This window comes from Phoca vitulina, unplaced genomic scaffold (assembly GCF_004348235.1).
Source record: "Phoca vitulina isolate PV1807 unplaced genomic scaffold, GSC_HSeal_1.0 scaffold9, whole genome shotgun sequence".
Classification (NCBI taxonomy): domain Eukaryota; kingdom Metazoa; phylum Chordata; class Mammalia; order Carnivora; family Phocidae; genus Phoca; species Phoca vitulina.
Genome location: NW_022589712.1, coordinates 135,929 through 278,308, shown reverse-complemented (window position 1 = coordinate 278,308; position 142,380 = coordinate 135,929). Strand labels below are relative to the sequence as shown.

Here is a 142,380-nt window from a genome sequence, read left to right as displayed (position 1 = left end):
TGACAATATAATTCCCCTTCTAGAAATTTATCATAAAGAAAAAAATGAGACACGATCAATGATTTATGTAATGATGTTCAATAATATATTACTTAGACTGCCAAAATTTAGAAACAATCCAAATGTCTAAAAATAGGGGAAAGATCAAATTTATTAGGGTACAGCTGGGGAATAGAATTCAGTGGTCCTTCTCCAACTAAGATTTCTGCCAGCTACATTATAAATATTGGGGAGTTTGGTTTATTGGTTGGTTGGTTTGAATGACAAATGTTTAAAGGGAAGTTCCTTGGGCAAGGCTCCATTCAGTCCCTCAGACAGAAGACCCAGGGGTGTCAGGTGTCAAGAGACGAGATGTGGGAGAGCCTCACCCCAGCATAAACCTTCCGCCTGAGCGACCTGACTCCCACTCACACCTGTTGACCACAACTAATCATCTGGACATTCTACCCAAGCTTTGGGAAGCGGGACCCTCTGTGTACTCGTATGAGGGGAACAGAATGCTGGCAGGCACTCGCCATGTCCACCATCTTTCCTGGTGAGCTCCTAGGAATGACCTGGCGTCTTACTCAGCATTTATCCCCATTATCAGAACAGGGCACAACACAGAGCAGGTCTCGGTGAGTATGGGCTAAGGGAATCAGTGAATGGCAGACAAGGTTTCCAGGTAAAGGCAGAACAAGCAAAGGGGGCAGCCAGACATTTGACAAGCACGTTTCACTTTACCTTAGGATTTCAAGGTCAAATTACCCCAGTTATCAGGAAGCATTTTGTTACCCAGACTCATACTTTTCAAAAAGAAGGAGAAGGAAAGAAATTTGGGAAAAAACAAATAGTCCAAGAACGTACTTCTGACCCCATCTGCTCTCCAGGTGCATCTCACACACACACACACACACACACACACACACACACACACCCCAGATGTCCTAAGGTACTTACCCAGTCTGCTTGTAACATCACAGAGGGAGAGGACGTGTGCTAATCCAAGTGCTTCCTCTGGCAAGCTGGTCAGGGCCACTCAGCTGAGCCCCGTCTGGAGGCCAAGGCCCGGCTCCCTTGGTCAGCAGCTTCAGAGGCCGGGCCCCCCCCCCCCCCGCAGTTCCTGTCCCCACACGCCGGAAGAGTCGGAGGCTACAGGAATTGCGGGCTGCAGGTCAGGAGAGGTGGCTCTCCAACAGCGGCACCCAGGCAGGGAGGGGCCTGCGGACCCAGCACGTCCCAGGCTGCCTGCTCCATGTTGGAGGGTCCCCACCTGCAGGAACCCCTCCTGGCTGTTGAAATGGAGCTGCTGGGAAGATCACCCAAAATAACAGATGTAATAGAAACAGACCCTCGGCTCTTGGAATGAACCCTGTGACAGGAATGGAGGATGATGACCGTCCACACTCCACACCCATCAGTTTGCTAAAGGCAGCTTTTTCTCCCCAGGGACACATCAGTGCAGACATCTAGGAAACCTCAAGCTATCATGACTAACTCACGAAACAGTCCCCACCTTGCCACACGTGGGCATCAGAGAGTGAGTCCTGCTTTCTGCAGGGTCCTTGGCAGCACTTGGAACAGGGGGCGAGTTTATGCCCTTGGAACTGGGTGTGAGTCAAGAGAGAGGTCTGAAAATCTCAGCCCAAGACAAGTGGCTCCTCTGGAAAGACAGAATCGCTGAGACTGGAATGCTTTCCTGCCCTGAGAACATCGGACTGCCACCTCCACTTTCCATTCTGTGATGCTGATTGGACCCACCTTAAACACATTATCTCTCTCCGTTCCTCACAGTTCTGCCCCTGCCCAGCACCCCACAAACCTGCCAGGTCAGGGCTGTGTAAACCAGGAGCTTCCTCCTCGGTTGGCATGGGCAATAGCCTCCCTTTCCTCCTGACTTTGAGGAACACAAAGCTGGCAGAAATTGTGGAGTCTTCTGGGAAGGCGAGGAGGGCACGTGCGTGGTAGCCGTCCACACATCCGTCCTCACATATACCCATATAGGTATGGAGGGGGACCATGAAACAGCACCAGGTAGGCCCAACGGCACATGTGAAGCCTCGGGACACCCCCACTGGTGCTTCTGTATGTGACCCAGTCTATCCTGACCCCTCGGGCCACCTGGGCTGTTACTTTGGAATAACCCCTGACAGGCAAGGTCTCCACTGGAGGGATTTCTCCATGGAAGGAAGTCAGTGGCAGGGCCAGATTCAGGCCTCTGAACCCCCTCCATCCTCAACGTCCCCCCCCACTCCCAGCCAGCTTACTCTACGGGGTTAGCAGCGTATTCTGGAATCACAGAAGGAGCCGCCCAGTGTGAACATGAAGGAGCATGTGCCCTTAGGTAGAAATGCAGAAGGGACCATGGAGTTGGCAACCATTGAAGTCATGAGAATTCTTACTATTCTTACAACATTTCTGGAAGTCTAAAATTATGTCCCGATGAAAAGTTAGAGGGAAGAATTCTCAGGAAAAGCACATACACCTCACTTCCCTTGTTGGTCTCACTGAAGCCCCAGGGAGGCCGGAGGGCTGGCAGGGAGACCCTGGGCTGGGGTTGTGCGAGCCCTTCTTCCTGGGCAGTCACCACCCCACACCAGGGTTCTTCCCAGGACCAGGAAGCTGCTCTCCTAGCTGTAAGTGCATGGTTGTTCCTTCCTTCCTTGTTCCTGGCAGGGTGCTTGCAGACACGGCTGGGAGCCATGGTATTGGGCCTGTGGGTGAGTACCACGGGCCCATCAATGTCCATGTGTTTATATGGCTATTTGTGATCTATGTACCTGACTTCCTGCTGCAGAGCACATAAACCCTGAAGGCTGAGGGGCCATCTGTAAATGTCAAATTAGAGTGTTTGCTAAAGATTTTATTCATTTATTTGTGAGAGAGAGAGAGCGAGCACGAGCACACGGAGCAGCAGAGGCAGAGGGAGAAGCAGACTCCCTGCAGAGCAAGGAGCCTAATGCAGGGCTCCATCCCAGGACCCCAGAACCATGACCTGAGCCGAAGGCAGACGTTCACTGACTGAGTCACCCAGGAGCCCTGTAAATGTCAAATTAAAACATCAGTCTCAGAAGGGACTCAGGGAGCCTCATCAAGCAGAGCCTGGGAGCTCCAAAGCTTCTAGTCTTAAGATTTGCTCCTTAGGCGGGGCGCCTGGGTGGCTCAGTTGTTAAGCGTCTGCCTTCGGCTCAGGTCATGGTCTCAGGGTCCTGGGATCGAGCCCCACATCGGGCTCCCCGCTCAGCGGGAAGCCTGCTTCTCTCTCCCACTCCCCCTGATTGTGTTCCCTCTCTCGCTGTGTCTCTATCAAATAAATAAATAAAATCTTTAAAAAAAAAAAAAAAAAAAAAAAGATTTGCTCCTTAGGCATTTTACCTGCCCCAGAGGAAAGATGAAGGTATTCCCTGATTTTACAAGAAGGGTGGGGAGGGGATGGTGAGGTTATCTTTAGGTATTTTGAGATTCTTTTATGGAATGGGCTTCACAAGAATTCCAGCATATTCCATATTCTTGAAAGTAGATGAGCTCTTCAATTATCCACATCAGGTCACTTCTGAGAGTAGAAGGGAGGACTAACCATGACTCCAGGCCGGCAAATGTCAACGGGCACAAGGTCTCTGCTCTCGAACCACATCCTGACTCTGGACAGCAACGTTGGTGGCTCTTTCTGTGATTCCAGAATATGCTGCTAACCCCGTTGAGTAAGCTGGCTGGGAGTGGGGGGGACGTTGAGGATGGAGGGGGTTCAGAGGCCTGAATCTGGCCCTGCCACTGACTTCCTTCCATGGAGAAATCCCTCCAGTGGAGACCTTGCCTGTCAGGGGTTATTCCAAAGTAACAGCCCAGGTGGCCCGAGGGGTCAGGATAGACTGGGTCACATACAGAAGCACCAGTGGGGGTGTCCCGAGGCTTCACATGTGCCGTTGGGCCTACCTGGTGCTGTTTCGTGGTCCCCCTCATGGGTATATGTAAGGACGGATGTGTGGACGGCTACCACGCACGTGCCTGCCTCGCCTTCCCAGAAAACTCCACAATTTCCAACTCTACAGTAAGCACCAGCGACAGAAGCTTATCATCGTCACTGGACAGAGGCCAAGAGCAGGTCACTAACGTCCTCCCTTCAGGTAATTAGGCCAGGAAGTTCTGTTCCTCTGCCGGCTCCGCTCCAACCCCAGAAATAAGCCACCTGTCCCAACGTGGACTTGTCATCTTAGAGAGCTGACCCTGGGCACTGACCCTTTGGCACCACCAAAGCACCAGTGAGGGGGTCTATTAAATCTCTGACAATAAATAATGAATGAGCGAGGGTCTGGAGCCAGACTGCCCAGATATGAACATTGATCCTGCCACGTACAAACCTGAGCAAGTAACTTACCTCCACAACCCTCAGCTTCCTCAACTGTAAGAGGGAGTAACACCACCATCTCTGGGGAACAGCCCCAGGAGGAGGGGTTACCCTGGGGCTGGTAGTCAGCACTCAATAAAAAGCGGTTCTATCTTACTGCTATCTGTCCCCCCACCTCTGTTGAGTTAGAAGGCAACCAACTCTTCTGAATTGACTGGAAGTAACCCATAAACAAATGGATGAATAAGTATTATTCTGAGACAAAGAGCCTTTTCCATGGCAATACACAAGTGTCTCAGGGGTATTTGATCCCAAATGAGGCTTTGTTCCAGTCCTTCAAAGACAGAAGGCTCCGAAAGAAGGTGGCCAGCTCTGAGGCTCCTTGGCAGCCATCAAACGCGTGCCCGTGATATTCCCAGCGAGTTCAGGGGCCACACTCGGCCTCTCCCCGGGCTGCCCTGACGATGGGCATGGATGGTTCTCAGAGGAGGGCAGAGGAGTGAGCAAAGCCGCTTTCCATCAACCCAGTGAAGCCAGGCAAAGATGTTAAAAATAGACGATAGGAAGCCATTTCTGTCCTCAGGGAGTGAGCCCAGGTCTGCTCCACGGAGCGCTGAGTAAATACACCTCTCGTTGTCATTCATAATATTTATTTTGGAAAAATATTTTAAAAAGGATTTTCTTCATTAACAAAACAGTAAAAAACTCAAATAACATTTGCACAATATTCCATAAATACATTTATATACAAAAAAATATAGTCACATAGACCCGAAGTGCCTTTGTACATATTTACCAAAAATTTAAATTATAAAAAATGAACATCACAAAATACTCAAGCTTTACAGATATCATGAAAAATATTTTTACAAGCCCAAAAAAATAACACACATTTTTTCCACCTAGAAAAAACACATTTTAGTATCAAAAAGGACGATAAAGGCAGTGTTTGTGATTCTAATTCAAGAAAAGACTGGCTCATCAGAATCCAAGATATACACTTCAGGCAGTGCATGCTTCTTATGCAGTAATTATGTCCATTCATTTAAATATATATTTTTTAAAAAGCAACTGTCCATAGTGCAATGGAAACATCCTAAAAGGCAGTGCAACAGGCCCCCTTGGACGCTGCCGAGCTGCAGCCCGCGCCGCGTCCCCGGCCGACCTCCGGGAGGGAACCGGCTCCATCCGAATCGGTTCTCAGCAGCAGTCCGTGGGTCTCCCTTTCCTCTTTCAAGCAGCATCCATTGGGGCATATATCCTTGGAATTTTATTTATTTTTAAGAGAAACGGGAATTTTGCCATATCACTTCCATTTTACACCTGGAGGGGCCCACGAGACAGAACGGGAAGTTAGTTCCCGGGAGAGGTCAGCATCCTCTGACTTCTCCACCCGCCTCCGTCCCGACCAGCCCCAGAGAGCCACAGTCCCTCGCACTGCACACTGACCTCAGTCGCTATGACACACTCATCCTTCTCCTCGGAGATGACATACACCGACTGGTACTTTGTGTCTTTTGAAGTAGAATACACAGAGTCCGGCCTCTTTCTTTCAGATGCTTCTCCACTAGAAGGAAAAGAAAAGAGAACCATGACAAGCTGTGAAAACAGTTCTGAAAATGACCAGCACCGGGTGAAAGGACGCCCGCGGGCCCTCCTGCCCAGCCCGCAGCACCCCGAGCGTCGGGCACCCTCCCAGGCGGGCCTTCCCACGCAGCCCCTCCCGGCCCACCGCACGCACCCCCTGAGCGTTGGGGCGCTCTTCTCCTCCCCTGCAGAGCCCTGGGCCTGGCACTTGGTGTCCCGCTTGCTGTGAGGGTCCCTGACGGCGGCAGCAGCGTCACCCTTGAGGTCCTGCACCAGGTTATAATCCACAGCAGGGTAGCGGGCCTTGAGACCATTCTTATCAGCCCCGTGGTCCCCGTGGAAGTCGACTTTCTTGTTGGTGTTCTTGATCTGCGTGGTGCCAAGGACGCTAACGGAGATGTCCTTCTCACGTTGGCAGTTGGCCAGGTTGTTCATGGTCTCTGTCTCCCCACGGCAGGGCTCCGCAGGGGGCCGGTCCTTCTGCAGCCTGAGCCGCACACAGACCACCACGGCGGCGCAGCCCAGCAGCAGCATGAGGACCAGCACCACGCCGGCACAGACGGCCACCCAGGGGAAGGGCCCGGCCTGGCCCTCCACGTACTTCTCGGTGAGATCCACCACCACCGGGCCTGGGGGGGGCTCCGGCAGCAGGAACTGGCAGTTGGGGCCCCCGTAGCCCCGGGCACACTCACACAGGTAGCGCCGGTCCCTCTCGTGGCAGGTGGCCCCATTGTGGCAGGGCGCGTGCTCACACCTGCTGACGGGGGCACTGCAGTTCCTGCCTATGTAGCCCGGGGGACAGCTGCAGGAGTACTCATTCACACCGTCCCGGCAGGTGCCCCCATTGGCACACGGGGAGGAGGCACAATCGTCCACGTTGTCTTCACAGTGCCTCCCGGAGAAGCCAGCCTGGCAGCGGCACAGGTAAGCGTCGCCAAGGTCCACACACTGTGCACCTGGAACACAGGACACATCTGTGTCTGCCCCTGCGTCACACCCCAGAGATGCAAGACAAGCCAGCCCGCCTGTGGCCTGAACGGGGTGGTCGCTACTTCAAACACAAGCCCGGGGGAGGCGTCTGGTCTAGCTCAAGAAACGGTGACTGGGACAGCTAGCATCTCTTGAGCAGTTACGTTTCGCCAGCACTGCGCACGATGTTTTGGCTGAATTACCGCACTCACCTTCACAACATCCCACAAAAGGCCCCGTATGCCGATGAGGAAACGGAGCCTGAGTGAGGCTGATGTGCTTGCCCATGGCTCCACAGTTAGTGAGAAGAGCAGGGTTGAAAACAGAAAGAAAAAGGAAGAAAGGAGGGAGTGGGAGAGACCTCTGTCTTTCCAAAGCCAAGTCTGCTAAACCTCCACTACTCTGCCTCTAAAAATGAAGTGTCCGGTGTTTCTGTTGGTTCCGTGGATAGAAACAAACGGGAGGCAAAGCTAGACCGCGCAGGACTGCCACGCCTTCCGTACGGCACGTGGAAAGCAAAGCTACAGTGATTCTCCTCCATCAATTTTCGTGGCCCAGCCTGTCTGGGGCCCAGCTTCGCTCCTCTACCCACTCACACAGTCGCAGGGGGCCCGTCAACAGACCACACTTCCGCACACACAGACACACCAGACGGCGATGTTTGGGTAACAGAGCCGAGCCGGGCTTCCCTCCAAAAACAGAGAGGCTGGGTTGCCATTGGAGCACGATGTACTGAGTTATGGCCCAGACTCGGGCACCTGAAGTGCTGTATGACCTTGACGAGTCATCTCACCTCTCGGCCTCAGGCTTTCCCCGCAGAATGTGAGAATCCACACTCCTGCCTGCCTTTCTTGCTCCCTGAGCATCTCCAGACACAAGGGTAAAATTTCTGTGAAGAGTTTCTGACTGTTTAGTTGAAAGCCTCCATAAACTCAGGGTAGCTTGCAAAATGAAGCGCTCGGTTTGAAAGCAAACGCATGTGCTTTCTAATGCGTTCTTATCAGTGCTGACCACCTGACAAAGTCTCAGAGCGGACGGGGCTGCCCTCCTACCATTAGAACAGGGTGAAGAGCTGCAGGGATCCACCTTCTTCTCACAGTTGAAGCCAGAGAAGCCCACCGGGCAGCGACAGGTGTAGCCTCCCTCGGGGTTGTCTGAGCACCGCCCCCCGTTGAAGCAAGGGCCGTCGGCACACGCCATGGCGCTGAGCTCACAGATTCTGCCGTAGAAGCCAGGCGGGCAGGTGCAAGAGTAGCTATTCTCAAGATCCTGTGTCGTGGAGAAGAGAAAGAGCTCTCAAACATTGCTCCGAGAGGCCCACATCGTCCATATCAAACCCAGGCCCCCGTTCAGCAGGAGGGCCCACTGTGGCTGGACTCACCGTGCAGCTGCCTCCGTTCCTGCAGGGGCTGGTGCCACACTCATCGATCTCTGTCTCACAGTTGGCCCCTGAGTACCCAGGCCGGCAAGAGCAAGTGTAGCTGCCCTGGCCCGTGTTAGTGCAGGTGGCTCCGTTCCTGCAGGGCTTGTGATGTGTGCAGTAGTTCAGGTCTGCACAGGGCAGAGACAGGAGGGGAGGGCAAGTCCAGGGTTAAACTCAGAGTCCTCGATAAAGCCAGGGAAGCCCAGGGCTGCCAGATGGGGAGAGGGGCTCACCCTGGTTGCAGAAGAGGCCGCCCCAGCCCTCCTGGCAGTTACACTGCCAAGGCTGCTGACAGGTGCCGTGGAGACAGCCTGGGTACCGGATGCACTGGTCACAGTACCGGCTCTGCCAGCCCACTCTGCACCTAGGAAGACAGCAGGACAGTCAGGCGGACACTGGCATCCCCGGGCGCACAGTGACACACCACGGACTCACAAGACACTGTCTTCCAGCAGCAGCAGTGCTGCTGGCTCCCAAACGAGACAGAACGCTGGAGTCTCCCCGGGGGCTTTCCAACACACCAAAGCCTCAGAGGGTCTGACTTCTGGGTATGAGGGCCCTGGGACAGCCTTTTCAGGGGCTCCCCAGGTGGTCCTAATATGCCCAAACATTTGAGAGTCCCTGAAGTGGACTCATCTTCTAAGTCAGTTCCTCGCAAACTGCTATCCGTAAGTTCCCAAATCCCCTGAGGAGCTTAGGTGGCTGACACCCCACGACCCTACATGTTTCGATCCATATACTAAGGAGAAACACCAGAATAACCGCTCCAACCCAGCCAGTCAGCTAGTCTGACCAGCGCTACGCTACAAGTATTCTGGGTGTAAAAGGGAAAAAGCACTTTTGCACACTTACTTGCATTCCCCTGGCTTGTCACAAAACCCATGCTGCTCATCACATCCTGGCAAGCAGATTGCTGCAAGCAAAGAGAGCACAAAGGGTCAAGCCCCACCCCAAGTGGCTCCCCAACATCGCAGGGGTGGCTGCCACACGTGGGTGAGACAAACTTGTGCAGCTCAACTGGCAAACCCAGCCGAGTTCATCTCCATCTGCGGAGTACTGAAGGTGCTGCCCAGAAACTGTGGACTCAGCCCCGGGATGAGCATTCTTCTTAACACGGTGGCTCCAGGACAAAAGAGCACGGAAGCCCCCACCCCCACCCATCCCCTTTTCTTCTGAGAGGGTCAGAAGTCCTTCCCCTCCTCCTCCCCCACTTCCCAATTCTATGCACAAAGCTCCACCTCTTAATACCCAGAAAGTGTGTGTGTAGATAAGGGTGGACAGCTGGTATGCAGAGTACCAGGGCAAGACAGCTGCTCCATTGTCTCCGCTCCCCCGGCAGCTGCCCCAGTGCAACAATACCGCCTCCCCCGCCCCCTCGCGCCCCCACACCCCCGGCGTGTACACACGCGCGCGCGCGCACGCACACACACACGCGCGCGCGCGCGCACACACAGACACACACGCACACACAGACACACACACATACGCGCGCACACACACACACAAACGCGCGCGCGCGCGCCCCCGCGCGCCCTTTCCACCAATGGGAGCTGGCGTGCGTTCTGGCCGCCTATCCCCAGAGAGATCTAATCGATGGCACGCGCTAGCTGGGGGCGGGGAGAGACTCCAGTGTTTGAATAAGAAGGAAAAAGTTTAAGTTTATGGCTACCCCGCAGCGAAGAAGAGGAGGGAGGGGAGCACGGATGCAAGGCAGCAGGCAGGCCAGAGGTCCCCGCGGGGGTGGGGGCTGAGGTTGAGCTGGCTTCCTTCACTGGGTTGTGAAACTCATCAACAAGCTGCTCCGCAAGTTTGTAAGACCACAGAGCCCGCTCAGGCCCAGGCGGAGCTGAAAACAATGACGCTGAATGTGAAGACCTACCCTCACCCCAGGCGCGGATCAAAACTGAGAAACTGCACCTCCCAGGCAAGTCCCTACCAAGAGGGACTGGAGGCTCACCTGCTACAGGGCAGGACAAGGAAAATTCCTAAGGGTTTCTGGGGAGTCCCAGGACCCACTCCACCCCTGACTAGAAGGAAACCTGATACCTAGGTGTGTGAAGCTTCAGCAGGCTGGAGAGAGGCCTACAAACCTGAACCGGGTCCAGGAGCCAGCAGAAACCTCGCAAGCCTCCTCCACTCTAGGGCCTGGCTTCCTGCAGCCTGGGCAGCCACCCTGCCTGCCTGGAGAATACCAAATAATGGGGCAGGCAGGGCCTATTTCATTTTTGTGAAGGTATTTCTCTGCCAGGCAGGGTGCTGTGTGAGCACCCACCCAAGCAGATGGGCACAGTGCCCAACACTGGCGGGTGGGCCCCTCCGCATGCAGCCCTGGCAGACCCAGGCCTCAACACACATTCTCTCCTGTCCACAGACCCCACGAGTGAAAATGTCAGTAACGGTGTGTGTGCATCACACAGAATATTTGCAAATATTAGAAGAGGCCAAGCACACCAACTCTGGAGAGAAAATGAAGCACTTTTCCAACAAGACACTGTCACAGCAAAGAGAACTCGTTTTTTAAAGCATGCCCCTACACACACAAACTCTCCTCTCTGTTCCTCCCTTCCTTCCTCCCCTCCCTCTCCCTCAGGCTTACTTCCTGACCCCTGGCCCTGTCTCCAAAATCCTCCCTGATTAAGAAAGGCAGCTTCCCATAGCGGAAGTTAAAATGTCTGAGTTGACCCCAGCCCTGCCACTGGCTAGCTGTGAGGTCTTAGCAAGTTTCTCCAGCTCTCTGGCCTCGGTTTCCCCACCAGAGCTGTACTGCAGCGCTGAAGTCCCAGGATCCCAGCAGCTCACAGAACACTCCCCCACTGCCCGGGAACTCCTGCCTGGAAGTGGGTCAGGGCAGGGAAGCAGGAACTCACGTTCAGTGCAATACTGGCCTTTCCAGCCAGGGTTGCAGACTTTCTCCCCTCTCTCCCCGCAGGTGAAGTGGCCAAAGGCATCATCTCGGGGCCGGCAGAAGACAGAGCAGCCCTCCCCGTAGTAATGCTCATCACACACAAAGCGGTAGGAGTACTTGAGGTCTGTTCGGCCACTGCTGTGCAGGTCCTGAGACCACTCCTCACCCACAGTCAGATGCCTCTGCGTGGCCAGGCGGCTGATGAGTCTTTCTGGGTTTTCTGTAGGAAGAGGATGCTCCCATTGGTTCCTACTAAGAACCCAGAGGCTGGGGACACTGGGGGAGCAGAACTGATGTGTAATGCAAGGGCAGGAGGCCAAAGATCCTCCATCCTGAACCTCATGCAGGACTTTGCAGAATGAAAGGTACGGGAGCTTGTTTCTGGTGGAGATAGGAAATCGAATACATACTAACTGGGGAGCAGTTAGTAGTTTGGGGGTTTTTGGTTTGTTTTTACCTGTTGTGAGGTCATCAGGAGAATCTGTGTGGAGAGCCTCAATGATCAGGGAAAAGGTGCCCTGGAAGAAAGGTGGGGGGAGACATAAGATAAAGCAGAAATGTTAAAAAACAAAACCAAAACTGAGGCAACTGGGGACAACCCAGTCATTAAGGGCCTCCTTGCAGATCTGGGTGTGCAGTGTGTCCAGAGGAAGGTCTCTGTACAACTCTTGCCTGTTTTCACTTTCCTTAAGGAAATGGAAGAACTTTTTACAGAGTGGTTTCCTGACGTGTTTTTTCAGCCTGTTAGTACAGGATATCACGTTTAAAAAAAAAAAAAAAAAAAGAAAGAAAAGAAAAGAAAAGAAAAAAGGCTGCGCAGGAGCAAAGGGCCGGAGGGGGCTGTCGTCAGTCTTGGGGAGTGGGGGACTACACAGAGAGGGCTAGGGGTTGTCGGGCTAGCAGGCGAGCTCGACACCCAGCCCGTCTAGGGACAGGGAAACGAGCACTCGCCCACGTGAAGGGGCTCATCCGACTTGGGGGCTAGCTACCGAGGCCGGATCCCGGAACGTCCCAGGTCCTCAGCCTCACTGCGCACCGGATGTCACTCTTCTGCCGCCTGAGGGGCATTCCGGGCGTGGAGGCAAGGCTCCAGGCCTGGCCCCTTCTGCCGCCGCCCTGCAGACCACGGCGCCCACCTGCCCCGGCCGACCCCTCTGCAGACGCCTCCGGCGCCCCCGGACGGTGCGCGCCACCACCAGGCCTGCGCGGGGCCGAGCCACCGGCCGCTCCTCCCTCTCCTGCCCGCACCGCCCCCCAGGTGCAGCGCTCACCGGCCAGGTGAAGCCGAAGGGGAAACGGATGGGGTTGCTGAAGGCGGGGTCGGCGCCGGCTCCGTCGGGCAGGCTGAAGGAGTCGACGCCCAGCACCGGCGTGACAGCGCTGCCGTAGGTGCAGGGCGGCTCGGGGGACACGCTGGCCTGGTAGTGCTTGAGGCACACGCGGAAGAAGGTCCTGCAGGCGCACGGCGGCGGCCCCGCGCCCCCGCGGCAGCAGTTGCGGTTTCCCAGCAGCCCCTTCTTGTTGACGAACTCCTGCAGCTTCAGCTCGAACACCCCGGAGCTCCAGACCTGGGGGGGGGGGGGAGGACGGGGACGTGAGGGCGCGCGGAGCCCGCGCTCCGGGGATCGCTTTCGGGTTGACAGCTTGCGTCGCGGGCCCTGCTCTCCACCGCTCTGCCCGCGCGCGGCCGGCGCCCCGGGTCCCCTCCGGGGTACCCCCACTGACAACCTACCTGACAGCAGGGCCCTGGAGACCCTACCTCACAACTTACCTGGCACAGCAGGGCTGACACAACGGCGAGGGCTACGGCGCACCGACGGCCCATGGTGCACCGCTGGACTCGCCCAATCTTCTGTGTCCCCCCTTTCTCGTCTTAAAACAGCAGGGAGTGCAAGGGGGTGGCCGTGCCCCAAGAAGCGTGGGCAGAAAAGCGCCGCCGCTTGGCCCCAGGCTGGGATAATCAGGACTTCTTTCTTCAAGACCTCGTCTCTCCTTCGGAGGCTGCGGTTCTGTAGATCCGCCCTTCGGTGGTGACGGTAACTCTGGGGATGCACGAGAAAAAAGGCTCCCTCGCAGAGATGACTAGTGGAGCGCAACTTTCGGTTTTCCTCCTCTTTCTTCCAATCCACGAGTAGGTAAGGGTCCCCTGCTTCCTGGTTTTGTCTCAAGCTTCTTGGAAGGAAAAAAAAAAAAGGGGGGGGAGAGAGAAAGCGTCCAGATATTCAGCTTAATTCCCAAAGAGCTGCCGAGGCTTCCTCCGAGTCCGATTAGAAAGCCGCGGTCTGGAAATCCCACCGGCGAGGCGATAATCCCGGGGCCCCAGCGGAGCGCGCGCAGGGACGCCCGGCGGCGGCGGGTGTGCGCGGCGCGCCCTGCGGCTCGGGCCCTTGTCACTCGGCGGCGGCGGCGGCGGTCGTTCCGGGAGCGTCCTGAACTCGTGTCCCCTGCGCCCCCGCGGAGACACGCGTCTTTCCGAAGAACCCAGCCGGTGCCATCCACGTAAACAGCACGGGGTCCGAGCGCAGGGTGGCGGGTGGCGGGCGGAGGCGCTGCGCCACGGCTACGCGTCCTCTGCGCGCTCGGCCCGGCCGCTCTCCGCGGGTGCGCGCCGAGGTCTGCGCTCGCCGGCGCCGGCTGCCCTTATATCCAGCCGGCCGCCCGCATGGCTAATGAGATGCAAATGAGCAGCCCCCCAATCTGGCGAGAGCTGTCACAAAGGAGCCACTTTTCCAAACCCTCCTCTCAATGGATCGCCAAATGGTCAGTGAGCTGTAAAATGTGCAACCTCCTCCCCGCCCCCACACCTCCCCGCCCCCGGCCCTCCTCTGCCCCCGCCCCCAGCCCCCCGCCTTCCTCCGCACCACACAAAACGCGCTCATTTACATTCCTGCAAAATGTTCGCCGCAAGAATCCTCTCCGCTCGCGAGGCGGGGGCCACCGCCCCGGCCCCTTGGCTCTCCCGCCGGCCACAGGCTCGCAGAGGCCCGCGGGGACACGCGGGGACGCGCGGGGACGCGCGGGGGCGGCGCTGCGCCTCCAGCCCCGCCGAGTGCAGCCCGCCTGGAGCTGCCGGACGCGGCCTGGGAAACTCTCCGGGCTGCCGCGGCGTCCGCCCGCCGTCTCCCCGCGCGGGCCGTGTCCCGGGGTTTGGGGCGCCGGGGCAGCCCCTTCTCCAAGGCAGCCTCTTCCTCCGGAGGAGCCTCGGGGGGCGGGGGCCGGGGGCACGGTAGGAAAGGGGCGGGCGCGAGCAGAGGGCAGAGGGTGGCGAGCGCAGCGGCAGTTTTGGGAAGTTTGGGAAGGTGTGACACCGACAAACCCTCACCGGCCGAGGACCGCGACTCTGCGTGCGCGAGCGCAGAGCCCGCATGCAGGGCAGGGCTGGGGGCGAGCGCGGCGCCCCCGGGCACCCCGGAGTCCCCGCGCCCACGGTGTCCCTGCATCGGTCCGAGGCCGCTGGTGGGGGCGGGGTCTGGGAAGCGATTCCCCCACCCCCACCCCCAGCAGGGAGATCCCGACGCCTCAGACTAGTCCCCCCCCACCACCCTACCCCGCATACACACACACACACGTCCTTCCCGGAGTGATTCTCGGCCACCACCACCTTTCCTGGGTGTCCAGCCCCTCTCTCCTGGGTATTCCCCCCTCGGCCTCCCTCCGCTTGGTAAAAAGTGAGTTTGGTGTGTGTCGTTCGCGTGGCTGTCATTAAGGCACTCTGTTATTGTGCGAGGCTGAATCAGTGGCTCTTTGTGCGCTCAGCTGTATGGTAATGCAGACCGCACCTGCTCCCCGCACAATGCCGAGAGAAAGAGCTCCCCTCCGCGCGCGCCGCGGCCTCTACAACAATGTCCGGCACATGTTCTAAAGACCCTCCAGCCCGGCCCCCCCAACCCGAAATCTTTACACAACCATCACCTTATTAGGTTTTTACACGTCCATCAGACACTAGAACTTTTGTTTTCATTTTTTTAAAGGGAAATGAGTTTATTGGGAGGGCTGAGAACACACGTATCACACAATGAATTATCTAAATTGCTCTCATGCTTTTGGGCTCAATGCAGAATTAAGGTGGCGCATAGACTCCTACTCTGCCATCCAGCTTTATGCTGGGCACACTTCGAGGTCTCTTTCCCAACCCTGTCTGCTCTTCCTCAACCTCCCCCAACACCTATGGCAGCTTCATTAGGATGGAAGGTGTGACTGTTGGAGTAGATGTCACTCTGTGGCACAGCCCCAGGGTGCCTGGCCACAATGGCCTCACTACAGGTGTGCTAAAGCCACCTTATTGGTGGGAGTTGGCACTGTCCTGGCAAAATGTGATTTTCATGGCAGCAGGTGTGGAGATCACACAGTATCATGTCATGCACAGGAAGAGGGAAAATGCCAAATAAAACCACTGTAAACAGCAACCTAAAAATCACTTGGTGAAGTCAACCATGGCCATCCCTCTGGCTGTTAGGCCACAAGAACCTTGGATCTTTGGCTCACATATACCTGTAGAGTTTCTGGATTGACAGATCTGTACACTTTAGGTTTTCCACTGCTGCCTCATAGAGAAGCAACGAATTAGTCGAAAGTAATGTGCAGGGTGACGTGAGAAAGGCAGGCTTGGACTCCACCAGAACCCCCTACTGTTTGGTTCAGAGCAAATGGAGACTTCAAAGGTACTGCACCCCCAGGATGGTGGCAATCCCAGTGTGGCCACCCTTTGCGGACTTTGTAAGGATGTGCTACATCCCCACAGGGCTGGGTCAGCATGAATCCTAATTTAATCTTGCCACCTAGTGTCAGCATCCTTTTTTCACTACGTCCATGTTTCCTCTGAAAGCTAATTTCTGAGAACTTTGCTCTGTACAGCATAGAAGCTGGTGTGTGTGTGTGTGTGTGTGTGTGAGAGAGAGAGAGAGAGGGAGAGAGACGGAGAGAGAGGGAGAGAGATGGGGGGAGGTGAGAGGGTTCCAGGAGCAGAGGAGCCACAAAAGAAGAAAGGAATGTGAGCTCTAAATCCTCTGTGCCTCTGAGACCAAGAGTAGATTTCAGTAAGAAATGAAATTTCAGGAACCTTTTAATTAGAAAATGGAAGTGGGAAACAGTCTCATTTGAATGCCTGTTTAGAAAACTGGAAATAAAAAGTTCCACGCGTAAGGGCTTAAACCTTGGGGGGAAAAGACTTGCCCCAAATCTTTAACAAACCCCCCTCAGTATCAAGTATTTGTTAAATTGACGTGGCACAGATTTCTCGATTACAGCGGCAAAGCGGAACTGAAAGGCATCGTAAAATCCATCAGAATCCTGCCCAAAGCGTTCATTCTTTTCCAACTTAATTTATGCCACGCGATTCTGTATTGGGGAAATCAAGCAGAAAGCCCTTTTCTTCTCCTTCCTCCTCCTCCTGTTCTTTCCTCTTCTTTCTTCCTCCCCTCTTCTCTTCTCTCCTCCTCCTCCTCCTCATCCTTCTCCTTCTCCTCTCCTTCTCCTCCTCCTCCTTCTCTCTCTCTCTCCCTCCCTCCCTCTCCCTCTCCCTCTCCCTCTGCCCCCACCTCATGCTGGTCCCTCTCCCCCTCTCCCTTTCAAAGCTGAGCTGACGGGAGACTGTTTAACTTCTGCGTTTCTGTGGGGGCCTGTTGTAGTTTAACTCCTGCACACCAGTAGCTGAGATGAACAAAGGAGAGACTCGAGGTCCAACTATTCATCCTTTCTTTGCACTTTAATTTTCATTGATTGGGAAGACAAGGGGAGCCCTTAGGGATTCAGGCTGAAGGGGGATGACACGCCTTTAGACGCCATCAGCCCCCTAGCCAGCCATCTGCTCCGAACCAAATGGCGTTTTTTCACTCCCTAACTGCATGTCTCTATACTCCCGCAACGAAGCACTCTGAACCCCCTAAATGCAGGAGGGAGCTTAAGCTAGAGTATGTTAAAAGGCTTGCCTCCACGTTGGCCCTAGCAGCCAGATTCCCTCCTCCCTGCACACCATAAATCCTCACCTTGCTCATTAGGAAAAAGCAGGAAACTTTCTTTTAAATACTTTTTGATTTCTCAGCAAATTTACTGTACAAAGTGAGGCTCATTAGGGCTTAGAAGGCACCCAATCCATCAGACACAGGAGAGGACAGAGAGATTTGCCGCCTGGTGGTGGTGTTTTATTTTTGCCAGGCTTGCATAGCTCATAGCCTAAATAACCCCAGTGGCTAGGGTGGACTCAGGTTGTACGATCAGAACCATAGCCACAATAGGTACAGATCAGCTCTGTTTACTGGAGACCCTGATCGTTTTCCCCACTTTTATTAAGCCACTTGGGAATAAAAGCTCACAGCCTTCATTTCATAAATTTTATAAATTTAAATATGCACATCCTCAGTAGTGGTGTGACCAAATACTGGGGTCACCCAAACCTGATTCAATCCCCTTTGCCCAAAGAAAGGTTCTATTCTCAAGGTATGTGTGGGGTGGGGGTTGTGGGTAGAGGGAGGAGGGTCAGGGCAGATTGCAAAAAACAATGCCCAGAAGAGGCTGAAGACTCTAAGCTAGCCACGGGTTCAGTTTTCTGTGTAAACAAGTCTGGAGACTGGAGCGGTGTTTTTGTTTTCTTAGACCAACTGAATACTGTATACCCAACAGAGAGGTTCTCTAATTCCTAAGAAGAATTAAGGTCCTTGTTCTGAACAACAAAATAAAAAACTTCCAAGCAGCAAATCTGGTGTTGATCAAACATGCCAGGTTACCTGAAGAAGGGGGGGGGGGGGGGGAGGAGGCCTAAAACATGTTTATTAATCAGTATCACATCCTCCGCCAATACATCCTAGCTACCACCCCTTCTCCATCAGTCACAGTTTGGGAATCTTTTTTTTTTTTTTTAGTCATACAGTGCTATTACAGTACCATTGACTATATTCCCTGTCCTGTACCTCTCATCCCTCTGACTTACTCCACAACCTCCCACAACAGTTTGGGAATCCCAAAGTGGTTAAAATTGCAGGGGAATTGACCAGCTTGCTGTGAGTATAGGAAGCTCTTCCAGAGATCTACAGTAAACCTCTATCTGTATGGTGTAGCTATTATGGATATTTACTTCTTACTTCTTAAGCTATCTTGAGGACTGCATCCCAGAGATTCGTGAACATTTACAAGACACACACTGACCCCAATGTCTGCACGGATTTGTTTAGACTTGATGGAGTTATGTGTGGATCTCTCTAGTTGGAGATACATGCTGAGCTAAGCCACCATTCAGCAGGGAAAAAGAAGGGGGCGTGGGCGCAGAGCTGGCTTACATTTAGACACTGGAGGCTTCCCTGTTGCTGGGGAATAAACACCACACCTCAAACCCGGTGAGGCCCCATCCCATAGCCTCTTCTGACCTCCTTGGCGGCAGCCCCCTCAAAGCAGAGCTGGCCCCACAGACAGCCAGGACAGCAACTACGGGCCCCAGGTTCATGTGGGGCGGGGTGGGGGGAGTGGCGGGAGGACAGAGCCCAGCGGGAGAAGCAATGGCCCTGACAGTTTCTCCGAAAGCTTTCGCTTCTAAGCGCAGGCTGGGCCGCTGGAGACCCCAGGAGTGGGACGGTGGCCCGGTTTTCCCTGTGGGGCAGGGTCATGGCGTGTCATATAACCTTTCTTTTCTAATGGGGCCGGCGGCCGTGGCGCGGAAAGGAAGGAATGTCCCAACCCCACGTGGTTGGTTTGTTTCCTTTGGTTGTCGGGGTGCCGCGCACGGGGGACACCCCACCTCCGCGGGCGCGGGGGCGGCGGGTGGAGGCCGCAGGTCCGCAGCAAGTTGCAAAGGCATGTGCTGATTTGCATGAGAAAGGGCGAGTCGCGTGCTCAGCTGGCGGCCCCGGCGCAGATGACGGGTCCCCACCCCCCGCGCCGCTCCCCTCCCCCGCCCTGGGCCGCGGCCGCCGCTTCCCGAACCCGCGGATCATCTGCTCGGGCTGTCCCGCGCTCATCTCCATGACAAAGCGCGTGTTTACCTGGCCCAGCACCGGCGGGCACGCCTTTGTCCCGGATCGGATGACCGCGCAGCTGCTCCCGCCGCCGCGCGCCCGCCCCGAGTGGCCCCTCAGAACTTTGCAGCGATTGAGCGCGCCAGGACCGGGCGGGGGGCGTGGGGCCCGGGAGGGGCTGTGCCGGACGTTGGCGCAGTGCCGGAGGGCTTCCCAGAGGTGGTGGCGACGCCGGGCCTGGCGCTTGTTCCAAGCAGTGTCTGTGCGGGGTCGCAAGCGCCAGGCGGGCATGGACGTCACCCCCACCCCCACCCCGAGCCACTGGCAGGTGCGGCGCGAGGGGGCGCAGGGCCACCCCGCGGACCCAGGTCGACTTTGGGACGGTTCCACGCCAGCCGCGTCCCTGCAGCCGGGGAGGGGCCCTTGCGGCCACCCGAGGGTTGGCGGGGACCACGGGGTCTGCAGCGGGGCCTTGGCGCGCCCTTTGTGCACTCGCGGAGGGGTGCGGCCCTGGGATCCCAGACGCGGACGCCGGGAAGCGGGGCCAGGCCGGGAAGGCAGGCAGCTCCCTGTCACCTGCATTAATGCTCGGTCCCGGGCCCAGGCGTCCCACCTGGAAACTGCAGCCTAGGACTTTGCAGACAATGAGGAGGGGAAGAAAAGGCGTCGAGGGGCGCCTTTCGGCAGGGCCTTTCCCCAGGCCTTACTCTCCCAGGACGCGCCCCCGCCCGGGGAGGTCTCAGGCACCTGTCGCCTGGTCCCTGGGGCGGCCCGTCAATCACCCGGCCGGCGGGGGCAGGCTCTAAAACGGAGCCGCCCGGAAACGTGGCGCGGCCCTGGCCCTCGGCACCGAGCGTCGCCGCCGGACCCGCGCAGCCCGGGGCCGCGGCCGAGGAACCCTGGGCGAGGCGCAGCTTTCGAGCACGCTGTCCTTCCCCGGCCTCCCCACCTCCCCTTTTCTGTGAGCATCTGCCCGGGGAAGAACAGATGTGGGCACCTGCGGTGACAGGCCGCATATGTTCCATCCTATTCACAGGCATTCAGACGTGGCCACAATGAGCAGCCTTTGTGCGCACAGTCACTAAATATATTAATCTGCACTCCCCAGAGCACCGGGCTGTTTAATTTTTCACTAGCAATAACATCTGATCTAATCCTTAAATCGGCTCCCAAAAGCCTGCCCTCCCGCCCTCCTTTTTTTTTTTTTCCTCTTTTTCCCCACCCCCTCTCCCGAAAAACGTGTGAAGCTATTCAACCTTCCACCTGTTGCCTGCTGAACTGGGCGTGGGTTCTCGCAACATCTGATGTTGGTTCGGGCAGGGGGTGGGGGGTGGGTGAGAGCGACTGTGTGGGGGACGCTGTTGGGCCACATGGGCATAGCTTGGGTATGTTTATCAGAAGGAAAATAAACACAAAGTGTGGAGTGTGGCTCCCCAAATGTTGTGCAAACAAAGAACGATAATTATTAAACAGCTTCCAACCCAACCCAGCATACCCACCCTTTCTGTGGAAGCGCCCTTAAAAATGTACATGAAGTCCCCATTTATCTTTTTGTTTATTAAACTCTAGTGGTTATTATAAACACCGGTCAATAGGCCACACAGCCAAAAGGTAACATAAATCTCAGATGTAAGACTTAGATTTTTTAAGCAATTTTGTTGCATGACTCTTTTATCTTAGCATCCCTTATTCTGTTTTGATTTGTTTTCTGCCACAATGAGTCCTTTAGTGCTATTGTGGGTGTCACAATGCAGACGGACATCAGGCTGTGAATGAAGACAGAGGCAGTTTAAACAGACCAGGCTCTTTCTTTCCTTCCCGTCCATTGTAATACGAATGGGCCTTCTGCACTCGGCTGCTAGGAGACCGGCTTTGCAAAGCCCTACTCCAGCAAATGGGCTGGAGAGAAAGGGACCCCAATAAACAGCCTAAGTATCGGAGAAAAAAAAGAGGGGACAAATTTAGGCAAATGTCTTTTCACCTTCATATCAGCACATTTCTTAATCTCAAAATGTAAGGCATGCTTTCTTGAGCTGCATTCCTTGCTTTTCAACAGTTTCCTCCCTGCGCACCATTAAATTATTAGTCCCTCCCCTGTGCCACCTCCCAGGAAACAGAATGGGGACAGCACTGGCGCTCCATCAAGGTTTGCTTTCAAAATACTATTTTCTTTTAGGAAAATAGGAACAGGGCGGTGGCTGTTTATCAATCATTATCACTAATAACTAATGAGTGCAAAGTGCTTTCAAAATGTATGCTGTTTGTTGCTGGTAGGTATGGAGGGGCATGATTGGTGAGTCTGGATTTTTTTAGGAATAGTAACAAACTTTTGCTTTCTCTTAATGGTTGTTGGAACTGTTCCTATTTACATTAGTAGGTTTATCGAGGCAAGAAATACAGCTGTTTTCAGGTTGTTAAGGGCCCAGTGTGTGTTAGGAATGACCCACCACCACCTTCATTTCTCAGTGGCTAGAACTAAGTCAAAGGCCACCACTGAACCAACCACAGTCAAGGCAAATGGGAAAACCGAGACTGGCTTATGGAAATCACTGTTCAGGGCTGGGGCCATAGTCAGACCCACTTGCCCAAAGCACATGGCCTTTACTCATTTATTCATTCATGCACTCACCTGTCTTAGGGGCTAGAGGTCCAAAGTCACATTAGACCTGCTTTCTGCCACTGTATGCGTTACACAGTGAACAGAGAAGTCTTTTATTTTCAGAAAGAGTTTGTATAGGATTAATATGTCTTCCCTAAATGTTTGATAGAATTCACCAGTGAGGCTGCATGGGTCAGGAGTTTTCTTTGTTGGAAGGTTTTTACCTGGAAATTCAATTTAACAAATAAATATATGGTTTAATAAATAATAGGGTTACTCAGATTTTCTTTTTTTTTTTAAGATTTTATTTATTTGACAGAGAGAGAGCACAGCAGGGGGAGCAGGGGAGGGAGAAGCAGGCTCCCCGCTGAACAAGAAGCCTGATGTGGGACTCGATCCCAGGACCCCGGGATCATGACCCCAGCCGAAGGCAGTCGCTTAACCCACTGAGCCACCCAGGCGTCCCTCAGATTTTCTATTTCTTCTTTGGTCAGCCTCAGTAATTTGTTTGGTTCAAGGAAGTTGTCCATCTTATCTAAAGTTGTTCCAATAGTCTCCTTTTAACCCTTCAGTGTAAGTAAAATCTGTGGTCCCATCTTCCATCGTTAGTATGGGTGATCTCCGTCTTCTCCTTTGTTGTGGTCAACATGGCTATCAGTTCACCCGTTTCATTGACCTCATCAAAGAACCAGGCTTTTGTCTCACTGATTTTCTTTGCTGATCTAGGCAGAAAATCAGGGCAGTCACCGGGCTTGTTTTCCTTCCTTCAGGAATCTCCATCCTCCACTTCCTGTTTCTACTGTCTGAAAATAGTAATTTCATATATTTTGTCTAGTTTTCTAGTTGTTTAAAGTGGAAGGACAAGTTCTGTAGGAATTACCCCACCATGGGCAAGCTGAAACAGGATACTTCCAGCAGCAAGCAACAGGAAATCCTAATTCAACACTCCTACCTATAAGGAAAGGAAAGGGTATCTTCAAATAGAAGTAAGGGGAGTAGTCTCAGTGTTAGTTCATTTTTGGCTCAACCACACTGTCCGGGCACAAGGAGCCCTCCATCTTTCTGCTCCACTGTTTTCAGGTTGTTGGCCTAAATGCTGGTTAGCTCCCTTCCACAACTGCAGGAAAGCCGCTGGGGCCCAGAATTCACAAGTGAACATAACGATGACCAGCAGAGGAAGAGGCACATTTTCTTTCTGTATGCCATTTTTACCAGCAATAAAACACTTTGGTAATATTTGAGATGGATCAACCATGTAGAAGTCAGTATGCTGTTATGGTTGTGGCTTTTTTCTTTCCCAATTTTTGGATGGTGAATTATTATTCAAATAAAACCACATCAACCCGGGGCACCTGAGTGGCTCGGTCAGCTGGGCGTCTGTCTTCAGCTCTAGTCATGATCCCAGGGTCCTGGATCAAGCCCCGTATCAGGCTTCCTGCTCAGAGGGGAACCTGCTTCTCCCTCTCCCTCTGCTCCCCACTCGTGCTTGCTTTCTCTCTCTAGTGCTCTCTTTCTCTCTCTCTCTCAAATAAATAAAATCTTAAAAAAAAAAAAAAAACCCACATCAACCCATGTGGTTGTGGCATTCAAAGAAATTCAGTTCAGCATTCAAGTAAAATTAAAACTAACTCCAAATAAATTTTGAAGGCTATTTGTTACCAAGAGAAACCTGCCCTAGTCCCCTCCTTCCCAAACTCATTTCATGCTCCATGTTTCTTCTCTTTCTCACAGTTGATGTGAAGTCTTTCTCTTCAACATATTTACTCTCCCTTAATTCCCTTCTCCCTACTTTCAACCTATGGTTTCTTTTTTCTTCTTTCCTTTCCTATTTTTCTCTTTTACATAAATCTGCCATCCCATTTTTAGATTCTCCCCCAAACTGATGTCTGTTCTCTCTCCCTTTCTTTCTTTCCTTCCTTCCTTCTTTCTTTCTTTGAGAGAGGGGCAGAAGGGGCAGAGGGAGAGAGAGAATCCCAAGCAGGGAGCCTGACGCGGGGTTCCATCTCACATGACCCCGAGATAATGACCTGAGCCAAAACCAAGAGTCGGACGCATAAGTGAGCCACCCAGGTGCCCCTCAAGCTGATGTCTGATGTGCACAATAGGGCATGGGAAGCATTTATGTGTGGTGTCAAGCGGGAGGTGGGGAAAGGACGTGAATAATCACACACAACTTTTTTGCTTCTGTTACACTGATACCCATGTTCAACTTTTCTTCTAGTGCCTTGGGAAAGGGACCTGCAAAAGAATCTTTGGCTTCTCCTTTCTTTCACTGTTGTGCACTGTGGTTGTAAAAAAATTTTAAAAGCCTATAGAATTTAGACAGATTTGAGTTTGAGTAATAATTGTGCCACTTACTACCACTTGTACTAGTTACTTAACAAATTTTTAAAACTTGAAGTTAAAATTTTTTCCTTTTATCAAAGTAGTACAGATTTTTAAAATTCAAATGTTATTTCTAGATTTATTTTTTTAGATTTATTTTAAAAAATAGCAATTGCCCACACCAAGCATTCCCATTTTCAGTTCCTTCCTCTAACTTAACTCTTCACTATTTTTTAAAAAATGTACTCTCATATTTCTTTTTTTAAAAGATTTTATTTATTTATTTGACAGAGAGAGCGGTAGCAGGAGAGAGCACCAGCAGGGCTAGGGAAAGAGGGAGAAGCAGGCTTCCCACTGAGCGGGGAGCCTGTGGGACTTGATCCCAGGACCCCAGGATCATGACCTGAGCTGAAGGTGGATGCTTAACCAACTGAGTCACCCAGGCATCCCTACTCTTATATTTCTTAAAAAAGAGTCTCTAATGCTATGTCTGTCTTTTTCACTTGCATATATTGTCCATGGACTGCCCAGCTCTAGCGGATGAAGATTTAGCTCTTCCACCGGATTTCCTACACACACACTTTTATGAACATTTACCTCCCATTTTTTCAAAAAGTAATTAGAGTATCCATTTATATTAAATTACCATTCTGTATTTACCTTATTAAAACTATATAATTATTCATAGCTGAGGCATATGCTGTGATTACATTTTTTTTTTTGTACAGTTTTTTGTCTTTACTGGATTCAACAATTGCCTAATTTATTTGCTTGTTGACTTTTCTATGTACCTATTGCTTACCATCACCAAACTCCAAAGATCTTCTTTTAAAATATTCAGACAGGGGTGCCTGGGTGGCTCAGTCGTTAAGCGTTTGCCTTCGGCTCAGGTCATGATCCCAGGGTCCTGGGTTCGAGCCCCGCATTGGGCTCCCTGCTCTGCGGGAAGCCTGCTTCTCCCTCTCCCACTCCCCCTGCTTGTGTTCCCTCTCTCACTGTCTCTCTCTGTCAAATAAATAAATAAAATCTTAAAAAAATATATTAAAAAAAATAAAATAAAATATTCAGACACATCAGATATTCCATGGGGCTCATCTTCCAGGAATTATGTCTCTGGGAGGCCTCCTGCTCCAATTTAAATGGTCTCTAGCTAGGACTCCTCTCCTCTCTCCTCACTTGGATTCCCTGCTACCCAAGTCCTAAATATTCTTCTTTCTTGACTTCTTGGTTTTAGAGAGTATCCTTCAGCAGGTTTCTGAATAAAGTATTTGGTAGATAATATTTTTGAGCTGCATACCTCAATATCTCTTTATTCTACCCTCATACTTAACTAATATTTTGATTGAGAGAATTCCACTTTAGAATTATTTTCTTCAGAATTTTGAAGTTAAATCTCCATTGAATTTCAGCTTCCTGGGATTCTGTTGAGAAGTCCCATGCCCTTCTGAATTCCAAAACTTTAAATGTGACCTTTTTATTTTTCCCTATGGAAATGTTTAAGATCTTTTCTTTAATCCTGGTGTCCTGAAATCTCATGATGTGCCTTCGTGTGGATCATTTTAGGTTCATTGTGCTGGGCATTTGGCAACACTTTTCTTTTTTTATTTCTTATTTTATTATTTATTTATTTATTATGTTCAATTAGCCAGCATATAGTACATCATTAGTTTTTGATATAGTGTTCAATGATTCATTAGTTGTGTAGAACACTCAGTGCTCATCACACGTGCCCTTCTTAATACCCATCACCCGGTTACCCCCTCCCACCACCCCACTCTCCTCTGAAACCCTCAGTTTGGTTCCCGGAGTCCACTGGCGCTCATCCCCACATGTGCCCTCCTTACTGCCCATCACCCAGTTACCCATCCCTGCACCCCCTCCCTTCTGTGACCCTCAATTTGATTCCCGGAGTCCACTGGCAAACTTTTCAATCTGAGGACATGTCTCTTAGGTCTGGGAAGTTTTCTTTAATTACTTCTTGAGTAATTTCTTCTTCATTTTCTCTGTTCTCTTTCTTGTGATTCCTATTTTTCACATGTCAAACTTTAATCTTCTAATTTTCTTATGTTTCATCTTTCTCAATGTCTTATTCTTTTTATTCTAATATCTGAGAGGTACCATCAGATTTATATTTTAACTTTAAACACTTTTTAAGTTTATCATTTCTTGTATAATTTTCAAGAGCTCTTATTTTTGGAATGTTCTTTTATATACCCCTCTCTGTTTCTCTGATGAATATATTATCTTCAGAGACTGCAGATCATGTTTTTAATATTTTTTTTTCCTAGTTTGTTTTCTCCTTTTTTTCTGTCTTCCTTAAATGTCTGTTGATCCTTAGTCATGTGTATCTATTTAGGAGGGAGACAGAGATGCTTATCGAAAGCTCTATGAGGTAGATAAGACTGCCAAGTGGTGGGACTCACCCAAGCAGTCAGGGAGGGCTTTTGTTTGGCCTGTTGCCCTCTGCCTCCTCAGTCTGGCTCGGCACAGCCTGTAAGTGGTGTCCCTGCCTGCCCCTTGCACCACCTCAGTTCCAACCTCCGTTTGTTTCCTAGGTGCTCCTTCTGCCTGCAAGACCTTCCTCTTCTAATTGTCTGAGATCCCACTTCCTTCCAGGCTCAGTTCATACGCTAGCTCCTTGCTGCCTTCTTCGTCCAATGCTATAGACTTTACACGACGTTTCACTTGTTTCCTAATATTTAATGTATGTTCATCTTTCTTCCCTACCGCCATGTGTGCTCCTTAAGATTAGAGACCACTTCACACCCTTCTTGGTGTGGTACCCAACCAGTAGTAGGTGCTGAGCACTGTTGACTTTACTCAAAAAAAAAAAAAAAAAAAAAGTCAACAGGAAAGGAGAGCCTTGTGTGCTGAGCAGAAAGACTCCTTCCCAAAACTATATATGTGCTGTCACTTCAATTTGGTAATGCTTTGGTTAAGTCTCTTTGGAAGAGACTCTGAAGAGAACACTATTTGGTCATTTTACTTCAACTGAAGCCTCTCGCTCCCTGGTGCTTACAGCAACTCTAATGAGATATGTTGTGTGTACAGACAGGTTTTGAGATGCAGCTTAAATAAACTGGTATTATTAGTAATTTTACTTTGTCAGTAATTTACTTAAAAATAGATCGGTTTAAAGGCTATTCTTCTGCCATCACACTTGGCTACCAGTGAGGGCAAAGGGTGTCGCGGCAGCTAGAGGACCAGGAGGTGGGTATAATCTGGACTGCCTGATATCTGAGCCTAAGGGTGCATGTCCTGAACGTGAACTTTACCGATCTAAAAGCAGTTTCAGAAATAAAGTCGATATGGTGGCTTACAAGCAGAGTCCAAGCTCGTTAACATGAGACGGAGACACTGCATGACCAGGTGCTCCCGCTCACCACCCAGTTTTATCTGCCACCACTTCCTCATGACTACATTACAGTCACCGAAATTTCTCCAAAGCCTCATGCTTTTGCACCTCTCCTTGCTCATCCCCACAACTCTCGCACACTCCATTCAGACTGTAAAACCTGCCCAGTAAAAAAACGTGGACTGGAGGGTAATTATGATCATCATCACAGCAGCAATACCAACAAATGGCCAAAATGTACGAAGTGCTTACTACGGGCCAAGCGCTCTGCTATAGCCTTTCTAAGCACTGCCTGGGAAGTCCCATTATTGTCCCAACTTCCCAGGTGAGGAAGCGGAGGGTACAGACCTTAAGAAACTTGCCCAGGGTCACACATCCCATTCCGTATTCCCACCACCTCTCCCCATGCCTCACATGGAAATGGGCACATTCAGAGATGGTAACGTTTGCTACCCCACTTCCATTTTAGGAAAGCTAACCCCAAGAAATCCGAAGAGGATTTTCGTCTACATGAAAAAAGCCATGACCGCACGAAGGCAGGTCTTCGCTTTGCACCGGTCCGACTTCGGGAAGGTTCCGCAGAGCGCTCTGCTTTCGGACAGCGCGGGAACCGCCCACGGCCTTCCGGGACAGCCGCGCTTCAGGCGAGCCTGACCCTCTCCCGAGCCGGCCGCGGCGCTCCCCTGGGCCTCCGAAAAACTGGCGCCAGGGGCTCCGGGTCACCGTCGGTCCCCACACGCCCGCAGGCGAACACGCCCGGGCCAGCCGACCTCAAGCCACCCTCCCGCCGCCAGCGCAGCACCACCGGGAAGGAGGGGAAAGAAGCTGCGCCCTGCCGACGCCCACGAGCGGCCGGGGGACCACGCGACCCCGACCTCGGAAGCACCGCGCGGTTTCCGAGGCAACGGGCGTGGCGCCTGCGCAGCTCGCTTCCCCGGCGCCTCGGGGCCCGGCCGCGCAGGCCCCGCCCCCCGCGCGGGGCGGTCCCGCGAGCGGAAGCGCTCGGAGCGGAAGCGGAAGTGCGCAGACGGCTGCGGCTGGGCCGAGGGTGGTGCGGGCGCGTCTCTGGCTGAGCTGGCGCATCTCTAGGTAGGGCCGGGCCTGGGGGACCAGCGCCGTCTGGGGCCGCTCTCGGCTTGCCGGGCTCGGCTCGGCTCGGCTCGCTGCGCTCGCGGGTCTGCGCCGTCGCGGCAGCCCCGGCCGTGAGCCCCGTCGCGGGTCCCTGGGCCCGGGTCCGAGCCCTCCGCGGCCCTGCCCGCTCGCAGCCCCGCCGCCCCGCTCCGGGTACCTGGGACACTCGCCGCCCACCGCCTTTCCCCTCCTGGCCCTCTCCGTCCCTGTCACCTCACTCCCTGGCCGCCGGACCCCTACAGCTCTGCGCCTTGCTTCCTCCTCTTTGGCGTCATCCTGACCCTCCGCTCCCCTCCAGAGATGTGTGCCGATTCTGGGGCCACTCTTCTCGGCTGCCCGGCCACACAGCTGGTGTGATCGTCCCCAGGGAGGCGTCCTCTGACCTCAGCACTCGCGGCTCAAAACTTGTGTGCCTTTCCCCCCAGCCATCTCTGGGCTGTCCTGAACTGGGGCTCCAGGGTCCTTGCAGAAAGGAGAAGACGGGGTTCGCTGGCGGCAAGGAACTTAGACCAGTGTAGGGGGAGCGGAGAGGTCAGGGAGGGTCCGGGAAGTTTCTGGGCAGGGGGGGGATTTGAGCAGAATTTTAGAGAAGCAGGAATTGGGAGGTGAAGGAAGGGCAAGAGGCCGTTCATTCCTGCAGAGGAAACCATGTTTGAGACCGTCTGAGGAAGTGGAGAAGAGACATATTGCTTAGAGATGGGAAATGGCAGGAAGCTATAGAGAATTTGGGGCAAGGAGGTGATCGGATCTTACCGTGAAGAGTGTCTGGCAGGTGTAGGATGATGGTGGGTCAGTCTGTCTGTAGGTCATGAGAAGAGGGCTTTTGCAATCCTGCAGGAAAGAAGTTTTAGAACTGGAAACCCGAATATGGTAGTGGAGAGAACTGGGAGGTGAGTTTGATGGGAAAGACAGGAGATGTTGGTATTTCTGATGACTTACAGATTTTTGGCTTGAGCATTTGAGGAAATGATTGAGACTGAGAAAAGCTTGGAGAACAAGTCTGCAGCATCAGGTGCCTGACCGATCACGTATGACGTGTGTTGTTTGGTCTGCAGCAGTATTCCGCAGTTCCTCTGTGTGTCAGCCTTTTGTTTTCTCATGGCCTCACGTCTTACGTGCTCTTGGACCTGTCCCTGTGTAGACCTGGCTGCTGGGGGCTACCCTCTCTGCACCAGCACGGCCTTCACCCATTCTCTGTGTTCTGCTTTCCTCACCACCCCATCTCTTGCCATCCCTAAGCTCTGCCATAGTGGTTTCCCCCGTCATCTCAGAATGCCACTTGTGCTCCCCTTACTAGCTGTGTTCGTGAAAGGCGCTGACAAGACCTTCACTATGGCAAGCCCCTCGCTGCTCACCTCTCCGTACATACTGTTCCTCGACCATCTTGCCTCTCACTTCCTTCGTGTCATTTTCAGCTACCTAATCTTCCAGACATACGGAGATCTCTAATCACTTCTGGCCAGCTGTTTTCTCATCTGTAAAGGGACAAGACCGCAGTAGGTGACATCTGAGGGCACTTGTAGGTTTTCGTATTCTGAGGTTCTGCCCCATCCCTGAACCTTAATCTGGGTGTCATTTATGGGGTAGATTTACTGTAAAGCTAATGAAGATCAGGCGTCAGGGTCCCTCCCTCTCATGAACCCTTTCCAAGGCACTGGGAAATACCTCAGAGGTCTTGTGTTTATAATTTTGTATTTTTTAAAAAGAAGGATCTCAAATGTGTAGATTTGAGGCCTTACACAACTTGGATCCCTATGAAACTGGCCGTTTATCTCATCCTGCTGTCTTGGTATTTGCACTCTTGTCCTTCAGACCTCCCCCTTCATGTGTGTGTTCATTATTGAGGCTTGGTGGGAAAATAGGAACGAGTGGAGCTGACCAAATTCCTGCTGTAACCTGGCTTTAGTTTGCCCTCAGGGAGGGAGATGCCACAGATTGGCATCTCAGTGCATTTGGCGGAACCTTTGCACCAGTGTATGTATTGATTTATTTCACTGCTGGATTCCCACCTCTTTCAAGAAAAGGTTAATGGTAAGAGGGAAAAGACCACTTAATTGAAGTCATAAAAGCAGCTCTTAATCGCCATAGAAGCTAGAGCTATACATTGGAAAATCAGAGGAATTCATTGCATGCTTTCTTTTATTAGTTTGAAAATGAGGCAACCCTAATGCTATCAGTTATTTTTATTAAAGCTTTATAACAGGTATAAATAACTTTATTTTAATTTGCTTTTAGGTGTCTGTTTCTTTGTAAGATGTTCTGTTGGAAAAATTTTCAGAGACTAAAAACATGTTATTTAAGGTTTAAGTTATTTATATAAAGATATTTTTAAAGGATTTTGTAGTAGTAGTTTAAAATCTACCAAACTGAGGGTAAATCATCATTTAAGTTTTACCAAAAAGGGAATCAGTGATCTACAAAGAGATTAAATGATTTGTCTTCAGTCACACAGTAAATCAGAGCCATTGCCAACCAAAAAAACGCGCTCCTGAGCACCCTTTTCCTTATAAACAAATATTACTCAATAAGTGGGAATCCATTGCTTTTATTATAGAATGTTTACCGTAGTGTGGACTAAATTATTGTATCCATCCTTCAGCATGCCTGTCTAGCTGCAGAGTCCCACATGTGCACTCGAAGTTCCAAGAGAGTGTGCAGCAGTGTGCTGTTCCTGTTCGTGCTTTAGCCCAGAGGGTAGTAAGTTACTGTAAAGTCACTTATAATAAAACCACTGCCAACCAGGATAAGAGAAAAGTCTCTTTGAAACAGTGGAGTTTTCTGGATAGGTGAGTTTTGGGTTTTTGCCCATTAAGCACCAAAATCTCCCATCTAGGATGGCAGTCTTTCTAAAATATATTATTTCCCCGCTTTCTTAATAGAATGTGCAGGATGTAGCATAAACTTTCTTTAATGATCTCAAGTAAACATTGTAAACATAACTTGTTACGTTGTGATGTAAACGGGGTAGGACTTGTTGAGGCACGGACAGCTGTTGCCCTGTTACTTGTTTGGAGTTTTTGTGTCTGTCAGGTTTAGTTTTCCTGTTCTTTTGCTTTCCCCTGGTCAGCTCTCGACGGTTCCAACTGCCGTTGGTATCCATGTGCCTGCCTCAGATGCCCTTTCTGTATTTTTCTCTACTGTGGACGTAGGAGCTCGTTGTTAGAACTGAATAGAAAAGAGTCCATAGATGATAAATAAGAGCCTGAAGAAGTCTCTTATGAATAAATTGTTTTAGCTTTAACTCATGAATTTACATTGGATTCTTACCCTGAATTCTGGATAAACGAAGCATAAATTTTACAGGCCTACGTGCATCTTTATCTATGTTCAGTGAGTGACACTGGTTTTCACATTATGTGTCATTGTCCTTTAAGGGGTTTTGTAGAGCCTCAGAGGGTTAGGGAAAGGCCCAGTGTTCTGGATTGCCCCTTCGATCCTGATGATTCTGTGAGTACCCTTCCGACTGGGAGAACCTTCAGGAAGAAGAGCTCTCTGGACTAAGGACACCCATCGGACAGTTGTGCAGTGAGTGGTCTTTCTAACACTGGAGGCAGCAGCAACCAGACTGCTCAGATGGAGCAGTTATGTGGGGGTGGGGCCTAGTGAAAGGTACATGCGCTTTGGAGGCAAGTGGGTTCAGATCTGGGCTTCACTGTTAGTGTGTATGACCTCAGGCAGGTGTTCTAACATAGCACACCCTGCTGGCTGCTGCCCAGCACCAGCTCTTTGGCCTTCTTTGCTGGTGCATCATGGCATGCCTTTCATGAGTCTGAACAAACTGATCCTGGCCCAGTGGGACTAGAGATGGCTGCTGGTCGCCTTGTAGAGTAAGTGTACAATATCTTGCATTTTGACACATGGACACACTGCCAGACTTCCTTTTCTGACAGACCCTGTGCCTTTCACTCCCATTCTTAGGGCCCATTTCTTCGTCAGGGACTTTGTCTGGTTCATTGCTGTGTCCATAGCTGTTAGCACAGGGCCTGGAGCAATTTACTGAGCAAATATGGGAATTCAGAACTCTTGTCTTTGGTAGGTGTGTGGGAGCCAGAAGAGGGTCTCTACCTCCTTTGTCTTTGCAGTAGGAATTAGGACTCTGCATCCCTTAGGGTTCTTCCAAAACAGAGGTTTGGATGTTGGGCAGCAGAACAAGCAGTGCCAGCCAGAGCCCCTCATTCATCTCCAGTCTCACCTCTCCATCCTCTCTCCACAGAGTCAGGGCAGTGTTTCTAAGATGTATTTGCTTTAGAGCCTTGACCAGTATCTGATTTCCCCTGGGCTGAAGTCCAAATACATGTGCGTGGCAGACCCCTTCACTGTCTGGCCCTGTGTGCATCCTCATCTCCTCACTCTTCTTCCCTTAAATCGGGGTTCTAGCCATACTGAGAGTTGATGGGTTTTTTTTTTTCCTGTGCTGTCCTCAAGCATTTATAATAAAATACCCATTTATAATATAAATAAAGTTGCAGGTTAAACTACTTAGTAGAACAGGTGTATTGTAAGCACCTTAGAAACATCCATTTACTGATAAAAAAGATATCTTACAGACTTTAAAAATCCTTATTCCTTGTGACTCTTGTGCCTCCCATCTGCCTGCCAACTCATCATCTCGCTCTGGCCGCACCTGTCCTTCCTGCCTTTTGTCAGGCTCGCTTCCACTGCCCTTACTCAGGACAGCCATTGTGGATCCTGGATCTGGGTTGGGTCTCCCTGCTGAGCATCCCCCCCTGCCACCCCCCTCCCCCAGCTACAGCTCTGCCCAAGTGATTATTGTGGGTTGAATGTTTTCCTGCTGGAGTGTGAGTTTCTAGAGGGCAGGGCCCTGTGTCTTGGTCATAGCTAGTGTCTGCTCTTGTGAATGACCTAAAGGTACTTGCTAAAGGAGTAAACCAGATTCATGTTTAAACACCTGGTATTGTTGAGGAGAACTGAGTATTAATGAATGGCAGCTACAAATGACATCCTGTTGAAGAGAAAAGGACCACCATGTGCTCGCTCTTTGACTCAGCAGTTTCATATCTAAGATTTGTCCCCAGGAAGTGCTCGGGATGTACTCAAAGATTTATATACAGAGATGTGATACACACTTATGGCACTGTGTATCCATTAAAAATAACACTGCAGGAGAAGGTTAACACAGTGATCTGGGAATATATTCGTGGTAAATTAAGACACAAAAGTAGATTACAGAAAGGACAAGAGTATCCCAATTTTTAAAAACAATGAATAATAAAAATTAGAAATATGTACTCTAAAATTGTAGTCCTTATCTTTGGAAGATGAGATTATAAGTAGTTTTTTTTTTTTTCCTTTGTGCTGTCTCTGAATTTTCTGCAAAGAGCATGGCTACTTTTTTTTTTTTTTTTTTTTAATATTTTATTTATTTATTTGAGAGAGACAGAGATAGTGAGAGAGAGCTCGAGCAGGAAGGAGGGGGAGAAGCAGGCTTCCCGCGGAGCAGGGAGCCCGATGCGGGGCTCGATCCCAGGACCCCGGGATCATGACCTGAGCCGAAGGCAGAGGCTTAACCATCTAGCCACCCAGGCGCCCCGAGCATGGCTACTTTTAGAGACAAATTTTTATAAATAAATACATTCCTGATACTAAAGTAAACTAGCTTGAAAAATCATAAATACAGTAAAACCTCACGAGAACTTGTATGGCTTTGTTTTAAATTTTGAAGTAATTTAAGAATTTTGACTGGTGCTGGGCTGACTTTACTAAACTTCAGGCAACTGATGGTATGTTTTATGAATAAATTTGTAATATAAATGAAATTGCATCACAGTTTATGAAGTAGGTCTTATAAACCTCTTTAGAGATATGAAAAATGAAGCTTATAGAATAAAGTAACTTGCTCAAAATTTTACTGCTATTAAGTGGAGGCTAGAATTTGAACTCACTAGAGCCTTTCCGTATATCGACTGTACTGTACTGCCTAGATTGTCACTTCTTCCTAGGACACAGCTAAGAGGGGTCATCCTACCAAGTACGGAGTGTCTACATCAGCCATGCACCAGTTTTCTGAATCTTGGCATCAGTGGCCATGGCCTGACTGTGTTCCGGAGGGTCCTCCAGAACATCCTGAGTCTGGACATCTATACCTAGACACACAATGTACATCATAATAGCTATAGGCTTCCCATTTCTCATTTGAATAAGCTTCTTAGAGATGCAGTGTTGAAGAAGAAATATACTGACACTTGCTAAAACAGTAAGGAAGACTTCACTTAAGACTGTTGCACGAGGGGAGAGAACTAGGGCTCAGCTTTGAACACAGCAGACACCTGGGGATTTGTAGCCTGCCAGCAGAGGGAGGAGGTCCTTGAGAACCAAGGGCATGAAGCCTTTGATCAGATCTTGAGGGTGACCATCTATCAAGGGTAGGGATTTTCTCCAGGCAGACTCAGCAGGACTCTTGCTGACACTGGACTCAGCCAGAATGTACATGGAAGCCCCAGGTTGAGGCCTAGTTGAGAGGAGGGCCCAGAGGAGCCTGATTGAAATCTGGTCCAGGAGAGCATCTTGTCAGTAGTTTAATGAGCCCTGGGTGGTGGTCCTCTGAGGCATGGAGACCAACCCAGGTGGCAGCCACTCTTAGGTTACTCATTCACCTGGTCTGTGCATTCATAAATACTCAGTAAACACTGAGCTAACATGTTCCCATATGCTGGTGTGGGGTAAGCATTCATTTCTTGGGAGTTTTTAGTCCCTGGTCTTGCCTTGCTGTGTGAAGGGGTCCCGTATGTTTCTGTTTGTAGGGGAGTTAGTGGGGAGGCAGGGGAGGAAGAGCAGGCCTCAGATGATCCACATCAAGCCACAGGAGGCCCTCCCTGAGGGCCCAGGCCCAGCCAGTGTGTTACCAGTGGAAGAAACATTATCTAAGACTTGGAAATGAAGCCAGGGAAAAGGACTGCATGTTTTTATGTTGTTACTGACACATGGGCCATTGTTCAGCAGAGTCACCCAAGGCTGTTCTGTCTTCCGACCAAATGTAGCTCTCTGACTTTGCTGGTTACTCTTGATTAGAGCCCAGACCCTGATGTTACATGTTAATATGTAGATTTTTTGTCTTGTAGAGATGCAAATTATTTCTGATAAAAATAAACCGAAAGGTTTTGATTTCGTTCCTTTGTAGGACTTCAACCTGCTTTGTCTCCAACTGAAAATAGCTTGTTTCAGTCAACTGCAGCTCTTCAAAGCCCTCTGAACTAGCTTCCCATCTTGGTGGCTCCCTCATTCATTTATGTGTGCATGGGTTGTCTTTTAGCCTTTGAAAATTATGCTTTAATGCTGTCGGATGCTGGGTGTGCTTTAAGGTGGTCACTGCTGTTGCTACCGATTGTCCTGCAAACACTGCCCTCTGCACCCCCCCTTCCATCTGTGGGCTGTCCCTGAGTCCATTTGTCCCTGTGTCCAGAGGTACTCTGGCCCCTCCATCCGTGGCAGACAGGTTGATCTGTCTGCTGAGGCACGGCACTCTTCGTGTCTCTGTGTTCGTCAGTTGAAAGATTGTGAATAAGGGAGCTTTTGGACTTCTCTTTCCTCCTTTTCTGGTAACCCAGGATGTTGGGATTGGTCCAGCTGTGTGGAAGGAAGCTTTTCCTAGGAGTGCGGCCCCTTCCAGTGTGACCCGCTCCAGCTGTACTTGTGTGCCTGCCGGCTCCTCCTCCGTAAACTTTCCTGCATCGAATGCTTTGTTTCCCAAACCAGTCTGTCAGCTACTTGCTCCCTGCTCTTTTCTTTGCCTACAGTCGGAGTCTGTAAACTGGTTGATTCCTGGTTTCTCTTTATACACCTGCCCTTCAGTGCCTTCACTTATTCATTCATTCACAAGTGCTTACTGGGCCCCTGCCATGCTGGACACAGTGCTGGGTACTGGAGCTATGACAGAGTGATGTCATTTGCCCTAAGGAGGCCCACATTAATGGGAGTGATTCCCAGATTCCATTTTGGGCAATAAGACTCCCCCCTAATGAGACATCTGTTTTCTTTCTAAGCAACAATTATCTAACTAATGAAAATTGTGTGTATATGTACATATATACATGTGTGTTTGCCATGATCTTTAAAACTACCTTTAAAGAATGAAAAACCTCAGTGGGGTTGACTCTTCAGCAGTGTGGAACTTAGGGGCACCGACCCCTTCGCATAGCCAGAAATCCACAAATAACTTGTGACCCCTCAAGAACTTAACTGATAGCCTGCTGTTGATGAGAAGCCTTGTTGATAATAGTCGATTAACACAGTTTGTGCGTTACATGTGTTATATACCGTATTCTTACAATAAAGTCAGCAGGAGAAAAGAAAACGTTATTAAAATCAGAAGGAGGAGATAATGCATGTACAGTACTGTACGATATTTACTGAAAAAAATCCACGTATAAGCGGACCCGTGCAGTTCAAGCCCATGTTGTTCAAGGGTTAGCTGTATATGCTCTTAGCAATATTAAAAAAACCTTAAAATTGCTCAGGAAAGGTAAAACCCACAGAACTTACTTTTTTAGGCATTTCGTTGTACAGCACACTGAGTGCATTGAGGGGTGGGTGGCGGGAGCACTGGGCGCCCCGAAGTGCTGCGGTACCGGAAGGCATCATCCATGTCACAAGTTCCCAGGTCTTCGCTTATCCAAATTTGTTTTTGTAAATGCCATAGAAGAGCACATTGTAACGTAGCATTCCTGAAGTAATTTGTGATTCAAAATGTGAGAAATTGGCAGTGTGAAAGAGGAAAAACCAGTACATGTTTAATTATAATAGTGAGCTTTTCACTGCTGGGTGGGAAAGGAGAAAAACATTTGAATAAAATCAAAGCAGAGGCTGAGCTTGACTTCTCCCAAAATAAAGAGGAGAGTGTTTTGAGCAACTCAGTGTTGTCACTTGCAGTTTTAGTAGAAAAATGCTTGAAACAAAAATCCCTTTCTGTTGGTGAGGGAAGGCAGCCAACCCAAACGTGGCAGAGCTGCTGCACAAACGCGAACCCACGTCTGTGTGGGAGCCGGGCCTGAGGGCCGGTTCCGCTCTGCTTCGGCTTTGTCTTCCCGTGTGTCTGCAGCCGGCCAGTGCCTCGCGAGGAGCTCCCACTGGCCACTGGTGGGCTTGGTGGGCGGGTGCCCCCAGGCACTGACGGTGCGCTCCGGCAGATGCCTAGCACCCCCCGGGGAACCTGGGAAAGCAGCGGAGTCTCGCCTCACCACGGAGAAAGAGTCCGAATCTGTAGGACTTGCCTTTGGTCTGTTCATCATCAGTCCACCCTGCAAGCCTGCTTCTTTCAAAGCTCGGCATAGAATAATGGCCTAGATGGAGCTGGTGAAGTCTGAGCACTGTTTTTTCAATCCACTCTGACCCACCCTTCTTTGTGCTCTTCCATTCTCTTTCCAAACCTGTGCCAAACTACTGTGTTGGAATCTCATGAGAAAAACTGGCTTCAGAAATACAACGTCACCTTAGTAAACATAGGATCCATACCCGGAGGCCCAGATAATCATGTTATGAAGTCCAGTTTCTGCTTCAAAAACTCACACCTTGGTAATGTTCCCAAGGTAAATCCTTTGCTAATGATAGCTCTGCAGTGGTTTGGGGTCTATGGATTTGTGTATTCCATTGTATTTAATAACTTAACAAGCAAGATTTTTCTAAAGTTCAACATAAATGTGTGAAATTTATGTCCACTTCATGTTTATGTATTTTCTTTTTTTTTTTTTTTAAAGATTTTATTTATTTATTTGAGAGAGAGAGAACGAGAGACAGAGAGCATGAGAGGGAGGAGGGTCAGAGGGAGAAGCAGACTCCCCGCTGAGCAGGGAGCCCGATGCGGGACTCGATCCCGGGACTCCAGGACCATGACCTGAGCCGAAGGCAGTCGCTTAACCAACTGAGCCACCCAGGCGCCCTGTTTATGTATTTTCAATATTAATGGCTTTTAAATAGATAACTTCAAATTTTTTAAGGGGCCAGTGTCCATTAACAGGCAGTAAGTTCTTAAAAGATAGTCCTCTGTAAGGGTACCTTTTCTCAACGTAGGAAATTATTTGCAGTTTGTTCATTTGTGAAATGGAGCTTACAGCTTTTTGCCTGTCAGAGTTGTTCTAAAGCCTGGAGATTCTGTGTCTTGAGTGCCCAGTGCTGTCTGGTGGGAAGCGCACGCACCGTGAGGCCAGAGTCCTCATTCATGGATGCGTGTCAGCAGCCGATGGCTGCCTCCCTCAGCCCCAAGCCTGGAGAGGCTTCGTTTGTTCTCCTAGAGCTGTCTGTGTAATAAGGACTTTTTGTTTATCGATGGACGTGAAGCCCCGATGAGTCTTAAAGAAAACCAAAGTGAAAATAGTAGGCCGTTAAGATCAAAGACGTCATCATGGAATTTTTTCTGACCAATGACATCTAAAGTACTCTGCTTAGTTTTTTTTTCAGATTTTGAGTTCTGACTCTTTGAACTACCATGTTTCTGCATTTCAGAGTGGGCAGTTTTCCATTCAAAGTCAGTCAGTCACCAACTCAGATGTTACAGAAATTTGGCATTGTGAATATGTACTTTTCTTTTTGATACCTTTATTCAGGTGTACTTGATAGATAGTAAACTGTACTTTTTTACAGTGTATAGTTTGATAAGGGTTAGCATGTCTTCACCTGTCCAACCATTACCACAATTGAAGTAGTGAACATATCCATCACCCCAAAAGTTTCCATTGTATAAATCCCTCCCTCCTGCCTGCCCCACACCAGACCACCACTGCCTGCAATCTGCTGCTACCGATCAGCCCCACTCTCAGTGAATTAGAATTTCATACAAATGGGTCCTATGGTGTGTACACCTGTTTGGTCTGCCTTTTTTCACTCAGCAAAATTATTCTGAGAAACATGGATATTGTATGTACCTATATATGTTTTAGGTTTTCAAAATTAACTTCTGAGTTCCTAGATGGGAAATAATACTTCTTTGAAAACTGTTGTCCTATTTTTTAATTTGGTTGAGAAATCCCTTGAATAAGAGTCTTCATACAAATCTTAGCAGGTTGCTACACTGTGTGGCCCTCGTGAAGGTGGGCTCTGGTGACTCGTGCTTGGGTAAAGTGCTTCTTTGTCTTCAGTGAAAGCTCTTTAGGCTCCTAACCAGTATGTCATGTTCCATATCTTATTAGTGACTAGAGTGTTTTGCAACTAGAGAGTGAATATTAAATATTGTCTGTGTTTGCTTTAAAAGGTGTATATCCTGTGGTAATGCCATAATTACTAATTTATTTTCCTTTCCAGATCCTTTCCAGGAGTTCAGTTATGGGTGTAAGAGGTTTGCAGGGATTTGTGGGCAGTACCTGCCCACATATATGTACAGTAGTGAATTTCAAAGAACTGGCAGAACACCACCGAAACAAGCATCCTGGATGTACTCCTACCATTGTGGTTGACGCCATGTGTTGTCTCAGATACTGGTATACTCCTGAATCTTGGATCTGCGGTGGCCAGTGGCGGGAATACTTTTCTGCTTTGCGGGATTTTGTTAAGACTTTTACAGCTGTTGGCATCAAGTTGATATTCTTCTTTGATGGCATGGTGGAGCAGGATAAGAGAGGTGAATGGGTGAAACGAAGACTCAAGAACAATAGGGAGATCTCCAGGATTTTCCATTATATCAAGTCACACAAGGAGCAACCAGGCAGAAACATGTTCTTCATCCCATCTGGGCTGGCCATCTTTACACGATTTGCTTTGAAGACCCTGGGTCAGGAAACCCTGTGTTCCTTACAGGAGGCCGACTATGAGGTGGCATCTTATGGCCTCCAGAATAACTGTCTTGGGATTCTTGGAGAAGACACTGACTACTTAATTTATGATACTTGTCCCTACTTTTCAATTGGTGATCTCTGCCTGGAGAGTCTCAATACTGTCATGCTCTGTAGAGAGAAGCTCTGTGAGAGTCTGGATATCAGCCTGGCAGACCTTCCTCTTCTGGCCTGCCTGCTTGGCAATGACATAATCCCAGAGGGCATGTTTGAAAGCTTTCGGTACAAATGCTTGTCTTCCTATACCTCTGTAAAGGAGAACTTTGACAAAAAGGGTAACATTATCTTAGCTGTAGCAGACCATATATCTAAAGTTCTTCACTTACATCAGGGTGAGAAAAAGCTAGAAGAGATGTTACCTTTGGGACCAAACAAAGCTCTTTTTTATAAGGGTGTGGCATCATATCTTTTGCCAGGACAGATATCTCCGTGGTTTTTCCAAAAACCCAAGGGTTTAATAACTTTGGACAAGCAGGTGGTATCCATGAGTTCAGACCCTGAATCCAAGCAAGAAGTTCCCATGTGTACAGACCTTGAATCCAAGCAAGGAGTTCCCATGTGTACAGACCCTGAATCCAAGCAAGAAGTTCCCATGTGTGCAGACCCTGAATCCAAGCAAGGAGTTCCTGTGTGTACAGACCCTGAATCCAAGCAAGGAGTTCCCGTGTGTACAGACCCTGAATCCAAGCAAGGAGTTCCCGTGTGTAGAGACCCTGAATCCAAGCAAGGAGTTCTCGTGTGTACAGACCCTGAATCCAAGCAGGGAGTTCCCGTGTGTACAGACCCTGAATCCAAGCAAGGAGTTCCCGTGTGTACAAACCCTGAATCCAAGCAAGGAATTCCCATGTGTACAGATCCTGAATCCAAACAAGGAGTTCCCATTTGTATAGATCCGGAATCCAAGCAAGGAATTCCCATGCGTACAGACCCTGAATCCAAGCAAGGAGTTCCCATGTGTATAGATCCTGAATCCAAGCAAGGAGTTCCCGTGTGTATAGATCCTGAATCCAAGCAAGGAGTTCCCATTTGTATAGACCCTGAATCCAAGCAAGGAGTTCACTCTAAATCTAAGCAAGAAGTTCCCATATGTACACACACTGAAATCAAGCAAAAGTTACCTCTAGGGGCAGATCCCGAATTTGAGCTAGAAGCACCCATGTGTACAGACCCTGCAATTAAACAACAAGACCTCATGAATATGGAGCCTGAAGTCAAACAAGTAACCATGGTTTCAGACCCCGAAATCTTAAAGGTACGTAGATGTGCCCAGCCAAATCTGGGTGTCATGATTGGGAAAATATATCAATCAATTACTCACTTCTTGTTGTAGTTCAGGCACTGTGGGGGACACACAACAGGATCCTAGCAGTGTAGTTGAGAAGTATGACATATGCACTGGAAGCTCACATTATAAAGTAGGCTTGATATGGGTGCATGCGTGTCATAAAAGAGAGCTCTAGGAGTTTGAAGGAGAGTGATCGCTGTGGGTTAAATACAGAGAGACGCTCCTGAAGAGGTAGAAGTAGAGCCAGACCTTCATGGGAGCTGAAATTTATAACAAATAGACAAATACCTGTTGCCTTGGGGCACAAGGTAGAACAGTAGGCTGGAGTATGGGGTCTGAGGGGAGATACAGGGAGAGAGGTTGGAAAACGTGGAGTCTAGCCAGACTGTGAAGATTATTATATGCCCCATCAGGAGCTGGGACTTAATTCTGAAAGTGACAGAGAGTCCTTGAGGGTTTTATGGAGGGCTATTTAACCACCTGTTACGTGTGAGGTTCTGTGCTAGGTGGGTTACACGTTATCTCTTACCCACAAACCTTCTGTTGTTCCTGACGGTGTCCCCATCTTCCATCCAGTTACACAAGTTACAAACCTGGGAATTCTCTCTCTGTCTTGTTACTCATACCTATCCAGTTAGTCTCCCCACCCTAGTGTAAGCTGCCTCTTTTCTGGATTACCCAGTAACTCTAACAATTCTTCTGTTTGCCCTTTCCAACCCACTTACCATGCTACATGCAGAAATAAAGCCCTTTATTTGCATTCATAACTCTTCAAAGAGTAGAAACAGTAACCCTGAGTAGACTACAGCCTGCCAGCACCTCACCACCTCTCCAGTTGGCCAGTCCCTGGTCTGTCGTGGCCCTCCTGGAAACCTCCCCTGCCCCTGTGCTGGTCTGTTCTGTAGAGCTGGGTGGCCACCCACCCAGATGGCCCCCGGCCGTGCACCGTGTGGCTCCTGCCGTGGTGCCCACCTCCCTGGGATTCCGTGCTTGTGACAGTGCTGTGAGGCCAGGGTCTTGTTCGTTTTTCTCACTGCTCGGCCCCTTTGCCTGTCACACTGTGTCTCACAGTAGCTGCTCACGAAGTCTTGAAGGCGGTGTTCCCTTTCTCTGATATCTTTAGGGCCTCTCCTTTAGTGACATCTTCCCTCCTTCCTGTACAACTACATGGGTTGTCCTGTCTTGAAAAGTCTCTCACCTCTTTCTCTATTACATATATTGTAGCAGATACGCTAATTTACTAACATAAAAAATTATAGTCCAAAGTAGGATGTGATACATACATTAAGAGAGTTACAGGTGGCGCCTGGGTGGCTCAGATGGTTAAGCGTCTGCCTTCGGCTCAGGTCATGATCCCAGGGTCCTGGGATCGAGCCCCGCATCGGGCTCCCTGCTCTGCAGGAGGCCTGCTTCTCCCTCTCCCACTCCCCCTGCTTGTGTTCTCTCTCTCGCTGTGTATCTCTGTCAAATAAATAAACAAAATCTTTAAAAAAAAAAAAAAGAGTTACAGGTGAGAAAGTATTAAGGGGTTAAAATTATCCTACCTGGAAGTGTCCTTAAGTGCTTCATAGAAGGAAAAGAATGTGGGTTAGAAATCGGAGGAAGGGCAGAATCAGAGCTCCAGGTGGAAGTGTGGTCAGACAGTAGGAAAGAAGGATGGGGCAGGGGAGGCCACGTCTCAGCAGAGGACTAGACATCGCCTGAACAGACTCAAAGTCAGGAAAATGAACAGAGAAGAGCTAAATCTAACTTTGCTTAAATTTATTTGGTTTTATTATGAGGTTGGATGTAGGAATGCTAGTTTAATATAGACCATGCAGAGATGATTCTCCACTAGTGACCAGAGGGTATTATTCACATTATTTCCCTTAATCATCACACAGTTCTGATCCTAGATGTGCTTGCCTCCATCACTGCATGAGGACATGGGTGTGAAAAGGCTAAATGACATTGTCTGCAATCACACGGCTGGTACTGGCAGAGCCCGGGTTTGAACCCAGGCCTCTGACTGCAAGTTTGACCCTTTTTGAGATGACATTTACGTTCCCTGATGACACGTGGAGGGGTGAGACAGTCATGGTCGGTAGCCTAGAAGCGTGAGCATGGAGGAATTTGTCAGGAAGCCACCCTGCTCCTAGACTTAGGCCTGGCTTCCAAGGTGGCACGTGATGTAGGCCTTGGAGCCACTCCAACAGTTTGCCCGAAGGACAGGACAGGGAAAGGCACACAGGTGGAGGAAGGGCAGAGCAAAAGGAGAGCATGCGGGGTGCCTCACGGCCTAGAGGAGGGCAGGGTCTGCTTTTCAGCTGGCCCAGGACTCCAGTCGAGCACGAGGCAGCATCACCCACCGGCATGCACAGTACCACTCTGGGCCCTCTGCTTTTTCTGTTTTGACCTGGCCCCCGCTGTTTCCCAACTCACACCCATTTCCCGTTTGTGTATGGCCTTGCACATGTCCTCTCTGGGCTTGGGCTCTTCACAAACCCTGACTTGCATTCGCCACACCAATAGGACCCGTCCTTGGCCTTTGCTCTTTTACTGGACACCCTGGTCATCTCACCCAATTTCCTGCAAAGAGAGTTCCGACAGATTGGGTGACAAAGGGCAGCATGTGTATCATGAAAGAATTTAGGACTTAGTTTTTATACACATTGAGAAGGTATTAGATATCTTTAAGCAGGGGTGTGATGTGATCAGGTATTTGTTTTTTGAAACATTGGTTATACTGCAGAGAATGGACTAATGTGGCTGTTGCAGAAACCAAGGTGGAAGACAGAAGAGCTAGAATTAGGACAATGGCAAAGGGGAGGAAGAAACACTGAAAAGTAAGTCTTGCTATGGAGGTAGGGGTCCTCCTGTGCTCTGGGATGGGTGTTGCCATGACTTAAGGATGGGCGAGGAGAGGTTTGACACAGAGGATAGCTAGGGAAGACCATCTGTTGCTTAGAAAACAGGCCTCAATTCCATTACTCGGCAGGAGACAGACATCTGGAAGTCATCCGACTGTACGTGGTAATGGAAACCCTCCAAGGAGAGGATTGAGCCCTCTGAAAACATGCCCCGAGAGAGGGCTGGTCAGACAGGGAGGGGAATGAGGAGCGGTGACCCCAGCAGAAACCCAAGGAGGCAGGTTTCAAGAATGAGAGGAGCAATAGTGAGGACCGTCAGGTGCTGCAGAGTAAAGTAGAATTGGGGCTAGGTGGCTGTTAGGAGGGTTTCGTGGCCTGAGAGAGCCACTGTCGCACAGGGGCCTGGTGGAGGTCAGATGGCCAGGGTTTGAGGAGTACCTTGGAGGCAAAGTCTGGAGCTGGGGAGTGCTTACTCCCTCAGGAAGTTCAGCAGTGGAAGAGCCTTGGATGGGGAAAAGGGGAGGAGAGTGGTGGGAGGCCTGCCTGCAGGGGAAGTTGGGCCATTGTGGAAGGACAGATCACATGTTGTCCACACTACGACTCTCCCATTGTTTGGACTTCATGATATCTTTGAAAACAATTGCGTGAAGTCCCTTCGGTTCCCCTTACATTTTCCCTCAAAATTTGTTTGCAGTGGAGTCTTCTAGCCCTATCAAATAGGTAACCCCAGTTCCAACGTGTATGTATTTCAGCCCCACACAGTCCCCTAGAAACCCTTAGGTAGAAGGCTGTAGCGCACAGCCGTTATCCTGGGCACATACCACAGCCAGATATCTATGTTTTCTCCATAACAGAGTATTTTGGAAAATCGGTTAAATATTAAGTGTAAATTACTTGGTTCCATAATGTTGGATAAACTGAATTATTATGTTAGAATTTTAGATTAGGTGAATATGTTAAGGTTTTTCCAAGTGTAGAGTGCTATATAGATATATAGTTAAGAGCAGAGGTAAAAGGTACTTATTAAATGATTCTGATCCAATTAGTGAATTAAAATTCTAATTGTAGAGAACTTATCTGAAAAACCCTGTATGCACCCAGAAAACACCTCAAATTCTGTACAGTTGCCAAAATTGAAGATTTCTTGGTAGGGTGAATATAATTTATTACAACTTTCTAGATAGATTTGTCAAAATACCATCTCTCTTGAAATGAAAAAGACTCAGAAATGGAAGAGGGAATAGGAAAATAAGTCAGAAGCTGTTCTGCCTCACAAGGATCATAAAAAACATAACTATGATGTTTCTGATGGATTCAGTATCAAAAGGGGCACATAGAGAAATAGTTCACTTTCCAATGATCTTCCATTAGAGTATCAAATAACAGTCCTTTAAAAAATATTTTTTAACCTTACTGACCTTAAAGTTGCTAGCTTGTCTGCCATCCTGGTTTCAAGACATTTCAGCAAGGAGATAGACATTTTATAGCATGTGTAGGCTCATGACAGTGGCGACACCGGGGACCATGCGCTGCGTGCCAGGCCTCATGTGCAGAGTTATCGTTAACCGTTGCGTTGACCCATTTAATCTTCAGGATAGTTCTGTGAGGTTGGCACTTTTATTAAACCTACTTTATATCTGAAGAAAGGGAGAAATAGAAAGAATAAGACTCAATTCTGCAAAAATGAATCAAAATAACTAGAACTACTTAAAAGTATATATAAATAGAACACCGATTCACAGAGTTTTTGACATTCCAGGTTGTCCTAACACCACATTTTTTTTTATTTTTACAGATGAGAAAACTGAAGTTTATTTATTTTTTATGTGCATGTTATTTTATTTTTTAAATTTTATTATGTTAGTCACCGTACATCACATCATTAGTTTTTGATGTAGTGATGCGTGATTCATTGTTTTCGTATAACACCCAGTGCTCCATGCAGTATGTGCCCTCCTTAATACCCATCACCGGGCTAACCCATCCTCCCACCCCCCTCTAAAACCCTCAGTTTGTTTCTCAGAGTCCATAGTCTCTCATGGTTCATCTCCCCCTCTGACTCCCCCCCCCCTTCATTTTTCCCTTCCTTCTCCTAATGTCCTCCATGCTATTCCTAATGTTCTACAAATAAGTGAAACCATATGATAATTGACTTTCTCTGCTTGACTTATTTCACTTAGCATCATCTCCTCCAGCCCCATCCATGTTGATGTAAAAGTTGGGTATTCATCCTTTCTGATGGCTGAGTAATATTCCGTTGTATATATGGACCACATCTTCTTTATCCATTCCTCTGTTGAAGGGCATCTCGGCTCTTTCCACAGTTTGGCTATTGCGGACATTGCTGCTATGAACATTGGGGAGCATATGGCCCTTCTTTTCACTACATCTGTGTCTTTGGGGTAAATACCCAGCAGTGCAATTGCTGAGTCATAGGGTAGCTCTATTTTTAATTTTTTGAGGCACTTCCACACTGTTTTCCAAAGTGGTTGTACCAACTTGCATTCCCACCAACAGTAACACCACCTTTTAAATGCCTTTTGTGGCAGACTGTTTGGATTGAATTTTGAGTAGTAATCTGGGTAAATCACTTCCTACACTAATAAGAATGTTCTTCACAGAAAAAATAAAACCTGTATGTAGGTTATTATAGGCCTCTGATCTTAGCTTTTTTTTTTTTTTTAAGATTTTATGTATTTATTTGAAAGAGAGAGCATGAAGCAGGCAGAGGGAGAGGGAGAAGCAGACTCCCCGCCGAGCAGGAAGCCCGATGCACAGGGCTTGATCCCAGAACCCCGGAGATCATGACCTGAGCCGAAGGCAGAGGCTTAACTGAGCCACCCAGGTGCCGCTTAGCTCCTTTTTTTAAGGAGAAAGTGGAATGCAGCCCTGTGTCTCATCACCGACCTTGTGCTGACATTGCTGGTTGCGAGGCAGAAACGGCGTGTGTAGCACGTGTATTTTGCTCAGTAAGGAATTACTGAACAGGTGAATGTGACGCAGATTCTGATCCCAGGGAAGTTTAGTTGACTAGGGGAGATCAGACAAGATAACTAGGGTAAATGTGGGATGAGCCCCATTCGGTGAGGGGAGGTGAGTTCTGGTCCTAACGAGAGAGGAGCTTATGAAGTGGGAGGGTAGGAAGGCCGTGAGGGGGTACATTTCCTGGAGCCCAAGTGAAGATGGAGGAGGATCGAGTGTTTCTGAGGAACAGTGAAGGTGTACTGTTGTGACTGGTTTCTGTGAGGTGGTTTGGTATCATGGGAAGAGCACATTGGGGCCTTGAATGTTAGGGTGAAGATTGTGGTAGCCATTCAGATGCTTTGAGGAGGGCAGTGACTGGACCTGTTTCTAAGAAGACAGGATGTTGATGCTGTGGAGGGTGGGTTGGAGAGGGGAGAAGTGGGCTGGGTTCAGTCAGAGTCTTTTATAGTGATGCTTATCATCAGGTAGACAAAATTCTGAGATGCCACAGAAGTCGGTGTGGTAAGTCTGGTAGGCGGTTGGAGATTGGAGGTGCAGGAGTAATTGACAGTTTGGAGCCTAGAAGTGCCAAGGAGAGAAGACAATGCCAGCCCAATGTCATGAGTTTGAGGGACCATCACTCCATTTTTGAGTGCCTAAAAACACTGGCATGGGATAAAAAGGCTTGGTTTTTTCTTGAAGGTTACTGTTTTGTTTTCGAGGAGAAAGCAGTTGTATTTGAATTTTGCACAGGTTGCTCGAGCGCATCACGTCCAGGCAGAGAGCTACCTGGTGTACAACATCATGAGCAGCGGGGAGATCGAATGCAGTAACACGCTGGAGGACGCCCTCGACCAAGCTCTGCCCAGCCAGGCTTTCGTTTACCGCCCGGTGCGGCAGCGCGTTTACTCCCTCTTACTGGGGGACGGCAGAGGTGAGCTTGTTGGTCTCTCTTAGCAGCAGTGCTATTTGGAGTTGGATTCTGAGAAACAGACCAAATGAAGTAGAATGCATTCTTTCAGGACACGGATACAATTAAAAAGGGTTTTGTTTCTCTGTAAAATCTGTAATTGAGAATACCACTCACATCTGTACAACGTTAAGGGTAAACGCCATGGGACATCTCTATCTAATTAGCAAACAGTTGATCAGTATTCATTAAAAGAAGAGTGCATTGTTTTTATAAAATGTTATACTTTTATTCCTTAAAAGGATTTGTGTTTTCTGAAAAATGTGAAAACCCTTTCCTCCTGCAGGAGTGTAGGGTATGTTTATTATTAGAAGACAATGTCTACTTATTCTTCTTCCAAATGTGATTTTCATAAAATAATTCCATAAAATCTAGTACATCATATTTTGAAGTATAAACAAAATTTTCCTTTAGAGCATTTGTATTTAGGTTTTTCCCATCTATATTTTCCTTGTGCAATAACAGCAAGCATGTAGGGAGAGGACTGTCAGTGGTCAGAGCAGGAAAGTTGGGGGGCCTTCATCACCCGTTGGAAAATTAATTAGGCCCTGCTGCTCTCTTTTCGGGGGAGTTGGGGGGCATTGGGAGTGGAGAAGAGCATTTCATAGTAGAGACTAGTGACGCTTCACACATGTAGTTACCTCTTAGGTGAGGTCCTGCTCACCTGCGACTGGCGTCCTGGGACACTGGTCTGACTTGAGAGTGCTTTAATGAGAAACAGGCCTGCACACACTGTGATTGGGACCGGAGACAGAAGCAGTAAGATCCCGATGAAAGGGTGTCTGTGGTCCTTTTGCCTAAAGTCCATTATTTCTGGACGTACCAATATTGGTATTAAGATCACTCTATTATTCCAGAAAGTAAGCATTACATAACCTACAGGTGGTGATAGAATCCTCCGATTAAAATGCTGTCATGATCTTTGCTTTGGCAGGGTGTGGAGTGGCAAGGTTCTTTGAATCCAGTTTTTATTAGATTCTCAGCATATACTGCCTTTTCCCACATGTGCTGTCGGAATCCAGAGGCTTATGTGCCCTAAGGAAGACACGAGAAAGACGTTTACACTAATTGGGAAACAGAAACAAAAGAACCTATGGAATAAACTTTGGGACCAGATAGTATTTAAATAATTTTTTTCTATTTCTTTTTCTTATGTGGTTCTCCCTCCATATTCTTTCTTAACACAAGTGATTTCACGTTGATTCTAATGATTAAAAAAAAGACATCTTAATCATGAAAAAAATTTCACATTGTATAGTATTTGCCTGGAATTGTTTTTATTTTTTGTTTTTTAAATTTTTTTTAAAGATTTTATTTATTTGAGAGAGAGAGCATGAGTGGGGGCGGGGGAGAGGGAGAAGCAGGCTCCCCACTGAGCAAGGAGCCCCATGTGGGATTCGATCGCAGGACCCCAGGATCACGAACTGAGCTAAAGGCAGACGCTTCACCAACTGAGCCACCCAGGCGCCCCTGCCTGGAATTGTTTTTAGAGTAGCTTATTAAATGAAGTCCAAATATATGAATTTTACCAACTTAAATTTTATACTTTGTTAATGCAAATTATTTACAGCCATATTGGTAACTTGATTACTTAACCACAATAACAGGAATAATTACTCAAATTGAACTTGTCTTCACAATTGATCTTTACTCTCTTCTTTTTCCATTTTTTGGCTTTCTCCATGAAGTTTACATTTTTAGGATGTGAACGTAAAATGCTGCTGTTGCTGGTTTACTTGTGGTGGTGGTAATGAGGCATATTTGCGTTGGCTTGCTTGGCTTAGCTTATGATCTGTGTGTCCTTGAAAATGATGTTCTAACGTGGCAGCGGGGTTGACAGGGCTGTTCAAGTCTTCTCCCCGTTTCCTTTTGACTTGTAATTAGTTCTTGAGAGAAGTGTGTTAAGTCTGCAGGTGCTCTTGTGGATGTTTTTATTTATTCCCTCAGTTCTGTTAGTTTTTGCTTCAGATATTTTTGAAGTTCCACTGTTAGGTGCATATACATTGAGAATTGTTCTGTTTCTTAATGAATTGACCCTTTTAACATTATGAAATTTCCCTTTAAAAAAAAATCTGGTGGTAGTCCTCGTCTTGAGGTGGGCTTTGTCTGACACCGACGTGTGCACTCCAGTTTTCTTAGGATTAGTGTTTGCATTGTGTATCTTTTTTCTGTCCTTTTACTTTTAACTATTTCTTTATACTTAATGTACATCTCTTTTAAGCAGCGTATCCAGTTTGACCATCTTTCTTTTATTTTTTTCTTTTATTTAATTATTTAATTATTTTTCCCAAGCCCGCAGTGTGCAGCTTGAACTTACTACCCTGAGATCGAGACCTGAGCTGAGATCAAGAGTCGTAGACTCTTAACCAGCTGAGCCACCGAGGCGCCCCTGATAATCTTTCTTTTAATTAGTCTTTAGATCACTTACATTCAATGTAATTATTGACATGATTGGGTTTAAGTCTTTCATTTTGCCCTTTGCTCTGTTTTTTTCCCTTATTTTCTCCTTTTCTGACTTCTTTTGGACTAACTGAATAATTCTTAGTATTTTGTTTTATGTCCTCTTTTGGATTATTAGATTAACCTGTATTGTTTTTTTTTTAGTGGTTCCTTGAGGGTTAATAATGTACATCTTTAAGTTACCACAATTTGCCTTCAAATAGTATTATAACCACATTGTGTGTGATGCATTGTAGCTGCTAACTTTCATTTTCCCATCATTTTTGCTATTGTTGTGTATTTTTTAAATTTTTAATTTTGAAGGAATTACACAGTCATGGGAGTTGCAAAAACAGTCCATAGGCTTTCCTGTACCCTTGCCCCAGGCCCCCACACAAATGATGTTTTGGGTAATAAAGTACAGTGTCAGAGCCATAAATTAACATCAGTGCAGTTTTATTAACTAGATTACGGCTCTTAATCAGCTTCATCATTTTCTACATTCACTCATTTATTTATGTGTGTGTGTATAGTTTTATGTATTCTATTCGATGTCAAGATACAGAATTGGTCCATCCCTACGAAGGAGCTCTCTCATGCTGCCCCTTTGTGTCCTGCCCTCCGGCCCTGTCCCCTGTTCCCTACTAGTTTGTCCTCGATCTCTGTACCTTGGTTTTTGCAAAAATGTTACATACATGTTTGGTCATGTCAAGAATGTTACATATGTGTAATCTTTTGATATTATGCATATGTTTTAAATCCCATAATATGATTCTTATTTTTACTTTAAACCTGGGGCTGGCAAACTTTTTCTGCGAAGGGCCAGATGATAACAAATATTTTAGGCTTTGAGGGCCCCTATAGTCTGTGTAACAAGCACACTCTCCTGCTGCAGTGTAGACACGTCTGTGTCTGTCACAGGAGCGAGGCTGTGTCTCAGTAAAGCCTGATTTCCTTTTCCCATGTCACAATTCCCATGAATTTTATATAATCTTCCTGTGTCACAGAATATTCTTTTGATAATTTTCTAATCATTTAAAATAACGTGAAAAGCATTATAGCTTTCAGATTGTATATCACAAGCAAGTGAAACATGGCCCATTGGCTGTCATTTTCCAACCATTAATTTAACCAGTCAGCTGCCTTTTAGAGGAGTTTACAAATGAGAAGTCTTTGAAGTGCACCATTGCTGGTGCTCTCCATTTCTTTGTGTAGATCCAATTGTCCTTTGGTATCACCTTTCTTCATTTAGAGAACTTGCTTTTACGTTTCTTATGGTGCTCATTTTATTTCCTGATTTTTTTTCCCTGAAAATATCTTTATTTCAGAAGTGTAATTTTGCTGTATATAGAATTTTAGGTATTTTTATTTTTTGTTCAGCACCGTCAAGATGTTGTTATGTTGTCTCTAGCTTGTATTGGCTGTCACGTGGTGACCGTGGTCCTTCTTACTGTTGTTCCCCATCCGTAACAAGTGTTTTTTCCCTCCGGCTGTCCATAAGGTTTTTCTCTTGCGCACTGGTTTTTAGTAATTTGTCTAAGCTGAGCTTTGGAGTGATATACTCAGTGTTTATTCTGCTTGGGATTCCTGAGCTTCTTGGACCAATGAATTTATATTTCCTATCAAATTTGGGGAAAAAGTGAATTTTATTTCATCAAACATTGTCTCCTCTCTCTATTGCTTTCCCCTCTCACTCTGGGCCTCCCAGTTCCATGCTTGATTTATTGCTCATGGTGCCCATTATGCTCCCCGGCTTGCTTTTAAAAAAGCCTCTTTTCTCTGTGCTTCAGTTTGGATAGTTCCTGTTGCTCTTATTTCAACATCTAATCTGCTATTAACCTATCCAGTGAAATGTTCATTTCAGATATTGTGTTTTTCGGCTGTTTTTTTTTAATCTTCCATCCCCCACCCCCATCTTCATGTTTGCCTTTAAATCCTTAAATTTATGCACGGTACCTGTTTTCAAGTCCTTGTCCACTAATTCCATCAGCTCCATCATTTCTGGGCCTGTGTCTGTTGATTGACTTTTTCTCCTTGTAAGAGGGCCATGTGTTTCTGCTTATTATCCTTAAGTATTTCTGCTTATTTTCATGTCCACTGTGTTTTGATTGTAGCCTAGAAGATTTTAGATCTGTGAAGGGTATTGACTTGTGTTCTGTCAGGCACTTAAATTTACCAGATCCTTTCAGGGCTTGCCTTAAGCTTTATTAGGCTTGGTCTGAGAAGACTTGCACTCTAGAGCTGGAATGGCCCTGCTCCTGAGGCTTGGCCTTCCTGCGCTGTGCCCTGCGTGCTAGGTGTCTAACGAGGGTCTCTGCACGTTGGCTGGTAGGACTCTGATGTTGTGGAGCTCTGTAGGGTCAGCTGGTTGCTCGGCGGGGCTGGTCTATAGTTGTCCTGTCCAGCCTCCCTGAGTTTTGCCCTGGACACGTTAGAGCTCAGTCCTCAACTAGGACCTCAAGGGCACCTCTGTGCAGATTTTGGAAGCTCCTTTCTGCACAATGCCAGCTCTGGTGTTCTGTGCCACAGTCCCTTGACTGTTGTCACAGTCTTGATCTGCAGACTCTGTCTGCTTGTCTCAGAGACTTTCTTGTTCTGGTAGGGCTCTTGCTCCCTACGCTGCAGTCTGCATAGTGCCTCTGTCCAACTCAAGAATGCGGTGGCTACAGAAATTTGTCCAGAAATAGAGGTGTCAGTGGAAAGACTGGTCAGGCAGCTCTGCCCCCATCTTGGCCATCTCCCACCCTACTCCACCCCTGCTCCAGCCCCTGCTCTCTGCCAACCCCCATGTGTGGGAGGCCCTTACACCAGGTTTGGCCTTTTTACATTCAAGTGGTCCCATTTACTTTGCTCTAGAAACTGTATCCATGTTGACAAATACAACTTTTGTTTTTTCTGGCTCAGGCCATTCTTCTGATCAATTCTATTTGTCCCTTATGAACTTAAAAACTAACTCCCCCAAACTAACTCCTTCCTCTGTATTTCTTCATCAAAAGTCAGTTCTTCTCTGAAAGAAGCATGTGCTTTTCATTCATAGCTTATCACAGTTTGTTTATGTGATTGTTTGATGTCTGTTGTCCCCACTGGCTGTCAGCTGAGCTAGCAGAGATTGGTCAGGTGGCATCAGCAGATTCTTGGTGTAAATTAGGTGATTGGTACATGTTTTTGAGTATATGTTTAGAATATCAGCCTTTCAGTAGTATTTCCATTTAGCAAAGCATTCCTCAGGAAAGGGTAACTATAACAGTTGAATTGCAGACACAGGAGGAAGAGCGATGATCTGTCAAGTCCTGAGAGGTGAGCAGCCTTCTCCGAGCCCAGCCTGACTGACAAGTGGGAACAACTTGTTTAAAGTGAGGTTTTTTAGAACCAAAGGTGTCTTTAACTCCGCGGGTGTAGACCCTGAGCCCTAGAGCCAGGCTCTTACACTTGGACAGCTGCAGACACTGGAGGTCTGAGCCAGAAGGCGCCGGCACTGGACTGATCCACTGGTGCTTCAGAGCCCCTCGTGACGGGTGCACATTGGAGCGCTCGTCGGCTGCTCTTGGAGTGGTTGGCTGGCAGCACTCCCACATGTATCTTGTCTAGAGGGGTGTGTGCTGTTTCGATGGCTGGGTGGTGTCACGGCCCAATGAGGGGAGAATCCCTCCAGTCATCCCCCCTCAGCCCACCTTGCCTTCACAACAGTTCTTCCTTTACTTCAGATCCTAACTCTGTCTCCTCATGAAAGTCTTAGCTTACTGTGTCACTGTGAAGCCTGGTACATTTTAGGGAATAGAAGAAAACTGGGAAGATGCCGAAGTTTATCCTGCTCTCCTCCTTTATGTCGGTGCAGTTAGCAGGGCTGGGGAAGAGCCGGTGCTCACAGGCGGCCGTCCGCAGCTGGGCCAGGTTGTGCTCTTGTCCTGCCATCCCGCCCGCCTGTTCCCTCAGTGACATTCTGGGAACCTCACACAGCTGGATGAGGCTGGTGGTCTTGTGATTGTGTGCGTCGCAGTCCAGTTGTGTGGCGCCTTCACAGAGTGCCTGCAGGCCATCAGCACATTAAAATCCTAGATACGCCCATAGAAAAACATACGTGTGAGGAGTTTTTTAATTTTTTTCAGGACTAACGCCACATATAAATACAGATTAAACCAGCCATATAAAAATATTACAGAACCATAAGGACAAATATTTTTCTTTAAAAGTCTGAGGGATGGTTTATTAAACTTAAAAATCCCAGCAACTGAGCGGTTGTAATTGACGACTTCTCACTCTCCCCTTGCCTGCCCTGAGCGCGCGCCCACAGACCCTGCCGGCCCCTCCAGGCCAAGTGAGAGTGGTCAGCGTAAGCTAGGTGGAGTTTTCGTGGGGGAGGGGCTGCAAGTGTGCACAGTTTCCCAACTTTGCTCCCGGGAAACATGTCTTCGTTACATATAGAAGATTGTACAGAGTGGATCGATGTGTCCGTCCTTTGGGAATAGCAGAAGACCAAGTTTGATTATGTCATTTTTCCGTTTTCCATATAAAATGTTACAGCTTGAAGGGAGTTAAACTAGCAAAGAACTTTTCTCAAGTTCCTTACTCCTTTGAATGTAGAGCCTAGCATCTTGAAAGTTTGAGAAAATCAGCCTTTTCTTTTAGGAATTGCCAAACTCCATTTTCCTCTTTTCTTTTTCTTGATTTTTAGGCATTTAAGATTATTTCATTCTAATTCAGACGAACCAAATTGTTGTAAACATTTCTGCTATAGTTTCCAAGTGCATGCTAGGTTAAAACCTTTGAAATTTTGTTTTTTCTATTTAGGCAGTTTTATTTTTAATTTTTTTTTTTTTTAAGATTTTATTTATCTGAGAGAGAGAATTAGAGAGAGAGCGGACAAGACGGGGGAGCAGGAGAAGGAGAAGCAGACTCCCAGCTGAGCAGGGAGCCCAATGCAGGACTCGATCCCAGGACTCCAGGATCGTGACCTGAGCCAAAGGCAGTCGCTTAACCAACTGAGCCACCCAGGAGCCCTATTTTTAATTTTTAATTGAAGTATAGTTGACATACAATATTATATTCATTTCAGGTGTACAACATGATGATTCGACATTTGTATAAATTACAAAACACTCAGCATATTAAGTATGGTTGCCATCTGTCACCATACAAATGTACTCCAGTGTTATTGACTACATTCCCTATGCTGTACTTTTATCTCCATGCCTTGGTTATTTTATGACTGGAAGTCGGTACCTCTTAATCCCCTTCCCCTATTTTCTTTTTCTTTTTTTTTTTTTTTTAAAGATTTTATTTATTTGACAGAGAGAGAGACAGCCAGAGAGGGAACACAAGCAGGGGGAGTGGGAGAGGGAGAAGCAGGCTTCCCGCTGAGCAGGGAGCCTGACACGGGGCTCGATTCCAGAACCCTGGGATCATGACCTGAGCCGAAGGCAGACGCTTAACGACTGAGCCACCCAGGTGCCCCGCCTTCCCCTATTTTCATCCATTGTCCCACCCCCCTTGTCTCTGGCAACCAGCACTTTCTTCTTTGTATTTATGAGTATGTTTCTGTTTGTTCATTTGTTTTGTTTTTTAGATTCCGCATGTAAGTGAAAATATATGGTATTTGTCTGGCTTATTTCACTTAGCGTAAGACCCTCGAGGTCCATCCATGTTGTTGCAAAATTTCATTCTTTTTTATGGCTGACTGATATTCCTGTGTGTGTGTGTGTCAGCTCTTTATCCATCCATCAGTCGATGGACACTTGGGCTGTTTCCATATCTTGGCTATTGTAAATAATGCTGCACCAAACATAGGGGTGCATGTATCTTTTCAAATTTTTGTTTTCATTTTTTTCATGTAAATGCCCAGAAATGTTCATGTGGTAGTTCTATTTTTAATTTTGTGAGGAACCTCCATGCTGTTTTCCATGGTGGCTGTACCAGCTTGCATTCCCACCAGCAGTGCACGAGGGTTCCCCTTTCTCCATATCCTCCCAACAGCTGTTGTTTTGTGTGTTGTTAATTTTAGCCATTCTGACAGGTGTGAGGTGGTATCTCACTGTGGTTTTGATTTGCATGTCCCTGATGCTGAGTGATGTTGAGCATCTTCAGTGTCTGTTGGCCATCTGGGTGTCTTCTTTGGAGAAATGTCTGTTCAGGTCCTGTGCCCATTTTTTGATCAGATTGCTTGTTTTTTTTTGGTGTTGAGTTGTAAAAGTTCTTTATATATTTTGGATACTAATCCCTTATTGGATATGTCATTTGCAAATATCTTCTTCCATTCGCTAGGTTACCTTTTGGTTTTTTGATGATTTCCTTCGCTGGGCAGAAGCTTTTTGTTTATTTATTTAAAGATTTATTCATTTATTTATTTGAGAGAGAGAGCAAGAGCGAGAGAGAGCATGAGCGGGGGGAGGGGCAGAGGGAGAAGCAGACTCCTTGCTGAGCAGGGAGCCTAATGTGGGGCTCGATCCTGGGACCCCAGGATCATGACCTGAGCTGAAGGCAGGAGCTTTGACCATCAGAGCCACCCAGGTGCCCCGGGCAGAAGCTTTTTAGTTTGATGACGTCCCAGTAGTTTATTTTTGCTTCTTTTGCCTTTGCTTTTGTTGCCTCAGGAGATAAATCCAAAAACAATATTGCTCAGACCAATGTCCAAGAGTTTATTGCCTCTGTTTTCTTTAAGGAGTTTTATAGAAAAACTTCTGAAATTATGTGGTACCCCAGAGAATAGGCCAAACTCTAGGATTTTTCAGCAATATCTGTTTATTTTAAGAGGATCTCAGGTAACACTTTGCAGCTAGCTCTGGGTTTTGAAGGACTGGGAAGTTTGTGTCTGTAGGAGTGGTAATTTGGATTAAAAGTGAAAATGCTGCCATCTGAATATTTGGATTTGGAAAAGTCATTATCCAGACTATGAAACTTATTCTTTGTAAATGTTCACATGTTTCCTAGCCACTGTGCACTGCCCTTTTACCCTCCCGTGGCAGAGGAAGGAAGTGAGGGCACACCGAGGGTACCCCTGATGCCCAGCAGCTCACAAGGGGGAGGGCAGAGTGCCAGAGAACCTGCAGACCCTGCATATTGACCTAGCACCTTTACCTGCCCTGCACCTCCGAGAAAATACTCATCTTTCATATCTCTGTCATTTCATGCATCCTTACCCATAAGTTCAGATAAAATTCCATTTAGGGAGTAAAAATTCCAGTCAGCAGGTCTGTTTTACCTTTCATCCTCTGGCTAGTTAGTTGATTTCTTATGTGATAAAAATTACAGGTTTTCATATTCAAGCCTCTGTTGGTCAGTAGCTATTAGGTACTGCATTTTAAGCAGCAGGTGCACTCTTGTTCTGTGACTGTGTTGTGTGGTCCTTGAAACTCATTGGAATTAAGTCAGTCACCTTAAAAGCAAAAGCTTTTGTTCTTTTGTTAATTAGGAGAAACTGTAGTTAATATGGACTTAACCCTCACTGGTCTAAATTATGGAGAAAAGAAGGAATTTGCTATCTGTGCTGATGTAAATTTTGGAGAAGGGGGAAGTTCGTGTCCGTGCTAGTCTTCAGCCCGGTGTGTCCCTTGCGCAGAAGCGGGGTTTGTAGATCCTGGTGAGCTGGTCTCAGTGGGCAGCTCTTTCTTCCTAGGTTGTAGCTGAATAACTGACTAGTGCGTGGCATTGCGTTTGGAATATTTGTCCAAAAACTGACTGCTCTAGGTCTTCGTAGGAAATCTACCCGGTATTGTCTAATAAATGGTAGTGGTGCCTTCTTCTTCACACTATTCAGAACTAAAGCTCTGAGAAGTCAACCCCAGGCCCCGGGGTGTAGAGGTTTAGAACAGTTTCAGTTGAAAGATGGTATAAAATGCGGTTTTGTAAATGTGTCAGTGATTTCCTAAGGAGGCAGCTGGCCGACTGGTGGAGAGCTCTCATCCGTGAGATACCGAACCTAGTGAGGTCTGTCTTTGGGCAGGAGAGAATGCTCTCCTTTCAGAAACAGCAACTTGAAACACCATTCACCCAGTTGACTGTTGTTTAGCGTAATGAATACCTAGGCCAAGAGGATTACATAGAGAGCGGTGGTGGTGGTTGTTTTTAACAACTATAAGAATACTTCTCAGAATTTTCTATTTTTTTTCTTTTTTTGTGTTTGAAATTTAGGTGAAGCTGAATGTGTTCATTAAACTTGGAGTTAACAGGTGTCTGCCCTGGGCCTCATGCTAGGGACTGAGACTGTGAAGAGGTCTCAGTGATCCTGCTGTCTTTACTCTGTGAAGAGGTCTCAGTTCTGGTACCAGGAACTCAGTCAGGCGGGCAGTGAGGGGAGCGGGTGAGCGTGTGCGGTGCTGCAGTGGACAGCACAGGAGCCCGGGCACGGAGAGAAGCGGGCCTGGAGTGCGTGCAGGGAAGGGGGTCTGGACCGAGGAGGTGAGAAGAGGCATGGTGAGTTTGAGGATGCGAGGTACTCCAGCCGAGGAGCAGGGCGGGAGCCAGAGCCGGCTTCCCCGGGGACCCAGCCCGACAGCGCACATCCTGGGGACTGGCGAGGCGAGACTCAGGGGCCCTGCAGTCACTGTGTGCAGGTCTAGGAGAGGGTGTGGGGCAAGCAGCGTGCAGTGGGGTGGGAGCGGGGAGCTCGGCGTGCTCCCAGGTCTGCGCTCTGACGCTGGCACAGTGGGCTGCTGTTGCGGGCTCTGAAGTTAGGACCAGCAGCCTGGTCAGATTTTCATTGTAAAACAGCAAAAACCCAAAAGCTCGTATTTACATGGAAAATGCCTTGGATGGGGTGAGTCTGAAGATGGTCTAAGCAGGGCTGGGCCCGTGTCGGGTAGGAAGCCAGGTCGCAGAGGGCCGGGGGGTGGTCTTGAGTGCCCTGGGGGAGGGGAGGCAGGAGGTTTGGGTGCTAGAGAGACAGCAGCCTGGTGACCCCAAGCTAGGTGAGCATGTTGAGTAAGAAAGCCACCTTCCACCTTTGCTCACTGAGTAGATAGAATGGAAGAGAAACTGAATTTTTTAATAGCAATTAACAATCCAACATACAGAAATGCCTTTGTTCTAGATTATTCCTACTAGCTTTTTGAATTGTCTAATGTAATAATAGTCTTGATAGTTACACAAAACAGTGAATTAAAGACTGGAAAGGACTGTCCTACTCCCAGTTTTCCCTAAATGTTGTGTGGAGCAGTGTGAGAGCCCAGGAGGAAGGACGTTGTAGGAACCATCTAGGTGGTGATCTCTGCCCCCCATTATTGTTTACTGACCCGGGTTATCCTGCCATCTCCCCCATCCCAGAGGTTAGTGCTCTTGTTGAAGTGAGATCAGAGGATAGGGATCGGACTGTTGGATGCCTGAGGTCCCTCTTAGTGACCTTGGATGTGAGAACTCATCTGTATTCACCAACTTGAAATTGGCCCCCAGTGGAGCTGGGTCTGTTACCATGTTAGCCTGGTGATGAATGTTGGTAGTCATGCGCATCTATTGATCCTGCTGTCTTTACTCAGATGGCACCAGCACCTGCCCCACTGTCAAGGAGTGGTTTGTGTACTCTGGGAACCCACTGAGGCACCCGGACCTCGTCAGGCCTCTGCAGATGAACATTCCAGGTACAGATGGTTTTGGTTTAAATAAATCACTCATTTGTTCACCATATGATACAAGTCCAATAAATGGATCCATTGTGGAAACATATTTTTTCAGAACTGCACATATACTAATTTTCATGTCAACCCTGGGCCCACAAGGAGTGTACCTGTCTGTTAACGTTCTGAAACAGCAGAGGAATGGGCCTTTGTTCCACCGGTGGACCCTGGGCCAGTCTGCTTTCTGCTCTGCCTCACTCCGCCTGGGCTCCTATTCAAGGTCTACATCAGGGCAAGGCATGCCAAGAGGAGTACGGCTGTGGGCCCAAGCCCATTGCCGCCTGACCCCAGGGCCCAGTGCCTGGGCTTCGCTCAGTAAATATCTGCCAAATCAACAGGGTTGGATTCTTGATATTCTGCTTGAGTCAGTTCTCCTTCCTACTACTGAGAGTATGTTTTGATGAACTGGAAAGGGAAGATAAAGGAAAGTTATTTCAGCTGGAAAAATAAGTTTTTTCTTCATGAGTGTTACCTTAAAACCTATAAGGGGAGGGAACAAAAAACAAAGTTCACCTAAAAATTAGCTGAAGTCCTTTGTTCCTGCGAGTTCTTAGTATCTGAAAAAAGTCAAGAATTTGAGTGGGGGGTAGTGTTGTACATAAAGGCAGGTTAAAGATGAGGAGGGTGGTAAGGGTTTATTTTTAGTGTTCCTTGCCATTGTTTCAGAGGACAAATATTCTTCTAAAACTTTGATATTCCATTTTTGTATGCGTTAAATTCTCTCGTGCCACTGTTGTTCCCATCATGCAAGTCTGCAGTTTACCAAATAAGGATGTGAGCACTGCAAAATAATTTTCTTAAAAATGGAATTCTATTGGGAGAGAAGGTGAGGAAAGTTACTATAGGGAATATTTCCTTATTCTCTCAGCCAGTGATATATTCAAACCTAAAAAGGTATTTATCAAAAAAAATGAAGATGAATTAACATCTGTTTATACAGCAAGAGATATTTTTAAAGGATAGCCAAAATAATTTGTCAGAAATGTTTTATTATATATGTGATTTCCAACTTATTGTATCTTTCCAAAAATAATATGAAGAGGGATTATTATAGTTTTCTTCATGGTTTGAATTAAAGAGACTATTTGGCTCTTCATCATCATATTATGAGTTAGTTTTAAAGGCCACTCCTTGAAATGTTTTCATAAACTCTGGCAGCCATATCATGATCACAGAGACTACTTCTGGGGCTTAAGCAAGCCTCCTCCTTGGCACTGCCGGACCCACAAAGGTTCTGTAGGTGTGGCTGCACATCAGGGCCGGGCTCCAGAAGAGCTTGCGTGCAGGGCTTCCATTGCTGGAAAACTCGAGTGGGATCCTGAGCTTTTGGTGCCGATAATTTGCATGAATGACTCTTTGTTTGTGCTTATGTTAATAAGGATATGAAAATGACAAGATTTTAATATTTAAATACTTTTCTGTATCCATGAGGAAAAATGCCAGATGGTTTTTCAACTAAAATGGAGACAGACCATCCCGTTTGTGTCACGGGCATTTTCCATTGCTCAGGCAGCGTGTGTTGAAAACCGTGGCGTCCTCTGACGCCTGCCGTCCGTACGCCTGTCTCAGGAAACCTGGCGCGTGCAGGTGCCTCGGCCCAGGTGCGAAAGGCCCTTGTTGCATCATGGGATCCGTTGTTCCCAGGTGAGGCCAGCGGTCTTGTCAGTAGAAGGGGCGTCGCCTCAGGACACAAGTCTGATTTTCTTGTTCTCCTGAGAGAGTTTCAAGCAGGTTGATTTCATAAATGGCGTGTTTTCAGTGAGTCTCCTGATAGAGTGGCCAGAGTGTTCTTTTTAAAAAAGGCTTTCTTCTAACAGCACATGTGATTTAGCTTGCTTTCTTAAATAGTAGAAATGTAGAAACAGAAATCACAGATATTTTTTCACAAAATGGAAAGGAAACGCAGGGGAGCAGAAAAATTACAGAGATTACCTAAAAATTAGGAGGGAGAAAGAATTAAAATTGACCAGGCAAGGAGCAGAAAAGTAAACTTCCATTACTGGTGTATTTTATCACATCCCTGTCCCCTCTGTGTTCCCATCTGTGGGTGTGCACGCAGCTTATAGACACACATTCAGATGTGCACACATGTGAGCTGTAAGCTGCGTTCATGTGTCTCATCTGTGTTACATGGGTACTGTTACATCTCTCACCTCACCAGTATCCTGAGATGTGATGTTTTTGACGATGCAAGAAGGGTGTACCTTAAAATTGGGCTTCCTTTCCCCAGACACAGCGCTTGAAGGGCCCTTGGGTTGTGCACATTCGTGCTTATTTACTCTCAGCACACATAGAGCCCCTTTCTTCCTCCTTCCTCACTTACTGGTGCTCTGCCTGTTGTGGAGTGAGTCTTGGACCAAACCACAGGCAGGCATTTGGAATAGCGTCTTCTCCCCCAGAGTTGGAGATTCTTCTTCAGACGGAACAGAAGTGGTTTTTCCTCTCCTCAGTGTCAGTTTTTTTGTCATCATAAGCATACCCTCGTTTCAGAGACCTAGGACAGCTAATTAGCCGTATGAATCAGTACGTAAATGTGGTATTTCTCAGCTTTATGAGGGTGTTTGACTCACCAAAGTCTTGCAGGTCGTCTTAGAAGACTGTCTTACAGCCTGAAGTGAGACGAAGGGATACCTTTCCTGAAAAGAGGGTGCCATGTTTGACTCAGGCCCTCATTTGCTGGGGCTGTTGTGGTGGAGCTTTCTTCTGTGTGCTCTTGACAGTCTGTGTGTGGATGTGTACACACGTGTACAGGTCTAGAAAGTCTTGTCGGATCCTAGCAGTTTCTGTGGGTGGTAAATCCAAGTCCCCAACTGCTGCCCAGGTGCGCGAACGCACACGTGGTGACGAGATGATGATGTGACCGCCCGCCTCCTGACCCACCCACCTGACATCATGGGTCAAGAGAAATGGCTTCAAAACCTCAATGCCGGTTTTCTTTCCATTTGTAAAAATAATCTGAAGATTTTTCAAATAACTGTGTTACAAATACACATTTGAGTCACAAGCCAACAGTTGAATTTCACTTTTTAGAGCCACATTCACTGTATTTTGAATGCATTAGGTAGGAGTGGCATAACAGTGTCATTTTGCAAGCATGAAATGAGACATTTCATCCCTGTACACTTAGAGCTTAATATATCGAGATACCAATGCATTCTACTCTGTTTATAACTGAATGAAAATTTTTTTTTTTTTTTTTTTTTTGCTTATTATAAATAGGCTCTTGAAGTTTACCCAGCCAGAGTGAAGATTCAGTTTGCAAGCGTGGAGTTGTCAGGGTTTTTAATCTTGTTTTCTTTTGGCCAGGAATGCTCTACTAAACAAGAGAATGCTAAGTAAAATATTCATTTAAATCAAACTTATGAACTAAAGCTTTCACAGGTAAACTTGAGACATAAGATGTATGCACGTTAATTTTGAGAACTCTTCACCAGTCACGTCCTGACAATGGACACAAGCCAGACAGGTGTATGGTTTTTCTTACCCCAGCAGTGTGCAAGGGAAATAATCATCAGATAACTCTAAAACCCAACTATTGAAATAATGTATTTCCATATAAAAAGCATACAGAATTGCTATGGTCTTTATTCATTCACTTCTGTTTATTGCTGCAAAAACACAAACAGAAACATTACTTTATTGCTTTGTTACTCATGAGGTGCATACAGCAACCCTCTGCCAGGGGTGGATCCTCCAGGTATCTCTTGAGAAGGTCTTCGAAGTTGTCATTCACAGAAGTGACTCCCTTCCCTGCCCCTCTGCTCCTCCATCTGTGGGCTCAGGTCCCCCAGAAGGATCCTAGGCTTTCCTGTCCATCTGTTCACACAAAATCTTTTACCAAGTTATGTAATTAGGTTTTTGAAGCCGATGTGTTTTAGATGTGATGCTAGTTGGTGACCTAGAGATGAGATCGATTGTTTAGGTCTGTGGCTCTTTGAAACATCTCAGCTGCCCCTGGAGCTCTGGGGGAAGTATAGGGGCCATCCTTTCTGGCACAGTCTTATTTATCCCCAGGAGCAAGGTGTGTGTGTGTGTTTGTGTGGTGGAGAGAGAAACTCTGAGCTGATCTGCCTTCCAATTCTGATCAAAATAGGTTTCTTTTCTTTATTTTTAATTTTTCTTAAAGATTTCTTTATTTCACAGACAGAGCACAAGCAGGGGAGGGGGAGAGGGAGACGCAGACTCCCTGCTGAGCAGGGAGCCCGAAGTGGGACTCGATCCCAGGACCCTGGGATCATGACCTGAGCTGAAGGCAGACGCTTAACCGACTGAGCCACCCAGGCACCCCAAAATAGGTTTCTTTTAAACTGAAATTACTAACGGTGTCCTTGGTGTTAGGTAGGCTCAGCCCTCCTGGGTTATTAACACATTTGAAAACCACTTCATCTAGGGGTACCTGGGTGGCTCAGTCGTTAAGCGTCTGCCTTTGGCTCAGGTCATGATCCAAGGGTCCTGGGATCGAGCCCCGCATCGGGCTCCCTGCTCTGAGGGAAGCTTCTCCCTCTCCCACTCCCCCTGCTTGTGTTCCCTCTCTCACTGTGTCTCTCTCTGTCAAATAAATAAATAAAATCTTAAAAAAATAAAAACCACTTTGTCTAGAGTGAGTTTACCAGTGGAAGAGAACTAATCTAAATGATCCTTCAAAGAAATTCACACCTTCTGGCTTAAGATGATGAAATCTATCAACTGAGAAGTAAATCTCTGTGGACGGTACTTAGGAAGAGAACCATCCTTATAATTAAGGCCATTATGTAGGATCGTCAGAGGGTCTCTGTGCAGCCTAGCAAGTACTACGTGGGACAGAAAATGACAGCAACCTGAGAATATGTTGTCTTGTATTGAAGGCAGAAATCCTCAGTTTCTGGAGAAGGCTGCAGACGTGTCTTGTCTCCTATGGTAATACGGGTGCTCAGTACTGAGTTCTTGACTAAATAAATTATTGATTGAATTTAGGATTAAAATTCTCTGATTAAATTAGAGATTTTTGAGGATGTGGTTTTTCAAACCGGTGGTTTTCTGTAATCTATTTTATCATTAGCCCTCAAGAACCAATTTATTATTGGCGAGTTATTCTTTTCTTGTCTGTGTAAATGATTTCTTAGCTGTTTTGTGGAAGAATATTGAGTGGTATTCAAACTCTGCCTGTGTCCGAGCCACCTGGAGAGCGTGTTACAGCAGATTGCTGCCCCCTGACCCCCGGAGTTCGATTAGTAGGCCTGGGGTGCGGCCTGAGAATTTGCAATTCTTTTTTCTTCTTTTTCTAAGATTTATTTAATTATTTTAGAGAGAGTGCACACAAATGAGCGCAAATGGGGGAGGGGTAGAGGGAGAGAATATTCAGCTAGACGCCCCTGCTGAGCACGGAGCCCAACGTGGGGCTCAGTGCAGGGCTCAGTCCCACACCCCATGAAATCACAACCTGGGCTGAAACCCTAGAGTCGGATGTCCAACGACTGAGCCACCCAGGCGCTCCAAGAATTTGCAATTCTAACAAATTCCCAGATGATACCAAGGCTGGGAGTGATGGCCACCAGCATGTCACTGTTCAGGATATCTCGTGTTTGTTGCTGCCACCGTACTTGACTCTCAGTATATCTCATGAATCTCATTCTTTTTGTATTAAACTCTTCCCCTGTAAGCAAATGAAATGCAAGGTACAATCTTTCCACTGTCCGTCCCACACACTCTAATGGGGACTTGGCCTCTCAGCTGTGTGCATAGATGTTGTATATGCATTGAAAAAAGGACTAGAAGCTTTATTTTAAAATATGGCTATATGTGGGTGGTGGGGTTATAAATGTTTTTATTTTCTTATGCCTTTTTTTCCTTAGTTTTTTACAATGCATGACTTTTAGAGTTAGAAAAACTGTCAACTACTTGAGTATATTTGAAATAACTGTGATAATGGGACATTCATCACTTACCTTCAATCAGGGCTTGGCAGCCGTCTATATCTTAGGCTTTGGGGGCATCGTGATCTCTGCTGCAGCGGCCCAGAGGGCGGGCCACAGACCACACAAGTGAGCGTGCTGCCGTTGTGCTGACACTTTATTTAGGGACGTTGAAACTGGCATTTCACATACTTTTCTCACATTGTGAAATACTATTTTTCTTGTGATTTTTTTTTCAGTCATTTAAACATGTGAAAACCATTCTTAGTTTATAGGCCTACAGAAACAGGCAGTGAGCTGGATTCGGCCCATGGGCTACAGTTTCCTGACCCTACAAGATGATTATTTTTCTGAAAATATGTGTTTCTAAGAAGTCATGGCTGACCCTTGTGAAGATCTTGGAATGATATCTCCATCTTATTAACTGGTGCCATAGATTTGTTTTTTGCCAGTTGTCTTCACTATTTTCTTTCTTTCAAGAGAAAAATGATTTTTTTTTCCTCTCCAAAATAAATAATGAAAAAATTTTTTGAAGGAGGAAACACTTCAGCCGTTTCAGAAATGCAAGTGACTTTTGCTGTGTTGTTTCACTTTCAGTGGTGGGAGATACATGGTCAAGAATATTAAATGATACTGTGAGAAATGGGAAAAAAAAGGAAAAAAGAGGAGAGCTTCTTCTTTGAGTCCTTTAATTCTGATACCATTTGGTTACTGGGTTTTGTTTCCATAGTAGACACGTGGGACATTCGGACCTCTGCCGTCCTGGCTCTTGAGGCGTGGTGTTGTAGCTTCTTGACCCTGCAGAAATCACAGCTGCCGCCTGTAGTGGGACCTGGCTTGTCCCAGGACTGGCCTGTGTCTGCGGGTGCCAGCAGGATCCCCCACTTTTCCTCCAGACTCCCGGGGCCATGTGTTGTGATTTAAGGAAATGAGGAAGGGTTGTTTTTTGGTTTTTTTAACTTTAATAATTTAAATGTATATATAAAACATAGAAATGAAACACTAGAAATTACATTTTAGGAATTTCTTTTGTTTGACAGTTTTAGGGACATGCTGTCCAAAGCACGGGGCCCAGAGTTGCCCTGCATCCAAGCCTCTAGGTTGTGCAGGGCAGACTCCTGGGCATCATACCTGGTAAAGCAGGCTTTCTGCATGCAGAACCCAGGAAAGTGCATTTTTTATAGTCTCTGCTGTGGACTCTTTTTACACTGAAGTTTAAAAACTGCTGGTCTAGGGGAATAAGAGACTGGTCTAAGGGAATAAGAGAGCCAGCTAACAGGGTAGGTTGGTGGTCTTTGCACCAGCATTCCACTGTGGCTGTGTTCTTTCCCACACTCAGAGACAGGACCTTCTAAACATACTCTGAAAAGCATTCTTAACAATGGCAGGATGCAGCAGAGGTAGGAAAAAAGCCCTAGTTTCCCTCAAAACATAGTCCTTAAAAAAAAGAATGTTCTCAATGAAGTACATATATACTGACCTTTGAGGGTTTGTTTCTTTTAACCAGGTAGGTTTGTTCATGTTTACTTTCTAGTCCTGTACACTTTAAAGCCCAAGGGTGTCAGAAAGAGAAGAGGTTAGTGTCTTTTATTCTTTTATTGTATTTCTATAAGAAGCATGTTATAACTTGCTGGTACAAAGAATAATGGTAAATGGACGTTTTTTTTTTTTAACCAGGGGGAACACCTAATTTGAAATTACTGTGGCTGAACCAAGAGCCAGGAATACAAGGCCGGCGCTTGGATGCCCTCCTAGGCTGTTTCGACCTTTCCTCCTCGAGAGAAGAGCTGCAGGCGGTCGAGAACCCCTTTAAAGCGTTGTGCTGCCTCTTGATCTACCTCTTTGTGCAGGTAACCTCCACTCCTCGTTCTCGGTGCTGCGCTGGCTCCTCGCTCCTGCCCCTGCCTGTTGTGAGGTGGGGCGTGCTGGGGTCTGGCCGTGGCCTGTCCCCATGTCATGCTGTCCAATGCCTGCCCCATGAGCACGAGTCCCTTGCAGCCGTGTTCCCTGTCGGCACACGTGTAAGTGCCTGTGCGTGTCAGACGTAGAGGCTCGCACTGCACGCCAGTGTAGTGGAGGCGTGGGACGCCGTGCGGGCTTGCTTCTGCTTTCCCAGCACTCTGAACCGTGGAGTGCCTCCCCTGGTGCTGTTACTGTCCAGGAGGCTGCTCCTGTCGGGGGCCCCGTGTCGTGGTGAGAAGGCCTGGTGCTCCTGGCCGACGCCTTCCGACGCCACCGCTCTCGTGACGTTTACTGAAACTTCCCTTCACGTCCCAGTCTAGGACAAGGTAGTGGGTGCCTCCTGGGGTTATTGGGGTGTCGCACTGTGGAAAATACGAAACGTGCTTCGCCCAGTAAAACGTCTGCTAAGGTCATCATCGTCACGGCCTGTGTCTTCCTTGCCCGACTAAACCAGGGGTTGGAGGCCTCACGTGGGGAATGCAGTGCCAGGCCCTGATCGGTGTCCTTCAACAAGTTAGGCAGTTTCTGTTTCATTAGTTCTACACTTAGGTTATGTGTGAAAATTATAAAAGCCCGTGAAAGTATTTGTCTTTTTAACAGGTGCCCGTGTGCAGGGTCATGTTTGGAAACCTCAGCGAAAGAAGGGCCAAATCACTCCCTCTTCCAGCCCCTTTCCTCCCACTTCCTTTCCTTGGCTGTATTATTTTTAAATGATTTTGTCTCACATTTGTCACAATGACAATAAAAAAAAAAGTCCTTTGCAATCACGTCTCTATTTTTTTAGCCCATCTAGACCTCCTGTCCTCTCGACACCTTTGAGCTGTCTTGCCTTGTGCTGTGGCCTCTGTATGTGGTGGATCTGGGGACTTGTTTGGCATAAGCATCAGATTTTCATTTGCCTGGAATAGAGAGTTAGGTGACTGTTTCTCAGACCTGAATTCACTTTATGAATTATTGATTGTCTTTAAGAAACTCACTCTTATCGTGGAATTACATTTCAAGGGAGCTTTATACTGATTCGTCTTTTCCTTTTCTAAATTGTTCTTTTCTTTTGGCTCTGCCAGTTTATAGCTAGTTCTGCATTTTGCATTTTGTAAAAATGTGGTATAGCTAAATAACTCTTAGAGATTTTATTGCTTCATTATTGGTTTCACAAGCACCGGTGTAAACTTTAGTTTTTGCTTTACTATTTTGAGTAGAACATTTTGTTATTGGTACCAGACTTAGCAATATAATTGAATAGAGGATGGATTTTTAAGTGTAAAACTGCCTTTCTTTTGATACCATTTACTAAATATGCAAACATGTATCAGTTAATGTTTTCTGTCCAGTGTTCATTAGTCTCCAGGTGGCCGAGATAGGGCCATCATGGGGATTGGGAGTGGTGAATAACCAAGAGCTGAGGTTTCTCCTCCAGAAAAATAAGTGTGTTTTCTTCTGAATACTGTCTGCGTGCATATGAACAGTCACTCCTTGGACACACATCTTGAATTACTCTTTCCAGTAAGAGGGTTGTTGAACCTGTTGACAGTCGCTCATCACAGCTCTGTGCTTGCCACTTGGGCAGGTGACTGTCAGTTACGAAAATCCGTGTCCAGACCACAGAACAGCAGCTTTCCATCTCCAGTATCTCTATACACCTGAAGCAAGACAAGCGTCAGGAGGAAAATTTCTACCTTCACCTTCTTTCTGATAACACTAATGATTACCTTTCAGTAAAAATCTCTTTAGTGTGAGTCAGCATGAGGCAGACATATGATGTTGGTTTGACTTAAAGAGCATATTTAAATTGGAGCTTTTTGAAACCGAAAAACAGTGAATTAACACATCAGTGGCATCTCTGAGATTAAGAAGGAACTGCAATATTATTCACAGGGTTAATATTCTTTTAGGGTTTCATAAGTAAAAAGATAAATTTATAAAAATATTATACTTTTCTGTGGTTAAGCTTAAGTTAGATGTTTTGTTGTGCGACGTGGGGTTTAGAACCTGTGGAGAAACGAAATGCTCTCATAACCTCCAAGTCAACAACAACAACACTTTTTACTGAAGGCTTATCTGAGAACATTCTCTGGAAGGGTGAGTTTATGTCATAGCAAGCGTACATAGTTTTTACAATCTCTAGTTGAGCAAATGCTTTAAATAGTAATATCTGTTCTGTGAAACCCTAAAAAAGCATCCTCTGTGGTGGTTTAGATCTGTTAACTGCGGAGGTGGGTTACCTGTGAAAGCAACGGTACGTGAGATCGTTCTCTTTTCTCGTAAGTTGCTGTTTTAAAATCAGCCTTCTTCAAAAGTTGCTAATGGCAAGAAGTAGAATTACGTTGCAACAAACCGAGTCTAAATGGAGAGAGATGGGGCTTATGGAATAAAAAAAAACGTGTTCTCTGCTTGGTCTTGCTTCTGTAGACTGGGGTCTTTTTTCTTGGTCATGAGTACTACACATCTGTGGACTTTTTTGGTATTCCCTGAAATAGTTACAGCTGTCGTTTATACAAAGGCAGTAAGCACTTCAGAATGGAGCAGGGCAGGGTAGTGACGGGGTTGGTGCCTTCCGCGGGGTGGAGGTGACGCACACCGGAAGTACTTGATTTTCCAGGAGAGGTCAGCGGGTCCTGGCCATGGAGAGCAGGAGTCCCCAGTGAACTGTCTTTCTGGTTTATGGTGGGGTCATTTTTATTAGGAGTAAACATTAGCCACTTTTATCACGGAGGAAGAATCAAAATTCTTACTCACAGGTTTGTGGTTGTCATCCTGATTTTTTCCCTTCAAGCCTTTACTTGCCACAGAACGTATTCCTCTATAGAAAGAAGTTCTCGTATTCTTATGATGGCAGTGGAAACACTGAGCAAGGGAACTGCAGTGCTTTTCTCTGGCTGGCAGAATTTGGTGGCTGAGCTGGAAAAGTCACCACCCCCTAACCTGGGAGAGGTGGTCCCCGAGAGCAGCCCGCTCTCCATGGTGCTCCCAGGCCCTGTCCTCATTCCCATCATTTTCTCGAGACCCAGAGTTTCCCCATCTGCCTCTCCAAATCCCTGCCCTCCTTGTTCTTGCTCACATTTTGGTTGGACCCCTTGATTCCACAGAAGATCGGAGGGTCTCATATGTGGGGGTCCTGAGATACGAGTATCAGGTTTCATCAGGGCTGGCGAAGGTGGAAGTTTATCCCAGCCTGGATCACCCCAGCTCACGGGGCAAACCCCTAAGTTACCAGCTGTGGGAATTGGTGCCCAAAACAGTCACCTGTGTTGCTCTAAGACTCAGGCCTGGTTGTGGCTCATGGCCCCTCCCAAGCATTGGCCAGGATGCGGAGAAAGGGGAAGCTTCCCCCCTTGCTGCAGAGTGACCAGGGCCCTGTCCAGCTTGGCCCTGGGCATCATGGACTGTGGGCTCTGGGCAAAGAGGCCCCACTAACCTCCGCCTCTGCCTCGTCTGCCGCCCCCAGTGCGCGCCTGTCTTTAGTCATTGAATCCACGTGCAGAGTGTCGGAATTTTTCCCAGAGCTGATGCTGCTTCTCTCTCCCTCCCTCCCTTTCAGGTGGACACTCTTTGCCTGGAGGATCTGCATGCTTTTATCGCTCAGGCCTTGTGCCTCCAAGGAAAGTCAGCTGTGCAGCTGGTAGACTTACAGGTACTGGCCTGACTGACTGACTGTCACAGTTCTGGAGACCCCTGCCTGCCCAGCCATTTCTTCTGTTGGTTTTTTTAAGTTTTGGTTGGTGTTTCACAGAAAAGGTAAGAAGGCATCTTTAATCAGGGTGTTTTTATGATGCTGTGGTGTAGCTTCATCTCTCACGGTGGAGCCCAGGGTCCTGCCAGGTTAGTGAGCTCAGGCAGAGCGTGTGCGGATGGCACCCGCGTTCCGTGGAAGTGGGCCCTCGAGACCTCGGCCTCAGCTGGGCCACATGCTCACAAGAGCTGCCTCATTCCAGTGCTGAGAAATGTGTCGTTCCTAATCCTGTCTCAGTATTGTAGTCACATGAGGACAGGAGTCGGTGTGATCCCTTATAAGCCTTGCTAACTTGAGGAGAACAGGACGCCTTTTTCTGGTGTTCATGATTTTGGCCCATACACATCCTGTCTTGCCTGTTTTGTCCGTGGGCCTGGCCTCCCAGACGTCGGTGACTGCTCTTAGGGGCTGGGCCACATCCCACCCGCCCTGTGTCCTCTCCCAGTGCCTTGCTTGCGGAGTGTTTAGTAAATGGAGATCATGCGCCCGTGTTGCTTTTATTCAGATGTTGCCACTCACGGGCGTTTTATTCCTTTTTTTTTTTTTTTTTTTTTAAAGAATTTATTTATTTATTTGACAGAGAGAGACACAGCGAGAGAGGGAACACAAGCAGGGGGAGTGGGAGAGGGAGAAGCAGGCTTCCCGCGGAGCAGAGAGCCCGATATGGGGCTCGATCCCAGGACGCCGGGATCATGACCTGAGCCAAAGGCAGACGCTTAACGACTGAGCCACCCAGGCGCCCCCGTTTTATTCCTTTAATTTCACGAACGAGCCGTTGGCAGCTGAGCCTGGTTCCTCTCCTCTTTGGCCACACCCTGTTGGGTCCCATAGCTGTTTCGTAGAGGAAAACCCGAGGTCAGGTCAGTTGTTGGTGGAAACTGAAGACTTTGCTTTATAAATGCCATTGGATAATGATGAGTTTTATCTGCAGATTCTAGTTAATTGAATTAGTTTTCACTTGTCTTTTTAGTGAAAAAAAAAAAACTAATAAATTTCATTTATGAACAACTTTTAATCTAATCTCAGAACTCTTCCGTACCACGTTTACTCCATGAACTAATTCTCGTAGGAGCCCAGTTAAATACAGTGCAGGCTCTGTGTGTGTGTGTGTGTGTGTGAGCGGTTTCATTACGTTACAGTCAAGAAAGTTATTTTTAGAGGTGGATTTTTTCCTCCTTTTGGCAAGACACAATTTTAAAAAGTGAATTTTGGGTTATTACTAGGTTGATGCTAATTCTTTTTTTATTGAGGTATAATTGACACACATTATATAAGTTTCAGGTGCTCAACATAATGATTCAATATTTGTATATATTGTGAAATGATCACCACAGCAAGTCTAGTTAGTATCTGTCAGCACCCATAGTTACAGAATTTTTTTCTTGTGATGAGAACTTTTAAGATTTATGCTCTTAGCAGCTTTCAGGTATGCAACCCAGTATTATTAACCGTGGTCTCCACGATGTACATCACATCCCGTGGCTTATTAATGTTACCACTGGACGTCTGTACCTTCTGAGTCCTTCACCCATTTTAGTCACCCCTTATCTCCAGTGACCACCAACCCGTACAGTATTTGTCTTTCTTTCTCTGACTTATTTCACTTGGCATAATGCCCTCAAGGTCCATCCACGTTACCACAAATGGCAAGATTTCACTTTCTTTTTTTTATGCCTGAATAATACTGCATTGTGTAGATATGTCACATCTTTTTAATGTATTCATCAGTTGATGGACTCTTTTGTGAGTAATGCTGCCTCAAACATGGGCTGCACATACCTCACAAGATAGTGATTTAACTTCCTTCAGATATATCCCCAGAAGTTGGATTGCTGGATTATAGGGTAGCTCCATTTTTAGTTTTTTGAGGACCCTCCATACTATTTTCCAGAGTAGCTGCGCCAGCTTGCATTCCTACCAGCAGTGCAAGAGGGTTCCCCTTTCTCCGCATCCTGGCCAATACTTATCTTTTGCCTGATGATGGCCCTCCTAAATAAGTGTGGGAAATTAGTTGACCATATATGCATGGGTTTACTTTTGAGCTCTCTATTCTGTTCCATTGATTTTCGTGTCTGTGTTTATGCTAATGCTATACTGTTTTGATTACAGTAGCTTTGTAATATAAATTGAAATCGGGGAACTGACGCCTCCAGCTCTGTTCTTTCTCAGGTCTGCTCTGGCTATTCAGAGCCTTTTGTGGTTCCATACACATTTTAGGGTTGTTTGTTCTATTTCTATGAAAAGTGCCGTAAGAATTTTTATAGAGATCGCATTGAAGCTGTATATTGCTTTGGATAGTATGGACATTTTAACAATATTTGTTCTTCCAACCCATGAGCATGGAATATCTTTCATTTGTGTTTTGTGTCATCTTCACTTTCTTTCATCAGTGTTTTATAATTTTCAGAGTGCAGGTCTTTCACGTCCCTGGTTAAATTTATTCCTACCTATCTTATTCTTTTTGATGCAATTGTAAATGAGATTATTGTCTTAATTGCTCAGATAGTTCCTTATTAGTGTACAGAAATGCAACAGATTGGGACACCTGGGTGGCTCAGTTGGTTAAGCATCTGCCTTCAGCTTGGGTCCTGATCTCAGGGTCCTGGGATCAAGTCCCACATCAGGGTCCCTGCTCAGCTTCTCCCTCTGCTGCCATCCCCTGCTTGTGCTCTGTCTCTCTGACAAACAAAGAAAATCTTTAATAATAATAATAATAATAATAATAATAAAAAAAAACCTTAAAAAAGAAATGCAACAGATTTTATGTATTGATGTATCCTGCAACTTTATTGAATTCATTTATTAGTTCTGACCATTTTTTGGTAGAGTTTTAAGGGTTTTCTATGTATAGTATCATGTCATTTGAAGATAGTGGCAGTTTTACTTCTTCCTTTCAGTTTGGATGCCTTTTATTTCTTTTCCTTGCCTGATTGCTGTGGCTAGGACTTCCAGTCCTGTGTTGGATAAAAGTGGTGAGAGTGGACATCCTTGTCTTGTTCCTGACCTTAGGGAGAAAGCTCTCAGCTTTTCACCGTTGGGGATGTTAGCTGATTGCATTGAGTATGAACAACTGAGTATGAACAACACAATTTTTAAAAAGTGAATTTTCAGTTATTAGTAGGTTAATCAAATTCTTACTACTAGATTATAGCCCGAGCTGCATGGCCTCCCCCTCGGCCTGCTGTCATGCTACCATGGGCCCATCTGTCCCTTGACCCTCACCTGCCTTCCTCTCTCCAGTCCTAGTAAAACTAAGTAGACAAACAGAAAGAGAAGGGGACTTAGAGGCCATGCTGTCTCCTGCCTCATTGTACAGTGTGGACAGCAGAGCAAGCTGGAGTTCGGGGCTCTCTCACTTGGTAGCTGCATGACCTTGAACAAGTTCTTATGAACATACAGCAGAACATAACTTCTCTCTTTCATAAATATGAGGGGACGTCTTACATGCCTATTGCCAGGATGGAGTGTGGCACCGTGTGGGATGTTCTCTGTCTTCGTGGAAATCGAGTCCATGATCCCATCCCCACCGTGTCATTGGCAGAGCCAAAGTGGGATCGGCTCTTGACACCCAACCAGTGGTCTTTGCTGTGAGAAAGGCACTTTTCTGGGAGGAGGGGGCCTGAGGGAAAGCGTGAGCTAAAAGCAGACCCCAGCAGGAGCATGCCTTGTTGTGTGCTCTCGCTTAGGCCCCGTGCTTGCCAGTCTGCAGACCCCAGCAGAGCAGGTACCTTCCCCGGGGCTGAGCTTCTCCAGCCTGTACGAGCTGTTACTGACACTGGTTCCCTGGAAGGGCTGTAACTGGGCAGCTCGTGTTCTCCTCACCAGACCCCTGTGGAGAGAGTCCCGGGGAGGATGGGGGTTTTTACCAGTGGTGGGACTGAAAACAGATGCGATTTCAGAGGCCGCTTGGCTGTCCTGGTTGATTGGGTTGGTTGCGGAGATGCTGGGAGGCAGGGAGGGGAGGGGCAGGGTCCCCCCAGGGTCTCACTCCACTCCCGCTGCTGAGGAGCAGCTCATCTGGGACTTAGCTGTGGCTTTGGTTCCAGACCCTTGTCTTCACCTGGTGTCCCTGCTCACTGGTGCTCGTGGGGAATTTTTAAAATGCCCAGCATTATTTTTCTTGTCCCAACAGCTCAAATACAGCTTTAAAATGGTAAACAGGTTTACATTTTTATTAAAAATCCAGGTGATTGGATTATAGATGTAAAGATTATATCCCATATTATATATACGCACATATTCATTTACAGACGTAGAAGTCTGCTATCTATGATAAAGAATACGAGAACTCTTAATCTGCAACAGTTCTGTAAGAAAAGAAAAATGAAGGGAAGCGGGATTACTTGTAACTAAGAAAAATACAAAGCTTGCTTTCATCACGCACAGAGGGCAGTCACACAGGTAACAGGGGACGCTGGCCGCCTCAGTGCTGGGAACATGTGCGAGGAGCTGAACCGTGCGCAGGGAGTAAGACTGTCTGTCTTCCTGGCTGGAGCCGTGTCCTCTCTGAAAGCTGGTGTGTGTTTGCTCTTTTCCTGTTCGTGTGTGTGACTGTCCGTAAGTGCGTGCTAGGGGACCCAGTCTGTTCATGGTGCTTTACGTAGCTCATGGGGTCCTTTGACACTTGGCTTGTGCAGCCCCTGTGAGAACACGCACAGAGAAGGGGATGCACACAGGATGAGGGTGGGAAAGTCCACTAAGCAGTGCGCTGAGTCACACAGCGAACAAGTAACCCATGAAGCTTGGGTTCTCGCATCTGTGGAATTTAAGACAAGGTTGCAAGGGTAGAGGGATAGTCGTGTGCCATGAGGTGTCCATGGCGTGTGGCAGGGGGAGCCCTGGGCGCCCGGATTCCCGGTTCCTGACGCGGGCATGCGTGTACTTGTCTAGGCATGTATAGGGTTAGCAGCAGCTTCCTCACTCACCCAGTGGTGTTTTGTCAGGCGCGGGTGCATGTCCAGAGCATTTTGCAAAGTCCTCTAGGAAATAAGAGGTATTGGGGTTGTCACCCTGCTACCACTGAGCCAAATAGGGTGCCCAGCAAGCAGACCGGTGCCTGCTCTCAGAACCTTTGTCTCCCCCCTGCCCCACCCCGCCCCGAGCAGGGCAGTTCCTTTACATCCCTCTTGGCGCTCTTTTTGGGCAGAGCCAAAGGAACCATCCTAGTCTCTTTGCTCATCAGTTTCTCTGCTGTGCTGGGTCCCCCCTCCTGGCTCTGACTCCAGCCTCCTTCCAGATGGAAGGCTCCCCATGTTTAGAGCATTCTGGATTTCTCTGAGGAGAGACTAGGGGAATCAAGGACTTGGGGAGCAGTGTCTGAGTGCCCTGGCAGCGTCTGCAGGACCACCTTCTCTGGTGCTCATCACCACTCATTGGAAAGTGCTTCGTCGTCTTTGATGGGGAGTAAAAGGAAAGAAATATGAGTTAATGGAAGGAAAACTCTATTATGAAATCCAAGCTGTACCCCCTCAGAAAGTGGCGTGTTGTAAGCATCACATTTCATTGCCGCTGTGAGGACTTGTCAGGATCTACCGGACGCACGGTTCTTGGGGCACACTCGCTGTGGGGGTGTCGGCGTGCACCGTGAGTCAGACCTCGTACCAGCACCCCCGGCGCGGTGCGCACGCGGGGAGCACCCCCAGCACAGTGCGTGCGTGGGGAGCACGTTTTGGTGCCTGGTGGACAGGGAGTCTCAGTCGGGTGAGTTGTGCGCACGGTCCTGGAGTGTGAAGGTTAGTCAGTGTCCATGCCGGCAGCAGCTTCTGGTTGAACTGTCCCCCAGAGGCCTCAGGCAGGACCTGACTTTATTACGATCTTGCTTGTTCTGGGCACTCAGCTACCTGAGTGGCACCTCACTGGGACGATGGTTCCCACCAGCTGAACGTGGCACTCAGTGAGCTTCCATCATCGTGGCTCCTCCTCACCACACTCCTCGTCCCTTTCTTGCAGGGTCTCTGTTGTGTGAGTTAGAACAGCCACCCTTAACCTCCAAGACTCTAATAGTCTGTGAGTCTTCATGAACTCCTGGTGCAGCATGTAGGTTTTCAGCTTCCATACTTTAATCATTTAAGTTGTGAAATTGTAGAAATAATTTGGAAGATTTTACTTAAAATGGCTATACTGTTCCCAGCAGGTGCCAGTGCGACCCTTCGCCCTGGGGCTTCCCAGCGAGGCCTGTCTTCTCCACCTGGGCCTGGAGCCCACGCCCTCTGCCCTCGCTGGGGGTTTGCTGTGCTGATTGGCTCCTCCCTCTGTCTTGTCTTCATCTTCATCCTCTGACTTTAACTTGGTCTCTTTGACTGACTCTGTCCTCTAGTGGATAAAGTCAGGTGCCCCACTGGAAAACACCGAAAACCTGCGGTGAACATTTCCAGCCCGTCGCTTGCTGCAGGGTGGAGCTGCACGTTTGCTTGGTCTGCTCCCCGCCTCGCCTCCAGCCCCCCAGTAGAGTCGTGCCTACAGGGCACGAGGTCCCTGAAGCAAGGGTTAGGAAGCACTCGGCTGTCAGCCCCACTGGGCACCAGGTCTCGTGCTGCCTTCTCTCCTCCTTAGAGCCTGTGATGCACCGTTTATTTATCTTTGTTAAGAAGCAATACCTTTCACATTCTAGACTTCCTCCAGATGCACTTCCTGAGCCTCACTCTGGCATGCCAGCGTTGGTAGCTGGGGAGTGGAGCCCAGGGCAAGCTGTTGTGGTGGGGACCTCAATGGGAAAGCTGCATGTCCTGTGTGGGAGTTTCGTGATCTTCTTCCTCTGCTAGATGAAGGCCTCCCTGGACGGAGAGACGGTGCTTTTTTCCCGTTTGCTTTCCAGTGCCCGGCACCCTGCCGACATGACTAGAGCCTGCTTGATTCAGCAAAGTGGTTGTGCAGGTGCGGCCCTTGTGGGGAAGCCCCCTTTACAAAGCCTCCTCTGGCTCTGACATCTCCATGGAGCTCCCAGCAGAGCTGAAGAGTGGCTATGGCATGTGGTCTGCCCTGGGCTGTCCTCTTCAGGTAACTGGCGACTTATAACTTAACCGCTGTGGCTCATAGTCTCTGGTGGGTGAACCAGAGTCATGGAAGCCACAGCTCCTGTGCATATGTGGGCGTGGGTGGTTGTGGAATGGTCTGGGATTCACGTGATTAGCTCCTGGCTTGAAAAGCAAAGCTAGGACCCTACAACTTACAGCATCAAAGCAAGGAAGTAGAGGGTAGAGCAGGAATGGCAGAGAAGGAGGACGCAGGAGAGAGGGCTGCGTGTCCCTCCCGTTTCTGCCTCATCTGCTGGGAAGGCCAACACCACACCATTTCCTATCTCCCGCGGCTCCTACCTGGTGCCCGTTCATGTGGAATTGAATGCATACATTTGTTTTTGTGAAGCTCTTCACACTTTGCAGCCATTTGGATCTTCTGAGACCAAAATGTGATAAGCCAAAGCTAATGGGAGACTTCCATCTTGATGTTCACATCTGAATGTAGAGACAGGGATTCGGGTTGAACGTCAGAACTCGCCAATGGTGGCAAGCCAAAGAGATGTCCACACGCGTCTTCTTCCTGGCCTTCTAGACTGTTCTTCCTGCACGAGGTCTTCGTCACTCCTTCTTGGCTCATCTTGTATGGGAGAGATTTGTTTCTACAACTAAATTGTAGGCTCTGGAGGGCTGGGACTGTATCTTATTCTTGTTTGTAATCTCCAGCAGCTAGCTTAAAACAGTACCGAGTAAACGCTTGGTGAAGTGCCTCATGGCAGTGATAAAGGATTTTTGTGGAGCAGGTCTACAACTTGTGATTCTATCTATGCGTTTCTTGTATTTTAATATGAGGCCATGTCATCTTGCTGGAGCACTGTCTGATGTTTAACCAGTAGAATATGAATAAAGAAATACAGCATTTTAGCATTTCTGCAGGCAGTTTTCTGATTCTGAGTTGGATCTTGGACTTCATCCTTTGATCTGTTCCTTGTTCTCAAATAATGTCCATCTGAAAAAAGTTTGCAAGCAGTGTTTTAAATGATAGCAGGTGCCAGACCATGAACCCACGGAGGAAAGAATCCCCAAAGATGAGGCCTTGATGTGTCTGTTTATGAAACGCAGGCCTCCTCGGAGGGAGCCCAGGTCAGGGAGCTGCCGGTGGACCTGGGAGGGAGAGCAGGGTGGGCCAGGATTGCGGGGAAACAAGCACGCTCACCACCCCCATGAGAACCTCAGAGCATCCTCACTGTGTAGTTCCCGAGCACGTTCTTCTGTGGTCACCGTTTGTTGGAGTGACTTGTGACAGACTCAGCAGTACTGCCCCGAAGTAAAATGGTGACTGATAAATCCAAGGACCTGTTTCCAGCAAAGGAGCAGGAAATTTCTTGCTTTGGTAATGGTGATGATCCATCTCTGGGAAGAATGTAGCCTTAATCAGTTAAGGAAAAATAAGTAAATAAACAAAGTGTAGGTTCAGTGAAGTGCCACCATTTGGTGATATATTAAGAGCCCAGATTGTTAAGATAAAATAAAGCCTCTCCACGACTCTTAGGGAGTGGCACTAAATTACTTTTGTTGCGGAAGAGGTTCTGACCTCCCGAAGGTAAGGTACGCTCACAGGATGAGACCTGCGGTCTGATGGGCTCATTGTGGGTGGTGGGAGCTGCCAGCACTCTCACACAAAGGGGCTGATGAGCCGCCACTCACCAGGCTTCTTACCAGAGTCAGCACTTGCCTTAAAACAGAGGGTTTTGTGGACTTGGAAAGGGGAGGATAAGAGTGGTGTCTTCCTGGCGGTGATCTGTGCTCCATGTGACGGGTGGTGCGGGGCAGGGCATGGGGGACAGAGGTGCACACAGCAGCCTGCATGGCTTCTGGCCACTGCACCTGTCGGGAAGCCCATTCACTGTTCCCCAGAGAGGAATGTGGGTGCCTGGGTGGGGCTCTGAGAGCCAGGGTGCTTGCGGCTTCCACACGGAGCGCCTCGGCCTGGGACCGAAGCTGGAGTGCGAGCTTGCTGAAAAGTCAACAGCCAGGGTGAGGAGTATCCTCGAATTGCAGGGTTTTGAAAAAACATTTTACACACACAAGTAACTCATGAAACTGAGTCCATAAAATGAACAGTGTTGCCAGGCCTCTCCTCTTGGGGCGTGGTTGCTGTGGATGTGTGTCCGAGTACAGACCCCGGGTGAGCGAGCGCGAGACTCTGACTGTTCTTCTCACTTCCATCAGGAGAGTATCCAAAAGTTGGTCTATAAACCTGGACTAAGCCACTGTTAAGCTTGTTATTTTGACAATTCTGACTTTAAGCAGGAATTGTTTTTTAGGTTATAGAGAAGCTGTAAAGCTTACTGTATATTTAAATTTAAAATCAGTCTGTGCCATCGACTCTCCAGATCACGTCTTTATCCTGCCAGTGAAACTTGAAATGCACTCACTCTGCCAAAATCTCGTGCCCAGCCTCAGCCAACTGCAGCCCTTAGGCCAGATCTGGCCCGTCACCTGTTTTTGAATGGCCTGGGAGCTCAGAACAAGGTCTACATTTTTAACTGGTTAGGAGAAAAATCAGAGAAGAGCCTCATTTCATAACATGTGGTAATGATATGAAATTCAGATTTCGGTGTCCAAAGTAAAGTTCACACCATGACAGCAGAGTCAAGAGCTGTGACAGACACTGTAAGGCCCCCCGAACCAGAAGTAAGTCCCTCTGGCCCTTTGCAGAAAAGCCTGCTGGCCCCTGGCTTAAATGAGCAGGCAAGTCTGCAGACTTTTCTGTGAGAAGAAAAGTCACTGGACAGTGCATCTCTTGAGGACGGAGACCATTCCACTGCTCTTTGTGCTGGGCCTAGAACACACTCGGAGGAGTAATGACGGTAATAATACCTTGCCAAAATAGGGTGGTTTGTGTTTGGTTTGTTTTCGTTTTTTTTTTTTTTTTAGAGAAATTAGGAGGACTTCATAAATATTATACAGTTAATTTTTACACCATTCCTTTGCGGAAAACAAAAGTCCTATCTTGTTATGTTGTTAGAGAAATGAAGACAAAGATTGGTGTCTTGGCTTAGGCACCTGAAAGGGGCTGGTGAGGATGCACTCTGCTCTGGCGTCCAGCCCACCCGTGATGAAGTCTGGATTTGGGGTCTTGGTTGAGGGGGAGTCAGCGATGTGGCTTGTTCCTTGTTGGATCCTCTGTGTCGCCTGCTGGGTGCTGTATGAATGTCAAATGCTCGGTAAGTTTTAATACTGAAGATGATGTCGTCTGCTGGAGCCGGAAGGAATGGGACCTTGGAAGTGGTGCAGGCAGGCTCCAGCGACAGGCTCTGGTCCGAGGGTGGTTTGCCCGAGGTGAGGGCACCAGTGCGTGCCGCTTCCACGTTGAGAAAGCCAGAGCTCCGAGTATACCACATGTCGTCATGCTTCATACCGTCTCCCCAGACAGCCTCCCACGTGAATAGTAGGCAGCGCATGTGTAGAAGGCAATGTAGAAATCTTCCATTAAAAATCTTCAGTCAGTATTGCCCCTGCTGGTGAAGCATCACTTTCCAAATCAAACACTTTAAATTCTGGTGTAAAGTAAAGATGCTTCAAGGACATACTGAGATCACATTGTTATAGCACATCAAAATAAAGCCCACGGAACATGTTTTACTGCTTACACAGCCAGAGAAAAACAGCCAGAGAAATACAGCATTGTGTAAATGTGTGGTAAAAAAGATATTTAGAAAAATGCTTTTATAATTAGGCACTCGAAAAGTTAATGAATGAATAGTAGAAGTAGAATCTACTCAAACTTCTAGTAGACTTTTAAAGTTGATCTGTAAGCACAGAAGATGAGGACGGACTCCCCAGTTGATTAAGGGAGATAAACATGTCAAGGAAAACAGGTGGCAGACCTGGTCGGAGCCTCAGTCTTATCCGTGTGCACACATAGCACTTTGAAGTGCTCTTCCCCAGCGTCTGCAGGCAGAAGGTCATCGTGCGCCTGGGAGGAAGAGAGGATGCTCTCTGGGGCCCAGCTGCCCCTCCCAAATCTGGCAGCTGATGCCCATGTCACTTCCTGTGCCTGTGGCCCTGTGATCCTGGTTACACGCGTCACTGTGCGTCCCCGGTGCGAGGTTCGGAGGATATGAGCTCCAGTGAGCAGGCACATTTGTGGAGGAACAGGAGAGGGTTCTTGTGACACTGGAGAGTTGCAGGCCACCGCCTGACCTGGGCGCGACCCTGGTGCCTCTCCTGGGCTTCTGTCCCTTGCATTTAGCAGAGCCCTGAGGGAAGAAGTCCTCGGTGCCCGCAGCTACCCTCCAGGTTCTGGGAACAAGATTCAGTGAGGACACGTTGGTCTTGCTCAGGATAGCAGGTGGGATGCCTCGTGGAAGTTCTCAGGGGAGGTCTCTGACTCCAGAACGATCCCTGTGCCCTGCCAGATGCCCCACGGCTGACTTGCCTTTGAGGAAGAGAGCTGCATGAGTCACCTGCAGAGTTGAGGCACAGAGCATGGCAGGCCAGACCTGGGCCTCCGCCTCCTTTGTCAGTGACGCCGCCTGGTGCGCGGCCTTGCTTGTCTGCCCGTGTAGCGTCTGCCAACGCTGGCGGGCCCCAGCGGCAGCGAAATCGGGCGGCCTCGGTGTGGATCCTGGTTGCCGGCCATGGGTCTGCACAGATGCTCACGCCGGCAGCACCCAGAGGAGGCTCCTGTGTGCGTTCGGGTACCATTCACAGCTGTGGAGCCCAGATCGAAAAGCTGTGTGCAGAATTGGGCCTCAGTCCCCTTCCCTTTGTCCTCTGCTGTCCCCACTTCCTCCTGATCATGCTGTCACTGCACTTCTCCCTGTGACCCCTCCCTGGGACTTTGAAACTGGCCTCTGGCCTCCCCTCTGCAGGTCGCTTGCAGCCGGGGCAGAGGTGAAGGACTGACGCTCGGAGGTTTCACGCTGGGCCATGGCCTCACTGCCTCCTCTATAAGCCTTCCACAAAGGGATCCCTTTCCCCACTGGAAGGACCTGCACTTGCTCCCCGATATCCACACGTGGCAGTTACCTGCGTGCCACGGGACGCCTCACCAGTGTCACCGGATCTACTTCAGGGCCTGTCCCCTTCCTCTCTGTGAGCATCCCTTGTCTTCTGCTTAAGGATGCCTGTCCCCTCTCCTGGGGTTCGTGCTCCTCAGGACCGCACACTCGGCCTCACTCACACTTGTATCCTCTGGTACCTGCACTTCCTGGCAATTTAGCAGGTCCTCAGCTAGTGGTGTTTCCATGAATTGAAATATATCCGCAGTTACCTGAGGGTGGAAACAGAATCTTTTATAACTTTTATAGAATCTTTGTGCATTGTCAGTACTCAGATGTTGATTTGCTTAATACTTTCATCAGTCACTATATTTATGTTTAGGCTAGAGTGCTTGTAGAAGTATTTTGCCTTCATGAATAAGAATCTTCAAATAAAATTTATTTTTCTGTAGCAGAAACAAATCTCAGGACATAGTTCCCATCTGACTTTTCTTTTTCAAACTCCTATTCCACAGGTTGGCAGAAATGTACCTGGGGTTGAGGGGGATGGATGTCCCTGAGACGTCCTTGTCCTGCTGTCTGTACCCCTGGTCCCCTGCTGCTCCCACACCACCCACCCACAGGACATGGGTGTCAGGTAGAGCTCATGCACTGCTGGGGGTGCGGGGGCGGTCTGGGCCCCTCTTCTTTGTGACCCAGGGGTCCCGTCTCCTCGCTCTTGCGCCGACGCTTCATGCCTGTGGTAGATGGGAGCCTCTGACGTTCTCCCAGGGGCCAGACTTTGGAAAGTCAGAAGCCAGAACTTGATGATTTTACTCTGTTGCTCAAGTGTACTGATTGTGGGATGTCTTAGGTGAATTATGGCTAGTAGTTCAAATATTATGTCACTGTGTTTCTTGCAAAGATTAGTCTTTTATCATTCTTTTAAACCTGGTTCTTTCTGTCATTTACACTTGTGAGCAGAATTGTATAATCTCGTGGTGGTTGTGGGTCTGACGGGGTCGCCGCAGGGGCAGACGTGCTGCCACGATGTGCGATGATGTAGGAGGGGAGACGGGTGGTGGTTTGACTGAGCCCATCTCTGGAGCCGTAGGATGGTGTGGGATGCCCCGCGGGCTCCGTGGCTCAGTCTGGAGAAGGGACGGGGTGAGGAGAGTGGTCAGCGGTGTTCTTGCCCACGGCAGCAGGAGGCCGCGCGCCACAGGACGCTAACGTGCTATGGGGTTCCCATAGTGGTTTCCTCAGGCACCTGAACGTGTTCCCGTCGGCACAGCTCTACACGCGGTTGTGCTTTCTCTCCTTTTCTCTGCTCTTGGGTCCCTTCTGTAAGCCGTCAGAAAACACAGAGAAGTTGTTCTTCTTGTCTGCTGGGCGTGATGGTCAGTTCTGAACCTTAGGTGCGTGTCGGGGGGGCAGCACGTGAGAACGGTTGGCGCCGGGCCAGCCGGAGCTTCGAGCCCCAGACCTGCTGACACCTGCGCTCCTGGGAGAGCAGCACGGCCGCTCAGCGGGGTGGAGAGAGTATTTCTCTGCAGGTTGCGTCCAGGGTGCTGCCGCCAGCCAGACCCTGTGCACGAGAGCCCCGGGGCCCCGAGCACCTGCTGCCCTGCTCCTCTATGCAGACGTCTGTCCACGTCCGAAGAGCACCTCTCACACAGTGATGGGACACGAACGTGGCCCTGGATGTGAATGTACCTGGTGTCTCAAGACAAGCACCGTGGAAGGGTTGGCCCTGCCGTTGTCCCCGGCACAGCGTTCATTCTTCCCACCCCTGCCCTGTGCGTTGGGGGAAGCATGCAGTCTCGACGTATCGTCATTTGTTGTTTACATGTAAACTCAACAACTATTTTTATTTTTTTTATTGAACCATAACTATAGTTTCAAGTGTATAGTCAACAGCTGTTTTCAAAGTCCCGCCGTGTGCACAGTGAGGGGCCTTGGTGACAGGTGTCACCACGCACAGTGACAAGCCTGACACACTGAACCTCCTCTGGGTTCTCAGAGGCTCCCGCGTGGGTCAGGCAGACCTGGCCGTGTTTCCAGGACCCGCCAACTGTCCCAACTCAGGAGGGCCGAGGAACAGCTGGGCGTGAGTGGATCCTGCACCTGCCTGTTGAGGTTCACGCAGTGCCCCTGAGGGTTACTTTGTACGATTCTGCCTCACTGCAACCAGGGGACCTTACCAGTGAGCATAGACCTCTGAAATCTGACCTCCAAACTTCCGTTTCTTGTTGTTTTGTTTACTAGTGCTCTCCTCACCCTGTTTGGGATTCCACGTGCTCATGGGACAGTCGCCCTGGTGAAGCCCTAGCTGAAGCTGAGTTTAAGTTGGCTCAAGGGCTGCAGCTTGCCAAGAATGGTAGTTTTTGTTCCATTTAAGTGCATTTTGCATAACTGCCAATAAGCCCCAGTTAATGGACCTTCATTGGCATAAGAGGAACACCATTCAGTTGAGCTGTTTACTGTTCAGTATTTCCTGTGAAGCTTTGGAACATTGGAACTGGTTTTTCCAGTTTCTGAGTCCCCATCAGATGCTTCATCACATGGGCAGGAATCTTGCAGGGCTCGGCTCTTCCCTGTCTTGATTCCAAAGCACCTGACTATTTCTAAAATATGGGTTGCTTGTCTTTGGTAAAGCTGCACCTGTTAGCCTCATGGAACTGGTCCGTGCTCACCGGTGACTCCGAGCCTGGAGCCAGACCCAGCCTTCTGCCATGCCAACTGGGGGTCCCCCGGGTGCCCCCTCAGTGCCACTTCTTTGGGGGAGAAGAACAGCTGCTATCGAATTTCTCTTGCTGGAAGATAATCTCAGAGCTTCAGCTGTCAGTCCTACAGCCTGTGAACATGCTCTGCTTTCCCCTGAACCCAGTTAGCATAAATTTGTGGTTTTCTCTGTTCACTGAGTGACAGGGGAATTGATCTTGGTCGTCAAGCTTCCACAAGCCCCAGTCTCTCCGCTCTGTTTTCCGAGTGTCTTCAGCCAGCCTGGTATAACCCTCTTCCTTAACAGACTTGTCAAGGAGGAAAGGTATGGTCTGTTTTCTGAAACCTTACATTATAATTAGAAAAGTAAAATCACAAGGCGGACATGGCTGAGAAATACTATTTTCTGTCTCCCGGACACAGAGAAGTGCAGGGCAAACACCACGGACGTGCCAGGTGTCCCTGACGTGAGCACACTGCTAGGACTGCATGTGGTGGTCGCCCAGCCGCGTGAACTAGCCAAGGGTCTCAGGCCCCAGCACCAGCACTACCTGGACGTCCACGTGCTGTGTGCCCCGTGACCTCCCGGGGTTTTCTACCCTCACTTATATTTAGAGCCGGGAGGGCGGGGGGGGGGGGGGGCCTGGGTGACTCCGTCAGTTGGACGTCCGACTCTTGATTTTGGCTCAGGTCGTGGTCTTCGGGTCATGAGATCGAGCCCTGTGTTGGGCTCCACGCTGAGTGTGGAGTCTGCTTGGGATTCTCTGTCTCCCTCTGCCCCTCCCTCCCTTCCAAAAAAAAAAAGAGAGAGAAAGCGTGCATGGTGGAGTTGGGGGGTGGGGGGAGAAGAAAGCCATGTTTAGGAAACTGAATTAATGGCCCCACAGTCTCTTGAACTAAAAGTTCCCTAAAGCACTGGCGATGTCAGTCCGTCCTGTGACCGCAGGACAGTATAACCGGGCTTGAGACCAGAGTCCTGCGTTGGTGGTTTCACCTGCTTTGGCGTGGTTACATGTTCACTTCTCCGGGTGGGGCAGTGAAGGGTGAGTTCCTTGGAAGCTGTGAGATGGGGCACAGCATGACCAATGCAGCTCACCTGAGCCTAAAGGAGGAAGTCAGTATATGGAGGAAGTGGGGTGAACCAGGGGGGCCCCCAGGGGCTCCGTTCCAACTACTCACTTTGCCCGAGGTGGGACGCATTTCCTCAGTGGCACCACCAGGACCTCACAGGTCCCAACTGTCACTGACAGGGCCACTGGGGACAGTGTTCGTAGCTGAGGTTTCGTTTTCACTTAAAAAAAATGCCCAACTCTGAGTTCAGCACATTCTAATGTCATTTAGGGCTGGTTATTTTTCAAGAGCAAACGTTCTGGTTCCCATCCCTCAGTGCATAGTGCCGTGTGTCTGGGCAGTGGGACCGAGTTGTCTCTGGGAGGAGCTCTGCCGATAGCACTGTTTTACCTTTCCTTTACTCTGTCCTTGCAGCACATCGTGACTTAATATTTTCAAGCAGTTAGAGAGCTTTGCTTTTGAAGGGCTTTTGGAGGACGTGAGTAGGTCATGTTCTGGTGTAAAGTCTATCTTTATTCCGTTATACTTCAGTTCCTTGAGGGCAGGACCTACACGTTCGCAGTGCACGTGCAACTCATGAGCACCCGGCGAGACCACTGAGCCCCGCAGAAGGTACACGATGGCTCACGGTCCCTTGGCTGGAACGGCGGACTCCCAACTTTGGCTCTTCCTGCAGCAGCTGCGGCACCTGGGCTGCTCCTGAGCTGCGGTTAAGCTGTTAGTGTGGAGCCTGTCCACTGCGTGGCCATTGCTGTGAGCAGTGTCCCGGCTTGGAGTTTGCTATTTCAGCATCACGCCAAACAGGAGCTCGCTGTGGAGCGCTCACCGCCTGCACACATATGGACAGCAGGGCCTAGATTCTAGATGGTTCTAGATAATTCTAGAATGGCAGCTGGCACAGCTGTCAGGAGTGTGCACTGGTCTTAACAGCGTGCGCCTCGGCCTGGGCGTACTGTGGCCTCCGGCGTGTGTGGACTCACAGCTTGCCCTGTGTCACACGGCACGTACACAGGAAGGCCGAGATTGTGTCCTTGTACATAAGCATCATGCTGTGACGTGGAGTCAACCCATTCCCCTAATAGAGACCCTCTGCCCATCCATTTGGAGGGCATCAGCGGTTGATGGAGAAGTAAATATACCGTACATGATGTTCTGGTATTTAAGCAGCAAACTCACTCATTCAGTAGCAATCAGAACGCTGACTCTGTCAGACCTGTCTTGGGGGCTCAGGGAAGGGAAGGAGGTGGTCCCAGGAGGGTGGGTTCAGCGGGAGTCTGACTGTGGTGAGCAGGCCTCCTGGGGTGGGAGGGCATTCCTCTCCCCTTCTCCTCCTCTAGGCATTTGCCCCTGGGCTGGATTTTGATGGAACCGAGGTGAGAATAGGGTAAGGACAGGAGTGCCTCAGAAGGGAGCAAAGACATTAGCTGGGTTAATTGTGCAGCTTAGAGACTGAAGAGGTGGCTCTGGTCACAGCTGGGACTCCCCTGCATGTGTGCATGGGAGGGCTCTGGCAGCAGAGTGACAGGCAGCCCTCCGAGGGCCACATGTGCTGGTCCAAACAGGTCACGGGTGGGGACGGACTGGGTCTGGCAAGGGGCCTAGCACAAGGGTGCGGGGGCTGCCGCAGGAAGGTGAGACGTGTCCAGGAGGCAGGCTTGGTGGGGCTCAGGGAACCCTTACAGGCTGAAGTGGAGGACCCAGGTGTGGGGATCCCATCTTCTAGTTTGGGTGTCCGAGGTGAGACATAAAGAGCTCAGTTTGGGGAGGGTCCCGTGTGCGATGTGCGTCTGGACAGTGGGACCTACAAGCCGGAAGCTTGGGGAGAGTTGACATTGGAGATGGATTTGGGAAACATGAGCCCATTGGGATTGTAGCAAAAGGAAGTCAGCTAGGAGTCCTGAGAACACCCTCATGAAGGATGGCAGAGAGCTTGGAGAAAAGACGGGTGCGCAGGGGGCAGAGCGCCCAAGCACAGGGCTCCGTCTGGAGAAAGGATGAGGACATGCATGCTGGACTTGAACCTAGAGCAGCTTCTGAAGAGTAGGGGGGGCAGTGCTGAGGCCGGAGAGGGTGAGACACCCCTCCCGTCGGTGGGGCCTGGAGGGATGGGGAACGTGGGGAGGGAGAGGGACGGGGGCTGTTCAAAGGGGGACAGTGTGGCTGTGGGCACCCCAGGGAGGAGAAGGAAGTTCCCTCCTTCAGTACCGCCTGCTGTGTGCGCCGGCTCTCCGGGCTCACGTGGCATTTCCTGAGCCAGAGGGCATGGCCGTTTCTGGGCAGCAGAGAAAGCCCTGAGAACAGAACAGTTAACCTCGAAAGTTGGAATCCAAAGGGAAGTGATATGTTCGAGAGATGAAATTATCTACACATCCAGCCCTTCAAGACGCTGACTTTATTTCTGGTTTATTGTGTTTTTCTTGGTTTAGAGTTTATTTTTAGCGCCTGATAATTAAAACTGTGCTAGCAGTTCCAAAAGTGCCCATGTCTGTTGGTGGGAGTACCCTCAATGAATACACTTTGCAAACGCTCCAGCAAAGACTGCGTGAGTATAAGGAAAGCAAGTGCCGGTCTCAGGGTTGTGGCCCGTCTATTTAAAGTGCTCACCTGCCACCACACGTGTTTATTTTTGTCATGCCCAGAATTGCTGCTGTACGTGGGATATAATTGTAAGGATTCTTGAAATGAGAGTGTATGAACTGGAACAGGAAAAAATACATCTTTATTTTCACCAACTTCTAACTGAAATTCATCCTTTCCTTTACAACAGAGTCCACAAATCCTAGTAATAATAGCAGCATCTGTGGCTGTGTCACCAGTAGGGATCGCGGAGGACCCGATGTCCCCTTACAGTTGGAGAGGTCCGTGCGTGTCCTTTCCTGTCATCCTTGTCTCCAGATTAGTTACTACACCCGCTGCTCTATTACTAAAGATATACAAAGAAGTGGGTAAATTCCTATGTCATAAATTTATGTTTTTTTTAAAACTGTACTTTGTTATAATTAATTCTTTTATAAGCCTATTATTTTATTGTATGTATTTAAGGTTATTCAGAGAAAGAATCCATAGGTTTCACCAGACTGCCAAAAATATTTATGATATGAAAATGTTGAGACCCCTGGCCGAGGAGACAAAGTGTGCTGGGGCTGCCTTCAGGAGTGGGAGACTGAGGTAGTCGGATGGATTTTCATGTTGAAAACAAAGAGAAAACCTAAAAAATATGTTTAAAAAAAAATAAGTCTGAAAGTATCAGATGGCTAAAAGGGTCGTAAAGAATTACCGAGTCAAGACTGTAGAAAACCGAAGTCCGGGAAGGTTAGCCGAGCATTGGGCACCACTTCTGCTCCAGCGTATTTGCCTGGTAAGAAAGGAGAAAACGTAATTGGCCACAGTCAGGAGTAGACAGGTGTCGCCACAGACCCTGCCAGGAGCACAAGGGTCAAGGGAACGCTCCAGGCAACTTTGCACATACACGAATTCAGCCACTTAGATGTAGTGGACTAGATCCCCCCAAAGCACAAGTGGCTGCAATCCACCCATTATCTAATAGACTTTAGACAGCTAGATAACCGTTAAGGAAGCTTCGTTCATAGTTTTTAAAACTCTCCAGAATACACCCGTAACCCAGTTGGTTTCCCTGGATCATTTATCAGCATTCAAAGAATTAATGCCAATTCTACGCATTATCTTCCAGAAAATATAAGAAGATGAGACCAGTATTACCCTGATACCAAAACCACATAAATGAATTACCAAAAAAAGAACATGTCAGGCCAGTGTCCCTCATGAACATAGATACAGAAATCCTTAACAAAATGTTAGCAGATCAAACCAAGCAGTATGTAAAAAGAAGTGTACACCATGACCAAGTGGGATTGTTCATTGCCGGGATGCATGGCTGATTCAGAGTTCAAAAACCTGTGTGTGTAATTCTCTCATCGGCTAATGAGGAAAAATCACATGATCATATCAAGTATTCAGAAAAAGACATTTCACAAAATTCAGTACCCATTCGTGATAAAACCTCAAAGAATAGGAATAGAAGGGGCCTTCTCCAGCTTGATAAAGAATATCTCCAAAATCCCCTGCAGCTGACATCATGCATACCAGAGAAAGGCTGCATGCCTCCCCCAGAGGCGGGGACTAAGGCCAGGATATCTGCTTGCACCATCCCTCTCGAGAGCACGGAGCCAGCAGGTGTGGCCCGTGCACTGACGCAGGGAAAGGAACTAAAAGGCATGCAGATCACTGAGGGACAGAAAGACGGTCCCAGTTTGCAGATGACTGATTCTCTAGAATCACAGAGAATCCCAAGGAGTCCATCACAAAACTCCTAGAGCTAGTAAGGGTTCAGCAAGATCTCAGGCTGAAGATCAACATAAAAACAAAAAGACCACAATTGCATCTCTATATACTAAAGTTTAAAAGATAACGCCACTAAAATTGTTCCACAAAAATGAATTACCAAGGTATAACCTAACAGACAGGTATAGTATCTGTGTGCCGAGAATTACAAAGTCCTGGGGAAGGAAGTCAGAAGAAGCTTGAGTTCATGGACAGACAGACACACCGTGCTCACAGACTCCAAGTCTCTACACAGTGGAGAGGTCCCATCTCTCCAAACTGATGGACAATTCCTAGCAAAATCCCAGCACGGATTTTTGGTTGTTACTGATACGACAAGATTATTCTAAAATTTATATGGAAGAGCAGAAGTAGTCTAATATAGCCAAAACAGTTCTGAAAAGAAAGAATAGCATGGGAGGAATAATGCTTGTTTGTTAATACAGCTTGTCGTGGAACTACACTAAGCAAGGCTGTGGATTGGCCGAGGGTCGGGCACGCGCCGCTGGGACAGAGAGAGCCACACGGGTCCTGCCGCCCAATTTTGATGAAGCACGGAAGTCTTGTCAGCGGGTGGTATGGAGCGGTTGCAGAATCGCAGACAGAGAAGGAGTCGTGACCTTAACCTCGCCATTCATGCAAAAGATTAACTTAAGTAGAACACCGAGCTAAACGCAAAATGTACCACTATAGAACTTTTGGGTAAAAAATAGAAAACTTTGGAATCTAGGGCTAGGTAAAAGGTTCTTAGGTTTCACATCAAAAGCATAATCCATAAAAGAAAAGAAAAAAAGTAGTAAGTTGGACTTCATCAAAATTAAAAACATTTGGTCTGTAAAAATGAGGAAACAACAAGCTACTGAATGGGAGAAAATATTTGCCAACACATGTCTGACAAAGGTCTTGTAAGTAGAAAATATAAGGAGTCTCAAAACTCAGTAGTAAAAACCAGACAGTCCACTTAAAAAGTGGGCAAAAGACGTAAATAGACATTTCACTGAGAAAGATGTTTGCCTGGCAAACAAGCATGTGGAAGGTTGTTCAGCGTTCGTTAAAGCTGCGGTGAGGGGCTGGGTGCAGAACAGCCCAAACCGCACCCCGTGACAGCGGCAAGCCCCCTCGAGGGGAATGATACTTGCAGACCAGTCTCCTCCACGGCGGTGGGAACGCTTTGGCTAGGTGCGTCCGCTCCCTAGGAAGCTAAGCATGCACTTACCGCATGCCTCAACAGTCCCCCTCCTGGGCCTTTGTCCCGCGGAAGTGAAGACTTCTGCTCACCCCAGACCTGGACGTGAGCGTTCCCAGCAGCTGCACGTGGGACAGCAGGAGCTGGGAGCAAGAACAAGGTCTTTAACTGGGCAAACGCTCACACCAGCTGGCCCGTCCACACTGTGGGGTGGGGCCAGCCGTGAGAGGGACGGCCCGACACACACAACAGCATGAGCACATCTCGGGGGGTTGTGCTGAATGAGGAAGCCGGTCCCCACTCGGCTACACTCTCAGAATGCCATGGTTGGAGAGAGGGAGGATGGGGCAGGGCAGGGCTCTGCACAAGGGAGGCTCCGTATCTGATGGTGGTGGTGGTGGTGGTTACCCAGATGGTGTGTGTGCCATCACACACATCCATGCATGTGGAAGGACCCGTCTCCTGGTCTTGATGCTGCGCTGTGGAGTGTAGGATGTTAGCACCACGGGAGATGAGGGTACATCTGTGGGACCTTCCATACAACCTTTGCAGCTTCCCATGAATCTGTTGTCATTGCAAAATAAAAATCCTAAACCAACCATGTGCTGCCTACGAGACACACATCCAAGATGGAGGGACACCAAGACGCTGGAAGATGAGGACAAAGGTGAACTGTGCACTCACCCTAAGGAACTGGTATGACTAGATGAGAAAAAGTGGACTTCGAGTGGGGATCCTTACTAGAGAGATGATGATGGTCAGCACCAGGTGCATGTCAATGACTCTCTAACTGGGTCAGTTTGCATGGGCAGCTTCAGAAATATTTGAAACGAAGATTGGCAGGATGGCAAAGAGAAACACTACAGTGGCAGATTTGAGAACAGGGCTCAGCACACAATGGCCCTGTGGGCCAAATCCAGCCCACAGTCTATTTTTGTACCGTCCTGCAAGCTAAGAATGGTTTTTATATTTTTAAAGTGTTGTTTCTAAAAAAGAAGAACATTCAGCAGAGACTGTACAAGGCCAGCAAAGCCGAGCATATTAACTGTCCTGCGTGGCTGAGTCGGTTAAGTGTCCGACTCTTGGTTTTGGCTCAGGTCATGGTGAGAGAAGTCAGCATGGAGACTGCTTGAGATTGTCCCTCACCCTCTGCCCTTCTCCCCACTCATTTGCTCGCTCACTCTCTGAAATAAAGAAAAATCTTTTTTAGAAGTGCCTGGTGGCTTAGTCATTAAGCGTCTGCCTTCGGCTCAGGTCATGATCCCGGGGTCCTGGAATCAAGCCCCGCATCGGGCTCCCTGCTCAGCGGGAAGCCTGCTTCTCCCTCTCCCACTCCCCCTGCTTGTGTTCCTTCTCTCGCTGTGTCTCTCTCTGTCAATTAAATAAATAAAATCTTTAAAAAAAAGAACTTTTTTAAAAAGAGAGAGATAATCAGAGGATATTAGGAACAACACTATACCAGTAAATTTGGATGGTTAGGTAAAATGAACATATTCCTTGAAAAACACAACGTAGTAAGACTTAAATGAGAAGATAGAGAATCTAAATGGTTCTAAATCTACTGAAGACATTGACTCTGAAGGAAAATGCAAATCCCGATGGCTCCTGGCCAACATCCCTAAACCTCAGGAAGAAGCAGCATCAGGGTTATTAATCCAGCTTGTCTTAACAAATCCAGCAAAATCTTGGTACCAAAGACATGAGAACACATGAAAATTAGAGGCCATTCTGTTTCATGAAAATAAATTCAAAACTTCCAGACAAAAACTAGCAGATTGAATCTGGCAATACATAAAATTGATAGAAAGTTGATTTAACATTTGAAAACCAGTGTGATTCACTATAACACGATAAGAAAAATCATATGTTTTTGTTAATGGGTGCAGAAAAACTATATGGTTAAATTCAGTACTTGTTCATGATAAAAACTCTCAGTAAACGCAGACTAGAAGGCAGCTTCCTTAATGTAGCAAAGATTAAAATCTACAGCAGAAATTATACTTAATGGTGAAATACTGAAAGATTTTCCTCTCTAGTGGGAGTGAGTCCAGGGTACCTTCTTTCAGCACTTCTGTTAAACCGGCAGCCTTGGCAAGAAGAACAGTCTGAGGAAAGAAATCTAAGGTGTAGGGTTTAGAAGAAATAAAACTTACCATCATTGACAGATGGCATGATTGTATAAATGGACAATCATATCTACAGAGCACAGCCCTTAGGATTAGTAACCAGACTCAACAGGTGTAGATACAAAGTCAGCATGTACACACCCAAATGTATTCTATAAAACAATAGCAAGTAAAAATAACCCCGCAGTTTTTTTTATGTTTACACTAACAGCAAAGAAAGAACATGAAACAGCAAAAACAAAAATCTATACAAAATCTCTCCATTGACAGGCACGACATTCCTGAAAGAATCTAACTTAAAGAAGGCTCTCCATTTAAAGGTGTCCGTGATCCCGAGTCACGCAGAGAATCCCAGCATTCCCTGTGGAAAGCCCGTGTGTGGTGCGTGCGCTGGGACAGTGGGGACAGCCCTGCCGCTCACGGTGTGGCGAGCCTCACGAGGAGTGTCCCCGGAAGAAGCCGGAGACACCGCCTGACTGGTTCTTGTAAATTCACAAGCATGTAAAACCAGCCCCGGTTGGAGTGGCTGGAGCTTACTTTCGGGGGCAGTGAGGGTGACAGGGAGGCCAGCAGGGGCTTCTGTGATGCTAGCAGCATGTGCCTTGTGGTCTAAGTGGTGGTTGCGCGGTTTGTGAAAATTCACGTGGTACACGTGGGATCCATGCTTTGGGGCCGGCATACCTCCTTTATAATTTACTTTAAAACAGACAGGTACAGAAGGGATGAACACAAGACGTGAACAAGAATTGATTCCATTACAGAAAAATCTACCAAATTAGAGACGTGCCCCCAGCACGCGGGAAAAATACGTTGCATCTGTACCAGGGCACCTTTCCCTCAGGCTGGTCTGACACCGAGTAGTCACCGTGGTCTGAGCGCTGGGGCGAGGGCCCCCGGGGATGGGGCCGGGCTGGGGAAGCTCAGGGCTGCTGGAAGTTTGCAAGGAGGAGGTAGAGAAGATGGGACCTTCTAGAGTCAAGTTATCCCGTGGTGCATTGTCCAGACAGGAGGGCTGAGCCACACGTGACCCCGAGCCCTAAGACAGTGCAGTTCTAGACAGACAGCACGCGTGTGGTTGGGGAAGTGCAAGAGCTCGATGCGCAGTGAGGTGGCGGAGAGTGCTGCAGGGCCGCAGGTGGGGCACGTAGCACGATGGGGCGCGGCCTGCCAGCACAGGCCTCACCCGCGGGGGCCTACAGAGCAGAAGGAGCGAGGACGTCCCCTTCTCACTAATCAGCGTCCCCCCAGCCTCACAAACCTGTTCCGTGGTTGCCCTTTTTAGGACGGTATAAAAAGCTGTGCTGTACAACAAACACACTTTCATTAAACCTTAAGAGTGGGGCGCCTGGGGGGCTCAGTCGGTGAAATGTCTGCCTTCGGCTCAGGTCATGGTCCCAGGGTCCTGGGATCGAGCCCCACACCGGACTCCTTGCTCGGCGGGAGGCCTGCTTCTCCCTCTCCCACTCCCCCTGCTTGTGTTCCCTCTCTCGCTGTGTCTCTCTGTCAAATAAATAAATAAAATCTTTAAAAAAATAAATAAATAAAATAGCCACTATTTATTTTGAGCCGCGTTGGTCAACCAGACACCGAGAGATTCGGTGGACACGTGCTAGGTTATCCGTTCACGTGTGTGCAGTCAGCATGGGCCCCGCACCCCAGCAGCGGACGTGGCTCTGTCCATGCACAGTGAGAATGTGTGATGTCAGGGTAGATTTGACAACAAAAATAAATATATTTGTATGACTTAATTTGTAAAAAGTTATCCACTCATCAGCCCTGTGAGATAATTAATACTTTAATTAGAACAACTGAATGTGCTTTTTAAGAATACAGTGAGCTCATCAGTATCTCAGACGGTACTCTCTTGGCTTCTCTTCCTTTGCTTTGCTTTTAAAGAAGGTTTTTCCGAGTACACCCGAAGCAGATGAGCTTGCAGTATTTTCCTGGTGGACTGCAGCTTTGACACGTGAAGGGGCAGTTCTGAGTTGTACACACAGGCCTGGGCAGATGTCTGGGGTGTGCACAGTGGGTGTGCACATGAGCGTGCACACTCGTGATGCAGCTGCCCCTCGTGTCCCCGTGACCAGCGGGGCTCCCCACGGGGGCTGGTGGACACGGCACCAGGTGGCTGCCATGTAGCGCTGAGGTACAGCGTGTCTGCATCGCCATGTGCATGACTGCTCCTTTCCGTTCTCTGTCTGCACCCCACAGCCTGATTACATCGACCCCCGAGCTGTGCAGCTTGGCTCCCTCCTGGTCCGTGGCCTCACCACTCTGGTCCTGGTCAACAGCGCGTGCGGCTTCCCCTGGAGGATGAGCGACTTCATGCCCTGGAATGTATTTGACGGGAAGCTGTTTCATCAGAAGTACCTGCAGGCGGAGAAGGGGTATACCGTGGAGGCTCTCGTGGAACAAAATGTGAGTTCACGGTTTCTTCACATTCAGAAACAGTAGCTTTGAGGTCAGGTGCTCAAATGCATCCTAATGCTCAGAGTCCTTGGCCAGACATGAGTTCTCTCTGTCCCAGCAAACATGCCTCCCAGAAACGTCCCAGTGGAGGACGGACATGTTCCCAGACTTTGAAATTTTACCCAGTTTACACTCACTGTTGATTACATGGTTGGAATTACTGCTCTTTTGATAGAGGGTTGCATTATTCCAGGAAGGCAGAAACATGGGTTGGGAGGCCGAAAGGTTCAGCATCAGCATATCCCATAGCTTCTCCCAAAATACCGCCATAGGGCTTGAGTCCCCAAACTCCTGCTGAGGGATGGCAGGGAGCACCCCACCCAGTCCACCGTGGCCCCCTCTTGAAGTGCTTTCTCTCCCTTACCCTTCTTGAATCAAGAAGGACTGTTTCCCCAGAGGTGCCTTTGCAGACATCAGACTAATTCAATAGGAACAATAGCCATGTATTTACTTGAAAGCATCCCGTGAAGGCTGCTGGTTTAGCTGGGGATGTTGGCTGTGCGATGTCCGGGCTCCATGATTCCTGGGAGGTTTCCAAGGAGGGCTCCCGCCAAGCTCACTTGGAGCACGTTATAATAGCTGCAAGGATGCGCGAGACCCTGCGGCCCGCAGAACAGTCACCATCCGTGAGGATAAAGCATCCCGAGCTTCACATCAGACAGAAAACATTTGGAGAGAAACAAAAACCCAGGGTGTCCTTTGGGATTTAGGAGCAGCTAGTATTGTGTGCAGACAGCGGTAGTGTCATGAGGGAGCGTGTTGCTCAGATCGGGCTTGTCCCCATGTTCGGGAGTGGGGAAGGGTCAGAGCAGAGCAGACTGCAGTCACCACCTGCAAACCCCCAGTTGTGGCCCCGTGTCTGATGTTCCGGCCACGCACAGGGTGACCGCAGGTTCGGGCAGATGGGGCCACGTGTCAGCAGTAAATGAAGTGGGCCAGAGGGGCAGGTCCGCCCCTCGCCCTGCTGCTGCTGCTTCTGAGGTGTCACCACTTGAGGGGCTGAGGACCCAGATGACCAGCCCAGGTTTGTTTGGAAGGACTGTGTGGTCATGGCCCAGATGTCACCACAGAACTCGGAGACCTTTCGGAAGTGACTGTTTAACCTGCAGAAGACCAGAAGGGATGTAGCACTAGTGTTACTTGCCCGGGGACTCAGGAGAATGTCAGTTTTCTGAGAACCTCTTGTTAAGTTTCAGTGTTGAAGGAAACGCTCACCCAGTGTCCTTGGACACCGTGGCCACTGTTGTGTCTCCTGAGTGCGTGCACAGGCCTGCCACTGCTCACGCCGTCTGCTCTGTTTGCAGAGGTCCCGGCTGACCAAGTTCCATGCACTGAAGTCGGTCGTGTGCAAGGCATGCGTGAAGGAGAACAGACGCATCATTAGCAGGCAGCTTTGGCGCTCACACCAGCCAGGTGGGCATTGCGGGCCCCCACCCCTGCCGGGGCTGGCCTTACAGTGCAGGACTCCGGCAGTGGCCTGGGAGGTTGGGATACGACGCAGACTTACCACGCTTGCTGCTACCTAGCAGTTTCAGTTCTGGTCCCTTTAGGAAAGGTGTCTCCCAGAGGGCGCCCCTGCTCATCCCATGACGCAGAGCTCCCCCGTGGGCTCTCTTTCTTCTCGTAATAAAACTTAGCACAGAAAGAAAACAATTAAAAGGAAATAGAAATAACCTTTATTCTGTTAGGAGCACAAATGTGGACAGGTAATGCGTTTTTGCACTATTTTTCTGTGCTTTTATCTCATCGTGATGATCTCCTGTGCGATTGTGCATCCTGCTTGTCCATACTCCCCTCCGACAGTGGTGCGCATACACTTAATACTCCAGCTCAGAAGTGGCTTCCATTTTTTCCCATTTTATGTACATTATTTCCTTAAAACAGAGCACCATAGTTTACGAACTATAGGTCAACCTGCAGTCAAATCTAGATAAATGTTGCCAACTTGTTTTCTAAAAACCTTCACCTCTATGCCTTCACCAGTGATGAGGAGCTTCTGTTGTGTTCACCAGTATGTTTTAACTAACGTGTGAGATGAAACAGTGTATCTTATTGACCCGATGATTCTTTATTAGGGAAGTTGGCTGTCTTAGAGATCAGCTGGTTGATGAGTTGAATTATTTCATGTCCTCCTTCGGTTAGGATCCATGCCTCTCACTATAGCAGCTCCATCTCTCTCCTTGGCAGAGTTAGAGAACTCCCCCTGATTCCTACCCCCCAGACTGTCTTCAGGGGCTCTGCTGGCCATTGGCCATGCAGATCTCATTCTGAGAGACAGTGAGGTCATTGTCAGGTGCCAGGTTTAGGGCCTGCCTGAAGGAGAGTCTGGGGGGTAGGAGAGGGGCTTCCTCCCTGCTTCCCAGGAGTCACAGACTCCCGCCTCGTCCTGCCCTTTTGTCTACCCTTTAGTTTTCTCCTGCCAACTGAGGATAGGCAGGATTTGAGACCCCAAAGCAAGAGCTTATTCCTTGCAAAATAGATGTGCGGCATTCTGCCTCTGTTGCCTCTGCCCAAACTGGTTGGCGGTCTGTCCTGCATGCCCAGTGCCTCGGGTTCCTGAGCAGAAGCTGCAGGCAGCAGAATGTAGGCTGCTTTCAGCTGGCAGGAGCTTAGTCAGACTTTCTCATGTTAAATTCTAGTTGAGACAAGGGGTAGAAGGTGTCAGAGCTCAGGAATTTCAGAGAGGAAACTTCAGGGTGGTTAAGTGTGTGGAGAATCGAGAGGAGGGCACACCATGGTCTGGCTCTCAGAGTCCCGGGACCGCTGCTCACCCAGAGCCCAAGCGCTGGTGGTCTGCAGAGTCGGGCCCTTGCCCTCGGGAGGCAGGGTCAGTCAGAACTGACTACCAAGGGCCCTGCTCTGGCCCAGCGTCTGCCAGGCTGCTCGTCTGTTCCCCTTCCTCTGGGGGAACATGTTTAAATTCAGACGTCCACCCTCCCATCCCAGCTGTGGCCCCTCAGTCCACATTTTTCATGGGCTTTCCCTGTGATTTAAGGAAACCGAAGCTCAAGAACTGTGGACCTGGTGCCGCCTTGCTACTCTCTTAGATGTAATGTGTCACTTGGGGTTAGGCATGTGGTAGCCTCCTAACGTGCTGATCCCGTGTCCCCACAGGCAGGTGGGGGAGGCAGGGATCTGGCTCCCACAGGACGAGCTCTGGGCACAGCCGGGCAGGCCAAGGACAGCACTGGAGGGACCAGGGACCAGGTAAGAGGCCGGCGGCCATGGACTGCTCACGATGGTGTTGTCTTGGCATCGTGCTTCTGCTGATAATCTAATTTCATTGCTGAGTGAAGTAGAGACAGAGAATTTCCAAGCTCCGTGCTGGTCTATCTCTGCTCCTTGCCACTTTGTTTTCTGTCAATTCATTCATCTGTTCAAGACCCTATTTTTTATAATTTACTCAAAGAAAGGCTCTTGTAAAGGTTTCATGCAATGCATCCCTCTAATGAAGAAAGAGCATTTTGATATGTTCTGGGATTTGGCTTGTATACGTAAGACCCTTTTGGGTGATCAAGGAAATAAAATGAATTCTTTACTTCTTGGGTGTGTAGTACAGATATCTGGTTTTCATGCATAAAGCTGAATTTAATACATAGTAATTTACATTTTAAATACAGAGAAAACCTCAGCAGTATTTAAATTCAAAATTCCTTAGTTTTCAAAGCCCAACTGTAGAGACTTTTGTATTACTTAAATTTACAATTTTATCCTTGCAAATACAAACCTTTAATTTAATTTAGTTTTTTGCAAGCTCTGAAATGTGTGGAGATTTCACAGAGTACTCACATTATTACCCTAAAGCACAGTGAGTCTCTCTCATTAAGCAGAGCTGTGTGTCTCGGTCGGCCTGTGTGGTGGCCACTGCATCTCACCACTTGGGGTGTTGCTGAGGGGAATCTGAGCCTTCCCGGTCGGTTGCCTCTTGTTCTGGCAGAAATCTGGGGGTCCACTCTAATGCTCAACCCTGGGGGACAGAGAAGAGCTCTGTAAGATTTACAGCTGCTGTAGGTGTCCCCACAGAGGCCACCTAGCCAGTCCTGACACCCACTGTCACCTGAAGCTCCTCGACGGTCAACCCAGGGGGCGGAGCAGCGTCCCCCCCCCCCCCCCCCCGCCACCTTGTCCAGGATAGGCACGCGGTGACTCCACCCAGATCTGAGTGTTGGTGCTAGCTCAGCCTAAGTTAGCTGAGGGCGAATCCCTTCCCCATCACCTCAAGCATTTTTGAGATTGCTTTTAATGTAGAAGGAGCTGCGGTTTATTGAACTAAACTGGAAACAGGGAACCCAGAGGCCACAAGAGGGTTTGTCAGCTTACCTCGAATCAGACTGCGACAGCCATTGCTGTGGACTCGCGTCCACACAGTGAGTGGGTATCTCAGAGGGCAGCCCTCGGGGTGCCTAAGGGAGGGGCATGCGCAGAAGGCAGGGCCCCAGCGAGCCGTGTGTGGCTGGAAGGGTCAGTGGGAGGGAGGCTCATGGGAGGTAAAGTTGGGCAGACAGCAAAGGAGCAGACCTTCCAGGGCCTCACAGCATTGGTCAGAGCCCTGGAGTTCACTCCAAACAAGATACGCCATGTATCCGTTCTGAGTAGGTATTCCCGTAGTCACCAGCCCGCGCCGTAGAGCTCAGAGCCCGCACACCTTCAATACAAAGCTCCTATTTTGTAATACTAACAGGGTTTGAATTTAGGTACCAATACTGTGTTTGAAATATAAGCGTGTGATGGGCTGGGAGCAGAGTGGGGTCCCAGCCCTGTGTGTCTGGATATCCCATCCCAGGTATGTTTAAGTAGCAGGACCCTGGGTACCTGTCACCCTTGAAGCTGCGGTGTCAGACGCCTGCAACCCTGGCCCCTCTAGGTGAGGGTTAGAAGGCACCCACCTAGCTCAGGAAGGCAGGGCGAGGGAAGGATGCTGGACACCTGCGACCCTGGCCCCTCTAGGTGAGGGTTAGAAGGCACCCACCTAGCTCAGGAAGGCAGGGCGAGGGAAGGATGCTGGACACCTTTCAGGCAGCCTGGCATGACGGGGCGTGCACAGTCCTCCCTGCGTTTCCTCTGAGCAGATGACAAAGTCTTCCCAGCGTCCCTGCTGTCGCTGGTGTGGGAAGTGGTGACATTCCTCTTAATCCCTCTGGCCTGGGCTTGTCTCCTTTTCTTCCTGCTGGGTCTCAGGAATTCAGGAAACCTGAGACAATACAAAGTCAGGGTGAGGAGGGCTGCAGGTTAAGCCCGGCAACGGGTGGGAGAGAGACCACGAGTCTCCGGGGAGATGAGCACATCAGCTGTGGCCCGTGGCTGGGACGTGTGCCTGTGGTGGAGCACGCAGCCGACACGTACGCGTGCATGCCTCCCCTTAGACGCTCCGTGGACTGTGCTCCCTGCCGTGTCATCAGCATCCAGCCTGGGCAGCCTTTGGTGTCCTGCCAGCTCTGAGTCCTGGGTTCCAGTCAAGCCAGGTGCAGTGGCCCCGCTGGGTCCTTGAATTCGAGCCTGTCAGAGCAGTGAGTGTTGGAAGTGTCTTCATATATCTGCTCTTTCCCGGAGGAAGCTTGCTGCAGTGGGTTCTCACAGGCAGGACCCACTGCTCACCAGTGACCTGACCTGAGCAGATGACAGAGCCTCCAGGCATTCCCCCATGCACATGACCACCCGGAATTTCAGGGAACGTTTGGAACGCTTAGGATGTTTGTCAGACCGGGTGCGAGGCCTAGAGAAGCATGTCTTCCCTCTTCTGTTCTGGTTATGTAGAAGCAAGGAGACCATAACAGGTGCAGCAGCCAGAGCCTGACGCTTTCCCAGGTGTCCTGGTTTGCAGGAAATCCATCCTCTGGGGATAGGACCACGGTGGTCACACGGAAGACGGGACGGTGGTGCAGGAGGGCTCGGGGCTGAAACCCGTGCCCTGCGAGACCTCAGGTCAAAGGCAAAATTGCAGTGGTGAGTGCTGAGTTAGGATCGGGTTTCAGAATTTGGGGTGGGGATGCAGGCTTCGGGAGCAGTCGCTGGTGTCGTCAGGTGCATGTGGCGGCAGATGGCAGTTAGGCCGTAGCGGGCACCGCAGAACGCACAGACTTGCGGAACCACTTGTCAACCACCTGCACTAATGTAACATCATGTCAGCTGCACTCAAAAAATTAAAAGAAAAAAAAAAAAAAGAATTTGGGCGTGGAGGTGCAAGAAATTAAAAGTCTCCGGCAAGACCGTAGTTAAGCAAGGACAGTATGTGTCATTTGCGTTTTGTCTCACATGGAGAAATGTTCACAAAAGTTTCATTGGCGGTACCAATATGTTATCTAATTTCAGATATCTCTGTATGAGATACATGTTCACACACACATAGAATCTTTTATTAGAACTGGAACGTTGTTTAAGGTCAGGTAATCCACTTTTTCAGTTTCATCACTGTGATAGAATTACATCATTTTTACTTGGCCCACACACGTTTGCGGGCTTATGTCCACCTTTGAACTCCTATTTTAGTATTTTTTAGAGATACGTAAGTAGTCTAAGTAGAAAGTTGTCAATACTTCCTGGACAGAGTTAACAGACAAAATTCTTTGTTCAAGTCAAACTAAAAATGCCTCAGAATGAGTGTATTGAATCACTGTGAGACAGTCGGTGAGGAGGGAGGAGAGGAAGAGGGAGGAGGAGGAGGAGCAGCGGCGGGCGCGGCCGCCCCTGTGAGCCTGGCCCACGCGGGCCAGGCAGGGAAAGGCCAGAGGCACCAGCCTCCCTGTGAAACGTGTGCTTCCTGGCCTGTGAACTGGGGAGGGGACCCAGGACCAGCAGAGGTGACAACCTCCCTGCCTCCCTGGGGCCGGGAACTTCAAAGCCTCTACGGTGAGAACATCTTAACCTCCTCCTTGCTGTTGGTGAGAAATGATGTGTTAAATTCCCCAGTCAGTAGCAAATCACATTTGCCTGTGATTTCTTCAGATTTTCACTTGTCGGTGGTAATTCTGTAGGAGGCCTGGGCTGTTGTAAAACTGTCTCTGATCATCTGTGGTAACCAGGTGGGGCCTGGAAACCTCGCTGTGGCCTTGCTGTGACCCTCTCCCACCACCCAGCCCTTGGCCAGAGCCCCTGCCAGCCTCCCACTTGCCGGAGCGGCTGGGCCACAAAGGCTGCCCTCGGCGGGAGAGGCGTGGGCATCAGTCAAGCAGAAGCACAGAAAGCTTTGTAGGAAAAGTGTTATTTTCTGAATGTGAAAACAACCACCTATTTTACTGGCAGGTTGGCTCTCTTCTGGTCCTCGCCCAACATTCCCTGTGTAGCGGAAGGTGAAAAGTGGCCAGCTACACGGGGACGGGGGGCTCTGCACTCAGCTGTAGAAAGAGCCACACGTTGCTTTCTCCGTCCTCGGCCAAGTGTCCTCCGTGAGCCATCTGCACATGCGGATGCATTCCCCAGTGCCGCTGGCAGCAGGGGCTGTCTGGATACCATGCAGGTGGTTGGAGCTGGCATTTGGAGGAGCAGTTGGGACACTGCTTCCTTCTATCAGCAGAGCCACCTCTTAATTAATTGCTTCCTACTCTAATGGAATAATTGTGCAACAAACTTCTAGTGACAGTGGCCACAACAGAAAAGAGAGTGAAGTGCTGTCCTCCAAATACAACTCAGCATGTTGTTTTTATACGTACTTAGAAATGTGCAGTTTTTTCTCTTTGAATTTTAGAGAAATGTAATTAACTTAGTTTTGGTTTTCATATCTCTTTGGTGCAGGAAATAGACAGTATGAGCCTGACCATTGGAGAAGATACTCATCCTCTTCTGGGTAAGTGCACCACTTACGTTCTCAGAATAAATCAGTTTTATCAAAGATGGAAGTAAAGCATCTGTCTTTATAACAAATCTTTCATATCAGTTGCTAAACTTTAAAAGAATTCAGATGTTGAATCCTGACATGGGGCTAAGTTAACTTGGTTTGCAGATAAATTTGCTTCTTCTCGAAAAAATGTGGAGAGAAGGAGACGGGGAGTCCGGCCTGAAAGCCCTGGGATGCCCTTGAGACTGAAGCTCTCAGAACAGCATTGCAGTTGTCCTTGGGCAGAGAGTGGCCTGTGGGGTCTAGACCTAGTTTTTCATGGAAAGGAAAATCATCCTTTTTGGTGACTTCTCCCTCGTATCCTATAAAAAAGTGCTCTCTTGACTTATTTTTAGAGGTTGTGCCTGATTCTGTGGCCCCAAACAGTTGTTAACGTCTTCACCCTCATTTCTCCATCTGTGTCTATAAGGTGTGGTTGATTTTTTTTTTTTTTTTTTTTAGTGAGTTGGAATCTTACTCTGTCCTGCTTTTTTTAAATTTAACACTAGATTGTAAAGATTGTAAGGACTGGAGACATGATGCCCTATGTACTCCAAGAATTGTTTCTAGTTCTAAATACAGAAAAAGAGGTAATAGCCTTCTCACCTTCCTGGCGGGAGAGCTGGCTCTGCGTCGAGGGCCTGGCCCTGCCTGGGAATCCTAAGTGTGTGGCCCACAGGTCTGTTCCTGCCAAATCCTCCTTTCCATTTCACTTTTGCCAGGCTCCAGCTCAGAGTTCCTGACAACAGTGCATGAGAGGCAGGCCTGGGTCCCAGCCGACAGAGACCAGGCATCAGACAGGAGGCCTGTAGGGGTGTGGGGGGAGGAGGCAGTCGTTCAGTGTCAGGAAGCTTAATTTATGATGCCACTAATGAGGGGTTCATTTTTTGCTCTATCAGAGCACTGAATGGCTCTTGTTTTTTAAAAATGTTCTAGATACTCCAAGTTTCATGGAAGAATTCTCAGATAATTTAAGAATTGTAATTTCAAGGCCAAAATTGTACTGAACTCAACCTCTGGGGTATCGATAATGGAAAGAAATCTAGATTCAGAGGTTAGAAGACACACCCTGAGTTAGTGGCCTGTTCTGCACCACACGCTGTGGCTCTGGAGATTCCCAGCACTCTCAGATAATGCTCACACGTGCTCCCCAGAAGACATGGCCAGTTGTTGCTGTCTATAAAAACAAAATAAGCCCTAAGCATATTCACAGTCCAGTTTGCATATTGCACCTGATGAATTACCCAAACAGCTCAAGTATGCAGAGCTCCTGGCTTTGTCTGACCTTAAAATCCCATCTAGTATTTACCAAAACAGGAATACGGTCTCCAGGTGTTTTAATACTTGTAGGTTTTACATTTGAAACATCCTCACTACTTCCTGCAAGGCCTTCTGAAGAACATTTGCATATCTAGTTACTTTCCATGCAGCTCTTGTAGGACCTACAACCTCATTCCCCAGCTTTAGAAATAGATTTGTTTCATTCCACTTATGGTGTTTCCTGTCTGTTAACATTCTATTCCTTTCATTTCTGCTCATTTGAAACCACTGTTGCTTCTAGAAGTTTCATTTCTTTGCTGCTTATTTTTATAACTTTGAAATAAATTTCTCATCCCTTAGACGAAAAGAGTAGACCTCCATGAAAATTGTTTTCCCCCTATCTGAACTCTAACTTGTCAGTAAAATATTTGTAGTCGTTAGCAAGCTTAAGTAAGTCACTGAGTTTGTACAGTCTCTCTTATGTTTGAAAAGCCAATGCAGTAAGTTTCTGTAATCTTGTTGTGTAAGGTAGTTACCTCTGCAGCCTAGTCTTCTGATGAAATGTCCATGTATCAATTTAAAAATGAAAATAAAAATATATTTATCACTCATAATTAAATATTTCGTATTTCTTTGATTATTTGGAAGACATTTCATGATCTAATATATTGGGATCTTTGGGAAGAAAAAGGGTGTTGAATTTTGTCAAATGCTATTTCTGCATCGACTGGGATGGTCATAGGATTTTTTTATCCTTCATTCTGTTAATTTGTTGTGTCATGTTGATTGATCTGCGTATGTTGAACCATCTTTGCTTCCAGGGGATAAATACCACTAATCATGGTGTATGATGTTTTAATGTTCTGTTGAATTTGGTTTGCTAGTATTTTGTCAAGGATTTTTGCATCATTGTTCATCAGGGCTATTGGCCTGTAGTTTTCTTATAGTGTCCTTGTCTGGTTTTGATATGATGAGGGATTGCTGGCCTCCTAAAATGAGTTTGGAAGTGTTCCTTCTCCTTCAGTTTTTTGGGAAGAGTTTGAGAAGGATTGGCATTAATTCTTCTTAAAATGTTTGGTAGAATTCACCAGCGAAGCCATCTGGTCCTGGACTTTCATTTGTTGGGAGGTTTTTAATTACTGACTCAGTCTCCTTTCTCATTGATTGGTCTGTTCAGATTATGTGTCTCATTGTGATTCAGTCTTGGTAGGTTGTATGTCTCCAGGAATTTATCTATTTCTTCTAGGTTGTCCAGTTGTTGGCGTGTAAGTGTGTATAGCGGTCAGTTCTCTAGTATCAGTTTTAATTTCTTTCTTTCTTTGTAATTTGATTTGAGCCATCTGTCTTTTTTCTCTTGGGTAGTCTAGCTAAAGGTTTGTCAATTTTGTGTATCTTTTCAAAAAACCAATGTAGTTTCATTTATCTTTCTTTATTGTCTTTCTTGTCTCATTTATTATTTTTTTAATTTTGTTATTTCCTTTCTGCTGTCTTTGGGCTTAGTATATTCTTTTTCTAGTTCCTTGAGCTGTAAAGTTAGGTTGTTTATTTGAGATGTTTCTTTCTTCTAATGTAGGCATTTATTGCTATAAACATTCCTCTTAGAACTGCTTTGGTTGCATCCTATTATTTTTGCATCCCATTAGGTTTTGTACGTTGTATTCTATTTTTGTTTGTATCAAGATACCTTTTGATTTCTTCCTTGACCTATTGGTTGTTCACAAATGTGTTGTTTAATTTCTACAGATTTGTGAATTTTCCACTTTTCTTCTTCTTATGGGTTTCAAGTTTCACACCATTGGGATCAGAAACTATACTTGATATAATTTCAATCTTGTTAAGTTAGGGGGGTGAGGGACAGAGAGAGGGGGAGAGAATCTTAAGCAGGCTCCACACCCAGCATGGAGCCCAGTGAGGGGCTCAATCTCACAACCCTCAGATCATGACCTGAGTCGAAATCAAGAGCTGGATCCTTAACCAACTGAGCCACCCAGGCACCCCTCAATCTTGTTAAATTTTTAAGACTTGTTTTATAACCTAATGTACGATCTATCCTGAGGAATATTCTTGTGTGCTTGAGAAGAGTGTGTATTCCTCTGTTATTATAGATGTCTGTCAGGTCCATCTGGTTTAAAGTGCAGTTCAAGTCCAGTGTGTCTTTATTGCTTTGTTGTTTAGATGATACACCCATTGTTGAAAGTGGGGTATTAGATTCTCCTGCTATTATTATATTGCTATCCCTTCAGTTGTGTTAATATTTTCTTTATATGTTTACAAACTTTATCATCCTTTCATTATAAAAGCTGCCAACAAAGTAAGTATAAAAGGAGTATATCTCAAGAAATGCCACGTATGACCAACCCATAGCTAGCATCATATACAATGGTGAAATATTGACAGCTCTTTCTCTAAGATCAGGAGCAAGAGCAAGATGCCCACTCTCACTCCTTCTGTGCAGCATAGTACTGGAAATTCTAGCCATAGCAATTGGGCAAGAAAAAGAAATAAAAGGCATCCAAATTGAAAAGGAGGAAGTAAGATCTGTTTGATGACATGATCTCATATGTAGAAAATCCTAAAGACTCCATCAAAAAACTTTTAGGACTATTAAATGTATTCAGTAAAGTTGCAGGATACAAGCTCAAATTAAAAAAAAAAATCAGTTGCATTTCTATACACTAACAACAGACTATCCAAAAAAGTAATTAATAATTCTAATTATAGTAGCATTAAAAAGAATGAAATATTTGGAAATAAATTTAACCAAGGAGGTGAAAGATCTGTATAATGAAAACTATGAAACACTGATGAAAGAAATTGAAGACATAAATAAATGGAAAGATATATTGTAAAATGTTCATAGATTGGAAGAATCTTGTTAAAATATCCATACTACCCAAAGCAATCCACAGGCTCAGTACAATCCCTATCAAAATTTTAATGGCGTTTTTCACAGAAATGGGACAAACAATCCTAAAATTTGTATAGAACCACAAAATACCCCCAAAACCCAAAGCAATCTTGAGAAAGAACAACAAAGCTAAAGTTGTCACATTTCTTGACTTCAAACTGTATTACAAGGCTAAAGTAATCAAAATAATGTGGTACTTGCACAAAAATAGACTCATAGATCAATGGAACAGAATAGAGAGCCCAGAAATAAAACCTCATATGTATGGTCAATTAATTTTCAACAGGGGCTCCAAGAATACACAATGGAGAAAGGAACAGTCTCTTCAATAAATGATGTTGGGAAAACTGAATATCCACACGCATAAGAATGAAATTGGACCCTAAACTTACACAAAAATGGATTAAAGACTTCAACATAAGACCTAAAACTGTAAAACTCCCATAAGAAAATATAGGGAATAACCTCCTTGACATCAGTCTTGTAAGTGATGTTTTGGATGTGACACCAAAAGCACAGGCAACAAAAGCAAAAATATACAAGTGGGACTACATCAAAGTAAGAAGCTTCTGATAGCAAAGGAAACAGTGAACAAAATGAAAAGGCAACCTATAGAATGGGAGAAAATATTTTCAAACCATATATCTATCTGATAAGAGGTTAATATCTAAAATATAAAAGGAACTATTATAACTCAATAGTAAAAAAAAAAGAAAAAGAAACAAAAAACCAAATAACCCAATTGAAAAAGGAGCAAAGGAACTTGAATAGACATTTCTCCAAAGAAGGCTTACAGATGGCAAACAGGTACATGAAAGGGTGCTCAATATCACTAATCAGGGAAATGCAAATCAAAACCACAGTGATCCATACCTGTTAGAATGACCATCATCAAAAAGACAAGAGACAAGAAGCATTGATGAGGATGTGGAGAAAAAGGACCTCTTGTGCACCATTGATGGAATATAAATTGGTGCAGCCACTGTGGAAAACACTATGGCAGTTTCTCAAGAATTAAAAATGGAACTACCATATGGTCCAGCAGTCCTACTCTGGATATGTATACCTAATGAAAAGGAAATCAGTATCTCGAAGAAATACCCACACTCTAATGTTCATTGCAGCATTATTCACAGTAGCCAGTGTGGAAACAACCTAAGTGTCGTCAACAAATGAACAGATAAAGAAATTGTGGTACATATACACAAATAATATCCAGCCATAAAAAAGAAGGAAATCCTGCCACTTGTGACAGTGTGGATGATCTTAGAGGACGCTATGCTAAGTGAATCAAGCCAGACACAGAAAGACAAATATTTAATGATATCACTTATATGTGGAATCTGAAAAAGTCGAACTTTAGAGAAACAGTAGGACAGTAGCTGCCAGGGGCTCCAAGGTTGAGGAAATGGGGAAGTGTTGGTCAAAGTGTACAAATGTACAGTTATAAGGTGAATAAATTCTAGATATCTAATGTACAGCATGATAACTATGCTAAAAATAATGTATACTTGGAATTTGGTGAGAGAGTGGGTCTTGAGTGTTCTCACTACACACACACACACACGGTAATTATGTTAAGTGATAGAAATGTTAGATTAATAGTGGTAATCATTACACAAGGTATAGTTATATCAAAACACCGTGCTCTACACCTTAAATATATTCAGGTCTTTATTTGTCAGTCATACCTCAATAAAACTGGTGAAAAAAAAAAACAAAAGCAAAGATAAAGAGGGTGCCTGGGTGGCTCAGTCAGTTAAGTGTCTGCCTTCAACTCAGGTCATGATCCCAGGGTCCTGGGATTGAGCCCCACATCGGGTTCCGTGCTCGGCGGGGAGTCCACTTCTCCCTCTCCATCTGCCCATCCCCCCCCCCGTTTGTGCGCTCTCTCTCTCTTGCTCTCTCAAAATAAATAAAATCTTTAAAGAAAGAAAAAGAGAGGAGTCTGGAATTGAGACGTGTATAAAACAGATGCATAAGCATCAGACTGACTTAACAGTGGTTGTCTTTGGGGTGGGGATGAAATTACAAGAGACTGGTCATTTCCTGCATTTCTGTCTTGTTAAGAAAGACAATTATTTGAATTGGAAAAAAAATTATTTGAGAGGGACCCAAAGACAGAAAATTTTTCTTTATTCAGCATTCTCTTGGCCAGAAGTCCTATTGACTCCATATACGGTGTATAGGATTGGAACTGCCTGCTTGTGCAGACTGAGAGCTGTGGAGTTGCTGGGGGTTGTCATGTTACCTTCTAACATGGGGTCACCATCTCCCCTGCTCCTCTCACCAGTCAGTTCCCACTGCGCACCAGAGTGCTGACCACTCCACTTCTCATTGTATGCAGATTTTCGGTCCTTTTAATTTTTACCATCTGTGGTCAAAAAAGAACAACAGTTTAAGTTAGTTTGCATTTCTCTGAGTATTAGTGGAGCTTATTTATTTCATATACTTATTGGCCATTTGTAATTCTCTTTGTGAACTACTTATTTATATGCTTGGCTAAATTTTTCTTGGGTGATTTTTTATATTGATTTGGCCTTTTTTCATATTATGGGTATTAAATCTTTGATGTTCATCTATATGGCAGATATTTCCTCTTCCTGGCTTCCTCATTTTGGAATTCATTATTTACATAGAAACCTAGGCATCATCCTTGATGTTTCCATTTCCCCAAGTCCTGACAAACAGTCTGTTGGGAACAGCGATATGTGGAACCACAAAAGACCAAATCATATCTGGAATTCACACTCTTCTTAATATGTCCACTGCTGCCACCATAGTCCATGCCTCCATCGCCTCTCTCACTGTGACTTCTGAAGCTCCATATATATGGACAGTGAAGCCCCCTCTGCCTTCAGTAGCCTCTTCTCTGGCTGTCCCTTTACCTTGCTCTGGCAAACCTGGCAGTCCCATAATTTAGCTGTTGCTCCTGTACCTTTGTGTTCCTCATTCCTGCTTCCAGACTGTTCTAGTAGTAAGTAGAACTACCTAATGAACTATCCCAAGCCTTGGTGTTGTAAAACAAACATCTAGTATGCTCACAGACTCTCAGTCAGAGCAGACACAGCTTGTCTCTGCTCCATTGTGTCTGGGCCCCACCTGGGAGACCTGAAGTCATACGAAGTCCTATTCATTCACATTTCTGGCTTATGCTACCTCTTGGCCAGGGGCCTCAGTTTCTCTCCACATGAGCCTCTCCATTAGTCCACGGAGACTAGTTTGGGCTTCTTCCCAGCATGGTAGCTGGATACCCAAGAGCTAAACACCCAGGCCGAGGCCATGTCACTGTTTGTAACCTAGCCTCAGAAGTCATTCATCAGCTCTGCTGCCCTATTCTGTTCATCAAGGCAGCCAAAAGGGCCTGCCCAAATTCAGGTGAACATGAAGTATACTTTCCTCTTGACAGGGGAAGGGGGGGCCTCCACAAGAGCATAGGAGACTAAATGTATTGCTGTGGCCATTTTTTGGAAGGTACTAAAACTACAGACTTTAAATCTCCTGTCATCCAACCCTACCACCTACGCTGCCATTGTCCTTCAGATTCTTCAAGATTTTGGCTCCTGGCTCCCTGGCACTCTTCCCACCGTGTGTCTTATAATAATTTTTGGTGATTTCAATAGCCTGTAGGTAGTCCTTCCCTGATAACAATTCCTTGACCTGCCGTTTCAGCAATGTGGTCTTCCACCTTCACCTTATCGTTCCCAGTAGCTCAACCACTCCATAACTTCAGTTTCAAACACACTCCAACCACACAGCTCGCTGTGTACAGATCCAGGTGATTCTTTGGTCAGATCAGAACCGCCCAGTCCATTGGTCCAACTGCCCTTCATTGGGCCTCACACTTCTTACACACCCCTTCTTACTTGTCCTCCCATAACTGTTTATCTTCTATGGTCAGTAATCAAAATGACTTCCTTGTTTATACTCTTGACTGCTTTGCCTTTCTCATTTTACTGTGTTTATGTGGTAAAACCACAAACCCAGGTTAAATCCAATCCTCTGCATTTGGGATGTGGCTAGAGAAAGACCCACAGTCATGCTTACTAGTCCCAGCTTAAATTCATGCTCCCTGACCTCAGTGAACTCTTGGTCCTGCCCAGCGGTCGTCCTCCATTCTTTGCTGCTGTCCAGATGCTGCACACCCCCTCCATCCCTAGCCTTCCAGCACTTCCTCCTTGTCCATAGTCACAGCTGACAGCTTTGCTTTCTGTACATTCCTTTAGCCACATTTGTTCTCCCCCAAGTATCTATGCACCATCTAGATTCCTAACCAAATACCAAGAGAATTGGACAAATCCATAATAGCAGAGGTAATATCTATTTTTTCACCTACTTATATGGACAGACTGACCATGCTTTTAGCCTGGGCCAGGCGCAGCTGTACTCAGCTCTCTCTCCATCATCTGCTCAGTGTCACTGCTGCAGAGCACAGCCCCCCTTACTGTTGAGCATCAGGTACGTTCTCCCACCTCACAGAACCGTCTCCAGAAATCACGTCATTTCTTTGCTTTCCTTTATAGAAAAATAATTTTGAGTCCAGAAACCCATAGTCAGCCAAATTAGCATTCTAGCATAAGAGGAAAAATGAACACATTTTCAGGAATCAGAAAATGTTGACTCACAGATCCTTTACAAAAGAAAATGGGTATGGTCTAGCAAAATGAGCACTTCACCTAACATGAATACATGAGCTGTAAGAAGCAGTGTTGAACAAAGAAATTAATAAAGTATCATTATTGCTAAACAGTTATTAACTGTAAGAAAACAAAAATGCGGAAACAATTGACTAAAATCCCAGATCATCACAAGGAAAGTGATGAGTGTTTCTGGGGAATAAGATAAAAAGAAAAGTAAAGACAAACTAAATTTCTTATCTTGCTTTAGAGAGGGGATAGAATTGTAATAAATCTTGATGTTTTTAGAAAAGTATAAGTTTATGTGTGTGTAAAATGTAGGGATATGTGCTGGAAGAAGGTGGTGATTGATGGTTGGATGGATTAAGTAGGTGGATGGATGGATGGATGAATAGATGTTAGATACGTGAACGTCTATCATATCCTTTATGGACCTGGTGTCATAAATCAAAATAATAAGCAAAACGCAAGGAGAAATAGACCCAGTGATAGGGAGTATTAATTAACACGTATCTGTCAGAAATGAACCGATCAAATGGACCAGAAGTAGTGACATACATTTGAACAATCCTTTAACAAACTTATTCTGATAGAAATATACAGAACGGTATATGCCCTTTTGTTTATGTTATCTTACACAAATGGACAGTTCAAAAATCTAACCATGTGTTAGGCTCCAAAGTAAATCTCAACCAATTTAGTGAAAAGTAGAAATCATACATGCTGTATTTTCTGTACACAAGAAAATAACTAGAAATCAACAACAGAAAAATAAAAAGCAAAAATCTTTCCACTTGGAAATTAATCCATTATTCTAAATATTGAGGAAATCAAAATCACTTTCAGAAAGCATAATAACAGTACTATATTCAAAAAAATAATGGGAGGGCAGTTATGTCAGGGAAGACAGGGTATAGGAAGCACCAGGAATCTGTCTCTCCATCTAGACAACAATTCTACTGCCAGAAACTGTTTAAGGGAGCTATTTTGGAACAGTATGGAGCCTGAAGACTTGCAGCTTCCAGAAGATAGCTTGACTGGTAAGCTGTGGTTAATTCCCATCATTTTTGGCTGCCCATCCTCCAGCCCCATGGCAGACAGCCATGCACACATTCCTGGGGTACCTTGCTGGAGCCAGGGCGAACAATGAGGACCTTGTCCAAATATCAGGCTCTTGTGTAGTGGTTGCTGTTTTTGATTGCTGAGATTCAAGCATAGAGGCTGGCCACCATTGTTTCAACCTCCACTGGCTGAAGTGGCTTTCATAGCATTGAATGGGGCAACGCATGTGAGTGGGTACCCCCCCCAACTTCCTACTTTTGTGGGAGCCAGACACTTAAGATTCAGGACATTCAAACACAACTGCACATGCAGGGGAATTTAAAAAGCCAATGCATGGCCGGGGAAAAATGGAGGCTCAGGAAAGGTGTGAGAAGACCTTAGGCTTTCCCCTCAGGCTGATCTCCAGCAGACACACAACAACAAACAGCAAACACTAGGAGATGGGGAGAATCTGATTTCCAGAGGTAGAACAGTATGATTCAATTTTTATGATGTCCAGTTTGCAACAACAACAACAAAAAATCACAAGGCATACAAAGAAATATGTAAGCATGGCCCACTCAGAAGGACAAAATAAGTGGACAAAAACTGTCCCTGAAGAAGCCTAGATGTCATATTTAATAGACAAGACTTAAAGATCCTCAAAGAGCTAAAAGAAGACACAGACAAAGGAAAACAAGGAACAAACTGAGAATATCAAGAGATATAAAGAAATAAAGATTACAGAAAGAACCGAGAAGGTATCTGAAGCTGAAAAGTATAATGACTGAAATGAAATCTTCTCTAGAGGGGTTCAAAAGCAGGTTTGAGCAGGCAGAGAAGGAATCTGTGAACTTGAAGATGGGGCAATTGAAGTTATTAAGCCTGAGAAAAAGAACGATGAATGAAGAAAAGTGAACAGAGTTTTAGGGACTTGTGTGGTACCAGCAAGCAAACTAGCATATGCACTGTGGGAGTCCCAGAATGAGAAGAAAGAGGTAAAAAAAGAATATTTGAAGGAATAATGGCTGAAAACTTGCCAAATTTGATGAAAGGCATGAACCTACAAATCCAGGAAACTCAGCAAACTAATTCGAATAAACTCAAACCACACCAAAAGGCATCATAATCAAACTGGTAAGGGCCAGAGACAAAGAGAGAATCTTGGAAGCAGCAAGAGAGAAGTAACTCATCAGATACAAGAGATCCTCAATAAGCTTTTCACCAGTTTCTCATCCAAAATCTCAGAGGCCAGAAGGCAGTGGGTTGATATACTCAAAGTGCTGAAAGGAAAAAACTGTCCACCAAAAATTCAATATCTGGCCAAACTGTTCTTCAAAAATGAGGGAGACAGTTTACGGATCACTCAGAGTCAGTGCTACAGGCCTGTACATTGCTCCTGTGACTTCCCTGCTGTCTGCCCCACTCGGCCCCACGATGCTGGTGGACCTCAGCAAGTGGTCCAGGCCTTTGAGCCTCACCATAGAGAGAGGCTGGCATGTCCACTACCCCCCAGTGTGACACATGCTCTGCCTCCTTTAAAGAGCAGTACTGGAAAAAGCAATAGGGAGTCACTTTGTGGTTAAGGCATGGCCATCTAGATGAGCTGCAGGGCTGGGTGAGAGGTTGTCAGAAATCCCATGTCTGTGCCTGCTAAACTGGTCATTCTTCATCTGTGTAAGAAAAGCCAATCTGGAGTTGTGGAATGTTGTGTTAATTTTGCTGTTTGCTTATAGTTGAATAAAAATAAAAACATATGGATGAAAAAAAATGGGGAAATAAGGACATTCCCTGATAAATGTAAGCTAAGGTGAAGGAGGTCATTACCACAAGACCTGCCATGCAGGAAGTGCTGAATGGAGACCTTCAGGATGAAATGAAAAGACACTGGACCAAACTCCAAAGCCTTGTGAAGACAGAACAAGATGAATGCATGGGCAATTACAAAGCCAGTATTGTAATTTTGGTTTATTACTACACCTTTCATTTTCTACATGATGTAAAAGAAAAACATAAAAATTCAATTATTAATATATGTTACTGGGCGTACAGCTTATAAAAATGCAAATTGTGACTTAAGTCACAGGACAGTGTGGAGCTGTATCAGAGCAGAGTTTTGTTTTTTAAATTTTTTATTTAAATTCAATTTAATTAACATATAGTGTATTACTAGTTTCAGAGGTAGAATTCAGTGATTCATCAGTTGCACACAACACCCAGTGCTCCTTACAACAAGTGTCCTTCTTAATGCCCATCATCGAGTTACCCCATCCCCCCACCTCTCTCCCCTCCAGCAACCCTCAGTTTGTTTCCTATGGTTCCTATGTTTCTTATCGTTTGCCTCCTTCTCTGATTTCGTTTTATTTTTTTCCTCCCTTCCCCTATGTTCATCTGTTTTGTGTCTTAAATTCCACATATAAGTAAAATCATATGGTATTTGTCTTTCTGTGATTAACTTATTTCACTTCACATCATACCCTCTAGTTCCATCCGTGTCCTTGCAAATGGCAAGATTTTATTCTTTTTGATGGCTGAGTTATATTCCATTGTATATTTATAAACATTTTCTTCATCCATTCATCTGTCGATGGACAGCTTGGCTCCATATTTTGGCTCTTGTGGACATTGCTGCTATAAACATTGGGGTGCATGTGCCCCTTCCAATCACTGTGTTTGTATTCTTTAGATAAATACCTAGTAGTGCAATTGTTGGGTCATAGGGTACCTATATTTTTAAACTTTTGAGGAACCTCAGAGCAGAGTTTTTGTATGCTATTGCAATTAAGTTATTGGTTAAACTCAACTTAGACTGTTAGAACTTTAAGGTGTTAGATGTAATCCCCACAGTAAACACAAAGATAATAGCTATAGATAATAGCTATAGAATATATATACACAGAGAAGGAAATGAGAAGAGCGTTAAAATGTGTCTCTACAAAACAAACAAAATCCAAAAAAAAAAAAAACAAAACACAGTTACACACAAAAGAAGGCAGTAATGGATGAAATGAAGGACAAAAAGCTCTAGAGCACATAGAAAACATAGCAAAGTAGCAGAAGTCCCTACTTATCAGTAATTACTTTAAATTTAAATTTATTAAACTCTCCAGTCAAAAGACAGAGATTGGCAGAACAGATTTTTTAAAAATCTGACATGTGCTCTCTATGAGAGATTCACTTTAGATCCACAGACACAAGTAAGTTGCACATGAAAGGAGATAAGCAATATGCCTGATAGAGTTCAAAGTAATGGTCATAAAGATGCTCACTGGAGGGGCACCCGGGTGGCTCAGTCGTTAAGCGTCTGCCTTCAGCTCAGGTCATGATCCCAGGGTCCTGGGATCGAGCCCCACATCGGGCTCTCTGCTCAGCTGGAAGCCTGCTTCTCCTTCTCCCACACCCCCTGCTTGTGTTCCCTCTCTCTCTGTCTCTCTGTCTCTCTCTCTCTCTGTCAAATAAATAAAAATCTTTAAAAAAAAAATGCTCATTGGACTGCAGAGAAGAGTGGATGAACTCTGTGAGAACTTCAGCAAAGAGATAGAAAATGTAAAAACATATCAGAGTTGAAGAATACTATAACTGAAATGAAAAACATAATAGAGGGAATCAGCTGTAGATTGGAAGATGGAGGAGAACAGATCAGCAATCTGGAAGACAAGGTGATAGAAGTTTTGAACAGAAAGAAAAAGGGATTTTTAAAAATGAGGATAGGTGAAGGGATCTCTTGGACAACATCAAGCAAATAAACATTTATATTATAGGGGTCCCAGAAGGAAAAGAGAGTGAGAAAGGGGCAGAAAAATTATTTAAAGAAATAATTTAAAACTTCCCTGGGGAAGGAAACAGACATCTAGGTTCAGGAATCATAGAGTTCCTAACAGGAGGCCCACACTACAACGCATAATAAGTAAAATGTCAAATATTAAAGATAAGGTAGAGAGAGTTTTAAAAGCAGCAAGAAAAAAAAGAGAAAAAAAATAAAAAAATAAAAAATAAAATAAAATAAAAGCAGCAAGAGAAGCAACTAGTTGCATACTAGGGAAACCCGATAAGACTGTCAGCTGATTTTTCAGCAGAAACTTTGCAGGTCAGAAGGGAGTGGCATGATCTGTTCAAAGTGCTGAGAGGAAAAAAAATGGCAGCCAAAAATCCTGTATCCAACAGGCTATCATTTAGAATAGAAGAAGAGATAGAGTTTCCCAGACAAACCAAAGTTAAAGGAGTCCATCACCACTAAACTGGCCTTACAAGAAATATTAAAGGGACTTCTTTAAGTGGAAAAGAAACGGCCATAATTAGAAGTGAGAAAATTATGAAAGGAAAGGGGACTCACAAAAATATGTGAAATATGACAACATATACATAAACCATGGAGGAGGAATAAAAATGAAGTTCTTTTAGAATGTGCTTGAATTTAAGTAACTATCAATGTAATATAGACTGCTGTATACTGAGGATGCTATATGTGAACCCTGTGGTAACTGCAAACCAAAAATTTATAATAGATACACAAAAAATAAGGATAAAAACAAGAATAACACTAAAACAGTAAAGTCATCAATCACAAGGAAAGAGAGCAAGAGAAGAAGGACCAGAGAACGCCTACAAAAACAACGTGAAAACAATTAACAAAATGGCAATGAGTACATACACATGTACACATAATTATATAAATGTAAATGGTCTAAATACTCCTATTAAAAGACACAAAGTGATGGAATGAATAAAATGGATAAAAATGAGACCCATCTATATGCTACCTACAAGAGGCTCACTTCTGATCTAAAGACACATGCAGACTGAAAATGAAGGGATGGATAAAGATATTCCATGAGAATGGAAGTGGGGAAAAAAAAAAAAAAACGTTGGGGTAGCAATACTTGGAAAAAATTGACTTTAAAACGAGGACTATAACAAGAAACGAAGGACATTACATAATGATAAAAGGATCAATCCAACAAGAGGATGTAACAGTTGAAAACGTGTATACAGCCAACATTGGAGCACCTAAATACATAAAGCAAATACTCACACATGAAGAGAGAAATTGACAGTAATTCAATAATGTAGGGGGCTTTAATACCCCACTTACATCATGGATAGATCATCCAGGCAGAAAATCAGTAAGGAAACATTTCTTTGAATGATACATTAGACCAGATGGACAGATAAATACAGAACATTTCATCTAAAAACAGCAAAATACACATTCTTTTCAGTGCACATGGAGCATTCTCCAGGATAGATCACATGTTAGGCTATAAGACAAGTCTCAATAAATTTTAAAAGATTAAAAATCATGTCAAGGGACGCCTGGGTGGCTCAGTCGGTTGGGCGTCTGCCTTCGGCTCAGGTCATGATCCCAAGGTCCTGGGATTGAGTCCCACATCAGGCTCCCTGCTCCGTGGGGAGCCTGCTTCTCCCCCTGCCTCTGCCTCTCTCTCTCTGTGTCTCTCATGAATAAATAGATAAAATCTTTAAAAATAAATAAATAAATAAATAAATAAATAAATAAATAAAAATCATGTCAAGCATCCTTTCCAACCACAATGGTATGAAACTAGATATCAATTACAAGAAAAAAAAACTGGAAAAGAACACAAACATGTGGAGGTTAAACAACAGGCTACTGAACAACCAGTGGGTCAACAAAAAAATTAAAAAGGAAATAAAAAAATACATGGAGACAAATGAAAATGAAAACATAATGGTCCAATGTCTTTGGGATGTGGCAAAAGCAATTCTAAGAGGGGAATTTATAGCAATACAGGCCCACCTCAAGAAACATGGAAAATCAATGTAACCTAACACCTAAAGGAACTAGAAAAGGAAGAACAAAGCCCAAGCTTAGTAGAAGGTAAGAAGTAATAAAGATCAGGGTGGAAATGAATGAAATAGAGACCAAAAAAACCAACAACAAAACAGAAAAGATCAATGGAACTGAGAGCTGGTTCTTTGAAGAGATAACCTTTGGCCAGATTTATCAAGAAAAAGAGAGGACCCAAATAAACCCAGAAATGAAATAGAAGTAATGACTGACACCATGAAAATACAAAGGATTATAAGGGAATACTATAAAAAATTGTATGCCAACAAATCGGACAACTTAGAAGAAATGGTTACATTCCTAGAAACATAAATCTTCCACATTGAATCAGTAAGAAAGAAAATCTGAACAGACCAATTACTAGTAACAAAATTGAATTGGTAATCCGAAAAACTCCCATTAAACAAAAGTGCAGGACCAGGTGAATTCACAGATGAATTCTACCAATCATTTAAAGAAGAATTAATACCTGTTCTTCTCAAACTATTCCAAAAAATAGAACAGGAAAGAGAGCTTTCAGCACATTTTATGCATCCAACATTACCCTTATAACAAAACCAGACAAAGATGTTACAAAAAAAACTACAGGCCAGTATTCCTGATGAACATAGCTGCAAAAATTCTCAACAAGATATTAGCAAACTGAATTCAACAATACATTAAAAGGATCATTAACCACAATCAAGTGGGATTTATTTCGGGAATGCAAGGATGGTTCAGTATCCACAAATCAGTAAATACAATGTACCACATTAACAAACAAAAAACAAAAATCATAGGATCATCTCACTAGATGCAGAAAAAAGCATTTGACAACATTCAACATCTGTTCATGATAAAAACTCAACAAAGTGAGTGTTTAGGAAACACTAACATAATAAAGGCCATATGTGACAAATCCACTGCTAAAATATCATACTCAGTGGTGAAAAACAGCTTTTCTGCTAAGATCAAGAACAAGACAGGGATAGAAAAACAATAGGGAAAATCAATGAAATCTGGAGTTGGTTCTTTGAAAAGGTAGGAAAATTGAGAAACCTTTGGCTAGACAAAAAGAGAAGATAGAGAAATTCAAAAATGTAAGTGAGGACATTGTAACTGACTTGACAGAGATAAAAAGGATTGTAAGAGCATACTATGAAAAATTGTATGTCAGTCTAGAAGAGGGCGCCTGGGTGGCTCAGTTGGTTAAGCGACTGCCTTCAGCTCAGGTCGTGATCCTGGAGTCCCGGGATCGAGTCCCACATCAGGCTCCCTGCTCAGCAGGGGGTCTGCTTCTCCCTCTGACCCTCTTCCCTCTCGTGCTCTCTGTCTCTCATTCTCTCTCAAATAAATAAATAAAAAATCTTTAAAAAAAAAAAAAAAAAAAAATAGAAGAAATGGGCAAATTCCTGAAACGTATTAATAACCTAAACTGACTCAAGAAAAGATAGAAAGTCTCAATAGACTTATAGCGGGTAATGAGACTGAATCAGTAATCAGAAACCTCCAGCAAGAAAAGTCTTGGACCAGATTGCCTCTCTGTGGATTCTACCAAATATTTAAAGAAGAATTGACACCAGTCCTCCTCAAATTAAAAATAATAATAATAATAATAATAATAATTAAACCAAATACTTCTTAATTCATTCAGTGAGGCCAGAATTTCCCTGATACCAAAGCCAGATAAGAATATCACAAGAAAATTATAAACCAGTGTCTTGTGAGTGTAGATGCAAAAATCTTCAACAAAATATTTAAAAATTGAATCTGATATAATATTAAATGAATTATTCATAGAATCCAAGGGGGATCTATTCCAGGAATGAAAGTGTGATTCAACATTATTAGAACGAAGGGGGCAGTCACATGACCATCTCAATTGATGCAGTAAAGACATTTGACAAAATCCAACATTCTTTCATAATAAAAACTCTTAGAAGACTAGGGATAGAGGTAAAATTCCTCAACATGATAAAGGGTATTTATGAAAAACCCATAGCTAATATCATACTTAATGGTGAGAGATGAGAAGCTTTCCCCCTAAGATCAAGAAAAGATGCCCAGTTTCACCACTACTATTCAACATTGTACTGGCATTCTAGCTAGAGTGATTAGATAAGAATAAGAAGTAAAAGGCATCCAAATTGAAAAGGAAAATGTAAAGCTGTCTCTAGCCATTCATGTCATGATCCTATATGTAGAAAATCTCAAACACTCCACAGGAAAGCTACTAGAGCTAATAAATTCAGCAGAGCTTCAGAATTTAAGGTCAACAGACAAAAATCATCTGTGTTCTATATACCAGCAATGAGCAGTCAGAAAAGGAAATTAAGAAAGCAGTCCCATTCATAAGAGCATCTTGGTAAAATTTATTCCTATTTAAGGTGGTGGGGGGGGGGAGACTGGATATCCCATGCAAAAGAATGAAATTGGACCTTTACTTAACACCATATACCAAAATTGACTGAAAATGGGTTGAAGACCTAGACTCAAGGGCTGCAACTATAAAACTCTTTAAATAAAGTATTGAGAAAATCTTTATGGCATTGGATTTGGCAAAGTGCTCATGGATATGACACCAAAAGCATAGGAAACAGAAGAAAAAATCGATAAATTAGACTTCGTCAAAATTAAGAATTTTGGTACATTAAAGGATAATATCAAGAAAGTGAAAAGACAGGGTTATTAATAATAACCCCCACAACTTGACAACAAAAAGATAACATGGCTTGAATAGGTTTTTCTATAAAGAAGGTATGCATATGGCCAGGAAGCACATGAAAAGATGCTACACATCATTAGTCATCAGGGAAATGCAAGTCGAAACTACGAGGTACCACTTCACACCTACCAGGAAGACACAGCTATTCCACTCCTAGGTATATACCCCAAAGAATTAAAAGCAGGGATTCAGATATTTGTACACCAGTGTTCATAACATCATTATCCACAGCACTCAGCAGGTGAGAACAACCCCAGTGTCCATTGGCAAATAAATAGCTCCTTGCTGGACAGCCTCTGCAGACAGGCTGGCTGCATCCCTGAGGAAGTCAGTGAGGCGGGTCCTGGGAATGGCCTCAGGAGCGGCTGTCCCCATGGCCCAGCCTCTGTGCACCTGACCTCAGTGAGAGCCCCCACTCAGAGGGCGGTGGGGAGCGCCACCCAAGCAGCCCACACCAGCAGCCTTCCTATTTCCACCGCACCCGGCCACCTGGAGGATGGCGACACGAAGCTGGTTCCTATCTTTCAGATCTGGAATTTTCCTCCAGTGATTTCTTCTGTGATATACTTCCTTCCATTCTCTCTGCTGTTACTTGTTGCAGAAGTTAGACACCATATTCCAGCCCTGTAATTGTCCTACATTTTCTCTCCTAGTATCTTTTTGTGGGAGATTTCATCAGCTTTGTCTCCCGTTCTTTCCGGTCTTTAATTTTGCTGTTTCTAAATTCTGAGAGGTCAGGATATCTCTTTTTTATAGCATACTCTTCATTGTTTTGTGATCGCAACATTTCTTTTGCATCCCAGGAAATTAATTATACCAGTAACTTTATTTTGTTTTTTCCTTTCCTTCATAGACTCTTCTTCCAAGTTTCTCTATGTGTTTGTTTTGGTCCTTGTTTTTGTTTTAGATTTTTTTTTCCCTACATGGCTGGTAATTCTTGAGGGCAGATTGTGTTAATGAGTCAGGTATTGAAAAGGCCATTGGAAGCCTGTGCCCTGGGTGGGACTTTCAGCCATGGGATCCTTGGGGATCCTTGCTCTCCCGATCCGGGGAAGAGTCTTCCTGCTCTTCCTGAAGACACCGAGGGAATGACATGGTTAAGAAACTCTGGGGGAGCCCTGAGCGACCACTTGAAACTGGGGTGTGGAAGCAGTACACAAGGGCCCTGGAATGATCGAATTCAGATTTCAGTGCCATTAACTTGGGTGGGAAATAGGAGGGGAGGAGAGCAAGTGTGGAGAAGCTTTAACTTTTGGGTACATTATGGTCGAGGTGCCATGCTGGCTGTGGCTCAGCTTCTGCCCTGTGGCCTGGGACAGAGCACCTGAGAGGTGATGTCACCCCCCCCGAGTCAGTGAGAGGGTGCATGCGTGCACACGCAGCGTCTCGCACCAGGCAAAGCCGCAGTGAGCACATGCCGCATGGCATCGGCAGCGGTGGGTGCTTGTCATCAGAGGAGTGCAAGCAGGAGCTGCAACGGGCAGGGCCAGTGTCTGTCAGCACATTGTAGGGACCCAGGCACAGACCCTGGGCACCAGCACCTACCACCTGTGAGAAAGGGGGATCTATGCAAGAGCCACTCGAGGGGTCTGGAGCGGCCGGTAACACAGTGCCCTGCATCCTGGGGAGGGGCGTTCAGAAGGAGGGCAGTGGGCAACTTCCAGAGTTGTCGAGGCAAGAATGACCCCCAGAATATGGAGGATGCTGGCCCTCAGGGCCACGGGAGTCAGCACGTAGTAAGCACTTGGTAGTGGCGTCAGGATGGGTATGAGTGCTTCTGGCTGCAACTGTGAGCTTTGGTTCTAACAACTAGGAAGTCAACAGCGATGGCCACCATTCTCCATTCAGTAAGGCTGTGTCCTCAACTCATTGTAGAATCAGGCAGGATACACATACGTGAAACACTGTCTCCTCTCCCAGACCCACAAGGAAGCTGTGTGCGGGCACGCACACCCCAGCCGCTCTGGCCAGGCCTGCCCTCCTCCCCGTGGGCTGGCTTACAGGATGCGCTTGGCAGGGAGGCTCATGCTCTCACTTCTGTTGCAGGTGGTCCAACTGATGCCCACCTGCTGGAACAGGACAGACCCTCACGGTCAGAGGAAGAATGGTTTTAAAGCATGGACACTGAGCCTAAAGCTCTAAACCTCTAAACCTCTTGCTTCTCTCCAACCAAGACATAGGATAAGATAACACAGTATTTTACCCAGTCACAGCGCTCAATACAGGTGTGTGAGTGAGGTGAACTGGATGTGTTGTGTGTGAACTCCACTCCACTGTGCCATTTACGTTGGCACCGGAGCACAGTCGGCTTCTGGAAACCAGGCAGCCAGGCAAGGCTGAGGGCATACAGGAAACCACCTTCCCCTGCCTAGATGCGTTGCTGCGGTTCCACCCCAAGCGCAGGGATCATCCCTGATTGCTGCCTGTAAACGTGTAGACCTGCGCAGAGAGAACGGAGAAGCCAGGAACACCTGCGTCAGCCCGGGCTGCAGCAGCTCCCGAGGAGGCAGAGCCTGGCACGGGGTTTGCGCGTCTTCGAGCGGCTGCCCTTGAGTCCCTCATGCTTGAGTTAAAAATGGGAGTTACAGCAAGTTATTTTCTGAGCAGTCCACCCAGGCCTGGGACGCGCAGGCCCGAGTGAAAGTTCACAGTGGTTCTTGGTGCTCACTGGCTCGGGAGTGCTGCATGGGTGAGTGGGAATGGTTTGGGGTTACCATTTTGTTCCAGGGAATATCTCGGGACCACCCATGTGTAAAGGACACGTGCAGGATCTGAGAACAAGCAGCACTTGGAGCCCAGTGACTCATGCAGGACTGGGACTCGGGCCCTTGTCAGTTGCTTGGTTCTGCACACAAAGGAACCTCAGCCACTGGACAGACGGTCTGATTGGGCTTATCCGCTCTCCTTTTGTGTTGTGATGCTGATCAGTACCACGAGTTTTTCTGCTATTGGAACGAGAAATGAAGACCCGCTTCTTTGCTCCTGTTTTTCATTTGGACCTGTCGTTAAAGTTCTACAGCTGGAAAAGCCTCAGGCACCCAGTGATGTCCAGCCAGGTTTCCGGTGGGCTCTGCACCAGCATCTTCACATCAGGGGTTTGCTGAGTTCAGGAGTTAGCAACTGTAAGTCTATGTACACTCTTGGAAAAAAAGTGGTAATTCCCGTGTCCGTCTGCTACTGTTATCCCAAAGCTATTTAAATATGTGCAAATGTGCGTTAGAGTCCTTATGCTCAGAGCTCTTTCTTAACACAGCTTTCATCCCAAGATGTCATATAAATAAATGAAACGAGATAATGAAACAAGTCGTGTTGTTTCCCCAGTCCCCACAGCTCCCGGTGCGCTGGCCAGCCCTATGCTCGGGAAGAGAGGTCCGTACGAGACGGGGGCCGGTCAGAATCCTCTTCTCAGGAGCTGCCCCACCAGCGTCCACAGGAGGGACAGATGCTGGGCGGAGGGCGGAGGGCAGAGGCCCTCCCCATCCCTGTCACCCTTGGTGAGAGCGCACCCCTTCCTTGAACTTGCAGAGCATCTGGTGTGGCTGAGCCCATGGTGGCGTCCGATGTGCCCCCCTGGCCCACCACTGGCCGCCTGCCAGGCATCTCCGTGAAGAGGGACTAGATTTCCAGAGGGACATCTGCCTTACCCGTGAATTTTTGCAGCAAGAATGACTTCGTGTATTATGTAGTTGAAAAGAAACAATGATGGCCAGTGACCACGGTGAGATCTCGGGTAAAGTGTGTATTTATAAAGTACTGAGCTCTTGGATTTTATGAGGCTCAGCACCCAAAGGGCTGGACATGTTCATTTTTTTACCCATCCTTTGAACTTTGTGTTTAAAATTTCAAGCTCTTTCGGGCACCTGCCACAACTTAGGAAGAAAAATAAGTCAGTAGCACCGCATTTCCTGACTGTCACAAAAAAGAAAAAAAAAAAACACAAAAGAAAAAAAAGCCTGTGTTGTGTGTGTGGTGAGCTCTCGTGTGCTGTTGGAGCCCAGCTGACCGCGTGTCGATTGTGTTCGTTTGTCCGTGGCCGTGCGGGAGCTGGGCTTGCAGGCTGGTGGAGGAGAGGGCTCGCTGCCGACCCTCACCCCTGTCCTCAGGAAGCTGCAGTTCCATGTGGGGAGAGGGGAGCCTGGCCTTTTCCCCCCCGGGGAGCCAGGAGCCCTGGTGTTTGTCATCTCCTGTGTGGTGCTGAGTGGGTGTCCCTGGGGCACGAGCTGCGTCCACACCATCAGCCTCCCTGTCACTGGAGTACAGGCTGACGTCTGCCTTTTCCTTGTTGGCTTCTGGCTTCTGTAGAGCCTTCAGGAGGAGCTCGGGGACTGGGGGCTGGCATTTCAGACTTGACCCTGAAATGTGGTCAAGCAGTAAGTTGTTCTCTTCTACCTCATCTTTTTTTTTTAAAGATTTTATTTATTTTAGCAAGCGAGCGAGAGAGAGAGAGCCCATGCACGAGGGTGCAAGAGAAGAGCCAGGGAGAGGAACAAGCAGATTCCCCACTGAGTGTGAAGCCCTTCATTGGGCTCGACCTCACGACCCTGAGATCGTGACCTGAGCTGAAACCAAGAGTCGGACGCTCAACTGACTGAGCCCCCCAGGCAACCCTCTTTTCCCTCCTCTTGAGCCAAGTGCACAAGAAGGTCCTAAATTATTAGAAAGGCTACTCATCCAAATCCCCTTCAGTCTCTGGTGATGCCTGAGGCCTTGGGCCTGTGTCCCTGTCCCCGCAGCGGCCATCCCCACTCGCAGCCATTGATGATCCAGGCAGCCTGTGGGCACAACGCTCTCCCCACCTGCTGACACAGCCCTGGTTTGCAAGCTCCGTGTGGTTCTGAAAACCACTGCAGGAATGTGATTTCTCTCATTATGGCGGCTTTATTAAATTGTTAGATAAAAACTAAAAAGTTAACTCTAACCTTCTCTATTTGGCTGCCATCTGAACTAAAAAAGACAAGAAACAGCCATTCGAAACAGATTGATCTTCACTTGTTTGTGATTTCCCCAGAAGCCCCTTTCAAAGGCCTGGGGAGGCTTAGGTTGGAGACCCTGTGGGACACCTGATGAGTCCTGACGATCCCTCGTGGTGCCCGCGACCAGGCCTGGGTGGGGCTGGCGTGTCCTCCCCCCACCCAGTGGCCCCTCAGCCAGGAGATAAAGCTGAGGGCAAGCATGACCCGGCCCGCAGGACCTCCAAGGGCACATTGGGCACTGCTTCACGCTAAGGCACAGACATCCATGTGCCCTTCATCCCAATTGGGGTGTCCCCATTGGGGGCCATTGAATCTTAATAGTTTTCAATGAAACCGAACAGAGTAATCCAGGGAAGGAATGTCGCTGGGAAGATTTGGGTGACTGTAGGTTTTCTCCCTGGCTGTTGGTGCACTTTGTCTTTTCATCGCATTTTGCATGAGACAAATTGAGTACCAGGAGCAGAACTGCCTGAGCTCTGCTGCGGATGCTCATTCAGCCTCTCGGTGTCTCAGCCTCCGATCTGTAAGTTCCTATAAAATGGTCTGAGTCACACACACTCTTGTCTTGGTCCCTGTAAGCTTTAAAATACAGGAAAAGCAAATAGTTCTATTAAATTAAGCCACCAATCTGTTTATTGAACTGAATGCGTCAAGCCCTTTACGAACAATCTAAATCAAGATGAACGCCTGTCACGTGTGAGGGGACATTAGGAGAGTCTGAGCCACGGAAATAAGCTTGGAACCTTCTTGAGCTGATTGCACCCTCGAGTCCCAGATAGCGGAGCAGGTGACAAGCCACTGTGCTCTTGGAGACAACTGAGTCCGTGAGGAAGGGGGAAGCTGTTCCAAGGAAACAGAGTTGCGGCGGCTGAGGGGCATCTGGAAGGAGCAGTACCGGTTAGGGTTAAGTTTTATTTTGTTCTGAAAATGTTTCCCGAAGAGTCAGACTCTTATGTTGTCCTCACAAACCTTCTTCCCTCGCTTTTTTTTTTTTGCACATTTCCTTCTCGCAGTTTGACCTTCCTGAGTCTGAAAGCTGACTTGAGACGGTTTACCTCAGCTCTGGAGGTTCAGCCGGCAGCCCCCACGAGAGTGTTGGTGGCACATTATGGTGAGCGGGCTGTGGGACACGTGTTCCCAAGCCCGAGCGCGTAGATGTCTCCATAGTGACTTCTTGACCCATTTGGGTCATGAATGGTTCCCTTCACAGAGAGGCAGCGATCACTGTGCCACAATGGACTCTGCCAAATGCGTAAGGACAGAAATTAGTCGTGGAAACCATGGCTTTTTACCCAGAAGCCACATTACTCTTTCAGGAGCAGTTCACACTCTTTCTGGTCTTAGATCCCTTCCCACTTAAAAATTATTGAGGATTCCTTTTTACTGTATTGAAAATTTTAAGTGAGACAAGTTTTAAATATGTATTTATTTAAAAATAACAGTATACCAACTACGGATTAACACTTTTTATTTAAAAAGCCCTTATTTCCCCCTGCAAAAAAACTAGAAGAGTAGCCTTGTATTACTTTTGCAGATCTGTTTAATGTCTGGTTTTATAAAAGACGGCCAGACCCTCAGGCGTGCCTCTGCGTTCGTCTGTCGTGGCTGGAGTACAGAGGAAGACCCCTGCTCACAGGCCTTCAGACGGAAGGGACGGAGCTACTCCCAGAGATGTGCGGATGCTCTGTGTGCGCCTCACAGCTCAGCAAGTGCAGCGCCGGATCGGAAGGCTCGTCGAGCACGGGCATCTCCCTGCTCTTGGGTTCCCCTCCCTTGGTCTGTCTTGCACCATGGAAGGGTTTTTCCCCCTGCACAGTTGTGGGACACGCTTTGGTCACTTGGGCAGCCCTGTTGTCCAGCGGAGCCATGCGGGTCTTGTAAACGCTCCTCGTGGGCGATCAGAGGTTAGCCGCGTTCATACCAGTGCAGATGTGTAAACTCTCTCGTGACAGACACGAGCTGAAAGTAGCAAGTAGATCTGCAGACCCTGCCGCACTAAGGCCTCGCCTGTAAGTGGGGGAGGAGGACGCTGGCATCCTTTGTGCGCCGAGGTTACGGTGGAGGCAGAGATGCCTGATCCCAGGAACAGCCTTGGGAACCAGAAGGAAGGGGGGAATGGGCAGAGGTGCCCAGGAGCCTCGGGATGGCGTGGAGGAGGGTGGGGAGCCCCGCGCGTGCCAACGGTCGCTCTGTGGGGCTGCACTCCTGGCATGGCGTCTGCCTGAGGGACTGCTGTGTCCAGGTCCGGCCACCCAGAGTGTGCTCTGGAGTTGGGCGGCTGGGACAGGCCCACCCTAGCAGGGGGGGCAGAACGTGCTTAGCCGAAACTGAACGGAGGAAGGGTGGCACGTGCTGTGACCTGGCGGTCGGGCCACGAGGAGGGCAGCGCACAGGGAGGAGCGGAGGCAGGACCTGACCCTCGCGCCTCCGATGCCCACAGGGTCTGGGCTGGACTGCGCACTCCTGCGGTGTGGGAGAGGCCGTCCTCGCGACAGGAGGGGCAGGCTGGGAGGAGCCGGGTTGGAGGTGAACAGGCTGGTGGTCGCCACAGAGAGTCCCGTCGGTTCCCGAGCTCGCTCAGAAACCGGGCGGGCATCCGCTGCTGTGTCCGGATGCTGGGAAGACACTTGCCTTGAAAGCCTGCAGTCAGGGTGTCTGCCTCAGCCGCGCACGTTCCTGCGTCTGCTGCGGTGCGGCAGGGCTTTCGATAAGTTATTACAGGTCTTGTCTACTCAGAACGTGGTTTTTGGGGTTGTGACACTGACTAGCAGTTTGGATTTGAGTCTGCAAGGCGTCCAGGTTCTATCGGGGTGTCTCCCCTCCGTGCAGACGGCCTCTGCCAGGTGAGCGTCCCCCCTGCGGGACATGGTCAGAGCAGCCCAGGGCCCCCCAGGTGATGAGGGAATGGAAAGCACCAGAACCGAGAGCAAGGAGCGGGGGAAGAGCAGATGTCAAGTAGCAACGGGAGGAAGTCTCAGTTGTAAAAATCATAGAAATGAAAAATAAAATGAACTTTAATTTTTTCTAAAAAGGCAGCCATCCTGTGATGTTTCCTTTACTTTCTTTGTTTTTCTCTTTGCCCTCATGGCTATGTTGGGGTGGAACATGCCACCATCCAAACTCAGACCTTTGATGGACCCTAAAAAGGGTCAAATTAAGATCCTAAAATGTGAGGGATTCAGAGGCAGTCGATTCAAAACCGTAGCCAACTTCAAACATTTATACAGATAAAAAAATTCATCTTTGAAGAAGCAGATCAGTGCTGATGACCTAATCCTAACTCCTGCTCACTGCATGTTTCGGGAGACCTCGCCCTCGGGCAGGGCTGAAAGCCGGGGTCCAGACCCGGTGATGGAGCCGCGGCCGTTCCCCTGGTGGTTGGGGGGCAGCGAGCACAGGGCCCAGTGCGCGGGGGCCCGCCTGCGTGACGCGTATGGGTTGCTGAGGACGGCGGGCCCACTGCAGCGCCCCTGGTGTGGGGTTAGCCTCCACGTGGGACTGTGTGGGACTGCATGTGCACATGTGTGTGCGGGCAGATGGGCAGCAGGGGCTTGGGCTTCCAGGGTTCTGGGACACGCTCCAGCCGCCAGCACGGTGAGCCAGGGCTTCTCCTGCCTCATGGAGACACCTTCCCTCCCCACACACTACTGACTTCAAGCATTTTGTGTAAATCATTTTTACTAGCAGTTAATTTTGGTAAACCGGCTATTCTTTTTTTTTTTTTTTTTACAAACTCTAATAACGAAAACAAACCAATAAAAAGCAAGAATATGCTTTTATTTTTTTTATTTTTTTAAAGATTTTATTTATTTTTTGACAGAGAGCGAGAGAGGGAACACAAGCAGGGGGAGTGGGAGAGGGAGAAGCAGACTTCCTGCGGGGCAGGGAGCCCGATGTGGGGCTTGATCCCATGACCCTGGGATCATGACCTGAGCCGAAGGCAGACGCTTAATGACTGAGCCACCCAGGCGCCCCGCAAGAATATGCTTTTAAATTCAAGAGTTTACTAAATGTCATGTAGCTTAACAATATCGATGGGGCTTTCAGACACGGAAGTTGGCTCAAGGCCCCTGATTCCCTAACCCTGTTTTGAGCTCACTTGCACTCCCTCTGTCTCCGTCTCTCTGTCTCTCTCTCCCTCTGTGTCTTTCTCTGTCTCCCTCTCTGTGTCTGTGTCTCTGTCGCTCCAGGGACCATAGATTGCCTTGTCTTTACCTAAAATAAACTTGACCCTTGCGTTTCCTAGCCAGTTGTCCCCCAGACCCCCATTTCTCTCACCTCTGGCCTAAGCAGAGGGTTACATCCAGTGGGTGCCCAGGGGTGGCCTGGAGGAGCCGGGTTATAGGCTGGCCCCTGTCCCCCAAGTGGGCCCCTCTCGTACGAACCCGGCATGGCACAGAGCAGGGTGTCCTCAGGTAGCTGCCCCATCACGTGGGCCTGGTGCCCCAGTGTGAGTGCGAGTGGGCACGGCTGGGCCCAGAGCTCTGTGCAGATCCTGTCCTTGTCACAGGCCCCAGGCCCACCAGAGGCAGCTGTCGGGGCAACGGTGGGTCTGCCTCCTGCCACGCGGCCAGGGAGGAGAACCCGCGCATCAGAGCCAGACAGAAGAGGTCACCCCGTTGTGCTGCGGCACAGCTGATCGCCACGACGCTCTTGGGGACCCAGGGAAATACACGCAGGAGTCCATGCGTTGGCTTTGAAATGCTCTCAGCCCCAGAGCTCACTGTTTTCTGTGACCACGTGTGCATCACAGACCAGGTTGGGGTAGAGAGGAGGCCAAGGCCATGGCACTCCGTGTCCCCAGGGTCCCTCCCCTTCAGCCCGTGAGTGGAGGGTGCAGGGTGGGGTCGTCTGGCACCCGGGGGTCCTGTGCAGGCAGCGTCCCCAGGCTGCTCGGCATTCTCTTGGTCAGCACCAGCTCGTGCCGGCTGGCGTTCGCTCGGGAAAGTGAGCTAACTTTAAAGCTAGCTGAGAAGAAAAAACACAATTGGAGAATTAATCTTGTGCCAAGTAACCGTGATACGTTCCGAAGCCAGATAAGGGTGATGGATGGAAAGGCAGCCTCCTGGGGCCACGCGTCCTGCAGGGTGAAGGGTGTCCGGCACAGAGCCCGCCTCTCCTGCAGGCGACCTCTCCTCAGACGGCACTTGGGGACGGCAGGGCCCCGCGGCTCAGGCTGGAGGGGAGCAGCAGAGACCAGAGAGCCGCGCAGTTTCAGCCCCTGCCTGGCACAGCCCCTGCGCATCCTGCTAATTTGGAAAGAGCAGTGTGACTCTGGGAGGACAGGGAGCTGTAGGCCCCACGGCGGCGCTTCAAGAAGGCGGTCCCTCCCCCCATGACACTCGTTCGCTGCTGCACTGGGCTCCTGCCAGACACTGGGGCCATGGGGGGTGAGCTCCCCGAGGAGGCAGGGTCTGTCTTCATTTGGTCTCCCATGAAAACTGTCCGCAGAAGACATCAAGGAAGGCCTTCTGGCCGGAAAGAGGTAAATGCGCAGCCCATCAACCTGCATCTCAGGCGGAAGCCATCACTGGAAGTGCCTTGGCAAAGTGCTGCTGGCCTGGAAATTACTCTCAAGCCGCAGAACAGCCTTCCTGGGGACAGCCATTGGCATTTCAGCGCCAGTTTTCGTTAATTTGTGTACACAGATTTTATCTGGTCTTTTAACTCCACCTGAAGCTTAGTGTTTAAAATGATACAGCCCTCAGCAGTCACAGGGTCACACCTTCTCGGGGACTCCTGGGAACCCCTTCAGTCGCTCGTCCACTCGTTCACATTCACTGAACCACTGCTGTATGCCGGGTGCCAGGGGGCTGCAGCAAATGAGACTGCGCCACCCGCTGATCCCCCGCCAGCCCGAGAAGGCCGGCGTCTGGGAGGTGGGAGGGCGTCATGCAGGCGGGCGTCTTGTGGACGGCCCCTGGCTCGTCTCGGTGACGCGATGGCAAGCTCAGGCCCTGCACATTCGGGGCCGTGACAGTTGTTAGGAAACCAAAGACCAAATATGTTGTTGTTCTAGAACAAAAGAAAGGCTCCCTACCTGACTCTTGGGTCTTACGTGATTTATGTCAAGGACATTTATTCAGTGTTTCTTGAGCACCTAATAATGTATGCACTCGACTCATTCCACACCTGTAACAGTGTTTGATTTTATCGTTCCTGAAAATTCCAAAGTCCAAAAAAGAAGAAAGTTTGAGATAAAGGCATTCTGAGTTCTGAGCAGCAGAAAGACTATTAAATAATATTCTGAACATCGGCATTTCCCACCTTCACTTAGTTATTGTGCAACAAGCCAGGATAATGCCCTGAAACTTGGTCCTCCACCCCTCAGGGAGTAGAAGCAGCGTGGCATCTCCACAAGCCACAGACACAGCAGCCCTCTGTCCGTCCACACGGTCATCCAGACGACATGGATGGACAGTGGGGGGCACTCACCGTGTCCATTCCCCGGGCAGCCTCTGTGATGACCAAGTTCCAGGCCTGTGTCCTGCTTCCCTGGAGGGCTCCCAGGTGGGGGCGCTGCGGCTTGGAGGGTAGGGGGTGTTTGGCATTTGAGACTCAGCTATGAAATGAAAGAAGGGCTCTCCAAAGGCCACCTCCACATCCCGCAGCTCCACAAGCCCACCCTGCCAGGCCCTGAAGACCGAGACCAATGGAGGCGAGCAAAAAGATAAATCATCGTCCACACACACCTTGGAGCCCTTAGTGCTTCCTGTAGAATCTTAGAAGACCCGTCAGCCCGGGACATAGTTGACTCCAAATAAAACTTCGGTGTGACCATCCAGTTCTGTGGGTTTGGTTCTCAAAGCGCACGTGGAGAAAAGCTGTGTTCTGTGTCTCCCCACCCGCACCATGGTGGCCCCAGAGTGCGGTCCACGCTTTATCACCCTGCAGTGCCGAGCTACTTCATGAAGTGACCGTGGGTGCCTAAGGGGACAGGCCAGAGGAGGTGGGCTCCCTGGGCTGCTGCACCTTCCAGGGCCCTGCAGACCACAGAGCACTAGTCTTCCGGGCTCAGTGGAGACCGAATCGCTACTAACCAGCTCCACCGAGGGCAGGACACCCCAGACAGCCCCTACCTGCTGTCCTGCCCACCGAAAACAGGCGAGGCCCCAGGGTCACGGGATGTCCCCGCCCGCTTGCCACCATGAACTGGATGCCACAGTCACTGGCTTCATCCGTAAAATGTACTCAGGCACACACGTTTCCTCGAAGACCCTTGCAGATCCGTGGAGAGACATGGCCTGTCCCCTTGCATGTTCCTCTGGTGCTGGCTTCCCCAGGAGTGATGCAGACATGGACGTCTCAACACAAGTAGCCTCAGAGAAAACACCCAGGGGGACCATGCCCTGGCTCCTCCGAGCTGTTCCACGTTGGTAAACCCAGAGAGCAGAGAGGAGGCCCTCCGCCCGACAGCGCAGGGTAGACACCTGGCAGGTGGCACTGGGGCAGCCTCCAAAGGAAGGCAGGCCTTTGTTTTTAAACAAATTGAGTTTGTCTCTCCCGATTTGTTATGGAAAGGACAACTATTGAGACCGGTTGGAGCACTTTCCAGCTGGCTGGGAGACTTCTGGAGTGTTTGGCCTAGAGGCCGTTGCGGAGGCAGCTCCAGGGGGCTCCCCGCAGGGCAGCTGAGGACTGGGGCCCATCAACCCAGGCAGACTCAGCTGAGGACATTCCCCGAAGGAACAGGCCCCGGAGAGCCGGATCCACGCTGGTGTTGAGCACCAGTGAGTAGTGAGTTAGTGAGACCTGGTGAACTAGGCGGACCCCGGCAGCCGGAACGGCCAAGAGCAGAGCTGTAGCTGGGCAGGTGGACGCTGCCCGACGCACACTCGCTGCAGGTGGAGATGCTCCCGGCCTGCAGACCCTGCGGAAATGAGCCCGGGGTGCCCTGATTCAGGAGACTGTCCACAGGAGAAAGTGTGCCTGGCTCACCGGGTGGAGGCACAGCCCCAGGGCGGGACTCTCCTCCCAGGCCTGGCCACACACAGCCAGCCTGCCCTGCGTCCATGACCGTGAGGCCCCAGCCCACAACACCTGTTCTGCCCTGGCCGCTCGGCCGGCCTCAGGAAGCCCGGGCGTCTCCAGGATCTGCGGTCACACGGCCGGTCTGTTAGCCTTGGAGCCTGAGATTTAAACCTCACTTCAAGGGAGCAAACCAGATGCAGAGACTAAAATGAGGAGCTTGCTGCCCCAGAGTCTGATCACTGGCCAACGGGCGGCCGGTGACCATGAGTCCGAGAGTCACATTTCACCGCTCACCCCACCTCTCTGGGCCCTGTGTCTGCCCCCACCCCTGAAAATGCTCCAGACGTTTGATTTCTTCTGTAAAAGCCCCAGAAACCAAGGCGGGAGCTGCAGACGCCCCGGCGGCAGCAGGGCTGTTAATCAGGGTCCTCGAGGAACGTCGCTGACGCCCCACCAGCCGCGGGCCCTGGCAGCCCGGCTTCGCCTGGTCAGGTGGAGCCCTGAGCTGCACCGCCCCGCGGCCCCGCGCCCTCCGCGGACAGCACAGCGCCAGCAAGAGGCAGAGGGGACGCGTCGCCCGCCCGAGAGCCCTGCCCACCCTCCATCTGTGCCCGTGTCAGGGCTTACGGAGCATATGCTGCCTGTTGCTCACTGACCATCTGCTCCCGAGCTGATGAAGTGTCCCCGTTACCGTGGCAACAGAGTCCTTGATTGGCGGCGGCACCGCAAACATTCCCTGCTCAGGTTTCTCTTTTATCTGTGCTCCGGAATGGTGCCGGGGGAGGGGCAGGGCGGACTGGGGGAGGGGGCGGGACGGAGGGGCAGGTTCCTCTACGCCTCCCTTTCTCCCTGCTCTCCTGCTGCCCCTGCAGCGCTCCCCCAGTGCTGGGCTGGCCTCCCCCTGCCCTGTGAGCAGGTGCAGTTGGGCGTTCAGCAGACAAATCTGGGGGGCTGGGTAGGTCTGCTGTCACAGCCCCGTAAGGACACTGACCCTGGGCCCAGGTGCTTTCCCTGTACCAGGAGGCTGCCCGGGCGTGCGGCTGGGGTCCTCTGCTTCCTGCTTGGGTGACCGTTCCCAAAGCAGGCAACGTCTCCACTGAAGCATGAGGCGCCTGCCAAGGGATGAGAGGTCTAGGGCAAGACAGAACTTTTGCTGAGTCCTGGGAATTGGACGCCGCAAAGTCAGATTCCACTTGTCCCTCTAGTTCTCAGTGCCGTAGCCCGTGTCAGTGGGAAGAGCCACCTCCCTGGTCAGGGCTGGGACCCTGGGCCTGCCTTCTCTTTGGGTCAGGACTGGGGGCACTGCGTGCCAGCACAGAGACGCCGTTGCACGTGGAGGCCGTGCCAGGCTCCGGAGCCCTCACAAGCAAGGGACCGTGCCACGTTCTGTGCCGAGAGAGCACGTCAGTCTCAGCCACAGATTCACGGGGAAGCCAGTGTTCTTGCGGGGTCGTGTGAGCTGAGGAGGAGCCACCTCTCGGAACACAGTGAGCCCATCACAGTGAAAGCTCATCAGGCCCACCCAAAACCTTTCCCGTCCCCAGAAGAATGAAGGCCCCGGACTGCCATGGCTCTCTCTGCCCCCAGGATTTCACGAAATTCCCTTTAAGGGTTCATTTGTGGCTAATTTGAGAAAATGACCCCCCCTTCAATCACAGAGGCTGGTGTCACTGCCCTGGTCTTGGTGCCCCCCCGCACAGTCATTTTATCGGCATGGCCTCTCCTGAGCTCAGCAGTGGCCCTCGCCCCTCCCCACAGCAGCAGGCCCACCTGGGGTCACCTGTCCTCAACCTTAACTGGAGTCCCTCCTCCCAACCCCCCTCCAAAACCCCAATCACACCAACTTCTCTGAGGCCCCATCCATGAGCACGTGTGTGTGCATGTGTTTGTGTGTGCAGGTGTCCACGTGTGTGTCCGTGCGCACGTGTCTGTGGGTGTCATGTGCGTGTGTACCCATGTGCGTCCATGTGCACATGTGTCCATGTGGGTGTCATGTGCACGTATGTGTCTGTGTGCATTCTATGTGCACGAGTGTGTCCGTGTGGGTGTCCATGTGCACATGTGTGTCCATGCAGGTGTCACGTGCATGTCTGTCCATGTGCATTCCATGTGCACGTGTGTCCATTTAGGTGTCATGTGCATTTCATGAGCAGTGCCCTCCTGGTGCTTGTCCAGCAGGCAGTCCCTCCTTGTCTTGTAGGAATCTGAGCTCCATAAAGCAGGCACTTTGTTGGTTTATTAAATTACATTTTACTTTGTCATTCATTATTGCAGCTTATGAGCATTAAATAATGTTTTTAAATATAATTAAAATCTGGCCTCCAAACAACTTCAAAATTAACCAACAAACATGTGCTGGGCACCAAGTGGGTGCAAGAGCAAATCAAACTTGGAATTTTACCAAAAACAAAACTCTTACTATTAGTCTGTATTATCTCAACTGAAATTAAAATATAAATTTCTCCCTAAGTATCATTCATCTTCTCATTTACAACAGATGCACATGAAAGACCCATTTCCAGCTTACTTACAGTGGAAAATGTCGACTTCTGGCTGTACCACCTCCCTGTCTGCTCCAAATGTAGAAACAGAAAGCTTCCATCGTTTATTATTGAATCCGAATTGAAATTCAGCGTTCTGTTTCTTTCAGGTGTACAACATATTGGTTCAAGCTTCCAGTGTGTTTTAAGGAAGCAAGCATAACTTTGACAACAAAGAAATCAGTAAATAAACCATCAACTAATCTAATGTATAAATAGCACTGTGAAAATCCTAAATAAATTCTTAGCAAACATAATCTAGCGGTGTGTTAGAAGTATTATATACTGTGACAAGTGTTTTTTCCAGTGTAGCAGGAACGGCTCAATATCAGACCTATTGATATAAACCACCATTTAACAGAACAAAAGGGAAGAATATGATCATCTCCATAGATGCTGACAAAACGTTGGATGAATTCAACGTTCACTCTCTTTTTAAAATGTCCCTGATAAAATAGAAATCGATGAATATTTCTTTAACAGCATCAGTGATGTGTCCCAACCTGAAAGTTACGTGGTTGGCGAGCGCCGGGAACGCTCCCACTGACTTTAGTGTATTGAAGCCACAGAGAAGACAGACAACCCCGCGTACGCTTTGACATGGTGTCAGTGTGCCCGGCCCACACAACGTAGTCAAGTGGAAGTACAAAGATAAAGACAGAATTACGTAGATTATTTTATTGTGTGTCTGGCAAACCCTAGAGAAGCAACTGAAACAAATGTACAAAAATGTGAGAGAATGTGGCAAGGTGTATAAAATCAGAAATAAGAACCACTAGGAAATACCCTAGAAGGAAAGACTGCCTTTATAATCAACAAAAGACCCATCGTGGACGAGTGTGGTGAGGAGGAAACGTGGATGCTCCATAGCAAGAAAACTGGGCGGTGCCTCTGAGGGGCCTGGACAGTCAGGCGGCAGCCGCATGCTCGACCAGGTGCTGTGTCAGAGGACACCCATCTCTGCAAAGCTGAGCTGCACAAAGAGTGCAATCCCAATTAAAGTGTTAACTCCTTTTTGGGGGGCACCTGGATGGCTCCGTCCGTGAAGCATCTGACTCTTGACTTCCACTCAGGTCATGATCTCGGGGTCGTGAGGGTGAGCCGTGCGTCGGGCTCCATGCTCAGCGTGGAGTCTGCTGGAGATTCTCTCCCTCTCCCCCGCCCGCTCCCTCCCCCCCCCCCCCCCGCTCACTCCCTCGCTCACTGTCTATCTAAAATAAATCTTTTAAAAAAATGTTAACTCGTTTTCTGAAACTCTAGACAGGCTAAATGTAAATTTGTGTGAGAAGAGAAACAAGAATAGGCAGGACAAACCTAAAAGAAGAAGTCATATCAGATATTAAAGCATCATGAAATTATAAAGTATATCCTACTGGCAAATGAGTAAGTAGGAAATCTAGACATGGACCCAAAATACATGCAAATTATTGGGTAAAAGCATTTAAATCATTGGGGAAACATAATTTTTCTATAATGATATTGAGATACGTGGCCAGATATCTAGGAAAACTATAAAGCTGACTTTACAAGTCATCAGATTGATGCCAGACGGGTCAAAGATTTAAATACAAATGAAAAGCAACAAAAGTGTGCTAAAGACGACATGAGAGAATCTGTTTCATGTATTGAAATACGGGAGCCCTGACTATAACACAAAACCCAGAAGCCGTAAACGTATATTAATAATAATTAATAATATTAATAGATGTGATTATGTAAGAGTAAAAAAGTTCTGCATGGAATAAAAACACCACCATAAGCCGATCAAAAGAATGATAAGCTGGAAAAAGTATCTGTAACTTGTATCAGAAACAGAGTAGTTTCCCTAATATTTAAATCGGTAAGAGACTGCTAACCCAATAAGGAAGAGGAGGTACAGGATATGATCAGAGAACTCGCCGAGCAGGAATTGTCAGTTGCTCTTAAACACGATGCCCAGTGCCACTCAGAACGGCCCAGCAACCATATCACCTACTGGGTGAGTGTGTCCAGCTTTTGGTGGTAATATAGAATCCATCCCTTCGCAAGGGAAGAAACAGAATTTTGATATCCATCAAAATTATAAATGCTTTGAACATTTGGGCTCGCAATTCAATTTCTATGACTTTATTCCGCAGATAGTCACACGTATGTGGAATGACACTTGTACGGTTGTTTATGGCGTTTCCATACACACCGGGAAGTTGACGTGCCCACCAACAGAGCACTAGTTCTAGAATTCTGCTGGGCCCACACGGCAGATACATGCTGCCAGGCACATGGCCTTCAGCCAGGATCCACGTCTTGCTGTTCACCGTTCTTCATTCATTCCTTTGTCTACAGCTACTATTGCTCATTAAGTACCAGTCATGTGCCCACCCTGCTGAACAGAACAGCACCACACACTCCCTCTGGACCTTGGAGCTCAACACAGGGGTCCTCAAACCTCCTCACCCCAAGATTCTGAGCCCCATGCACACTGTCGTTCTGTTAGGACCCAGGTATGAAGGGCTAGGCTGGGCTGGCCAGGCAAGGTCAAAGGACCAGGCTTGGGGCAGGTGTGGGTGAGCCCAGAGCTTTGTGAGCCCAGAGCCAGGGCCCCTCTCTGTGACAGCAGGACAAACCGAGGCAGGGTTGTCGAACCAGAGACTCCATCAGGGCTGAGTGGGGGACCTTGGGGGCCCTGAGCAGCCCCACGGTGGGCAGTACCCAGAAGCGGCCCAAGGTCCCTCTGGCCTCACTTCCCAGTGGTCAGCAGAGGTCACTCCCCGAGAGGCGCCGGCGTCACCTCGAGGCACTGCTTGCCACGTGAGCAGAAAGGACTGGACCCCTGGAAACAAGG

The 142,380-nt window shown here is 47.8% G+C and overlaps 2 protein-coding genes across 8 annotated transcripts; one reads left to right on the top strand and one right to left on the bottom strand.

Moving 5' to 3' along the window:
- Window positions 1-4,962: 4,962 nt before the first annotated feature.
- Window positions 4,963-14,171, bottom strand: DLL1 (delta like canonical Notch ligand 1). Its single transcript, XM_032407444.1, has 12 exons — window positions 14,092-14,171; window positions 12,980-13,380; window positions 12,480-12,776; window positions 11,666-11,726; window positions 11,171-11,428; window positions 9,156-9,216; window positions 8,537-8,667; window positions 8,262-8,431; window positions 7,933-8,149; window positions 6,066-6,867; window positions 5,774-5,891; window positions 4,963-5,647 (listed from the first exon to the last, which is right to left on the bottom strand). Exons 2-12 carry the CDS (start codon window positions 13,031-13,033, stop codon window positions 5,642-5,644), a joined length of 2,175 nt encoding a protein of 724 aa, XP_032263335.1. The 5' UTR covers window positions 13,034-13,380; window positions 14,092-14,171; the 3' UTR covers window positions 4,963-5,641.
- Window positions 14,172-28,429: 14,258 nt separating this feature from the next.
- FAM120B (family with sequence similarity 120B) lies at window positions 28,430-128,625 on the top strand. 7 transcript variants are annotated; one of them, XM_032407438.1, is made up of 11 exons: window positions 28,430-28,519; window positions 39,812-41,590; window positions 48,190-48,370; window positions 60,310-60,411; window positions 68,016-68,188; window positions 71,839-71,931; window positions 97,631-97,837; window positions 99,193-99,301; window positions 101,003-101,095; window positions 105,617-105,668; window positions 126,122-128,213. In XM_032407438.1, exons 2-11 carry the CDS (start codon window positions 39,833-39,835, stop codon window positions 126,132-126,134), a joined length of 2,781 nt encoding a protein of 926 aa, XP_032263329.1. In that variant the 5' UTR covers window positions 28,430-28,519; window positions 39,812-39,832; the 3' UTR covers window positions 126,135-128,213. The 7 variants fall into 7 exon arrangements, 6 of the variants coding, with proteins under 6 accessions (XP_032263329.1, XP_032263332.1, XP_032263333.1 ...); XM_032407437.1 differs by lacking the exon at window positions 28,430-28,519 and adding an exon at window positions 34,101-38,103; XM_032407441.1 differs by lacking the exon at window positions 39,812-41,590 and having other exon boundaries at window positions 28,450-28,519; window positions 126,122-128,625.
- The last annotated feature ends 13,755 nt before the right edge of the window (window positions 128,626-142,380 follow it).

What these genes read in the sequence shown, in the direction of transcription:
- FAM120B (XM_032407437.1), top strand. Translation starts at nt 38,053, where the DNA reads ATGAAGTCCAGTTTCTGCTTCAAAAACTCACACCTTGGTAATGTTCCC. An exon ending in CAGACCCCGAAATCTTAAAG is followed by an intron (nt 41,591 to 48,189) that starts GTACGTAGATGT and finishes AATTTTGCACAG; the next exon opens with GTTGCTCGAGCGCATCACGT. An exon ending in TGATCTACCTCTTTGTGCAG is followed by an intron (nt 68,189 to 71,838) that starts GTAACCTCCACT and finishes CCTCCCTTTCAG; the next exon opens with GTGGACACTCTTTGCCTGGA.
- DLL1 (XM_032407444.1), bottom strand. Translation starts at nt 13,033, where the DNA reads ATGGGCCGTCGGTGCGCCGTAGCCCTCGCCGTTGTGTCAGCCCTGCTG. An exon ending in TCCTGATGACCTCACAACAG is followed by an intron (nt 11,429 to 11,665) that starts GTAAAAACAAAC and finishes CTCTTCCTACAG; the next exon opens with AAAACCCAGAAAGACTCATC. An exon ending in CGGCCTCTTCTGCAACCAGG is followed by an intron (nt 8,432 to 8,536) that starts GTGAGCCCCTCT and finishes TGCCCTGTGCAG; the next exon opens with ACCTGAACTACTGCACACAT.